This window comes from Panthera tigris, chromosome B1 (genome assembly GCF_018350195.1).
Source record: "Panthera tigris isolate Pti1 chromosome B1, P.tigris_Pti1_mat1.1, whole genome shotgun sequence".
NCBI lineage: Eukaryota > Metazoa > Chordata > Mammalia > Carnivora > Felidae > Panthera > Panthera tigris.
In genome coordinates, this window is record NC_056663.1 from 69,223,231 (window position 1) to 69,355,262 (window position 132,032).

Sequence of the window (132,032 nt, forward strand, 5' to 3'; positions counted from 1 at the left end):
CCATTATAAGAGAAATAATGTCAGGGAAGCCCTAAAGCCATTTCTTTCCATTAGATATTTTTTGTTTGCTCTTGTCCTCCCAGGCATCATTTTGGCCATAAGTAATGGTTACTAGTGACATAGTTAGCATTTTCTATTTCCAGGAAACAGTGTTAACCCAAGGTAATTTACCTTGAAGAAAGGTTTATTTTTTATTGTACTGTGATTCATAATAGGCATTGAACACATATTTGCTGAATGAATGAATGAACGAATGATCAATCAGTCCATCAATGAAATAATAAATTAGAGAGCATTATACCAGAGGGGAAAATTTCAAGATGTGGTTAAGAAAATTGAAGGTCAAACTACAGCCTGGGAAATTTTTTTTGCAAAACATATATTTGAAAAAGGATTTATATTCAGAATATATAAACAGCTTTTACAACTCAGTAATAATAAGCCCCCAAACCCAATTTAAAAAATGGCTAAGAGATTTGAACAGATACTTTATCAAAGAAGATAAACAAATGGCAAATAATCACATGAAAAGATGTTCAATATCATTAGCCATGCAAATTTAAACCACACTGAGATAATTCCACACATTCACTAAAATGGTAAAATTTAAAAAGCCTGGCAATTCTAAAAATTTTAGCAAGTATGTGAAGAAATTTACTCCTATACATAGGAATTCAAAACAGTACAGCCATTTTGCATTACATTTTGGCAGTTCCTTATAAAGGTAAGATACATTTACCATATGACCCAAAAAGCTCACTCTTTGATGTTTACTTAAACATGAAAATATTTGTCTTTGCAAACATTTATATGCAAATGTTCATAGCAACTTTATTCATAATATTCATTATAATAGCTCCAAGTTGGAAACTTTCCAAATGTCTATTTGCTGGTGACTGAATAAACAAATGTGTTAAATTCCTATAATGGAATACTACTCGGCTATAAAAAGGAACCAACTATTGATACATTTAACAACTTGCACAAATCTCAAAGATATTATGCTAAGTGAAAAGGTCAGACACAGAAGACTATATACTCTGTGATTTTGTTGATATTATTTTGGGAAAGGCACCACTGTAGTGATAGAAAGCAGACCAGTAGTTACTGGGTTTAGGGTAGTGGAAGGGAATTGAGTATAACGGGGCTCAAGAGAATTCTTTGTGGTGAATAAAATTCATGGTATGTTCACTTACCACTGCAAAACAGACATTAAAAAGGAATAGAGGGTAAGATAAGAAAGTGTGCTTCTTTAGAAGGTCTTAATTTGTGTAGCAGATAATATTAAAAGGTAAATAATAATAAACTTTATATAAAAATTTTAATTCTCTGGTCTTAAGAATTTTGTCACAATTAATAATTTTGTTAAACAACTGCTTTCACGGCTTACTGTCCAACTGTTCATCATAGATATGAACTTTTGCATAGTGTAAAGAAATAAGAGGATTTAGGTTCTTTGCACTTCAGTTTTGTGATGATCAAATAATCACTTAATTATTTCAAAGAGAAAACACTTATTTTTTTCCTATGAATTAAGAATTTAGGAGTATACTCTCCCACAATTCCCTTTAATTTTAAAATATTTTTGAGTACAGTTTATGTCATTTGTGGGTCCTAAATTTATACAGTATAAGGAGTTTTAATTTAATGATATATATTTTCAAAAGGAATGCATTCAAATATATATTCAATAATCAGAGTGGAATTAAGATTTTCCCTCTCCATAAATTTAATTTTAGTTTTATTTAATTTATTCTGACTGACTTCTGGTTTCTCACAAAGGAGATGCATTAAAAAAAAATTTATCCCTTCCATCTTGAGCGTATGGTTTTCATACTCGAAAGCAAAAATTTACTGTACAATAATATAGTAAAGAAAGGATATGAAAGGTGGGGGAAGCTTTGTTAGGCATAAGCATTTGCATTGATAACTATACTATACCAGATATGTTAGTTTGCCTAGTAAACGTACACTTAAACTTTTCCATCTAAATAATCATATTATTCTTAATTATTAAATGTAGAAGTGTATTCCTAATCAAAGTAAATGTCCATAAAATTTTAAAAAATCGTTGAAGGATACCATAATAGAAGAAAGCACACCAATCACAAGTGTATGGGTGGATAAATTTTCAGAAATAAAATGTGCTTGTAACCAGCACTAAGATCAAGAAATATTACACTTACTGGTACCCAGAAACTCCCTCCTCCAAAGCCCTCCAGTCACTACACACCTCCAGAGGGAAATTATGTTTCTAACTTCTTGCAGCATAGATTAGTTTTCCTGATTTTGAACTTTACATGAATGGAATATACACTCTTTCTTCTAATATGTCTTCTTTCACTCAATATTGTATTTTTAAGATTCATTTTTTGTGTTCAGCTGTAGTTTTCTCCTTCTCATTGTGTTTGTATTCCACTACGGAAAAATGGCACAACTTATTTGTTCATTATGCTATTGATGGTCATTTGAGTAGTTTTTAGTCTCATTGTAATTATGGATAGCTCTATGAAGAATATTCTTATCCATGTCTTTTGGTGAATAGGCGCATGAAGTTTTGTTGGGTATGTGTAGAATTGCTAGATCATAAGGTAGGCATACATTCGGTTTTAGTAAATACTGCCAAAGAGTTCTCAAAGTGATTTATATTACTACCAGCAGTGTATAGAAATTCTGGTTGCTCCATAGCCTTACTAATACTTGGTTATTTTCTGCCTCCAAAAGTTTAGACATTCCAGGAGAAGGGCTTTATGGAATTGTGGTTATAATGTGTAATTTCCTATGTTTAATGAAGTTGAGTACATGTTTATATGCTAACTGATCATTTGGATATCCTTATTCAGGAGATATATGTTCAAATTTTTTGTTCGTTTTATTTTGGGGTTTGTTTCCTAATCTCCCTTTTCTAAATTGATTTTAGGAGTTCTGAATATGAGACATTTGTTGTATACAGGTACTACAAATATCCTACTTTCTATAAGATTTTATGTATCAAAGAATTTTCAGAAAACTTTCTCATGTATTAGAGATGAGATTAGAGATGTATATAGAGATTATTAGAATACCACAAGTTAAACAGCTCATTACTTAGTTTATAGTTTAGCTCTGATATTGCAATACAAAAGCAGCTGAAAACAATATGTAAACAAATGAGTATAGCCAGAGTTGGCCTAGAGCTGGCCAGACTTAGCCAACAGGCCAAGGCAAGATAAGACAAAAAGAGGAGTAAGAGGGTAGATATAATCTCAAGTATTTTAGTATTACGTTAACTGTAAATGGAATAAATGTTCTAATTAAAATTCTTTATTCTAGGGAAAACACACTAGAAGTAAGATTGTCAGGTTGTATAAAAATGAAACTAACAAGAATTACCAGGAAACGTAAAAGCAAAAGGATAAAAAAGGATAAAAAGTCATTCTGTGCAAATACTGACAAAGAGAAGGCTTGCAGGACTATACTAGTAACAGACAAAGTAGACTTTGTAGCAAAAATTATTACTAAAAATAATAACACTCCTAATTTTGTATAAATAGTCTCCAAACATGGAAAACAAACTGACAGAATAAAAAAAGTAGACAAAACCAGGGTCATAGAAGAGTTAAAATAACTGTATCAGTAACTCATACAATAAACAGAATAACCAGTAGATAACAAAATTTAGAACATGATTAATTTTACTATGTGTGTGTGTATGTGTGCATGCGTGATCTAACATACTGCTAGATCATAGCACTTAACATCTATATTATACATATTCTATTCAAGTTCACATGGAACACTTACTAAAATTATATACCCATATTTGGACTGTAGAGGAAGTCACAACTTTTCCAAGTATGTTCTTTGATCATAGTAGAGTTAGGTTACAAATGAATAACACAAATACAGTGAGGAAATCCCTAAATGATTAGAAAATGAGCAATGTATTTCTTTCTTTTTTCTTAGAAACTTCTTTTTCCCCATGACCCTTATTTCCATTTTCTGTTTAAGAATTTGTGAAAGATAGAAATACCGTATGATCCAATAATTCCACTACTAGTTATTTACAAAAATGAAAACATTAATTCAAAAATATATATGCATGCATATTTATTGCAACATTATTTACAATAGCCAAGATATGGAAGCAATCTAAGTGTTCATCAATAGACAAATGAATAAGGAACATGTGGTATATACACACAATGGAATATTATGCAGCATAAAAAGGATGAAATCTTGCTATTTTCAACAACATGAAGGACCTAGAAGGTATCGTGCTAAGTGAAGTAAGTCAGACTGAGAAAGGCAAATACTATAGGATTTCACTCATATATGGACTCTAAAAAAACAAGACAAACGAATAAACAAACAAAAAGCAGAATCAGAGGAAAAACATAGATTCTAGAGGGAAGAGAGGATGAGGAGATGGACAAAATGGGTGAGAGGAGCAGGAAATGCAGGCTTCCAGTTATGGATGAATAAATCCTGGGGATAAAAGGTCCAGTGTAAGAGATCTAGTCAATGATATTGTAATAGTATTGTATGGTGACAGATGGTACTCCACTTGTGGTGAGCATAGCATAATGTATAGACTTGATGAGTCACTATGTTGTACACCTGAAACTAATGTAACATATCAACTATACTTCAATATAAAAAAAAAGACAAAAAAAAAAGAATTTGTAAAAGAACAGCTCAAGACCACTCAGTGGTTGTTCCTACCCATCAGCCTCAGACCAGTCTTCAGTGGCAGGCTGAGTGTTCAGTCTTTACTAGGGAACTGCTGAATAGGCACACCAGACATCTGCAGACATTTAGACTAGGCTGCACCTTTGGGTTGTATAGCAGTAAATTTGGGAGCTGGAGCAGTCTGTTCATCCCAAAGTTCTTCCATGGTCACGGGCTTTCCAGCAGCAGCCTGCTGGAAAAAGCAGCAATGCATTTCTAAATTACCTGTGTGTCAAAGGTGAAATCACAATAAAAATTTAAAAAAATATTTAAAAAATAAGAGATAATAAAAATATGACATCAAAATATAGGATTCAGCTGATGCAGTGCTAAGAGGGAAATTTATTGTCTTAAGTGTATATATTAGCAGAAAAGAAAGTCTGAAATTTTATTATATAGGCATCCATATAAATTAGATTAAAACAAGCAAATTTAAGTCAATATAGAAGAAAGGAAATATATTACAAAAAAATAGAGATTAATGAAATTGAAAACAAATGCCAGAGAAAATCAATACTACTAATATTGATAAATATCTATTTAACAATACTGATCAAGAAAAAAAAAACTAAGGGAGATAAAAATCGTCAATATCAAGATCCCTGAGACATTAAAAAATTATATCGTGTACAACTGTATGCCAATAAATTTTAAAATTTACGTGAAATATATAAACTGAAACAGGAGAAAATAAGAAACCTGAATAGTCTATTTTCTGTTAAAGAAATTTAAACTGTAATGAAACAGGAACAACAAAAGCCTCTCTACAAAGAAAATTGCATGCCCAGAAGGACTCACTAAAAAAATATACCAAGCATTGAGGTAAGACTCATTAATATCTTAAACAAAATCTTTCCTAGAATAGGGAAACAAAGAAAACATCTAACTCCTTTTACAAGGCCAGCGTTAACTCTGATACCAAACCCTGTCCAGGGCATTTCAAAAAAGAAAACTTCAAGTCCACTTTGTCACATATGCATAGATGCAGAAATCTTCAAGGAAATAACCCAACACATTTAGAGTTATTTTGGGAAGGAGTGCAGTGTTGCTTTAACATATAGAAAATAATTCATCACATTGTTAGCAAAAAGAGGAAAAAATACAGTAATTTTGATAGATGCAGAAAAACCGTTGGACAAAATCCAATACCTATTTTTGACTTAAAAATAAATCCCTTGGGAAATTAGGGAAAAATTAAGGGAATGATAAACACAAAGTTTAGGATAGTGACTAGAGTTGATCTGGACAGGAGGTGGGGAAAGAGAATGAGGGGAAATACATGAGTACAGACAAATATTTTATTTCTTGGTTGGGTGATGGCTTCACAGTGTTTATTATATTATTGTTTTATAACGTGTATACTTTATACATATATCCTCTTTCTGTATACCAAGTCTGCATACCAAACCACAAAGTTTTTTATTACAAATGATAGTAAGTCGGGGAAAAAAGACTTGCTGTGGTGAGGATTCCCTTACTGTGGAGTGCAGAGGCCCCTACTTTCCCTGGATACTCAGATGCTATGTCTTATTTTACTTAATAGATGAGAGTCATCTAAAATGCTTCAAACTTACCAGTGGCTGCTTCTGACTTTTGCAGGTAATACAAAGGCACGTCCCAAAAGAAAAACTTTCAAGACTTGGTTGAGCCCTTGGCAGACTTATCATCAGATTACCTCATAGACTACTGGCCACCCTACGGATGGACTTCTTTTGGGTAAGACATCCAGTGAGCTATGCTTCGGTCACATGCAATGAGCTGAAGTCTGTGGATGTGGCAGGCATTCTGTGGCTTCTCTAAAAGAGAGAACACAATCGGCTAACAGCTTGTTTGGTCCATCCAGAACTTGGAATGAGCTCATCTAACAAATATTAAGGCACAAAGTTCTAAACAGAGTGCCCTTTTCACCAGAGGGCAATTTGAAACTCAAAATGATGTTTCTTGAATTTTAGAGCTTCCACTTACTTTCAAAACATTTCTTGTAAATATAAAAGTTTTCTGGCCTTAAAATTTTATAGTATTCTGAAAGCTAGGGTTCGCTGATGCAATCTTTGTGTTTTTCCTCAGACTGTTCTGGATAGTTTAATTCACAGCTGCAACTGGTACCTTGCCTTAGTCAAGATTCTAAAACGTTGTGTTTAGGATAAAATTGCTCAGATGTGACTAAATACCCTTGAGTCTAAACAGTCATTTATTTAAAATTTAAAAGAATTTACTTTTTTTGTAGAAAAAGCAATTTAGGAGATTGATTTGGCATTGCTTTTGCTTAGCAAATTATCTATTGTGCTCTGATTTTGCAAGGGCGGGAGAAAAACCTTCAAAACGGATAAAGGAAGAAAAGATTATTTTTATTATATTTTAATTTTCTTCTTTATTATATGTTCTACATATTCTAGGGTTTGCAGGTTAGTAAAAGCATTGTAGCTATTCAAAGAAAAAGCAGGTGGCTCAAATAAATCACTTGTTTCTGAGAGTCTATATGTTCCATTATTACAGTGTGCCTAAGAATAAATAAAAAGTCACACAATGGTTAAAAATGTCCTGGATAGAATTGAAAGTTCGGGAATTTAAAATATCAAGCTTCAGGGCACCTGGGTGGCTCAATCAGTTAGGCATCCGACTTCGGCTCAGGTCATGATCCCACAATCCGTGAGTTCAAGCCACGCATCAAGCTCTGTGCTGACAGCTCAGAGCCTGGAGCCTGCTTCGAATTCTGTGTCTCCCTCTTTCTCTGTCCTTCCCTGCTCACACTGTTTCTCAAAAAAGGAATAGATGTCAATAAATAAATAAATAAATAAATAAATAAATAAATAAAATATCAAGCTTCTAGTTCACTGGTGATTAGAATAAGTTTATACTTACCACTTGGCAAAATATTTAATCTCAACTGGCTTTACCCAATGATATTACACAATATTGCAGATGACTTGAAATCTGTAGTACAGATCACTGCTGAAAGTTGTAATTGTTTGAAAACTTTATTGATGATGTGACTTTTGGCTTTTACCTGTAAAAGAGTTACAGTCTCCCTTAGAAGAAACACATGGTTTATAAATGTAATGCTAAACCATGACCAGCGATGCAAACAGTTAAACTTTTCACCTCGGGCATGTAGTATAGCTTCGGTTTAGAATAAAGCAAATTATTGGCCGTGTAATACAAACTCTGAAGTGTGAAACATGACTCGGGATGGGGGTAATAGAACCATGGATCTTAACAAGGGTCTCCTCAAGGATGCTTTAGGCTATTCTGTAGTGTTTGTAAGGGAAAAGAGGAAACTGACTTCTGTACGTAACCGTACTGTGTTCAGGACCAAGGCAGGGTTATGGCCTCAAGATACATTAGGACAGAATAAAAACAATTGGCATCAAAGCCTCATCTGCCACTCTGTCTTGATCCTGTGAAATTTTTGTGTGAAAGTTCAGGTCTTTTGAGTTCTTTTTTGGTCTCAATTTGTGACTTTGTGAAATTAGCCAGGGCATAAAGATCTTTGACTTTTAGACTGGATCAGCATTGACAGTAACACCTGCTTCATTAAAATTTGTACAAATTTAGGTGACAAGATTGGCCTGAGTTTTTGTCTCAACTGCTAAGGAGATCTGTTAGTGACATTATGACCAGTCCAGCTACATTTATCTATATTGCCCTTTATGACCACAAACAGAAGTCAGGTTCATCCCAGGGATCCCTGTGTATCTCCCAGCAATGAAGCCTGGCGATAAGCCTGAGATGTTGCTATGTATTGTGCAATCTGAACACACACGCATGTGAATGGACTCATACTTACTAGAACCAGACTGAAGCAATGTGCCAGGAATTATTTACCAGGTTTTAAAAATCCCAATAAAGCACAGTAAATAATAGATCAAAGGCATTCAAAAATCTGGTAGCTGTTGATAAATTGGACCAAGTTGCTTAGGGACTTCTTAGCTAAAATGTTTATGTATTACAAAAAAGGTTATTTAGTGATGTCCTCATCAAGGTATAAGGAAAATGACAAAAGCTGCAAAAATTAATAAAGTCACCTTGAATGAAATCTCTGGCAGAGCAAACCCATTCATCTCTAATGAGGTATGATGGAATAGCAGATTAATAGCAGATAATCCTGGGGGTCTATTTAATAGTAAGAAAAAAAAAGCAGTAAGAATTGTCTTCTGTTAGCTTACATTTAAATGGAATTATAATGAAAGACCCAATGAGGAAGTTGAGCCTGTGCTTCCTTTTAGAACTTATCCAACAACACCATGAAAAGCCATCTTCCTGTTTGTAGGATGATGCTATTTGATAAGTACAAAAGGGCAAGAACAAACTTGACTTTCTCACCATTCATATTCCCACCCTTGTCAGTTCCCCTGTTGCTTTTGAATGCGAGAAAGCTGGTGTCCTTTGAGAGCAGGGAACAAGACAAAAGCTAACTGGCTCCTGTGGGTTCTAATTCATGAAATAAACTCCAAATGATACCCCAAATAAGTGAATGCTGCCTTGGTAAAGCAAGGTTGAATTTCTATTGAATTGCTTCCCTAGGCAGTTCAGTGGAGTGGAGCAAAGTAGTATGAACATGTTCTATGTGAGTATTTGGTAATTATAAGGAGTGAAGGAGAACAAATCTAATATGTGCTGAGAACCTTGGCACTTTTTTTCTCCATCCTATGATGTAGCTAATAATACTCTCATTTTTATTAATGTGGAAATTAAAACATAGAGAGTCAAAGTCATTTGCCAAAGGTTATCTTGTGACCAATGACAAAGCTGCGATTTGACCTTGCATCTGTCTGTCTCCAAATATTTACATTATTCTAGACTAAGACCACCCACTAGAATCTCCTTTGGAGATTAAAAAAAATTACACATCTATATCCTTTATGGGTTTGAAAAGAGAGGGAGGAAACAATTGATAAAATTTAAATGTGGACTATGGATTAGATAACAGTGATCTATCAATATTAAATTTTCTAATTTTGGTAATTGTACTGTGGCTGTATAAAATAATGCCCTTGGTTTTAGGAAATACACACTTATATATATGCCTCTCTAGATAGATAGATAGATAGATAGATAGATAGATAGATAGATAGATATTCTATACCTATATCTATGTGGAGATACATGAATAAATCAATAGGTAGAGATAATGATAAAGCAAATGGTGCAAAATATAAACAATTGGTGGTTATGGGTGGGAAACACTGTATTTTGCAAAAATACAATAGTACCTTTTATCCCATAGTTCTTTCACTAATATGAATGGTTTCTTTTCCCCCTTTGAATTTGGGTGGGCATGTTTGTAGAAGAAGTGATGCGAGTGGTACCTGGGTGACTCAGCTGGTTGGGCATCCGACTTGGGCTCAGGTCATGATCTCACAGTTCATGGGTTTGAGCCCTGCATCGCACTCTGCACTGACAGCTCAGAGCCTGGAGCCTGCTTCACATTCTGTGGCTCCCTCTCTCTCTGTCCCTCCTCCGCTCATGATCTGTGTCTCTTTTTCTCAGAAATAAACATATATAAAAAAATGAAGTGATGCTATATGACTTTCCAGGCTAGATAATAAAAGGCAATATCGCTGCTGCCTGCTTCTCTTGCACGCCCACTCCTGGAATCCAGCTGCCATGCTCAGGAGAAGCTCATGCAGCCCAGATGGAAGCCTATGTGGAGAGGCCCACCTGGAAAGGAACTGAGTCTAGATCATATTCAAGAGATGTTTCAAATTTTGAAATTTATATGGCTTCGTGCCAATATCCAAGTGGTTGGACTTCTTGAGTATACCACGATTGTCCTAAACAAGTCATAAGGAGAAGCAAAGTTTGTATCATTTTGCATCAACACAGGACTTTCACACAGTGACTGAGATAGAGAAATGAAGTCCTTTGCCCAAGAAACATGTCAAGACCTCAGACAAGCAGACTGAAGCAGGCATCTAGGGTTGACCTGGAACTAGAGGAAAAACCTGAAGCAGGTGTAGGAGCCCTTTCATATTGACCAGGAAAACACATGAGAGTTGGGCCAGGTGGCCATGGCCTTAGTGGGTATGTTCACGCCAAGCACTATGCATTTCACACTCCACTCATCAGTAGAGAATGGGATCTTAATATACTGTCAGATTTGTTTATCTTTGGTGTAGGGGCCTCTACTATTTCGTCTCTTTATGAATGGCATCGACCCAGTACTTCAAGCCAAAATTGGAGAGAAAAACCTAGATTTCTCTTCTATCCTTAACTTCTAGATCAAATTTCCAAGTCGTTTGGTCTCACCTCAAAACACTTATTGTTTACCTCTGCTAATCTTCATTCCCACCCCCTGATGCTCTAGTTCAGGCCCTCATGGTCTATCACAAGTACTGCAGTAGTTCCTAATTGGTCTCCTGACCGCAAGTATTGATACCTTCTAATTCACCCATCTCTCTTTCCTGCCTGTGACATGTGATACATATAAACCATTACATATTACTCTTGGTCAAAGCTTTTTACTGTTTTCCATCATGTGCAGATTCAATTTCAAGTCTTTTTTAGGAATAATGGTGCCCTTCCCAATGTGGCTCTTGCCTACCTTTCTAATTTCATCTCTCACCACTCTTTCTTTTGAATGTAATGCTTTATGCCTACAAACCTACCTATATTCCTGCATATACTATGCTCTCTCATACTCTTGTGCCCTTGGGCAAACTCTTCTCTGCCAAGAATATCCCTTCTGTATTTGCATCCTGCTTATCTGGCAATTTCTTACTAATGGTTCAAGTCTCAATCCAAATGCCATCTTCTGGGTGCAGTTATTAGCATTATCTCCATTATAGCAATGATCAAATTCAGTCAACATCCAACACACATTTATTGAGCAGATACTGAATGCCTGTCCATTTTTAGCCATTGGGGATAGAGAATGAAATAAAAATATAAAAAGTTTCTGCCCTTGAGGAAATAGGTTATATGACAATGATTAATTTATACTCTGTCTCCTCACTAGTTAATATACAACTTTAGAGCAGGCATTCATTTTAATTATCCATGTATCTTCTGCACCAAGCATAGCATCTGCCCCATAGCAGGAGTTGAAAACCATTTTATGATTATTTAATGAATAACCTCATACTAGTTTCCAAAAGACAAGTTGAATTCAAGAAGAAAAGTAGTAGATGTCAGAGGACAGACTCCTTTTCAAAGTCCTTGTTTCAAATCTTCCTTTTAATATGAAAGGAATGAAATAGTCTAGTGATCTTGTGACCCAAATCTATCTCTATATGATGTTTTATTCTTTCTTTCTTTGCATCTATATTGCTTTATCTCCTTTCCTGAGCAGCCCAGGTATCATGCTGTTGCTATTTCTAGGAAGAGTAAATTCTTTATTTTTAAAAGTTTATTTATTTTGAGGGAGAGAGAGAGAGAGAAAACGTGACTGGGGGAGGGGCAGAGAAAGAGGGAGAGAGAGAATCCCAAGCAGGCTCCATGCTGTCAGTGCAGAGCCGGAATCAGGGCTCAGTCTCACAAACCATGAGATCATGACCTGAGCCGAAACCTAGAGTCCAATGCTCAACTGACTGAGCCACCCAGGCACCCTTAGGAAGGGTAACTCCTAAGCAGAGACGATACCAGGAAAGTCATGAAGGAACGAAGATTCTGTCTCCCCTCTCCTCAAACTTTCCTTTATCACAGGCAGATGCCCCTTTAGGGACTCAGTATACCCACTTCCTCCGTAGCTAAACTTCTTTTCAGGGAAGGCTCTGATGTTGTGATATCAGGTAATTATTTACCATTCAGGGAGACTATGTGAATATAGGAAAGTATATCACCTCTTCCACTGAATTTTTCTTGATTCTAGTGGATAAATAGGAAGTTGTGATTCTAAGAGAGTTTCAAATAATAAGATATGTTTTGATGATAAGAATTGTCCCTGTCCCCCTGAAGCCACAAAAGATAAATTATTATGTACATATTCTTATGACCTTCCTGTTACTTGTTTTTGGGTGGTCACCCTTGGCAAATTCAAAAAGAGCTGGTGGTACTTATAGAGTAAGGGAGTGAAAAAGCACACCATCCCAACCCTGAAACACACACACACACACACACACACACACACACACACACACACACGTAAATTGTAGGTCTGGCTGGAGTCAGCAGGTAGACCCTGGAGGAGGGAGGCCGGGCAGTGGCCCTGGAAATGGTTATGATAATGCTCTCTTTCTAGGGAGGCATACACAGGTTTGATTCATTGGAACAATTTTTAAATATCTTTAGAGCAGAAAGATTCTCTCCTTGAATAGAACTACTGTGGGTTTATTGTCTCAGTTTTAGTCTGTAATGGTTCTATCCAGGGCAGAATTACTTGAAAGAAACGGCCGTAAAAACCTTTTAGTTCTTCCCTTTGCTAATGCAGTTTGAGACCGTTCAATCCATCAAACTGCAGCTTACAACAGAAACCATTACAGAACTCCTACTATATAAAACAATAGCTATTGAAATTTGACATATGGAGCTCCTGATGCTGTTTTCTTTCTGTATTGAGAATATTTTTTATTCTTTGGGAGCTCTATGCTTTATTAGAAACAAGTACACTGATTTCAAATATTAAAAAACATATTTGGCTCAGTGGATACAATCATGCTGAGAAAAGTTGGGATAATGCCTGGAACTGATTCACCTGGTGCAACAATCTTATAGTTACTACATGGAGAGGATTATCTCAGTAGTCTATAACTTAAAACGCATTGTAATAAATATTTAAAAAATTTTTTGATGTTTATTTATATTTTGAGGGGGGGGGAGGGGCAGAGAGATGGAGACAAAATCAGAAGCAGGTTCCAGGCTCTAAACTGTCAGCAGAGAGCCCGATGCAGGGCTTGAACTCATGAGCCGTGAGATGATGACCTGAGCCGAAGTTGGACACTTAACTGACTGAGCCACCCAGGCGCCCCTGTAATAAACATTTAATATTCAGTAATTCATTCAACCAGCATATATTGTCTGTTAGCATCTACATATTCAATGGTAAACACAGTAATGTCTTCCCTCCCCTCAGAGTTTGCAAAGAGAAGGCAGAATAAAACAAGAAAAAGATGACAAACACAAACAGATAAACACAAGTTGTAATAATTGCTAGGAAGTAGACATAAGCCAAAAGATTACAGTTGATTCTAATTTATATTGGAGTCATAAAAATACAATCAAAATATTTTACTTAAAATCCCCAAACGACTTCCTGTCACATTTAAAATCAAGTTCAAGGGGCTGACTGACACATGTAAGGCCCTGCATGGTTTTGTTGTAGCCCGCCTACCTAATTTCCATTTGTAACCACCTTCTCCCTTGTTCACATAATTTACTCACATTGGTCTTCTTTCTATTGCTCGCTATTCTGAGCTTGATTCTGCTTCAGGGCCTATGCTCCTGTGCTTCTCTTTCCTTGGAATTCTTTCCCTTGGATTTTCTCATGGCTGGCCTTTTCCTGATAGGCTTTAGCACAATAGCACCTCTTCAGAAAGTCTTTCCCTGATTATCCAATTCAGATAGCCCCTTACTTCCACCTACCTTTCACCATCACATTAGCTTAGACTATTGATCTTAAAGTTATTTGACATTCTTCTGTGTGTGTATGTGTGTGTGTGTGTTCATTTGTTTACTTGTATATTTTTCTGTCTCACTGGATGGTAAGCTTGGTGAGAGCAGTGAGACCAGTAAGACCACAACACTAATCCCAGAACTTAGAATTTGGCAGGTGGAAGTTTTTATTACTCTATCTAAAACCACCTCTGAGTCATCCATGTTAAATGAAGCCAAATCCAGTCCAGTGTTTTCTAGATGTTTGCTGTCCAGCTTAAATCAATAATAAGATAGGAGATTCAGCATCTCATTGGTATCTATTTAGAAAATCTTGGCCAATCACATACACACATTTCAAGGAGGTGAAATTTATTATAGAGTCACAGGACAGTTAAATCCACTTGCGAGTAAAAAATCTCCAAAACAATCAGCAGATTTATAGCTTGGTTGAGACATATTTTCAAATTGCATTTTTCAAAGAGTACATATATTCACTCTAAAATACCTGCAAATGGCCCACTTTCAAGTTCTAGTGTGTTTTACCCAGAAGAAAGAAAGCAGTTACTTCAAAGTTCAATCTTAAGATACAGAAAAATATTTTATAGAAAGAAACTGTGGGAGAAGCCAAGATGGCAGAACAGCATGGAAGTTTTTTTGTGTCTCACGTCCATGAAATATAGCCAGATCAACAGTAAACCATCCTGCAGACCTAGAAAACTGATTTGAGGATTAACAAAACAATCTGCACAACCTGAACTACAGAACTCACTGGTACATGATGTGAAGAGGTGAACTGGGGGAGAGAGAGGCTGAGGAAGGCAGGGAGCTGTTTTTTATGTGGAGAGAGGACAGAAATGGGGGGGGCGAATATGGGAAAAGCACCCTCCCCCCCAAAAGCAGCTGGAGAGGAAGTGGAAAAGTGGAAATAGCCACAGGGACTGAACTAAAAAGGTAGAAAGGAGAAAGGAGAGAGTTTAAATTCCATTGAGACTCTATAAACAGGGGGAGCACAGAGTCTGAAACTCCACAGCTCGATACCTGCTGGTGCTCTGGTGAGAAGGTTGAATCCTCAGGAGCAGAGTGAAGTCCGGAGGTCTTTGGGCCACATGGGGAGAGTCAGTTCCCCTGCTGGGAGGACACCTGGTAGAGTCTGTAGGACTCCCCCACAGGCAAAGGCCCCAGTGGACCTAGGAGAACAACCACATTCGCTGTTGCTGGAACAAGGTCATTGGGGATGAAGCCTGGTGCCAGATGTGTATTGTGATTTTCCATAATCCCTGAAATGGTGCTGCTACACGATTGCGTGTATTTTTTCTGGGGCGGGCTGGCACCCAGCTGCAGTCTCTGGGCATCAGCAGCAGCACTGTCCCGTGAACGTTCCTGGGTGCAGCCAGCACCTGGCAATTGGTCGGTGACTCTCCTCCTGCAGAGGGGCAGAATGGGTGAAAGCCACAGTCCCTCAAGAGTAAGGGGTTGGGAAAAACAGCCCTGAGATAAAACTCAGGAAGGAGGTGCTGCCTGGGGCTTGGTCACAGACAGTGTAAAAGCAGGGAGTGGACAGAAGCTGAAGACAAAGGACAGGTGCAAGGTTGCTGATCAGGGAGAACCGAGTTCCAATACTAGAGACTGGGTAGCTGGGTGACTGCCATTTTCACCCCTCCCACACATGCGCATAATACACCTACAAGCGTCACAGAAATCCTCCCCAGTAAGCTAAGCAGCGCCATCTAGTGGAAAATGGAGCCATTACACTAAGCCCCGCCCAACTGGGCCAACCTCTCTCTGTAGGAACACAAATCTCACCGCCTGCTTAGTTTATGGATGATAAAGCACTTCATAGTTTGACTTCTAGGGAAAGCAATGTCAATTGTATTTCAGTCTGTTCACTGGTACATCTATGCAATTTTATTTTTTTTTCTCTTTTTTGTTTCTTTTCTTTTTCTTGAATACAGAAAGAGAACAATTTATTTTTATTTTCAATTTTTATTAAAAATATTTTTCTTTAGGGGCGCCTGGGTGGCTCAGTCGGTTACGCAGCCGACTTCAGCTCAGGTCATGATCTTGCGGTCCGTGGGTTTGAGCCCCGCGTCGGGCTCTGTGCTGACAGCTCAGAGCCTGGAGCCTGTTTCAGATTCTGTGTCTCCCTCTCTCTGACCCTCCCCTGTTCATGCTCTGTCTCTCCCTGTCTCAAAAATAAATAAAACGTTAAAAAAAAATTAAAAATGGAAACTTGTTTCTTAAAAAAATTTTTTTCTTTAAAATATTTTACTACATTTTTTACTTTTGTATAATTTTTTCAAATTCTATTTTTATTCCATCATTTCATTTTATTATTTTTCAGTGTATTCATTTTTTTCAAATTTTCAAATGATTTTCTTTTTTCTTTCTTACCCCTTTTTCCTCTAATCTATCAAACCCCTTTCAACACCCAGACCAAAACACACCTAGGATCTAGCATCATTTATTTGATTTGTGTGTGTGTGTGTGTGTTGTTTTTAAGTTGTTAATTTTAATTTTTTTAATTTTAATTTTTTTAATTTTAATTTTTTTAATTTTAATTTTTTTAATTTTATTTTTTTACTTCATTAATTCCTTTTTTCCCTTTAAAATGATGAAACGAAGGAATTCACCCCAAAAGAAAGAGCACGAAGAAACGACAGCCAGGGACTTAACCAACACAGATACAAGCAAGATGTCTGAACCAGAATTTAGAATCATGGTAATAAGAATACTAGCTGGAGTTGAAAATAGATTAGAATCCCTTTCTGTGTATAAAAGAAGTAAAAGCTAGTCACGATGAAAAAAGTGCTATAACTGAGCTGCAATGTCAAATGGATGCCACGGCAGCAAAGATGGATGAGGCAGAGCAGAGAATCAACAAGATAGAGGACAAACTTATGGAGACTAATAAGGCAGAAAACAAGAGGCAGACTAAGGCAAAAGAGCATGATTTAAGAATTAGAGAATTCAGTGACTCATTAAAAACGAACAATATCAGATTCATAGGGGTCCCAGAAGAGGAAGAGAGAGAAAAAGGGGTAAAAGGGTAATGTGAGCAAATCATAGCAGAAAACTTTCCTAACCTGGGGTAAGACATAACATCAAAATCCAGGAAGCACAGAGGACTCCCTTTAGATTCAACAAAAACAGATCATCAACAAGTCAAATTCACAAAATATTCAGGCAAGGAGAGAATCATGAAAGCCACAAGGGGAAAAAAGTCCTTAACCTACAAGGGAAGACAGATCAGGTTTACAACAGACCTATCCACAGAAACTTGGCAGGCCAGAAAGGAGAGGCAGGATATATTCAATGTGCTGAATCAGAAAAAATATGCAGCCAAGAATTCTTTATCCAGCAAGGCTGTCATTCAAAATAGAAGGGGAGATAAAAAGTTTCCGAGACAAACAAAAATTAAAGGAGTTTGTGACCACTAAACCAGCCCTGCAAGAAATTTTAAGGGGGGGCTCTCTGAAAGAAGAAAAGATGAAAATAAATAAATAAAGACCCAAGCAACAACGACTAGGAAGGACCAGAGAATACCACCAGAAACTCCAACTCTACGAGCAACATAATGACTATAAATTCCAAAAAATTCCATTAGAGTACTCACTCTAAACGACAATGGACTAAATGCTCCAATCAAAAGACATAGGTTAACATAATGGATAAGAAAACAAGATCCATCTATGCTGTTTACAAGACACCCACTTTAGACCTAAAGACATCTTTAGATTGAAAATAAGAGGATGGAGAGCCATCTATCATGCTAATGGTCAACAAAAGAAAACCAGAGTAGCCATACTTATATCAGACAATATAGACTTTAAAATAAAGACTAACAAGAGATGAAGAAGTGCATTATATCATAATTAAGGGGTCTATCCACCAAGAAGACCTAACAATTATAAACATTTATGATCCAAATGTGTAAGCACCCAAATACATAAATCAATTAATCACAAAAATAAAGAAACTCATTGATAATAATACCATAATAGTAAGGGACTTCAACACGTCACTCACAGCAATGGGCAGATCATGTAATCATAAAATCAACAAGGAAACAATGGCTTTGAATGACACACTGGATCAGATGGACTTAACAGATATATTCAGAACATTTTATCCTAAAGCAGCGGAATGTACATTCTTCTCCAGTGCATATGGAATGTTCTCCAGAATAGACCACATACTGGAACACAAATCAGTCCTCAAGAAGTACAAAAAGGTTGATATCATACCATGCATATTTTCAGACCACAATGCTATGAAACTCAAATCAACCACAAGAAAAAGTTTGGAAAGGTAACAAACACTTGGAGACTAAAGAGCATCCTACTAAAGAATGAATGGGCTAACCAAGAAGTTAAGAGGAAATTAAAAAGTACATGGAAGCCAATGAAAATGAGGACACCACAGCCCAAAACCTCTGGGATACAGTAAAGGCGGTCATAACAGGAAAGTATATAGCAATCCAGGTCTTCCTAAAGAAGGAACAAATGTCTCAGATACACGACATAACCTTACACCTTAAAGCTCTGGAAAAAGAACAGTCATAAAACCCCAAACCAGCAGAAGACAGGAAATAATAAAGATTAGAGCAGAAATTAATGCTATCAAAACCAAAAAAAAAAAAAAAAAAAACAAAACAGTAGAACAGATCAATGAAACCAGAAGCTGGTTCTTTGAAAGAATTAACAAAATTGATAACCCACTAGCCAGTGATCAAGAAGAAAAAGGAAAGGACCCAAATAAATAAAATGAAGAATGAAAGAGGAGAGATTACAATCAACACAGCAGAAATAAAAACAATAATAAGAGAGTATTATGAGCAATTATACGGCAATAAAATGGGCAATCTGGAAGAAATGGACAAATTCCTAGAAACATATACACTACCAAAACTGAAACAGGAAGAAATAGAAAATTTGAACAGACCCATAACCAGTAAGGAAATTGAATTAGTAATCAAAAATCTGCCAAAAAACCAGAGTCCAGCGCCAGATGGCTTTCCAGGGAATTCTACCAAACATTTAAGGAAGAGTTAACACCTATTCTCTTGAAGCTGTTCCAAAAAATAGAAACAGAAGGAAAACTTCCAAACTCTTTCTATGAAGCCAGCATTACCTTGATTCCAAAACCAAACAAAGACCCCACTAAAAAGGAGAACTATAGACTAATTTCCCTGATAAACATGGATGCAAAAATCCTCAAAAAGATATTAGCCAGCCAGATAGAACAATACATTAAAAAAATTATTCACCACGACCAGGTGGGATTTATACCTGGGATGCAGGGCTGGTTCAATATCTGCAAAACAATCAATGTGATTCATCACATCAGTAAAAGAAAGGACAAGAACCATAAGATCCTCTCGATAGATGCAGAGAAAGCGTTTGACAAAATATGGCAACCTTTCTTGATAAAAAGCCTCAGGAAAGTAGGGATAGAAGGATCATACCTCGAGATCATAAAAGCCATATGTGAAAGACCCAACACTAATATCATCCTCAATGGGGAAAAACTGAGAGCTTTCCCCCTAAGGTCAGGAACAACACAGGGATGCCCACTCTCACCACTGTTATTTAATATAGTATTGGAAGTCTTAGCCTCTGCAATCAGACAACACAAAGAAATAAAAGGCATCCAAATTGGCCAGGAGGAGGTCAAACTTTCACTCTTCGCAGATGACATGATACTCTATATGGAAAACCCAAAAGATTCCACCAAAAATCTGCTAGAACTGATTCATGGATTCAACAAAGTCGCAGGATATATAAAGTCAAGGTACAGAAATTGGTTGCATTCCTATACACCAACAATGAAGCAACAGAAAGAGAAATCAAAGAATCGATCCCATTTACAGTTGCACAAAAAACCATAAAATACCTAGGAATAAATCTAACCAAAGAGGTGAAAAATCTATACACTGAAAACTATAGAACGCTTATGAAAGAAATTGAAGAAGACACAAAAAAATGGAAAAAGATTCCATGCTCCTGGATAGGAAGAACAAATATTGTTAAAACGTCAATACTACCCAAAGCAATCTACATATTCAATGCAATCCCTATCAAAGTAAACCAGCATTCTTCACAGAGCTAGAACAAACAATCCTACAATTTGTATGGAACCAGCAAAGACCCCGAATAGCCAAAGCAATCTTAAAAAAGAAAACCAAAGCAGGAGGCATCACAATCCCGGACTTCAAGCTATACTACAAAGCTGTAATCATCTGGACAGTATGGTACTGGCACAAAAACAGACACTCAGATCAATGGAACAGAATAGAGAACCCCAGAAATGGACCCACAAACATATGGCCAACTAATCTTTGACAAAGCAGGAAAGAATATCCAATGGAATAAAGACAGTCTCTTCAGCATGTGATGCTGGGAAAACTGGACGGCGACATGCAGAAGAATGAACCTGGGCCACTTTCTTACACCACACACAAAAATAAACTCAAAATGGATGAAAGACCTCAATGTAAGACAGGAAGCCACCAAAATCCTCGAGGAGAAAGCAGGCAACAACTTCTTTGACCTTGGCTGCAGCAATTCTTTATTCAACACGTCTCTGGAGGCAAGGGAAACAAAAGCAAAAATGAACTATTGGGGCCTCATCAGAATAAAAGCTTCTATACAGCAAAAGAAACAATCAACAAAACTAAAAGGCAATCGTTGGAATGGGAGAAGATATTTGCAACTGACATAACAGATAGTGTTAGTATCCAAAATCTATAAAGAACTTCTCAAACTCAACACCCAAAAACCAAATAATCCAGTGAAGAAATGGGCATAAGACATGAATAGACACTTCTCCAAAGAAGACATCTAGATGACCAACTGACACATGAAAAATGCTCAACATCACTCATCATCAGGGAAATACAAATCAAAACCACACTGAGATACCAACTCACACCTGTCAGAATGGCTAACGTTAATGACTCAGGCATCAACAGATGTTGGTGAGGATGCAGAGAAAGAGTATCTCTTTTGCATTGTTGGTGGGAATGCAAACTGGTGCAGCCACTCTGGAAAACAGTATGGAGGTTCCTCAAAAAATTGAAAAAGAACTAGCCTGTGACCCAGCAATTTCACTATGAGGTATTCATCCAAGGGACACAAGGTATGCTTTTCGAAGGGACACATGCACCCCCATGTTTATAGCAGCACTATCAACAATAGCCAAAGTATGGAAAGAGCCCAAATGTCCATTGCCATTCACAACTATGTGGGTATTATATGACAAATATCATATGACTTCACTCATATGAAGACTTTAATATACAAAACAGATGAACAGAAGGGAAGGGAAGCAAAAAATAATATAAAAACAGCAAGTGGGACAAAACATAAAAGACTCTTAGATACAGAGACAAATGGAGGATTACTGGAGGGGTTGTGGGAGGGGGAATGGGTTAAATGGGTAAGGGGCATTAAGGAATCTACCCGTGAAATCATTGTTGCACTATATGCTAACTAACCTGAATGTAAATTAAAAAAATAAAAAATAAAATTAATAGTGAAATTAAAAAAAATAAAACAGTTTTTAAAAATCAAAATAATATATTATGGCATGGTAGAAAAATCTATAAATTCACATTTACTATTCATAAATAAAATTTTCTTGGAACACAGCCATGCTTATTCATTTACCTGTTGTGTATAGCTACTTTCGTACTACAACAGCAAAATTGATTAGTTGTGATTCAAGTTTTCCAGTCAAAAAGCTTTTAATTTTTATGTAATCAAATTTATCAATAATTTTATAATTTTGAGTCATGGTGAAAAAGGTTTTTCTCTGGTAAGAAAGGAATTTAACCCCTGGAAGCGGGGGGGCGGCAAACTGTGGTGTTCCACTCTCAATCAGGACAATTTCATCTGAAAGAACTCCTTAATTCTTTATGTAATGGCTGATATTGACAACAACAATAACAACAACAGCGACAACAAATGTTTTATTTTAACTGCAAAGGCATTTGTGTTAATGGTGGCTTCCTTAATTTAGTATTATATAAAGGTAGCTAAACTATACTTGCTAACATTTTTCTGGAATGTCAGCGCATCTGTAGTGAATCTATAATTGATTGAAGTCAAAACAAAGAAACTGATTTAAAAAACTGTTTAAAGTTTGAGTACAGCTGACACACAATATTACATTAGTTTTCAGGTGTACAAACATAGTGATTCAACTTCTCCATATGTTATACCTTGCTCACCACAAGTGTACCTACCGTCTATCACCATACAACACTATTACAATACCATTAGCTAAATTCCCTGTGCTGTGTTTTTTATTTCCATGACTTATTCATTCCATAACTGGAAGTCTATATCTCACTCTCCCCTACACCCCTTTTGCCCATCCCCCTATGCCCTTCCCCTCTGGCAACCATCAGTTTGTTCTCTGTATTTATAGGTCTGATTCTGCTCTTTGTTTGCTTGAAGAAAGTAATTTTGGAAGCATAATCTCCAGTTTCCTTGTGTACCCTTACTGTTTTATTTGATCCTAGCATTTTTAGAAGACCAAAGGAGAGCTAGTGAGTTACCTTCTACCAAGAATGAAAACAACAGCATTAAAACCAAATCAGAATAGAAAATGAAGGAGAAAAAAATACTTTAGAATTCAAAGGGTTTTTTTTTTTGGTTTTTTTTTTTTTTTTTTTTTTGCTGTACACATAGATGATTAGCTGGTAGAAGGGACTCTTGGGTCCATGGGAATCTTAACTTATTGACTCTTCCCTCTTAAAAAAATTTTTTTTTACATTTATTTATTTTTGAGAAACAAGTGAGACAAAGCGTGAGTGGGGGAGGGGCAGAGAGAGAAGGAGACACAGAATTTGAAGCAGGCTCCAGGCTCTGAGCAAGCGGTCAGCACAGAGCCTGATGCGGGGCTCAAACCCACAAGCTGTGAGATCATGACCTGAGTCAAAGTCTGATGCTCAACCAACTGAGCCACCCAGGCACCCCTGACTCTTCCGTCTTTTTAAAGGGGAAACAATAATGCCCACTTGATGTCATGTGGCGGGAGAGCTCCCATTGATCCTTCTCGTTAGTTTTGGATACCACAGAGAAGTCTATGCTCAGCAGATATGGCTGTATGTCTCAGCTTCAGATAACTTTTAAGTTGTCCACTGCCAGAGGAGCATCTCAATGCAGTTGTATGAGGCAAGCCAGCGGCCCCTGCAGTTAGCACCCTGAGTCATTATGCACTATGGGTGCCTGCTTTGTCCTGATCAGCTGTCATTCTGGGGCAGGATTGACCAGGTTCTGTGAAGATGAAGCAGCTTTATGGTGTCTTTTGTCTTGACTGGTGACGGCGGAAGAGGCACAAGTGAAATGATGAAGTGTGACAGGGTGCCGAAAGGATTCTTCCTGTGAGAAATATATTTTCAATTTATTAGAAAATTCCAGCAACTTATTAACTTTTTGTTTATCAAAGACCTTGGTTATATAATAAAAAGAAATTAGTTTCTTTACCGTAAGATAGTATATAACATCTGCATTTAAACTGCAAGTGTGTTTGGCATAAACAGACTTTTTATTTCTACCCCTCAAATAAGATTTCAAATAAGATTTTACCAGTAACAGCTGAGGGTGTGGTAAGGGAAAATAAGCTAATAAGGTATCCTTTTATTTCCCCAGGTACTATCCATCTCCTACCTACAAATCAACAAATTATTATCAACTAAAGAATGTTATTGCTTGCTAGTTAAATAAGTTAGCATATTGCTTGTTAATTCTGCTTCACCAAGTTGCCAGAGGGATGCCAACGCTGCCCTTTTATTTTCTTCCTAGGTATTGGGAGATAAACAAGTCATTGGCAGGATAATTTAGATTGCTATGACATCCTAAGCAGTTATGGGAAATTCTTCTCAAGTTTCGATATATAAAAATTACAAATAAAATATAAAAACAGCAAAAACTAAAAACCCTTAAATATATGCTTGAGCTCCAAAGAAAGGGAACTTCTCAGGTAAATGAATGAAGAGGGAATTGAAACTCAGGTCGGTGGGTTAGCTGTCACATGAGGGCCTGACAAAGGAATCGGGACTAGAAGTGGGATCTGTGGAGCTGAACTCCCCGCTTGACTCAGGCAAGAGAAAAAAATGCACACAAAGTTGGTCCTAAACATACATGTAAGACCCACAGGGTTCAAAATTCAAAATTGCCTAGTAGGATTCTTCCATAACCCAGGGAACATTGGCTAATAAATTTCTCCTCCCATCTAGCTAAAAATGATAAGCAACGAGCAGAAATAAATGTCATGAAGAGTCAGAGAAGGCAGTAAATGGGAGAGTTTGCTTGCACAAATACTGTAGACATAAAATATCTGAGAGACCGTAGGGGCAATAGGTGGGCAATATATAAAATAGGTATCTTTGGAAACAGGCCAGAAAAGAATATTGAGGAATAGTAAAATTTACAGAAACTGAGGTTTGAAATGTACAGCTAACTAAGTGAACAGTGCAATCATTGAATGGAAATAGTTAATGGAAAGACTGATTAAAAAATGGAGAAAAATTAAGCATAGAGAGATAAAGAGATGAAAAAATGTGAAAGCGATGCTAAGATCTGTAGAGGATAAAATAAAAAGATCCATCAATGTTAGCTGATAAAATTCCAGGAAAAAAAAAAAAAAGAATAAGAGAACAGGGCAGAAGGTGGTATTAAAAGAGATAATGGCTCAGAGTTTCTTAGAATTGAAGACAGTTCTCAGGTTGAAGAAGTACACCAAGATCCAACAGGAAAGGGAAAAATAAATTACACTCAGAAAAACCACAGCAAACTGCAGAATATCAAGAAAAGAAAAACTTCGTTTATCAGGGAGAAAAGCCAGCCAACTTATAAAGGAACAATGATTAAATTGGCAACTGATTTCTCAGCAGCTGCAATTAGAGCTACAAAACAGTGAAATGATAGTTTGTGTTCTGACGTAAAATCATTGTCAACCTAGACTTTATACAGCGAAACGATGACCTGAGAGTAAAGGCAAAATTAAGATATTTTAAGCCATGTAAAGAGGGAGAAGACATGTTTCCCAGGGACAGGCGCCAGCCTGTTGTTGGTACTGAAGCTCTTCTTTAAAAGTTTATTTATGTTGAGATTGATGCTGAGTCATAAGTATGGATGGTTATGGATTTGGTGGGCTGGTGGGCTAACCACCCATTACTCTCCCCTTTTAAGGTGTCTTCCAAGATGAGGAGGCTAAAGTGGCATTCTTTTTTTTTTTAATTTATTTTTTTTATTTTTTAATATATGAAACTTACTGTCAAATTGGTTTCCATACAACACCCAGTGCTCATCCCAAAAGGTGCCCTCCTCAATACCCATCACCCACCCTGCCCTCCCTCCCACCCCCCATCAACCCTCAGTTTGTTCTCAGTTTTTAACAGTCTCTTATGCTTTGGCTCTCTCCCACTCTAACCTCTTTTTTTTTTTTTTTTTCCTTCCCCTCCCCCATGGGTTTCTGTTACGTTTCTCAGGATCCACATAAGAGTGAAACCATATGGTATCTGTCTTTCTCTGTATGGCTTATTTCACTTAGCATCACACTCTCCAGTTCCATCCACGTTGCTACAAAAGGCCATATTTCATTTTTTCTCATTGCCACGTAGTATTCCATTGTGTATATAAACCACAATTTCTTTATCCATCCATCAGTGGATGGACATTTAGGCTCTTTCCATAATTTGGCTATTGTTGAGAGTGCTGCTATAAACATTGGGGTACAGGTGCCCCTATGCATCAGTACTCCTGTATCCCTTGGGTCAATTCCTAGCAGTGCTATTGCTGGGTCATAGGGTAGGTCTATTTTTAATTTTCTGAGGAACCTCCACACTGCTTTCCAGAGCGGCTGCACCAATTTGCATTCCCACCAACAGTGCAAGAGGGTTCCTGTTTCTCCACATCCTCTCCAGCATCTATAGTCTCCTGATTTCTTCATTTTGGCCACTCTGACTGGCGTGAGGTGATATCTGAGTGTGGTTTTGATTTGTATTTCCCTGATAAGGAGCGACGTTGAACATCTTTTCATGTGCCTGTTGGCCATCCGGATGTCTTCTTTAGAGAAGTGTCTATTCATGTTTTCTGCCCATTTCTTCACTGGGTTATTTGTTTTTTGGGTGTGGAGTTTGATGAGCTCTTTATAGATTTTGGATACTAGCCCTTTGTCCGATATGTCATTTGCAAATATCTTTTCCCATTCCGTTGGTTGCCTTTTAGTTTTGTTGGTTGTTTCCTTTGCTGTGCAGAAGCTTTTTATCTTCATAAGGTCCCAGTAATTCACTTTTGCTTTTAATTCCCTTGCCTTTGGGGATGTGCCGAGTAAGAGATTGCTACGGCTGAGGTCAGAGAGGTCTTTTCCTGCTTTCTCCTCTAAGGTTTTGATGGTTTCCTGTCTCACATTCAGGTCCTTTATCCATTTTGAGTTTATTTTTGTGAATGGTGTGAGAAAGTGGTCTAGTTTCAACCTTCTGCATGTTGCTGTCCAGTTCTCCCAGCACCATTTGTTAAAGAGACTGTCTTTTTTCCATTGGATGTTCTTTCCTGCTTTGTCAAAGATGAGTTGGCCATACGTTTGTGGGTCTAGTTCTGGGGTTTCTATTCTATTCCATTGGTCTATGTGTCTGTTTTTATGCCAATACCATGCTGTCTTGATGATGACAGCTTTGTAGTAGAGGCTAAAGTCTGGGATTGTGATGCCTCCTGCTTTGGTCTTCTTCTTCAAAATTACTTTGGCTATTCGGGGCCTTTTGTGGTTCCATATGAATTTTAGGATTGCTTGTTCTAGTTTCGAGAAGAATGCTGGTGCAATTTTAAAGTGGCATTCTTATACATAATTCTCTATGTTCCCCAGGCTCCTTGCAATTAGATTCCAGTAGTGATTTATGCTGAGTCCAGTGTACTTACACGGGATTTGCATTTGCTCTTGGTGCTGCTTCTGTTGGCAAGCAGAGTCTTGACACTTTCATCCCTGTGCCAGCAGAGGCCCCAGGGACCACAAGGTACCTTTCTGTCCACAGAGAGGAAGTGTGGAGAAGATCCGTTTCTTTTGGATGTCGTTGGAGAAGTTTGGCCAGGATCTTGAGACCTATAGGGATTTTGTGATTTGCAGGGATTTTTGTGTTTGTAGTGGCTGCTTATGTGTAGTCTTTTCCTCACTGAAGTGAAAGACTGTGGTTGGGAAAGGACAGTTCTGAATGAAGCGATTGTGTGTGGAAGAGGTAGCAAGTCTTAGTAACCCCATTCTGAAGTGTGGCCATGGTGTATGCTGTGCCTTGCACCGTGTCCTCTTTACTCACTAACACACCCATGCCCTGGAAGCTGTGAGTGTTGGCTACTAGCACTCATAGCTGTCCTTCTCTAAAGAAATGCCCGAGATGATGGTATCCAGATTACCTGAAAATTTATGCATCATCCTCCAGGGGAAGTCCTCAGCCAATCCCTGAATGGCAACAGGGTACAAAAGGCCAGTCTTCTTATTGCAGGGGTGACCAGCTCTATGGTGATTTGTGCTCTGGAGCTTTCCCATGAGTTCAGGCTAAAATGAGCCTCCCCCTGAAGCTACATTTTCTCTTAGCTTTCCCACCCTGCCCTAGCCTACCTTTTGTCCTCTTCTGAGAATTCACTCAGTAAATCTTGAACAAGAATCCTTATTAGGGTCTGCTTCTAGGGAAACACATCTAAAGCAGTTGGTGCTAGGTGTGGGCCTTCGAAACAGACCTTGAGGATAGGATTTGCTTAGTCTCAAATGGGATGCAAAAAGGATCTTGTTATTGGTGGTGAGTGGAATGCTGATAGCTTCTAGAATGCAGAGACTTTCCCCTGTGGTGAATTGGGATCAGATACAGAGGAAAGAGGGTACACTAGGTAGTGTAATTTCTTGAGCATTTGAAAGGGTTGGGGGGATTAGATACTGTAAGGACTGTGGAATTGGAGGTCTGCTGCTAACTGCAAATCATTTATTGCCAGGAAGAAATGGGAGGTTTAGATATGTTAATTAATAACTTCAAGTTCAGTGTGATGCTCAAAGAACCTTTTTTTTGACAATATTTCAAGAGACTTTCATCTTCTGCAACCAGAGGGCCACATAAACCATGATTTGGACATAGGACTGAATTGTCCAGCTGGAGAAGACTTTAGAGGGGGGTGAATTTTCAGCTCAGGTAAGTCTCCTATGTCAACAAGTCAGGGCTGTGCTATGGGAGCCGTGGGACCCCAGGAGTTGAGATGGGTATACCTGTACTTGAGAACTTTGAATCCATAGGTTCCCTTGAGCCCTTTGCAGGAGTGGCCCATTTCCTCATATGTGAAGATAAAGATCGCAAACACAGAGCTTGCTCTGAGCATTGGCCCTTATTTCTGGTCCTGACCTCCAAAACCACTAGAGTCAAATCCCAGCATAGCTTGGAGAGAGAAGTGTTGGGCCTGCCTGAGAGGCAAAGAATATGGACCACATGAACTGCAGAACTTGTTTAGCTTGTATTGGCAGGAACCAGGAGAATATGAAGCATGTCTTGGAGACCCCTGATAGACAAGCAAGAGTTTGTCAATATGGGGCATTCTTCTCTGGCACAGGTTTCAACCTTGACATGAGCAGTTATAATACCTTCTAGATTGGCACCAGAAGCCTGGAAAGCTATGACCTGCGCTAAAAGAAGCAAAAGGGCAGAGCTGCTGTGGCAGACTGGGAGTGGTGGTGGTGGACAGGTTCAGAGAATTAGGAATGCTAATATTTATCCTCAGGAAGACCTGGAGAATACTGTGCTCACTAAGTTAATAGGAAGTTCCCTGATGAAGGGGACACCAGCTTCACTGGGATCAGTGGTGCTTGTTTTCTCCAGGTTAGTGCTTATGGTAGTAGCGTTATAGACTAGGCTTCTTAGTTTCAATGGGAATAGTAGAATCTCAGAATAGCTGAGGTAAGGCATAGCATTAAATCATCAGACATGACACGGAGCACCTGAAATATATTTGGTCATTGCCTTGGTAACTACTAAGTACAGTATAAAAACGGAAAATCACAAGTCAGACTTTCCTATCAATTAAGATACAAAAGTTTAAACATATTAGTGAAGTGAATCTAGCAATGTATGAGACATTGGTATGTGTCTATATAAATATATATTTATACTTAGAACCAAATTAAGTTTATCTCCCAAATAAAAGGTTAGTTTAACATTAGGAAATGAAATTACCACACTAAAAGAATAAAGGAGTAAGAGCACATTATTGTTTTTGCTAAAGAAAAAAGAATTGGTAAAATACAAAAACTATTCATGATTAAAAAGCAAACAGAAAACCTCAAACAAATTATGTATAAAGTAACATTCCTTTATCTGATCAGGGTAGTTGCAAAAAAGAAAAATAATGGTGACATACAGAAATCATTCCTTTCAGTAGAAGGAACAAGACAACATGTACCTACCATCAGCACTTCATTCAGCATTGCATTGGAATTCCTACTGGATAAAATAAATAAAAAAGAATAATAACAAAAATAAGGACTGGAAAGAAAGAATGCAAATTGCCATTATTTACTTATGATATGACTGTGTAGTTAGAAAATCAGAAGAATTTATAGCTATATTTTAGAATGAATAAGAGAGTTAATAAATTTTCCTGGGTGTGAAATAAATGTACTAAGAGCGATTGCATTTCTGTATAGCAGCAACACACAGGTGATAAGATAAAAGGTTTGGCTCCACAGTAGGAAGAAAGTGCAGGTAATCACAGAGAGGTCTGAAAACTCTGCATACGGTCCTCAGGGGCCTTTCTCAGTGTAATCCATTTCATCTTCACATTATGGGTCACCAAAGTACATATGGGTCCCCTTAGTTCTTGGGGAGTCCAGGAATAAGATTACAGAGACATCTGTACATAGCCCTGGGCACAGCTAAAGCTGGCTAAAGCCAGGCTGTGTAATTGGTTAAACCAGGGGCAAACCGTCTCTATATAGCCTTTAACAAATGAGGAAAGTTCGTACCTCCAGGAGAGTTTCAGATCATTGGGATAGATGGAATACATCTCACCATCATAAAGGCAATATACAAAAGACCTGCAGCTAATATCATCTTCAATGGGAAAAAACTCAGAGCTTGTCCTCAATGGTCAGGAACAAGATGACTCTCACCATTACTATTTAACATAGTAGTCCTAGTCTCAGCAATCAGACAACAAAAAGAAATAAAAGGCCCCCAAGTCAGAAAGGAAGAAGTAAAACTTTCGCTATTTGCAAATGACTTGATACTCTATGTAGATTTTAACCAGCACAATGTAAATCACCAGCTAGAAAACCTGGTCATGTTTGGGCCAAAAGTCAAGCCAGACTTCCACGTTGCCCCAGGCCAGCTGCAAGATAAACCTATTGTTATACAAGTATATAAAAATATCTGAATCAAAAGTCTTATACAGTATTAATCTTTGCTAATTCTGTGTATTAGGTAGATGAATATGCATTACAATATTCTCCAACCTTGTCTGTAGTTTTTAAACTTTTCAAAGTAAAGAAGTGATTGGCAGCAGTTAATTGTGGTTGCTATTTTTGCGTGTTGAGGTTTATCTTTTTTATACAAATGTTTGTCTATTTTATATTTATAAAATGTGATTACTATAAATAAATTATAAACTTGGTCATTTTTTGACCTTTTAATTATAGGCCAAGTACAATTAAGTTGATAGCTTCCTCAAAGATTCCCCAGCTTGTATTTATTCCTCTTAATGCATCTATTTTTCAATATATAATATCTTAGCAGGGGTCAGAGTTACTGCCAAGATATTTGTTATAATCTAGACTGGCCAGTTACCTGAAAAGGTAAAAATATCTTGATAAGGCTGTTGAGATTGGCAATAGTTTCTTTTTCCAGGAATATTTAAACTTCTTTCAAATAAATTAAAATTTTTCTCAAAAGTTACTGTATTTTCATCATTTTAAGAAATTACAATGATAATTGCTATTGTTTATTCTCATTCATTGCTTTATAAAAATGTAACTGAATAGTCTTTGGCTTAGATATTTGACTTTGTATCTCAAGAGAAATAAATTACGTAATTCTTAACAAAATTTTACAGATGGTCTCAAACTTAAGACATCACCTCAGTTTAGCCAAATCTATATTTTCAAATATACTGAATGTCCTGTTTTTTAAAACTATCAATGAAGTGTCTTTGGAAAGAAAATTTTCCCTAAAGTTTCAAATAAATCCTTTTCAAGGCATCTTTCTAGTGGTCCCTAAGGAAATTACCTTTCATAATACTAGATTAGGAGAATTCTGTTAGTGGAACAATTCAAAGAGAACTTGTATCTTTCCTCAGGAAATTAGAGTTATATTTGGGGCACTTGCTGCAGTAATGTACTACTATTATTTTTTTAAGGTAATGAAAAGAATAAGTGAAGCAAAGTGATCTGACCTGGTCCACTGGGAGGCAGCGAGACACTGCCTGGGCTCACAGTACCACTTAGCCCCTGGGACACACTGTTGCTTGTCTCCCAAGTACAGGGTGGGGATGTTGTATCCCATAACCAGCGACACAGTGCCTTTTACGGGGTGAGTAATCGACACTTGTGCTTTCCATTTAATACAAAGAAATGTTCAGGAGTGACATTGATCTCCAGGTCAATGTAGCTGACCATTTATGTCTGGGACTTCATTTCATTTTATGCCAAGAATCCAGTAACATTGTGAAAATAAAGTATTGTTTGCAATGTCTGGTTTGATTTGTGTATTTTAATCAGTTTTTAAAGCCATTGCCTTTTCTCTGTGTGGACAAGGTTTCAGAGTTTGCCATGCACGAAGTTTCCTCTAAAAGCTGAACATAATTTTAGACTTTAATAATTTCAACATATGGAAATAAATTATGTATCTTTAATACATTTGTGAAACCTAACTAAATTCACATCTACATTGGTACAGTGTTTTGACATCTTTCTCCTTCTTGATTGAATCAGAACTATTTATTATTAAGCCTAAAAAACCTGGGAGACTGGAAGTAGTGAGTATGTGCAATGGCTCCATAGGTCCTGATTATAACGTGTTTATTACCTAATAATTACCTTAAAATACAATAATGTGGAAATCTGAGTATGTGATAGAATATGAGGAACTTCACCAAAATGTTTACATTTACTATTACTACTTCACATTAAGTGCTGCTCTGAAAGTCAGCAAGAGCCCTCCTTCTCTGAAAACCATACCACCACCACCACTGCCAAAGTGACAGAAAGCAAACCATTTACCCTTGCTCCTCTCACTGTACCAGAGGAAACTGGAAGCATGATATACTGTAAACTACCTTTCTAATGTTTTTGCTCCCTGAAAATTATCAGGATGGTTTTTGTAAGTTGTGTTCCAGAAATTTTGGGAATCTGTGAGACAAGAACTGACTTCCTTGTTTGAAAAAAAAAAACCACACAAACAAAAACTAAAACAAGAACATTCTTTTCTGAAAGGATTATTTCATGCAGAATCTTCAACATATAGTATATTTCTTTAAATCCGACTCTAGATTGAAAACAAAACTCATATACTCCCCTTTTTGAAAAGGCCACAAACACCATTCCAGAAGGAAGACCTTAAAATGTTTCTACTTTATGAAACTTAGGACGCTTGAACTTTTTAAATTAAAATGTTTAATTTCCATGATATCTATCAAAGCTACAAAAAGTAGAAACTTAGAGTAGCTGCAATACATTCACTCCACTGGTTTTACCATGAAAACTAAAAACCAACTTGGCCTTCATTTACCAAACCATTTCTATTTATCATAGGATTATTCCACTTAAGAATTTACTATTAAATATAAAAGCAATCGATACAGCGCAAACATATCTATTGATTCACACACACCCACCCCCCGTCCCCCACCACACATACATTTCTTTAGAGGTGGAGATAAAAGGCCACACCATACCTCAACTACTTGGTCAGTGGCTGCAGGTGTCCAGCATACAAATGTTTTCTTCCTCAGCAGCGAAGTATGCTATCACCATGGTGGATCTGGAAGGGGGCTGAGAAACTGTAGGCAGAAGTGTATCAGTGTCTAATCCCACAGTTCCAGCCCTCAGCACAGAGGAGTGGAGGGATGTGCTGTGCCTCTTTATTGGGATAAAATACCTTATGCAAATTTTATAGATTTGCAAACTAGGCAAAGCTAATGAGTTGAAGCTAATGAGATGCCCAGGCCAATATGTCCCTGGAAACTGCAGTGTTTTTGTAAAGACTGTACCCTCTTGTTATCTTAAGAAAATTTGGACACTGTTCCCAGGTAGTTTTAACTATCAGGTTCAATAACAGTTTTGTGCATACTGGTCTTCCGTTAGGGAATTTGGCTCAAACTCCAGCTCCGCCATTAACAGTTCATTACGAGTTAGATACCAAATTTCTCTGAACCTCTGTTTCCTATCTGCAAAATGAGGGGTTTAGAGTAGACTAGATGCTTTCTAAAGCTGCTTCTGGCTCTATTTCACATTTTCTCACTGCATATCAGCAGCCCACCGTGATCCATGATTCTGCCTGAACCACACTGAACACATATCATCTTCCTTCCTACTTTACTCTTTCCTCCCCATGAACTCCATGGTCCCAAACTTTACTTGTTTTCCTTGATGCCTCTTTTCCTTCTCTATCTCATTCACTCTTTTTTCTTTTCTAACCCTTCAGATTTTGGCATTTTTCTACAATTCATGCTCTTATCCTTCTTTCTTACTCTATAGCTACTCTCCCTGTGTGGTCTCATAGACATTAGGTGATCACAAGCTATGTGCTGTGGACGCTTCTGATTTTGGAGTCTTTACCTAACTGCTTACTGTGCATTTTCTTACTTCATGTCAGCTTAGATCAACATGTCCAAAACAAATTCAATGTCACCCTCGTTCACCTAAGTCATTCCTGTATTGAGTTTTGATTCTTCCCTTTCCTTCACCATTTCCAACGAATCAGTTAACTCTTGAGCATTTCACTTTCTCACTGCCCTCCTGCAGGATCTCTCAAGTGAAGAGACACCACACCCACCTTCCCCTCTCCTTGTCTAGGGTCTTGCTCTCCCAGGCCATTCTTCTGGCCAGCTCTCTCTTGGGTTTGAAAGCCTTCATTGACTTTTCATGAGCTGTAGTGTGGTACCCGGTTTGTGGCCTCAGGAATATTTTGAAATTTTGGTTAATGTTTGCAAATCTATACTGGCAGCAGTCTTTGATTATAGGCCAAACAAATCATATTTCATAACGTATACATGGCAATTTTTCAAAAGCATATAGGTATAGGCTATGATTACTAATATAAATAATAAATTCCTAAATTTTAATGAATTTGTAACTTACTGATACTGTGTATTTTTTTTATTTTTTTTAATGTTTATTTATTTTTGAGACAGAGAGAGACAGAGCATGAACAGGGGAGGGGCAGAGAGAGAGGGAGACACAGAATCTGAAACAGGCTCCAGGCTCCGAGCTGTCAGCACAGAGCCTGACGCGGGGCTCGAACTCACGGACCGTGAGATCATGACCTGAGCCGAAGTCGGCCGCTTAACCGACTGAGCCACCCAGGCGCCCCAATACTGTGTATTTTTAAATGTATGTGAATAATAAAAGTGAAGTGATGATCATGTGGAAGCCCTAAATTCATCCATGTGAAAAAGGGGCACAGACATTTGAAAAGGTTGGTAACCTTTGACTAAGAGCCAAGCTTCTCAAAAGTGACTCACAGCAACATGACCAGACCTCTATGGCTCTTAGCTGCCTCTCCTGCTCATTTTATAACTACCTACCTAGTATTTTATAATCCAGGCACATTTAACTCTTCGTGGTCCCCATTACACAACATGCTATTTTTCTTTTATGTGCCTTTGCCGCTATAAACCTTTACTGCTGACTTTTCACTGGTAAATCCTATTTTTTCTTGAAGACCCAAATAGAAGTTTACTTTATCCAGGAAGTTTTCCTTTCTTCTACGAGCCTTCTTACTCCCAGTTCTATATGCATATCTCTGTCTTTATACCCATCAAGTTGTATTGTACTTAAATATTTAAGCATTTATTTCCCCCACTGGACCGTAGTTCCTTCACATCTCTACCTTTTCAGGTTCTACTTGGTATGCCCAGGTCTCTTGCACTTTATGTGCCATCAATAAGCATTCAGTGCCGAGCCCTTTTAGACTTTGTTGACACATTATTACTTGTCTCCAAATACCATGATGTTTACAGGGCTATTGAAAAAATGATTTTAGAGAGAAATCCCTTATTACAAACTGCTTTAAGCCAATTTGGCCATTCAAAATTATGACAATATTTTGGTAGATATCAGTAACCTCCAGAAATCAATGGTCACTGAGGCTTACAGCTGTTGCTTACAGGTGAGGTTAACCCCTGTTGTCTCAACCAAATTCTGTCACATGTATAAATATTTATTAACAAAGAGGTATTTATTAACAAAAAGGCAAAGAGTCTGCAAGCTTGAAGTTCCAGCTTGCGGTCATTCTAGGCATTCTGTCAAGCACCATGAATAAAAGGTTCATAAGGCAGTTGCAACAATATGCCAGAAGCTTCATTGAGCTAAACTTCAAGTCATATCAAGTGACAAGATCTTTCAGAAAAGTGTATACAAAAGACTCAGAAAAGTCCTTAGGCCTAGGGAATGACTCTTGAAGATATTGGCTGTTAGCCTTGTTAAATACTTTGCTTCTTTCTCAAGAGTTGAGGTACTGGTATATTATTTCTAGTTGACTTACATCTTGAACACCACTTATTTCACCAATGGGGGGAAAAGTCCTATATTTCTTTTGTTAAATAATAAATCCTTCAGTATTGGAGAAAATGAGAGCTGAAACACTTGAAGTATCTATCTCTGCAGTGTGGGCTTCTGATTACAGTTTTTCAAATGCTAACAAACTACCCTGAGTCAAAATTAAAACATACATGAGGCACCTGGGTGGCTCAGTTGTTAGGCATCTGACTTCTCCTCTGGTCATGATCTCATGGTTTGTGAGTTTGAGCCCTGCGTCGGGGTCTGTGCTGACAATGCAGAGCCTGCTTGGGATTCTCTCTTCTCTCTCTCTCTGCCCCTCTCCCACTAGTGCACACACACACTCTCTCCCAAAATGAATAAATAAGCTTAAAAATAAATTAAAACATACTTGCTCACATATTTATATCACACTGTCTATGCGTAGATATTTTTAAAGTTTCACCCAATAAAAACCCTTCCAATAGATTATGAGTGGCAACTACCAAAATCAGAAGTCATTTTACCTTCTAGTAAGCAAGGTAGAAAGTAATTTAATGAAACACTATCCTTGTAGTTAATGTTATTTTAATACAGAGTAGAAGTGCATGTGTTGGTTTGGTTTATAAAATAGACTGAAATGTCATTTTTAAAAATTTTGATGTCAACAGTTATTTTTAATGCCAGACATAATTTCCAGGTTCATAATAAAATTCACTTTGTATTATAACAATGAAAACCAGAGTTCAATCTTTGTGATCTCAAGATTGTGTCTGATGACTCTGAACCTACGTTCAATAGTTGGTCTTATGAAATAAACTGACAACAGGTAGATTAACAGGAGAAAATGTATAGAAATATATTAATTCTTAATATTACATGCTTGGGATATCAAAGGAAAACAAAAGTGAATTAGCAAAAATCAGTGAGATTTCGGAGCTTACCTATATCTTAATGGTGATGGGGGAGGGGAGATTGTAGACCACTGAGGGAGAGTAAATGAATTTTAGGAAAGATGTAGGGCCCTTCATGGAATAGATGTATGAAATATGATCAGCTCAGTTTATTTTTTTATTAAGCTTTTTATTTTAATTCCAGTATAGTTAACATACAGTGTTATAGTAGTTTCAGGTGTACGCTATAGTGATTCAATAATTTTATACATTACTCAGTGCTCGTCATGATAAATGATAAATGTACTCCTCATCCCCTTCACCTATTTCACCCTTTCCCCCATCCACCTCCCCTCTGATAGCCACTAGTTTGTTCTCTATAGCTAAGAGTGTGTTGGTGAAATTCCCAGGGAGGGGTTTATGACAATGGAATTCCTAGGGAGGGTCTGTCTTTAGGCAGTTAGAAGGAGTTCAGAGAAATCTCTCTGCACTCTCTGGGGTGCAGAGAAATTGAGCCTTCAGCTCAAAGTAATCAATATATCAAAGTGGCATATTTTGGGCTGGCATGTCCTGAACATCTTCACATGCTGTGGATATACATGAAAAAAAAAAGTCTATCAATAAATGGTATGTTTTTTCAGGAGGGATTTAGATACAGTATAGTCCAGTTTCCTCACATTGTAGATAAAGTGAAGGGGCAGCTTTGTTATGCAACTCAACAACTCTTAATTTCTTTTTGGTAAAGTGTTAAGTAACCCCTAACTTCAAAATCAAGGTGTTACTGCCTTCTCTGAAACCTGTTGATTTATGGTGTAACATTTCATCATGTAAGTTAACATTTTCTTCTCTATCATTGTTCTTCTCTGTTCGCTTCTCTTTTAATCAATTTCAATGACATTAGTTAATCTCAATGGCATTCTTACTAATTTTGCTTGTCAATAATTTCAGTTTTTTTCTGCATTTTGGAATTTTGCTTTATTCTATTATTCTTTATTATAATTTTTTATGCTACTTCAATCTTTTAAACTTTATGGAACTTAAGAAGCATTGTGGGGAGGAGAGTTTAAGCTTCACTTTCTTGCTTTCTTGATTGGTTGCAAATAAAACAATGTATAGGTTAATTAACAAGTTTTAATTAGAGTAATTGCAATTCAACACATAAAATCTCTGAAGACAATGTGCCCACCTTTAAAAAAACTAAACTGATACCAACACCATTCTTCACAGAACTAGAACAATAATCCTAAAATTTGTATGGAACCACAAAAGACCCTGAATAGCCCAAACAAACTTGAAAAAGAAAAACAAAGCTGGAGGTATTACAATCCCAGATTTCAAGTTATACTAAAAGGTGTAGTAGTCAAAACAATATGGTACTAGCACAAGAATATAGAGAACAATAGAACAGGATATGCAGTGGGGAAAAGACATTCTCTTCAACATATGGCGTTGGGAAAACTGGACAGCTAAATGCAAAAGAGTGAAACTGGACCACTTTCTTACACCACACACAAACATAAACTGAAAATGGATTAAGGACCTAAATGTGAGACATGAAACCGTAGAAATTCTAGAAGAGAGCAGACACAGTTATTTCTCTGACATCAGCTGTGGCAACATTTTTCTAGATATATCTACTGAGGTAAGAAAAATAAAAGCAAAAATAAACTGCTGGGACTACATCAAAATAAAAATCTTCTGCACAGCAAACAGTCAACCAAAGTAAAAAACAACCTACTGAGTGGGAAAAGATATTTGCATATGACATATCTGATAGAGGGTTATGATCCAAAATCTATAAAGAACTTATCAAACTCAATACCCAAAAAACAAATAATCCAGTTAATAAATGGATAGACGACATGGGTACACATTTTTCCAAAGAAGACATACAGATGGATGGCAGATACATTAAAAGATGCTCAACATCATTCATCATCAAGGAAATGTAAATCAAAGCCACAATGAGATATCACTCACATCTGTCAGAATGGCGAAAGTAAAAAAGAACAAGTGTTGGTGAGGATGTGGAGATAAAGGAACCCTGGTGCACTATTGTGGGAATGCAAACTGGTGCAGCCACTCTGGAAAGCAGTATGGGGGTTCCTCAAAAGATAAAAATGGAACTATCCTATAATCCAGTAATTGCTCTACTGGGTAAACCCAAAGAGTACAAAAAGACTAATTCGAAAGGATATATGCACCCATATGTTTATAGCAGCATTATTATAATAGCCAAATTATGGAAGCAGCTCAAGTGTCTGTTAATAGATGAATGGATAAAGGAGATGTGGGATTTATATATATCCATATATATATGGATAGTCTATTAGTCTATATATCCATATATATATGGATAGTCTATTAGTCTATATATATATATTCAATATATATATATATTCAAAACCAATAGACTATATATATAATGGAATATTGCTATGCCATAAAAACGATATCTTGCCATTTGCAACAACATGGATGCAGAGAGTATAATGCTGAATGAAATAAGTAAGTCAGAAAAACAAATACCAAGTGATTTCACTCATATGTGGAATTTAAGAAACAAAGCAAAGGAACAAAGGGGAAAAAAGAAAGAAATCAAAAAACACACTCTTAGCTATAGAGAACAAACTAGTGGCTATCAGAGGGGAGGTGGATGGGGGAAAGGGTGAAATAGGTGAAGGGGATGAGGAGTACATTTATCATTTATCATGACGAGCACTGAGTAATGTATAAAATTATTGAATCACTATAGTGTACACCTGAAACTACTATAACACCATATGTTAACTATACTGGAATTAAAATAAAAAGCTTAATAAAAGAAAAAACTGAGCTGAACAGAACATTCTGGTAGCTGTCAACTACTGTTTTTGAAAATCTGATGGAAACTAAAATAAATCACATATGTTTTCTTCTTTCAAATACCTCTTTTAATCTCAGTAACTCAGATCATACTGAATAAATCAAAATTGATGGAAATAAAACAATTGGTGAAAATGTTTAAAATGAAAATGTAGCAGTTATACATACCATTATTGACAAAACATTTTAAAATGTCAAGCTGTTACTGAAGCAATGCAAAGGATTTTTCATAAATTTGATCTTAGAATAATGAAAAGGAATGACATACATTATTCTCATATCCAAACCTTCAGCAGGATTTTAAAGGAAATTTTTTTGGCATTAAAGTTTAACATGTAGACTTCCTTTTAGCCTTATTTATATTCATTATGAATATAATGGTGCACAACTAATTATCTATAATGTATTCCATTTTTTGGGAAGTGCTCCTACACTGTGGACTGATAGCTCTGAAGCCCGTCTAAATGTTGACTTACAACTTGCTTTTTTTCAAAGTACTGAGAACAATTTTTTACAGCTATCAGACGTCATTCTACATAATGATGTCTTTTCCAACATTCCGCAACCATTAGAGCTACTTCTGTGAACAGTTTAGTATTTATCATCAGAGATGTTTTGCAAAAACTAACTTACTTGGGTTGGTTATAAGCATACAAAGTTAAAAGGAAAATAATCTTTCACACCATATTAAAAGAATCATATGTTTTGCTGCCATGAGCACTACATATCATAATGAATTATAGATTAGTAGGCCATATCTCCTGAAAAATACAGAGAAGTACAGGAACATATTCTACAAGGAGTATTGGGTAATAGCCTCATCAATGTCTAAGTCACCCCTAATGAGAACTATATTAATTTTTTCAGGCCAGTGCAGTGGTCTGATTCAGGATTCAACAATTGGTGGCTCTGAACTTCAGAGGAAAGATGTTCTCTATTATCAACCGTCAAGACTCAGAGAAAGAGAGAAAAAAAGATGACACACGGGGCTATAATCATGAAGTATGTGGTGGAGGTAAGAAAAAAAAGAGTATAGAACCTAGAGGAGGTGGTTAGAGTGTTCCTGAAATTGCCTAAGTTGCTACAGAGTGCGCAAAAGGTATTGACTTCTTGTCTGTAAATTAATTTGTACTTTTCTTATTTGCAAAGATTAACATGTTTTCCTATGTGTTCAATAGTGTCTTAGAGTATGTTTGCCAAAGGTAAAAATACAAATGCTAAAAAAATCTTCATTTACACTTTTAAGTGTTTATTTTATTATGATTATTATTTTGAAAGACAGAACATGAGTAGGGGAGGGGCAGAGAGAGTGGGGGTACAGAGGATCTGAAGCAGTGAGCTGGATGTAGAAGGGGGGGTAGGACTCAAACTCGATTGCTCAAACGACTGAGCCACCCAGGCGCTCCTCTTTTACACTTTCCAAAAATCAACAAAAGTTTATTAAATATCTGTTATATTCTGGTGATTAAAAAAAAAAAAAACATAAGAAAGATGGCCCCTATCCTGAAAGGCTTCCAAATGTCTAGAAGGCTATCACCTTTGCATGTAACTAGTCTGTACTGTGAGGTAAGTATTAGATTAGTGGATGAATCAAATATTACTGAGACAGCAATGAATTCCTCTGTAGTGTCTGGGGAAAGTTTTCTTCAGGAAAAATATTTCCACTTGAAATTATCCTTGAAGACTGAATTGAGTTATGCTAAATTCAAATCATTTAAAAATTTAATTCAGGGCACCTGAGTGGCTCAGTTGGATGAGCGTCTCACTTTGGCTCAGGTCGTGATCTCGTGGTTTATGAGTTCAAGCCCCATATCAGGTTCTCTGCTGTCAGTGTGGGGCCCACTTTAGATCCTTTAGCCCCTTTCTCTTCCCCTCCCCCACTTATAATCTTTCTCTCAAAAATAAATAAATATGTTAAAAAATTTAATTCAATTATACATTGGGGAAAAAAAAATATAGCCCTATCATAAATGGAAAACCACATCACCTGTTATAAGTAGTAAGTAACAGTAAAAATAAACATAATGAAACAAAAGCAACTTAAGCATATTTTATATTTAAATAAAATAGACTATAAGTAATGCTAAATCTAATCAATTCATAAAATACATATTAGAATTAAAATGGACTTATTTAAACTGTCGCTAATAAGATGATATTCAGGTTAATGTTTCTTTTTCAAAAAATTTTTTTCAATGTTTATTTTTTGAGAGAGTGTGTGCATTTTTTGAGAGAGAGACAGAGACAGAGACAGAGAATGAGTGCAGGAGGGGCAGAGAGAAAGGGAGGCAGAACCTGAAGCAGGGTCCAGGCTCTGAGCTGTCAGCACAGAGCCTGATGTGGGGCTGGAACTCATGAACTGTGAGATCATGAGCTGAGCTGAAGTTAGCTGCTTAACCTACTGAGCCACCCAGGTGCCTGGGTACTGTTTTCTATATCATATACTACCTTTGAATAGTCATGGCAAGTTCAGTTACCGAAAATTGCACATGTTCACATAGCATGAATAAGGATATATTACCATTTTATACATTTATGTCTAGGTCTATATTATCTGGCTGTCTCTTCAACTGGATTAACATGATATGCTTTTAATTTCTATATTTATCTATATGGTGCATTTCTGGATCAAGCTAGATTATTATCACTTAGAACAGTAACTACCCACTTCCCTTTGCATCAGTTCTTTCCCTTTCTGTAGCAACACGAGGAGGACCTCATGAACAGACCTGTGTGTGCAAAGAGGTGTTTGTTATTACAGGAAGGGAACCTCAAATTAGGAATCTAGAAGTTTACATATGAGAAGTACAGCCTCTGGAGAGACCAAAAGAAGCCCAATTTCTCTAATGTAAAACAAATTCTATTTGGAAAGAAAAAGAAAGGAGTTTGGGTTCGTGCCCAAAGAAATCTAAATAAATGTCTCCAGAGGGGAGATAAGCATTTCAGAGTTTACACTCCAGGGTTTTAGATTTATAAATAACCAAATGAAAATTTGACCTCTTTTTATTTTTCCAGAGAATCGTGAAATGTTAAATGAGGTGTTTAGAAATTACCCTTGCTTACAAGCAGCCTCAAAGGTGTTGCACTCATAGGGAGAGCGATGTCTAGTCATGCTTCGTAATGAGTATCTCTAGTGACTGCATGAGGAAGGACTTCATACTTCTGTAGGTGGGAGATAGTTTCCTCTCTGCTGATTCCCATTTGTTTGGGTCCACAAAGTCACCTATTTTGTCACTCATCACTAGTGTTGTTGATTCAAACCGTGCAGATTTGGACAGAATTCATCTGTCCTCTGCACCCTGGCCTGATGTCGTCTGGCAACTGCCTGAGCCATTTGCACCTTAAGTATTTGCAGGGGAGGCTGAAGCCCTACTCAGTCGTGAGTTCTCCCAGCTACTCTTAAAGGTCTTGCTTCTTTTTTTGAGGCTTATTCCTCTGTGGATAAGTCAGGTGTCCTCTGTTCAAGGAGTTTCTTACCTCTATACCAGCCATTGGATTTCTACCTAGTTAATTAATACATCACAGGCTAAAAAAAAGAAAACGTGCTCACTTAGAAGACTGAAAAAGTTGAAAGGCATGGTTTGTGTGTAGGAGCAGGTGGCCAAGGTGGTAGAGAAGCTGTACAAGTGGGTGGAAATTGTGATGGAGACCATTATTAGTCACCATGAGGGAGAATGTTTCCAGAGGAAAATAGTAAGTATTTTTCACCTGTGACTTTGAAAGTTTAAAAATGCCTTTCTCTTTGTGCCTCATCTTTTTCATGCTCCGTTTTCCGTTTCTCTTTTTAATATAAGTGATGAAGGAGAAGAAACAAACTATTAAACAAATGCTATAAGTATGGGTGCTCTTGATTTCTTTCCTGCTTTTCCTCTAAAACAAAACTCCTTTGAAAATACTCTTCTCCACATTCCTAATCCTATCATCAGTGAAACTACAGGTATCCCTGCTTTAAAAAAAAAAAATTAAATCCAACTTAGTTAACATATAGTGCAGTATTGGTTTCAGTGCTAGAATTTAGTGATTCATCACTTACATACAACAGCCAGTGCCCATCCCAACAAGTGCCCTTCTTAATGCCATCACCCATTTAGTCCGGCCCCCCACCCAACACTCCTCCAGCAACCCTCAGTTTGTTCTCTCTACTTTAGAGTCTCTTATGGTTTGTCTTCCTCCCTGTTTTTACATTATTTTTGCTTCCCTTCCCCCATGTCCGTTTGTTTTGTTTCTTAAATTCCACATATGAGTGAAATCATATTTGTCTTTCTCTGCCTGACTCATTTCACTTAGCATAATACATTCTAGTTCCATCCACATTGTTACAAATGACAAGATTTCATTATTTTCTGAAAGTAGTATTCCACTGTATATATATACCACGTCTTCTTTATCCATTTGTCAATGGATAGACATTTGGGCTCTTTCCATAATTTGACTATTGTTGATAGCGCTGCTATAAACATTGGGGTGCATGTGCTTCTTGGAATCAGCATTTTTGTCTCCTTGGGTAAAAACCTAATAGTGCATTTGCTGGATCGTAGGGTAGCTCTATTTTTAATTTTTTGAGGAACCTCCATAATGTTTTCCAGAGTGGCTGCACCAGTTTATTCCTGCCCATTTGGAATGTCATGTTTCACCACTTCCTTTTTACAAAGGGCTTATATTACTAACCTGCTTTTGCTAACTAAAAGAAATCTGAAGAGGATTTTCACTTATACAGAGGAATGACAAAAAGGGAAAATTAAGTTCAGCAAGCTGTATAGAGGCAGCACACACTTGGGGCAGCAAGAACAGCCCCACCAAGCTCCTTCCTCGGGATCTACACTCAGCATCTCAGCATCAAGCCACCAGAGCTTTGAAATGTGTCTGCGGGCATCTGTGCTGTGTCTCAATTTTATTTTGTGTATTTTTTGGCAAGACGTGTCCTAAGGTATCAGAAAAGCCAAAGAAAGTTTATTTTTTGGGTCTAAGAATGCTCAAAAAATTTTCATACACATTAATGGTAATTTCTTCTTCACCTTATGCATTTTGGTTTATGGAAGTTTGCATAGGAACATTCTACATTCAAATAGTAGGAGAGACCTGCATTTTACTATGCTTGCAGCCCTGAGGAGGTTTGTCTGATAGGTTGACTGAGTAGCAGCTGTGAAGCACTTCAGGTAGTTTTGGTTTTAACTAACAGCATTCAAGAGAATATAATGAGATGATAGACAAATAAGATTGCAGACAAAATCTGACTTTATTTCTTGGACATAGAGTGTGGTTATAAATGAAGATAAGCACATGAGGAGGAAAAAAAAAAACCCTAGCACTTATCAAATACTTACTAGATACCAGGTAATATGATGTAGATATTTGAGTCAATGCTTAACCCTGAACTAAGGAATGTACAAAAAAACTATGAAGGGAGAGAAATACGACTGCCTTTTGAGGACTTATCTACAAAATCAGAAAAATTATCCTAAAAGGAAAGAAGAATTCTAGGCCCAGAAGATTCAATTATAAAATAACTGAAGGTTAATATCCCTTTCTTCATTTACTGTGCCAATCAAAAGGGAAGCTGATTATTAATGGACACTTAGAGAAAAAACAAAAAATGGAGGCAAATACTGAGATTTCCCAGCTATGTATGAATCAGGAGACCTCCACACTGGAATATTATGACATGGCAAATATAGCTGTCGAGGAGGAAAGACTTTTCCTAGACCCTCTTAGGTTCTGCGTCTGAGCCTGATAATTAAACTGACAAAAGATAGATTAGTAGGAGAAAAGCATACACATTTTATTTGATATCAATATTTGTACACGTACACAGAGCTTTCACATGTAAGAAACGAAGACTCAACAAAATGGATGGGCCTGAGAGCTTACATACCATTTTAACAAAGAACAATAGCTTTTGGAGATGCTACAGGTAAAAGGTATGTGTGCTAGGGCGGTAAACTGTAGGAAAGTGACTGGCAAATATAAGAGGGAAACTAATGGAAGGTAAGGGTTATTTTGGAGGTTTGTTCACGCTGATGTTGTTCATCTTGGTGTCAGCTCTCCATCTCCAGTGATAAAAACTGATAAGAATATTCTCTTCTGGGAAAGGGAATATTTCTCACAGGAAATTTATGCCCCACTTTTAGGTAGAAAGGGGAGATTGGAGACCCTTTTTGCATCTGCTTTTCTTCAATTGCCTTAGGCTCAAAATAATCAATTTACCAAAGTGCCATTTTGCGGGGGAGGTATGTTTGATCCCTTTTGTGGACATATGGTGGGGAAAGATAAACTGGTTATATATATGCCCAAATTGAATAACCCACTTTCCTCATTCTGATTCCCCATTCTGCAAGAACATTTCTATTCAGCTGGCTTTCCATGTAGCTCACTTCTAGGGACAGGATGCCACAGGGAGGTACACAGGGCAGAGAGCTCTCATTAAAAATAGAGTACTAACGTACAACAATGTATACTTGTCTCTTCTGTCTTTTGATAGGTTAACAGAATTGCTGAGGCCAGTCTCTCTAGGGTCCCTATGACTTTGAGTTTTTGTACTTTCAGGACTGAAATCCAGAATCTAACTGTTGTAGAATCACCGAGACCAATGTCATTTCTGGACACCTACAAAGTGGGGATGCCAGTGAGCATTGATTGGGTGATGATCTCTTTCTTTTATTTCATTCATTCTTTGAACTTCTATAGGGATTATTTTCTCCATTTTACAAATGAAGAAGAAACTGAATCTTAAAAGGTTTAATATGCCAAAATTTACCCAGAAGACAGGGGGCAGTGTTGGAGTTTAACCTAGGTCTACAACGTGTTAGAGCCTACTCTTACCGGTCACTACATTTACACCTTTCCAGAAACAGTACTGAGGTATCTAGAAACAATAAGCAGCTAAAAGTCACTATAAATTATTAGTCTATATTCAACTTTGTCATACATTATTGTTGACCTTTGATCTCATATAAGGAAGGCTTGGTTGCTATATACTATAAAAATAAACAAATAGAAGTGAATGTCCATCTGAGAAAATAGAATACGTAAATATCCTAAACAACGTACACATAAGTGCATGATTTCACGTCTTAATCCCGTTTCACTTATGCAGCAGAGATACTCTTAGAATAACTATTAATTTGATGACTACTTACATTTATATTTTCTAAGATAATGATGTCAGTGAAGCCTCTCTCTTAAGTATACTTGATTAGAGCAATGAGAACCATAATAACAAGCTCTTAATCTTACAGCATGGTAGTTTACATAATAATGCTTTCATTTGCATTATTTCCCTTTTCTCCAAATAACCATGGGCTAGGCAGGGCTGATACTTAAAATTTTTATTTTGTATTATGAAAACTGAGTTTTATGTTGTCAGAAATGTTTCTCAGACCATCTAAAAAGTCCTGGATGTGGAATCTGGCACAAGGCAATCAGTAAAAAATTGTTGTGAGTTCTGACAGGTACACTATCTTTCTTCTATTGTGACTTTGACGTGCATCTGACGTTACCGCATCATCCTAGCTGTTTATGCTTTTTGCTTTGTCCCTTGCAGCCTACTAAACCAATTTGGGATTTGGACTTTTTCCAAATTCATCTTTGTTCTAGTGACTGCTGATACCACCTTGTCTTCCAGGCTTAAGTGTTCATTTCACTACCTCTTTGTGTGACAAATGTCTGGAACTTTGCTGTTCCCACTTCTGTGCTCTTCAGCAGTCTGACAAGTAGAGTGTTTTCATAACAGATAAAGAAACCAGGGCTTGGAGCAGTTAGCTGAATTATCTAGAACCTCCCTACTGGTAGATAGCAGGATTGGGATTTTAACATCTGTCTCTCTGATGTCAAGCTGTATGTTCTTCCTGTTAGTTATTAATTCTAGTGCAAATTCTAACATAAAATTCCAAAACAAAGTTCTGTTTCCAGAGTTCAAGCACAACCTCCCCTGTAACTTGTCCACGTCTTAGAGAACCGTGGAGTTTAGCAAATCTTCAGAGCAATGTTCTAAATCTGGTCTGAAGATCATTTGCATTCTCATTAGCTGTCCCTCATCAACTAGTCATTCCATCAACTAGAAGCTGGGGCATCATCACAGCATGGGCTATTTTCAAGTTCTGCCTGGTACAGTTGTTTGCACAGGCGTATGGCATGGGCACTCCTGCCACTGAAGGAATATCTGATCACAGTGAAACAAGCTGCTTGCAAATCAGTGATATTAATTTCCTCTGACACTATAATTTTTTCTTCTTTTTGCAAATCTTTAAAATTTTTAAAACGTTGGTAGTACCACTTTTGGAATTATGTATTAAAGAAAAGTAGACATCTCTTCAAATAATTGCTCCACTCAAAGAAGTGTGGTCTCCATTTGAAAACGTTGATTCCCTTTGTGGTTGGCTTCATGTTGAGCCAATTTAAGGTAGATTAATTTTGTGCTTTGGAAAGCTGCAGATAAAGAGTCAGTTGATACATTATTCTAATCACTAAACACACATTTCACATGAGAAAGGACATAACCTTAATAAAACAATTCCCTGAGAGCAAAGCTTTTAAATGATTAACAAATACAACTTTCATAAATCATGCAGAGCAAAATTCCTGAGCAGGACAAATAATACAAAACACTGCTTCTACTTGGCTCACCTAGTCGCAGCAAAACAAGGCCATTTTTTGCCCAAGCTGTGAAGTCTTTTAGATTTGTCTCCTGTGAAGACAAATACTTTAGGAAATGATTTGACAGCCAGTTTGGTTCACATATGGGCTTACTGCCTTTCTTGTAGTGAGTTTTTTCATCCCCAAACATTTCTTGCTTTTAGTCAGGGATTTGATCGTAAGCGTGTTAACTCTAAGTTGTGAAATAAAAGGTTTACCCCTCATTAGAGGCATTTCAGGCAATAGCATACTTGATTTCATTAAGTACAATACATACTATGTACCCCTGGTGATTCTCTACCAACAGACAATATAAGACAGTGGACGGATTAAAAGCATAGATTCTTGAGTCAGACTAGCTGAGCTTGAACTCTGGCTCTGGCACTTAATTAGCTCTATGTTTCTAGAGCTTGTGCTTCAGTTTGTGCTTCAGTTCTTTAGTCTGTAACATGGAGAAAGATTGATAGTAGCTATATTATAGACTTAGTGTGAGGATTACGTATTAAGATGTGAAAGACTGGTCCAAGGCAAGCACCATAAGATGACTACGCTAGGGTAAAAAGGTCATTTTATTTGAAAAACCCAGGGAAATGCATGAGTATGTAACTATATATACTGAGCTTACCTCATACTGTGCAGTTTGCCCCTCGATCTTGTTTTTTCCCCTCTTCCTTTTGGACTTAGTAGGCTAAGTATGAAGCCGAGGCTGACCCATTCCCTGAGATGGGTAAATAATTTAGGACTGTGATGTCAAATATGACATCATTAGCCACACGAGGCTATTAAAATTAAAATTATATTAATCGAAATATACCAAAATTAACAAATTCAGTTCCTTAGTCATGCTAACCACATTTTAAGGGCTTAATAGTCATGTGTGGCTAGTGGCTGCCATGCTGGATAGGGCAGATACGGAACATTTCCAATTACAAAAAGTTCTGTCGGATAGTGCTGACAGAATGTTTGATTGTGTGTTATCTTTCTTGTTCCATTCTAACATAAAGCTAAAATAAATAGCTTCTTACTTACAAATGAGATGTATTCCGTAAGCTAATTTGCAAGTTGGTTGGAACTTTGAATACAACTCCCTATGGACCAATTACATTAAGATTATGGCAAAAGAAGGCATCTGAAGAGAAAACGGCTAACAAATATAAGAAAATGTTCAAGCTTATTAGGAAAGGAAATTGCAACAATGAGTTTAGTTTTGATTATACGACTGGAAAGATTAAAATAGTGGTCAGGTAAAATGCTGGTAAGTGTGTAGTGAGGCAAATGCTTGTGGATATGTTCTGGTAAAACTTATCTTTAAAATAATTTAGCAATACATATTAAAAGTCTTAGAATTGTTTATGAAATTTTTCCCTGTACTTCATCTTCTAAGACTTTAACATAAGAAAATAGAGATGCTTACAAGACTCAGTACAAAGGTGCTCATAACAGCATTAATTATAGTAATAATTGAGAACAACCAATCGGGAGAGGGTTAGGTCAGTTATGGCTTTCACATATTAGAATGTTGTATATTAATCAAAATGTTTTTATAGCTTATTTTACAATGTAGGGAATGCTCATGTATAAATAAATGAGAAAATGATATTTAATACTGCATAATATGATCAAATAACTAAAATATCCTTGGGAAGCACTGAAACATAATTAAAATATCAACAGTGATGACCCAAGTTTTATGGGACGGTGTGTGATTTCTTCTTTATATTCTATATTTTCAAGTTGTCTACAGGGTGCATGTATTTCTTCTTTCAGAAAAAAATACAAGAGTATATCAAAACTATTTAGTGTAGATTATTGATAGTGAGTCTAATAGCGCGATAAACACAACTAATCAGGGCACCTGGGTGGCTCAGTCGGTTGAGCGACTGACTTCGGCTCAGGTCATGATCTCATGGTTTGTGAATTCGAGCCCTGCGTTGGGCTCTGTGCTGACCGCTCAGAGCCTGGAGCTTGCTTCTGATTCTGTGTCTCCCTCTCTCTCTGCCCCTCCCCCACTCATGCTCTGTCTCTCTCTGTCTCAGAAATAAATAAACATTTAAAAAAATTTAAACACAACTAACCACACAAAAACAGTCAATAACTACTAGACACATCATCTGTACTATGTCCTGTGTGAGGTGCTTAGGTTAAAACATAGAGCCAAACAATGAATAAAATTAATGAAGCATGAATAATGAATCTGATTAGGGTTTTCACATGAGATACAGACATATCCTACTAGGTTACGCTGTGGAAACAAATTCACCCCAAATCACAGCTACTTACAACGAAGATTTATCTCTGTTCATGTTAAATAACCCTTTTAGGGTGGCTGTAGCTGTGACCCATGTCCTCTTTATTTGAGGGCCAATGCTTAAGAAGCAGCCCCTGCTTGGAACATTACTGATCTTCTTGGCCTAGGGAAAAAAAGAGAAGGTGGATGCACTAAGGGCTCTTAAAACTTCTTTTATGAAAGAGCTTCACTCCATTTACATTTCTCACCTTTCTCTCTGCCATGAGAACAGAATGTTCCAGAAAGAAGCTGCTCCTTCAGCCTTGATTCTGGAACGAGGAGGATGTAGAACACCAGACCTCAAAGCAAGACAGGGACCCTGTTGAGTAAGCCACTGTGATGTGTTGGATTAGTGGATGCTGTAACATCTGAAATCGTTATGACAATCCCAAGATGTCCTGTCTGGGCCAGAGGTACTGCCATGGTAAGAGCTGAGCTATAGTGGGTACATGCTATTTTTGCTTGATGTGCCCCTTCCCTCCTTTGTGATGGATGTGATCTTTCTTTCTCTTCATTCATTTTCTATTGGGGTGCCACTTGCAAATTCCTCCCTCCTCACGTGGGAGTCTACAGTCCACACATTCATGGTAGTCCATTACCCCAGGTTAGTGATTGCTCCAAGGGTTAGCATGTGGCTGAAGTTCTCTTCTAGCTGACGTAGAAGGTGCTTTTCTAAAGAGATGTTGGAGCGAAAACAGTAGGTGGCTAGAGCTGCTTGTGAAGTCTCACTACCATGTGGAGATAGCCTATATGAGAATAAGGAGAGTCAAAGCAAGCAAAGATATGTAGGGCTGAGAGCCAATCATGGAAAACTTAGGGGAACAGAGGTAGAAAGGAACGAGATGGCAGAAGGGAGAGAGACAGAGCACCCACCAATTCTAAATTGAGTCATGCCCGAATACCATTACACTTATTCACTTCCTATTTACATAAATGAATAATTTTCTATTTATCTCATGCTGGTTTGTGTTGGGTTTTTGTCCCTTGAAATGAAAAGAGACTTAACTAATACTTGAGCTGTGCTTAGGTGAAGCCATGCAGAAATTATCCCGTTGCTTCTACTAAAATCCTTTATTAGAAAGACTGAGAAATGGAGTGAAGGCAGCCACAGGGAAAGCTGGTAATGCCTGTGTGTGGGCCTCTTCTTTGCTACAGAAGAGCAAGGAAAAGTTAGAGGTGTCATCTTTATTTTGTCTGATATAGACTCTTAATCCAGACAAACAGGCTGCTAAACAAAGTTGGAAGAACAGAGATCAATAAACAGATGAAGACTTATGAACTAAATGCTTTCTCTTTGAGCCATGTCCATCTGTTGCTGGAAGCATCTTCTTCCTCTGAAGAGGAAACAACAGAAATTGCAAGGAGATAACCCACTGGCACAGGAACACAGCAGGCTTAAAAAATTCTCAAAGTGATTGCTGGAATTAAAGCTATAATTTACTAGCTCCAGCCCCTCCTGCACAATATTCTTGAGCAAATTGCATAACCAAATATAACAGCTTCATTAAAAAAACATGATATTCAAAAAGGCCTAACACATGACCTTTCTTTAGATATAACAAAACAGCAGAAAAGAAGTGTGGGAAGTAAATGACAAATGAAAAATTCACATAAGTAAAATGATTTCTTCAGTATGCAAGAGAACGGGACAATTCTTGGTTTCTAAACATCATTTCCCCGTAAAAGGAACTAATTTCTTTGAAGGAAGTATTGCTAATGGTCTGCATAGGAGAAGGTACAATGTGACTTAATGCACCAGAAAGCAAAAAAGTGCACAAAGACTGATGAAGGAGGCACTGAGGGGTCCTTCCCACTGGCCAACTTTGAGGAATTGAAGTTTTAAAAACAATGGTGTTTACAATAGATATTGATATATTGAACATAAACAACAATTTTCCAAGTCCATAGGAAAGGAAAGAAAGGAGGGAACAGTGAAAGTTTATTTTCACAGAAGAATACCAGATAAAAAATACACAATTAATGACAGAATTACAAAATCACTTTTTTGCAATCACTGATATAATTTATTCAGGCAGAGATCATCACTGGGTTCTATAGCCAATGGATGAACAGGATATCAACAAACTCTCAAAGTATTTTTTAATAATGTATGAACATGATAGGAGACATCTTAACCAAATTATCAAACTTAGCATCTCTCTGGATATGATACAATGTGATGTTAACAACATTACCTATTGTATTCTGATGAAAATATCTAAACGGAAGCTATTCACAAGTAAGTAATCAGAAAAATCAAAATTACAGACTAATTTATAAGACAACAGGCCTGGATTCTTTAATTAAAAAGTCAATGTCATTAACGATAAAAACAGGTAGGACAGGGGACAGGTATAAACAAAAAGACAATAAAGAAACTTGATAACCAAATTCAATGTGTAAGTCTTGAATGGATGTGAATCAAAAAAGTGGTAAGAAAATATAGAGGGACATTATTTTGACAACTGGGACAATTTAAATACAGACTAAATGTCAGATAGCTATTGTTGTACAACAAATCCAAATTCAGTGGCTTAAAAAATAATTTATTGTTTCTCAGGGTTCTGTGGGTTGGGAGGTTCTTCCATTGATATTGTTAGCACTTACTCATGCAGCTAGAGGGAATGACTCGATGGCTGGAATCCTCTCTTCTTAGGCTCTTCATTTTCAAGGGGGCTGGTACCAGCAGCCCTCCTGGAGGATGGCCCCAATAGGCATGTGCTCATCCAGTCTCTGCTTGCGGCAGATTCCTTTGTTGATGTCTCAGAGGTACATAGTGGTCTTTAGTGTAACAGTCAACTACAGATATCATATTAGATAATAGTTTTAGATCAATGTTAAATTTTGTGGCTGTGTTAATAATATTGTGATCATAAAGCACAGTATTCTAGTCTTAAGCAATAAGAGCTGAAGTCGTTAATAATGTGACAGGATTTGTTTCAAGATTGGTGGAATTTATCTTCAGAAACTCTAGGGCGGGAGGGCAGGAGAGAGAGACAGAAAGAGAGACAATGAGAGAGAGTGAAAGAGTGAGTGAGAGCAAGTAAAGGGAGCAAAATGTTAACAATCATTAGAGTTAGGTGGGGGTGTAACAGGGGTTTCTATTACTATTCTTTCAAATTTTCAAACCTGGGTTTGTTGCACAAATTTTCAATATGTTTGAAACTTTGCAAAATAAGATTTGGTGGAATTCAAAAGATCCCTGGCAAGCTTGTGAAAAGCATCCCTTTTCCATGTCTCAGGTCCTGGATTCAGGAGGCCTGGGATCTGCCTGTGTGACAAGAATCAAGGTGACTCTATTAGTCTGTGGTTCATACTTGTAGAAACACTACACCATGCTATAAAAGCAAAGAGGGGCCCATACACTTTATGAAGAGAAGGTCAGAAAATACAAATTATATGGAAAAAGATAGAAAAAGAGAAGTTATAAAAAATGAAAAGGTAACAAAATAAGATGGAAGAATTGAAACCAAACATAGTGTTTATAGGGATAACTATAAATAGAATAAACTCATTGGTTAGATGAAAGGCCTCACACTGGATCACAAACAAAAAGTCAGCTATATGCTGCTCACCAGCAGTCACCTAAAGATAAGTCAAAAATGCATTCAAAAGACGGAACTTTATAAAGACAAATTTTACCTTTTGCAAAGAAGATCTAACGAATTCATTCTTCTGAACTAAATAGTATAACATCACAGAATTCAAGAAGCAAACCTACAAGAAAAGGAAATGAATAGAAAAAACAATCTTTTCAGGAAACATTAACTCACAGATTAAATTTTAAAAATAAATACTTGGTTTAAAGGATGTGAAAAAGGTAATAAAGTTGATTTAATTTGTACATGCAGCATTTAAACACCTGAGAATGGTCATGACATCTTATTTTCAAGCTTCCATCATGCAGTTATAGAAATTGATCCTATCTTAGTGAATAAAAACTAATTCAATAAGGGGTGGCTGGGTGGCTCAGTTAAGCATCTGACTCATGGTTTCAGATTAGGTCATGATCTCACGGTTTCTGGGTTCAAGCCCCATGTCAGGCTCTGTGCTGACAGTGCAGAGCCTGCATGGGATTCTCTCTCTCCCTCTCTCTCTGTGCCTCCCCTGCCTACTCTCTATCCCTCTTGCTCTTTCTCTCTCAAAATAAATAAATAAAAACATTGGAAAAACCTAATTCGATAAAATTTCGTAAGTAGAAAGAATATAGATTACATTAATTTTATGAAAAATAAAAATTATAGAAATTAAAATTTAAAACTTTAACCATCTGGAAATTTTAAAGTGCCATCTCAGTTATTCTTGTGTAAAATGGAATATTGAAACTGGTGGTGCAGAATATATCTAGAAAATGAAAATAAAAACTCTAGATATCGAAATTTAGGTGGCTTGTCTAAAACTGTATTCATAGAAAAATTAATAGATGTTAAGAATTTTTACTTACTAAAAGAGAATAAAATATTAAATTAAACACTTAACTCAGATTTAAAATAAGGAGGATTAAAATTATTAAAACAGAAATAAAAGTTAGATAAATAGTAGAACTGATAAATAAAACCAAGAACTGTTTTTTCCCCCAAGAACTGGTATTTAAAACCGGTGACAATCAGATATAAAATGATACAGTAGCACAACTAAAATACTAAAATATTTGAAAGATGTTAATTGTCCCTGAATTAATTTACAAACTTATATGCTATCCAATCAAAATATCAACAAATGTATTGTCGCTGTTGTGTTTGTTTGTTTGCCTGGAACATGATAGACTTATTCTAAGGTTATCTTTATATATATGTATACACATATATGTATGTATACACATATATACATATATGTATGTATACACATATATACATATATGTATGTATACACATATATACATATATGTATGTATACACATATATACATATATGTATGTATACACATATATACATATATGTATGTATACACATATATACATATATGTATGTATACACATATATACATATGTGTATACATATATGTATATATATACATATATGTATATACATATGTGTATACATATACATATATGTGTGTATGTATATATATATATATATACATACACACATATATATATGTATATATATATATATAAAGAATAACTAGAAATAACACAAAAGGGACAAAGAATAAGAGTGAATATGCCGAACAATTTTAAGATGTATTATTAAGACATAGAAAGTATAACTCTTTGGTCCTAGCACAAAAAAATGACTTCTTGTTCCAGAGATTTACTCAAGTACCTATAGGAATTTGACATACATTAAAAACATTTCAGAACATTGAAGGAAAGCAGAATTATTCAACAAATGGGATTGAAATAACCCATGAGGTTTTTGGAAAAACACTATAGGTAAATCTTTACCCCTTGCTCTATAATTAGCTCCATATGAATTAACATTTTAAATATAAAACATGAAAATAAAAGTGTTAGGAAAAAATCATAGAGATTTAAAAGAATTATTTTGATGGTGTGACCAAAATATATCATTAAAAGGGAACACTCGATACATTTTATCTCATAAGACTTAAATGTATGGGTGGTAATCATCAAAAAAAACAAAATAAAAAATAAACTAAGAAAAGTATTTACCAAAAAATACACTGCAGGCAAAGGGATTAAATCCCTTAATACACAAAAGGATCCTACAAATTTTAATTTTAGGCCCCCAAACTCCCTAGAAAAAATTGTCAAGAGATATAAACAAGAAGAAAGGTCACAAAAAGGCAATACAAAGAGCTGGTATATGTAGGAAGAGTTGATTAATTCTGCTCACAAACTAATGCACACTTAGACACACTTGGATGTTTGGATGCCATTTTAATCTAATCACACTGGGAAATAATTAAGAAAGTGATAAAAATCATTTGGGCAGTGTGTAAAGAATCTGTTAGCAGGGTTAAAATATAGTTACAACTTTTGCTGAGCATTATGGGAATATCTATCAAGATTTAAAATAAGATAGATATCTTATGATACAATAATTCTAGTAGGAATAAACATACACAAAAAAGCACAAAATATATATGTATAAACATTAATAGCAGCATTTAATTAAATTTCTTAGTAACAAATATAAGAGATGATGTCTAAGACCGTGTGTGTGTGTGTGTGTATGAAAGATAAAAATTGAGAGATAGGGAGAGAATGAGAGAATCAATCAGGTGCAATTTAATTTTCAGTTTTATACTTTTGTTTTTAAATTTTTTTAAAAGAAACTTGTTTTATTGGTAAGCTAATTTAAACTACATCTTTGTCCATTTCAGTGAGAATGTACATGGGCATCATAATGTTAAAAAAACAACAAATTCTCGTTCTATAAAGAGTTTTATTTTTTAATTAATTATTTTTGTTTCTAAAGTTTATTCTGAGACAGAGAGAGAGAAGGGGGGAGAGAGAGATTGAGAGAGAGAGAGAGAGAGAGAGAGAATCCCAAGTAGGCTCCCTGCTGCCAGTGCAGAGTACGACATTGGGCTCAAACCCATTAATGGTGAGGTCATGACCTGAGCTGAAATCAAGAGTTGGACGCACAACCAACTGAGCCACCCAGGCACCCCTAAAGAATTTTCTTTTAGTGTAGTTTAAACTTCAACCAATATGAATAACAATTTATGTTGATGAGTTTCTCGCTTTCCCTTCTTTTCTCTCTCTTTTTCTCTTTCACACACACACACACACACACACACACAACTAAACTTCATAGGAATGGGGCCATTTTGGCCCTTTGGATTTCTGAGAGACTTTTCTGAAAAGTTTGCCTGAATGAATAGTAGGTCAAACAGCTGGGGCTGCAGAACCCAGTAAAACCACACAAAAGCTGAGGGAAATTATGTTTTCTTCCTTTGATTTATGATCTTGAAACATCTTTTCAGGAGGAGAAATCAATCCCACAAAGCACTGAAGTTAAGAAATAATTAGGCATTTTGAATTTTTCAACAGCCACAGAAGAGATCCACATTTACATAAAATAGTGTAGCATGTAGAGAGAGCCTGGTTTCTGCAGAAAATCCCTCCTATATGGAAGTGTTCAATTCCATATTGCCTTCCAATTGCTCCTGCACCTCCCAAATAAAATGCACAAAAATCTATTGGAATATATTGTGAGATTTAGATTTTCATATATTTTCTTACCACTTATTGAAGAATATGTCACATTCCCATATTAAAGTTGATGGTTTTATTACCAAGACAATACATATATGTGATTTTGAATTTCAGACCTGAGGTCCTCAATAAAAAGCATCACAATTAAGATGATGCAAGTGAAGAGACAGGATTCTAAATGACTTTGTTGTGTAAATGAAGAGAAATGAAGAAGGTTCTGGAAAATATCTCGGCTTATGATCTGAGTATTTTAGACATGTCCAACTTTCCTATCTCCATGGAATTTGCTTCTTGGTAATTTTCCACTAAGAATTTCAGTGCTGAAACAAACAGGATCATTTGGTACCCCACTTTACATCAGACGTTTTCCTTAGTAAAACATCATTCTGAACCCAGGAAATAGGAACTGAGGACACACATTTCTTTAGCCAGTCCACCCAGTGATGGTAAGAACCCATAAGAATCCATATCCAGAATCTATCCAATTACAGCAAATGATTACTTAATAGCCTATTGGGAAAACATTTCCGCCTCTGGGTTGCAAAAAGGTCTTCAAAAATAGCAGGGCAGATAGTCCCAGGTCTCTGTGACCTAAAATGTCTAATGAAGCTGAAGAATTATTAGAGCATCTTAGAGAAAACTGAAGCCATTCAGCCTAATGATTTAGTAATGATGTCTCTGTCATCTGGTCAGAGAATAATGTGGCTTCTAGCTTAGTATTTATTCAGCCACATTTACCAGTGCCAGTAGCACTGGCTTTGAGAAATTTTCTATGCCCTGGATATTCTCAGGCAACACACTCTTCTGGTTAAATAACTCTAGAAATGGATTTATTTTGTGATGTGTTCCACTTCTAGGAAATTAAATGATGAAGTCTAACTAATAAAGTCAAATGTAATAAAGAACCAAGACTGAAAAGCAGACATCACGCTGAAAATTCGACTTGTGTGTATGAGGTATAAGAAAAGTTTTTTCTTACTTCAAATTTAAAAAATCCATATATGGCAAAGTACAATCATTTCAGAGGAGAGATGCAGGGAAGGGGGAGAAAGAAAGGAAGCCCAAACTTAAAAAAAAAAAATCTACATTTTTTTAAAACATAAAGACTATCACAATTAAACCTGCACTGGCCTCTGGTGGTCAAAATGGAAAATGTATTTGTACAGATGGATTACATGAATGACTGTTTAATATACATTAATAACTAAAGGTGAGACAACCAGACATTTCACTTTGAGTAAATACTTCATTTTAACCAACTCACTTGGCTACAACATTTCTCCTAATTATTAAAATTGAATGATTCCTCTTAGGAGAGGTTTCAGTTCTAAAGTTTTCGACTTTAATGCAGGTACTATAAGCAGTAAGTTGATTGGCTGACACCACTCATAAACTTGGGATATAAGTATTCACATGTGTTACAATTTATGTATAGGAAAGAACATTTTCCTGGATTTCTTAGGCTACTTCATTTTAGGAAAGTAGCCTATGAATTATTTAATGCCTTATTTTATCATGCACACTAAAAGAACACTATTAGGAACATAGAAACATACATGATTGTCAAAGAATATAAGGATATAGAATCTTATCCCAGCAACTAAACTTAATGCTTTTTTAGTGGTTACTGTATGTAATATTAGAGACATCTTAGAGTACTGATCCTTAAGCAAAACAAAACAAAACAAAACAAAACAAAACAAAACAAAAGATGTATAATTCATTACAGCTCTAAGAAATATAAGGTTTTTAATTCCAAGCTTACTTAGAATATTAATTTTTCTATTTCAAGAAAATTAAAGCCTGCATTTTCCTGGCTGTTTACTTTAACATCTTCTTGGATAATTTCATGTGGAAGCCAACAGATTTTTTTACTAATATGTTCCTTGAGCTTAAAAAAACCCACCAAAATGTATAAATCATTTTATCTGGCTCCTCTTCTTATTTTAATAGCAAGGCATGTTTTTTACAAAGGAAGATATGACAGAAACTGTGTTTTACTTTTGTTCTTTCCAATAATTAGAACATTTAAAATGATTTCCTGTTAAACTTTGTAAATTGTATCTACTGTATTAATTGGATATGAGCTATTATTAAAAGACAGCAGCAACACAGTGAAATTATAAATGGTCTTGAATTTTAACATCTTAAATTTTCTCAAATGAACTTCTCTCAATATAAAACCTAAATATGTGATAGAAGATAATTTTAGCACCAAACAAGGCCTTTGGGATTTAGCTTATTTCAATTCATTCAATAAACATTCATTGTGCACCTATTTTATAAAAATATTGTGTCGGCTACTTAAATCAGTGAAGGAAAACTACAAAGATAAAAATGTATCTTGAGATTAAGATGCTTGTAGTTTTTTAAGTTTATTTATTTATTTTTGGGAGGGAGAGAGAGAGAGAGAGCGAGCCAGCGGGGTAGGGCAGAGAGAGAGGGAGAGGGAGAGAATCCACTGCTCTTAGCGTGGAGCCCTACATGGGGCTCATTCTCACAAACTGTGAGATCATGACCTGACCTGAAAGCAAGAGACGGACACTTACCAACTGAGCCACCCAGACACCCCTGATGCTTATAGCTTTGAGGAAAGACAAGAGGGTTTAAAGAAAGTGAGATTGTGAAGTGAAATGTGAAGACATGCATTGTATCAAAGAAATGACACATAGCACACTTAAGCTGAAATAAAGGCTCCTTTGAGGAGAGGGGCAGATGATAAACTAGAAAGAGGAGCATTATTTACAATTTTTAGAGAGCTAGAGACAGCAGCATTTAAAAAAATATATGGAATGGGACACCTGGGTGGCTCAGTTGGTTAAGCGTCTGACTTCAGCTCAGATCATGATCTCCCAGTTCATGGGTTTGAGCCTGGTTGTTGGGCTCTGTGCTGACAGCTCAGAGCCCGGAGCCTGCTTTGGATTCTGTGTCTCCTTATCTCTCTCTCTGCCCCTCCTCTCTACTTGTGCTGTCTCTCTCTTTCTCTCTTAAACATAAATAATAAAAAAAATTTAAAAAATATGGAATACATTTAAACCAGAAGAAAAAATTAACAATTTAATAGTGATATGGGTGATAGAAGCAAGGCTTTAAAACTTGATTTGTGTGATGGCAGGTCAAATGTACAACTTTGTAAAAATTTATCAGCATGTGCATTTATTGCATATAAATTGTGCCTCAAAAAAGTAAGGGTCGTATTCAATTAAATGTTTTCTATTAGTTGGGCTCTTATTATTGTCTCTTCAACTCCTCTTATCCATGTTCTATCAACTTGCAAATTTCATAAATTGCTTCAAATAAGTGTAATCCTCAAAGTTCCCTCAAAACTTCTCTGTCTTACTAAATCATAGTCTTAACATGTTTTCCCCTCAAAATTTATGGAAGTTTATCACATAATAAAACATTTTATGTATTTTTAAAATTTATCATGAATGAATTGACCACCAACCTCATAATGCTGTGCCCAGTCAAGTAAATGACAACTTACTTTACTTCTTCTATTAAAAGAATTCTTTTTGTGTTTATTCATTTTTGAGAGAGAGAGAGAGAAAGGGAGATGGAGAGAGAGAGAGAATGACAGAGTGTGAGTGGGGAAGGGGCAGAGGGAGAGAGAGGGAGACATAGAATCTGAAGCAGGCTCCAGGCTCTGAGCTGTCAGCACAGAGCCTGATGTAGGACTTGAACCCATGAACCGTGAGATCAGGACCTGAGCCAAAGTCAGATACTCAACCAACTGAGTCACCCAATGACCCCTACTGCTTTGATTTTTAAGAGGTATATGTTGGGTTTCAATTTAGAGATACATTATATATGTGGAAAGAATACATTGAGTTTCCTTCCTCAGAGTGTATATAATGATTTATTTATTTATTTATTTATGGGAGAGTACAAATGGGGAAGGGCAGAGAGAAGGGGACAGAGGATCTGAAGTGGGCTCTGCACTGAGAGGCTGACAGCAGCAGCTTGATGTGGAGCTTGAACTCACAACCCCGAGATCATGACCTGACCCAAAGTCCATTGCTCAACTGACTGAGCCACCCAGATGCCCCATGCATAACGTTTTTAAGAGTTGGAACCATATTTTTATTAGGCTCCTTATCGCTACACTGCCCCCGACCCATGCTTTTACTTAGTTTGACTAGAGCTTACTTTGATTTCAATAGAAGTGAGTGAAATTCTAATGTCAGACTAGGTACGACCCAGAGGAAAACTTCCTAAGAATTGCATGTTCTTTTGTGTGTCTATAATAAACAAGGTTTTACTATAGTCTCAGACACATTCTAAAACAATTTCCACAAATAATACCAAGGAGTGTATTTAAGGGTTTAAACTCAAATTCTTTTTATGGTTGAAGAGCTAATTACCACAAAATGGCCTACCATACATGTGATGGTTGATTTTATGTGTCACTTGAATGGGTCACAAGGTGTCCTGATATTTGGTTAAACATTATTCCTGGTGCGTGTATGTGAGTGTTTTAGGAAGAGATTAACAATTGAATTGGTAGACTGAGTCCAACAGATTGCCATCTGCAATGTCAGAGGCCTCATCCAATTCATTAAAGGCTGAGTAAGAGGGGATTCACTCACAGTCAGCCTGACCGTTTTTGAGCTGAAATGTGGGTTTTCTCCTACCTTTGGGGGACCTGGACTCAGAGCAGAACTTAGAGCATTGGTTCTCCTGGTTCTCAGGCCTTCAAACTCAGACAGGAATTTAGGAATTTACACCATCAAGCTCTCCTTCTCAGGTTTGTGACTCGGATTACAACTATATCATGAGCTCTCCCAGGGCTGCAGACTGCCAACTGCAGATCTCAAGACTTCTCAACCTCCATAATGATGTGAGCCAATTACTTATAATAATTTTCTTCATATATATATATATATATATATATATATACGTTCATATATATATACACATATATGTATACATATGGTTCATATACATACATATATATATAGGTTCATATATATGTAGGTTCATATATGTATAGGTTCCTATACATATATGTGTGTGTATATATGTATATATATGTATATATGTATGCATATGTATATATGTATATATGTATACATATGTATATATGTATATGTATATATGTATACACATATATACGTATACACATATATATATTATATATATATTATATATATTATATATATATATAATATATATATATATAAAGCTTCAGTGTAAACAAGTGATAAGTAAGTCACAGCACACATATTGAAATTCTCTGTTCAATTTTATTTTTCACTTTCCTCAGGATGCTTAAAAGATAGGAGTTTAACTGTCGTCCAGAGAGTTTGTCTTCAACAGGAGAAAAGTGAGATGACTTCCACATAAGGAGCCCAGTAGCTAAAAAAACAATTGAGTTAACTCTGATATCCTTGGTGTGCTAGAAGAATCTTACTGTAAATATCAAGAAAGTTAATAAAAAATCCTACTCTTTTTCTTATCTAATTCCTGTCACAGCTTTTTCTACACAGAGATGTGTGCCTAAAAGGCTTTATACAACATTCCAGGTCATATGATTTATTTCTTTCTTAAAAATAAAAAAAAAAACCAAATGAATATTACTTGACATATTCTACTTCATGGAGGAAGAGAGTATGCCCCATCCTGTACTATCTAAAGATGAAATGCTCAACTTTTTGAGGTAAAAAAAGCCACTTTTTGAGATCTTCACAACATGTAATTGTTCTACTTATTCTATGTTTGCTTTGTAACTCAGCCAATATCTTTATCTGAGCAGTAGTACTGCTAGGACTAAAGGTTTTGGGTTGCATTTGTGCATCTTATTTTGTGCAATGTCTTGTACGCTCATTGGATTAGTTTCCTATGGATGGGACAACAAATTACCACAAACTTGGTAGCTTAAAACAACAGAAATTTATTCTCTCACTGTTATAGTGGCTAAAAAGTCTGGCAAGAGGGTCTGAGGGAGAACTCCTTTCTATGCCTGTCTCCCAGCTTCTAGTGGCTTCCTGAAATCCTTGGCATTCCTTGGCTTGTAGTTCCATCACTCCAATCTCTGCCTTCATCTTCATGTGGCCCTCTTCTCTGTGTCTCTGTGACAAATATCTCTTTCCTTTCTCTTATAAGGATACTGGTCATTGGATTTAGAGTCCATCCAAGATGATACAGAGATCCTTAATTTAATTATATCTGTAAAGACCCTATTTCCAAATAAGGTCATATTCACAGGTACTGGAAATTAGGACTTAGACATATTTCTTGAGGAACTATATTCACGCAAGGATAATGTTTAATTATTCTTTGGTGTTGCTGTTCATGAAAATGTGACAAAAGAGAAATTGAAATTAAAATGTAACAAAATGTTAATCAGAGGATTTATGCTTCTTGCAAAGATGGAGTAATAAGAACCAGGCGAATCCTTCTACATTAAAGAAACTGCAAAATGGGTAAAATATATGAAACACTGGACCATAGGCAGGACAGGACTATGATCCCTGTTAGAAGGAGAAACAAGTTGAGCCCTATTATTTTTCACTTTTACTGCCTAGGTAGAGTTTATAGGCTGCAGTGCAGTAAGGGAAACACAAATAGAGCCCAGAAGCCTTCCTGAGTTGAGTATATAGTAATAAGAATTTGGGAAGATCAAGGCAGGTAGAATGTATGTATATATAGCTGGAGATTTAGAAAAAGAGGGAGGGGATGGAGAATCAAAGCAAGTTAAAAACTTATAAGAAATAGAATAAATAATAGAGAAGAACACAAATCAATGAAATAGGAAAGAAAAACATAATAGAGAAAACTCAACTAAATCTAGAGCTAATTTGTTGAACAGATTAATAAAACATGAACTTTTAGCTAGAATGTTCATAAATAGAAAAGAAGAAAAAAATTACCAATATTAGGAATGAGAAAGGGACATCACTACAGATCCTACAGATAGGAAAAGGAGAATAAAGAAATATTACAGCGGCACCTGGGTGGCTCAGTCAGGTAAGCATCCAACTCTTGATTTCACCTCAGGTCATGATCTCGTGGTTTGTGAGATTGAACCCTACATGGGGCTCTGTGCTGACAGTGTGGAGGCTGCTTGGGATTCTTTCTATACCACTCTCTCTGCTCCTCCCCTCCTCATGCTCTCTCTCTCTCTCTCTCAAAATAAGTAAACATTAAAAAATATTATAAACAATATTGTGCCAATAACGTCTCCATGTTCACGAAATGAGTAAATTCCTTGGAAGACATAAATTAAGAAAATTCACTCAAGAAGAAATAGATGACCTGAATCACCCTATATGTGTTAAAGAAAGCAAGGCCTAGATAGCTTTACTTTTGAATTCTACCAAACATTTAAGGAAGAATAGTGTCAATTCTTAGTAAATGTTTTAAAGCTACTACCCTGATATTACAGACCAATATCCCTCATGAACACAAAGATAAATCCAGCAATATATAGAAAGGCTAATAAACAGATCATGACCTAGTAGTGTCTATCACAGGAATGCAAAATTAGTTTAATATTTGAAAATCAATCAGTGTAATTCACCATATTAACAGAACAAAAACAAAAAGCATGATCATCTCAAAAGATGCAATTTTTCCCCCCACAAAATATAGCATCATTTCTTGATAAAAAACTCTCAAGAAATTTCAAACAGAAGGTAATTTCCACAACCTGATAAACAGCATCTGGGAAAAAACATACAGCTTATATTATATTTAATGGTGAAAGATTGAATGCTTTTCCCCTAAGATTGGGAGTGAGATCAGGGTGTCCCATTTTACCACTTCTTTTCAAAATACGGCAGAGGTCATAGCCAGGCCCACAAAACAATGAAAAGAGATGAATGGCACCTGGATTGAAAAATAAGAAGCAAAACTCTTTATTTGCTGACATCCTGACTGTCCACATAGCAAATCCTAAGAAATCCATTAGAAACCTATTAGAGCTAAGAGCTGAGTTCAGCAAAGATGCAAGATACAATCTGTGCTCTTTATTTTTTTTATTTTTTTTTAAATTTAATGTTTTTATTTATTTTTGAGAGAGCGATAGACAGAGTACGAGCAGGGGTGGGACAGGGAGAGGGAGACACAGAATCTGAAGCAGCCTCCAGGCTTTGAGCTGTCAGCACAGAGCCAGATGTGAGGCTTGAACTTGTGAACAGCAAGATCATGACCTGAGCCAGGGCGGATGCTTAACTGACTGAGCCACCCAGGTGCCCCTAATCTGTGCTCTTTTAAAAAAATATCAAAATAAAAAAGCTTTCTTATAATTCTCTTGGTTTCACTATGAGCAATTAATTTGGTTAAGGGCTCATTTTAAGGATTATTTTTCACGATCGGTTCCCCTTACTGTATTCCCTCAAAGTACCCCCAAATTTTCCTTCACAGCCCTCAAAGATTTTTACCTGATTTCTTAGGATTTTCTGATTAAGTTCCATGGCTGCTTTATTGATGTGTTTCAATGCCTAGCCTGTGTCTCAGCTGCAAGGAAACCACTCACTAAATATTTAAGGTATGATTCAGTAAATTTACTAAGAATGTGTTTTAGAAGAATCATTGGCTAATAAATTTTGGACTGTGAATTAAAGATATTCTTCAGGGTACAATGCAAAAAAGTTATTTTTTTTCTTGTGTGCCATGCATTGTGCTAAGTCCTTGAGGTATAAAGATAAAACAACTGCTCTCAAGGAGTTCACAGTAATTTTAACCATCACATGCATATAAAGCCAATATAATTCTCAAATATTTTTGGAGGAAAGGGAGACAATATAGTCTTCTCTGTTGGAAAGAATTACTTGAGTAGAGTTTTATAAATCAAAACCTTATGGTGTGTATGAAAGATTTATAGACTTTTATTAATGTGAGGTATAAATGAATTAGAAACAGTGCTTATAAGACCCTGTTGGTAAGAGAAAAAATATAGTCAGTGTCTTAGAAGGTTCTTCAGAAGATCATATGAATGCTTTAAGTTAGGCTCTAGTTTACAGCCTACTGTTTCTATCCTAGAAACTATTCTCATCCACCTCTCCTCTTCATTTCAGTGATTTATTTCATTAGGTCTTGTTGGAAATTCTCCATTTTGAAATTGGGATTTTTGAGTGTGTGTGTTTGTTTTCATGGGATTTTGTCAACATGAATTATGTTAGAGATTTTGTTACTGGAGAAAGATATTATTAACCTGCAGAATCTGAGTGAAAATAGACTAGGCCACCAACCTCAGAGATAATTTATGTGGAAGGTAAGTGGTTTGACCCAAAAAAGAAAAATAATATAATGCTCATTTATTATTGCCATTGTTTTTTTTTTTTGCCAAATAATTCCATTTAAACAGATTGGTTTTATGCATTTTATTTTTTTCTCCTAAAAGTCTGCACAAAATTAAATGGATACTTATCTTTAAATTTTCTCTCTCTTTTTAGGAAGGAAAGACAGAATTTTGTTTTACCTTTTAATAACCTAGTTCTTTGAAATCTTTTAAAGAGTAAAGTATAAGTCACAAATTCAAAAATTTTGGAGCACAAGTATGATAAGAATCACCAGGAGTATTTGTAAAAATGCAAATTCACACTTTCCAGCCCTGGAGATTATAATCCATTTACTAGTTGTAGGAAATCCAAGATACGCTTTTTTTCAACATGTAGAAAAGGTAGGTGATCTAGTTTAAGCAGCTTAATATTTTACATCCCCTCAAAAATAAACATTATACACTGAAGATGGATTCAAAGAGTAATTGAGAATTTTTCTTAACTATACTATTAATTTAAAACTGAATTTCTGGAACAAGACACATCACATACTTAAATATAACAATTCCAAATGTTAATCATTTTTGTTTTAGTTGTTATTTTGAATACACATGTATGCTTTTTTCCACTAGGGAAAATAATTGAGAATGAATTATAATTGTTTTAGATCATAAAAGTAGATTAAAAATGGCTGTAAGATAAAAGGAATCAGACACAAAAGTGTACATACTATATAATCCCATTTATATGAAATTTTAGAACAGGTAAAAGTAATTCAGAATGACAGAAAATAAATTGGTAGCTGGGGTATGGGGATTAACTACAAAGGGGCATAAGGGAACTTTATGGGTTGCTGGCAATGCTCTATATCTAGGTTGTAGTGGTGATTACATGAGTGTATATATTTGCTCATAACACTTCCACTTAAGCATTTTATTGGATGCAAACTATACCTCGTTAAAGTTGATTAAAATAGGCTATATTTGTGAGGTTATTTTTTTTAATGAGGGTAAATTTCTGAAGCAAGTGTTTTAGGTAGCTCACATAATCTCCAGCAGGACCATAAAACTGACCTTGGAGGCTACATAATCAGGAATGTCACATCCTACTGCAAGGAATTCTGGAAAAGTGAGTTTCTGGATTCGACCTTTAGAAGGTGGGATTTTTAAGTTGGGTAATTTTCCAACTTTGTCTTGATCCCTGTCTTCTTTATTTGTGTGCATGTGTGTGTGCATGCTTTCTTTGAAATTTAAAAATATTAAAAAAAATAAAGAGGAACATAACATTCATCCATATTCTCTTTATCTAGACTTAATTACTTTAACATTTAGACACATGCTCTGAGCTCTTTTGCTGTTGATTCTTTAACACATATTAAAGAACCAATGTATGAATTCATTGCCATAAAAATTAGAGAATTACAGATAATGCTCAAGCTGACATTAACCCCAGAGTTGCCATTTTGATCTCATTTACCCTCACTAGAAGCAAACATTATTGAGTTTTGTGTATTTTTTCTGACTTTTTGCATATATAGGCATGCATAGAAAAATATATATATTACTTTGATTTTTGAAAATGTACCTAAATGGTATCATGCTGTGCACATGGTTCTAGAACTTGCCTTTTTAACTCAATGTGTTTTTCAGTTCTACCAATATCGATACATATAGGTTTAGCGGTTAGCAACTCTAAGTGCAAATAAATGAGCACAACAGGAACAAATGTAGATTTGGTAGCTCAGGATAAATACTGTACTATTAACTCCATAAAACTCATTAGGAATTTTTAGGAATTAGGAGTTTTTATTCTGCTAAGAAAAAATTTTAATAATCTGGATGCCAGCCTCACTGGTCTCCTACTTCCCTACTTCAGGTGGTACCTTCTCTCTACACAGAGACAGCCAAGCAATAAAGAGTTAAAACACAACAATCTGACCATACTAGATAAGAAAAAATAAAGCTGCAAAACTTGGAGAGAGACATTAACTTCCTAAGTTGAGCAAAGAAAGTGTAGAATTGGCAATTGCCTGTTTATTTATTATTATTTTTAATGGTTATATATTTATTATTTAATGTTTATTATTATTTTCATTCTTTATTTATTATTTAATGTTTATTATTTATTTATTTTAATGTTTGTTTTATTATTTTTAAATGTTTATTAAGTAATTTAATGTTTATTTATTTTTAAATGTTTATTTATTATTTTGGGTGCAAGCATAGGAGGGGCAGAGAAAAAGGGACAGAGAGAATCCCAAGCAGACTCTACACTCAGCACGGAGCCCCACAGCAGGGGCTGATCTCACCACCATGAGATCATAATCTGAGCCTAAATCAAGAGTTGAATGCTTAACGAACTGAGCCACCCAGGTTCCCCAGTAGTTGCCTATTTAGACTAACCTGTATACAATGAGTTTTTGTATGGTAATTATTTTGAAAAGCTTATTTTTCCCCACACTACTCTAACACTAAAGGCATTGTATGGTAGCAGAAACTATATAGTGGTAATAAGATTAAAACATTTTTTTTCTTCTGCAATTGTTTAATTTCACATTTAAAACTTTGCATATAAATTGGCAATCTCAGCTAAAGAATAATTATGTTAATTTATATTTAAAGTTATCAACATAATTAATGGTATTTCAGGTTAAAGTTAAAATGAGTTTTGGTAAGGTGTGACAATTAAATAATTCAATAATGAAATCGAGACTCCAGTATCATTTTTAAAAGTGCACTCATAAAAAGGAATAAGTAGTTGTTTGGATGGGCTGGCGGTGAGGGCAATAGCTCTTACAAAATATTCTCCAATCTACAGACACATTTGCTTTCTCAAACAGCACATAATAATAATAACTAAGAATTATATAACGTTTGCCAAGTGCCAGACACTCATGAACACATGGTACAGATTTTAATTAACTTGAACCTTGCAATAATCATCATTATCACTATTTTCCATTTTACAGATGAGGAATCTGATATAGGAAGCTCAGGAACTTGTTCAAAGTCATACAATTAAGATGAAGAACAAGTGAGATTTAAACCCATTTGGGTTAGCTCTAGAGTGCATACACTTAAGTAGAATGCTATTCTGTCTCTTCTGAATACACACACACACACACACACACACACACACACATATGTATAAATAACATGTCCATTATTTTCTTTAACCTAATGGAAACCACCAGTTAAAACAGGAAGAAAGTCTCCAGTTTAAAGAGAATTTTACAGAAGTCTATTTCAGAAAAAAATAATAAATTATACATACAAAGAAGATTTTGGTCCCTCTAAATTCTCATTCTGATAAGCTAGACCCTCACTACAGCAACTCTAGAATTCCCCCTACATACATACATATGTGTGTGCATTTATGTATGTGCACTAGTATTTGTTTGTATATGTATTATACATATAATCCCAACGGTGGGAAATTTTTCTTCTCTGAAGAGGATTTTATCTGGAGATAATCAAGAGCATTTTGAGCTAAGACCAGTGGGTGATGTAGAGTTGGGCAATATTAATTTGAAGTAAAAATAAGGTTGGGCTAAAAATAATGAAATGGCCTTTTTAACATTCAGTGACCAACCGTGACATTTACCTTTCTAGCAAAGGATCTAAATATCTTTGGAATTCCATTATAAGGTGGGTCTTCTATTTCTCTCCCCAACATTTTTCTTCCTCTCTTCATTAATGAGGGTAACATGTTGGAAACTTGGACATATACAAAATTCTTTGTGTATATGAACTCCATACTGTTTTGTAGCTTATGCAACAAGCATAAGTTGCCTTGCCCATTGAGTCCATATTGTGGTAAAAGGAGCACTCAGCTGTAGTGCTGTGAGAATGCAGACATTGTAGTCACCCAGGAAAGTCTTCCCTTCATAAATAGTTCATTAGCAGATTTTTTCATTTTTACACTTGACTGAAACTTAGTTTTCTTTATTTTCACATTTGTGGGGAAAAAAATCATTTACCCAGTCCAAGACAAGTGGAGATCCATTTGCTGTATGAAAATGAACTCTGTCCTTGGCATATTTGTGGAGTCCCGTAGTGGTGTTCTCTTACCCACTGCTGCCATCTGCTGGTCTTATGACTGTTAGATTTTAGAGTAAGCCGTGCATAATGCTCCAGTCAAGATGATGCAAAATGCAAATATCATCAATAGGTAGTTTTGTAGACCCTGAATAATAAAAAAAATGTAACTGTAATTAAGAAAATTTGAATCAAACATGCAGAAAGCACAAACTCTTAAGATTGCTAGGGACCTTGCTAACTCTCTGCTCCAGCCACCTGCATGCTTTTTGCTATTCCTCCAAGCAATCATTCAGATTCTCTTGAAAACCCACAAGAGCCTTGCTAATTCACCCACTCAGTAAATACATGTGGACATCCACTTTGCATCAACATGTGCCGGAGTTAAAATGGTGAGCAAAATGTGCCCTTATGCAGATAATTATATAATATGGCAGGCAGAAGTTAATCACAGAAAAGAATGTTACAAAGTGAGAGGAATGTTAATAAGTAAACAAGCATGATTGTTTCTGAGGTGTGTTACAAAGGAATCTCAATGAGGCTGGTTTGGATGGTGGAGAATTAAGCTTCTAACTGTAAGTATCAATTAATTGGGCAGGGAAACAGGTAGGGACTCCAGGTAGAAGGAATTTTATGTGCAAAGCTCTGTTGTATGAGAAAGTATGATACTTGCCAGGGAAAGAAAGTCAGTGTGACCCATGCAATGAGTTAAGTGGATAAAAACCAGGTTGGAGGGCTATGGCCCAAACATACATGGGGCTCATAGGTCATGTACAGTTTGAGGTTTTATTTTTCCAAGTAATGGGAAGGCAAAGACATAGGCAGCTGGACATGGTGAAAAGATGGGATTCACATTTTATAAAGCCCACACTTATTTGTGGATGGTGAACAGATTGCAGGGGTCCAGAATGGATGCAAGGAGATCATTAAGGAGGCAACTAAAGTCTGCTTGGGGACAGATGACGAGGTACAGATGGAGAGATAGAGCTCGATCTGAAGGATGAGAAAGAAACAGAGAGACTAAGTTTGCCTTGCCCAGCTATGGGTAGGTCCACTGATCTTAAAGATGGGGAACACTGAGAACCACTTCCCAATGTGGCCAGTCCATCTCTGATTAACAAATATCTTTCTGTGTTAAGTAGAAATATTTTATTTACCATAAGTTCTATCTATCTCCAGGGTTACAGATAGATCGATTCTAATCTCTCTCCCACAAGATAAGCCCTGAAACATTAAAAAATAACTGTCTTATATTCCTGAAGCAATTTTTTTTCCCGATCAGTATTTTAGCTCCTTTGACCATTTTTCATATGAAATAGTTTCAAGCTCCCAGGCTATTCCCATCTGAATACTGGCCAGGCTGTCTATATCCCACATTAAATATAAACCCTGGTGCTCTAAGGTAAGGTTTGAACATCATGAAGTAAAACAGGACCAGCACCTCCCTAACTTTAGATTTTCTGTCTATGTTTAGACTTTATGTCTAAAAGTGCACTGAGATCTCCTGACAGTCAAATAATATAATATCATTATTAGCTCTTATTAGGATTAATGCCAATTAATACATAGCCAAAATTCCAAAAAGCGTATAGTCTCTTTCTTCAACCTAATAAAGAATTGGGAGAGAATGGATTAATTGACCTGTATTTGATGATGAGAGAAGTCTTTGTAAGTTGAGTTGGGGACAGCTGAATTTTCTGATTCACTGTGAGTAGGAATATTACCCAAAGTCCCTCTAATACAAGTTCCACAAATGAAAACAGCACCACAAAGCCTTGCTGAGTACAGAGGAGCTTATTAACACACACACACACACACACACACACACACACACACACACACACACACACTCCTGCTAAGACTTTAAGGTTCCCTGATATCTTGTCAGTGTTGAAGACTGCAACCTTTACCTAGATACCTGTACTGGTGGAGAGCAAGCACTCAATACCTATTTGTTCAAAGAATGAATACACTCAGGTGATTTCCAAATGTCATTTGTGAATTAAACGGTTGATACAATTACTTAAGTAAGAAAAAACAACATACGGGGCCCTCACTTATTACCATTTTATAACCTGATTATGGGACTAAGCTCTCTGATTATTTGCTAAGCTCTCTCCTTTATTGTCTATGTAGACAGAAGAATAATGTTCTCAGAGAGTAAAATATTTTTCCCTTTAAGGTGAAGAATCTGTTCAAACTTCCCAGTCTCCTAGAGAAAAAGACCAATTATATTTGGGCAACAGCAATTGTTTCCCTTCATCAAAGGTGAATATTAGCACTTAAAAGATCATGCTAACATTCTCCCCAAAGCAAAAAGTTTTTAACTTGGATTTCTGAAGCAGTTACTAAGGTCACAAATCATCTCATCCTTTATCTGAGATTAGCTACTGACCTATAAATTGTTGTAGCGATAATCTCCTGTATTTCTGTAGACATTGTGGCTAATGTGTGTTTCTAAAAATAATAATTTATATCTAGCTTAAAATAGCTAAATATAAAATTCAAACAAATTTCAAACAAAACAAACTTCCCAAAGAGGAACAGATAGCAGATATAAAAGAACACTGGAAGTGGAAAATATCCAACTGGTGCCCTATGGCATTAAGATTAAATGAAATCATTAAACCCTTTAGCACAAAAAGTACTTGGATCTCAGATTAAGTTCTTACTCCTGCAGGTTGTAGACTTTCCAATATGTGTCTTTGAGTACTGCTTCAAGACATAATTGGTAGGGCCTAAAAGTCATAGAGATACATGTGTTGCTTTTGTTTTCCTCTAGGGTTTTATCTTGTTTCTAAGAAGAATAATGTTTAAAAATTCTGATAGGATTTTGGTGTCAGTGTTCAGTTGACAGCTCTTTCTTAAACTCGGTGGCATGTAAAGTATTTAAAACTTGCCTTTAAGCCACCCATTAAGAGGCAGTTAGGCACATGCATTGAATGATAAGCCTCACTGGATACTTCTTAAATTTTGTTTGTAGACAGATTTGTAAGTTCTTCTGCTTTTTTTTTTTTTTTTAATTCCCAGAAGGTCAATAAAAGTCACTCTCTGCTTTCATCTTGGCCCTCTCTCTCTCTCTTTTTTAAAAAAAAATTTTTTTTTAACGTTTATTTATTTTTGAGACAGAGAGAGACAGAGCATGAACAGGGGAGGGGCAGAGAGAGAGGGAGACACAGAATCAGAAGCAGGCTCCAGGCTCTGAGCCATCAGCCCAGAGCCCGACGCGGGGCTGGAACTCACGGACTGCGAGATCATGACCTGAGCTGAAGTCGGACGCTTAACCGACTGAGCCACCCAGGCGCCCCTGCCCTCTCTCTCTTTATTTTTACATACATACTTGGCCAAACTCACTCTCAAAATTCCAGAGACAATTGCGTTGGAATTTTGTAGAAATCACACTGAATGTGAATTGGAAATAACTGTCTACTGACAGCAGTGAGCTGCTCCCTCAGGAATACGGTGAGCTTCCCCATTTGTTCTGATATTATGTTTTGTAGGAAGTTTTTGTGGGAAATTGAGTGGTTTTATAAATCTAGCATGTTTCTTGCTGATTATTTTCTTATCTTTTAATAATTTCTATAGCTTTCAATAATATTCATTTTCCACTTTTTAATCAGTTATTGGTATTAGAAAGCTATTGATTTTATATTTATCCTATATTTCAACACGTTACCAAATAATCTTATTGGATCTCAAGATTTTCAGCTGACTGTCTTGAATTTTTAACGAAGATAATGTTACATGCAAATGACAATTTTCTCATTTTCTTTCCTACATCTATGTTGGCTCTTTCTTAATTTTATTTTATCACACTGGCTAGGATCTCCAGAAAATATTGAATAACAACAATAATGGAGAAATCTTTTGACTTCCAATTTAAAGAGAAGACCTTTTGTTTTCAGCTTTATTGAGGTGTAATTGAGAGAGAACTTTTGTTTCACCTTAGCTATTTGTTTGCTATTGTTTTTTGACAGACAGCTTTCTCCTATTTGAACATTTTGAAGAGTTTTTTTTCTTAATTAAAAACTGATTTTTAATTCTAGCACATGCCTTTTGAAAAAATATTATCACATAGCTTTTGTCTGTTTATCTAACATTATATTACAGTGATTAATTTGCACATTATAAACTATCCTTGCACTCCACAGTTAAGCCCTACTTGGCCATGGCTTTTCATTAAAAATTTGGTCTGAGCTGTCGTTTTAAAGGTGTCCATAAGCAACAAAAAAAGCTTTCTTTGAATGTCTTTTAGTTCTTTTTAGAGGACTAAGGAATTAACAGTAGGCTCAATGGTTAGGGTTTCTCTCTCCCAAGAGGTTCTTGTAACTAGAAAAGAAGATTTTTGATTCAGTTACATTATTACTGCAGTAGTAACTAAGGTAATTTTCAAATCCTTTATTTTAAATTTATTTTTGGTTTGTGCTTCTTTTTAACTATAACTGCAAATAAACTATGCTCACTTGTGATTTTCTAAGGCTTCAGTATGTTATACTAGATAATAAACACCCAATTTTTAAATAGAAATCATGGGGCACCTGGGTGGCTCAGTCGGTTGAGTGTCCGACTTTGGCTCAGGTCATGACCTCATAATTCGTGAGTTTGAGCCCCGCTTCTGGCTCTGTGCTGACAGCTCAGAGCCTGGAGTCTGTCTTCAGATTCTGTGTCTCCCTCTCTCTGCCCCTTCCCCGCTCATGCTCTGTCTCTCTCTATCTCTCAAAAATGAATAAAAATGTTAAAAAAAATTAAAAAAAATTAAAAATAAATAAATAGAAATCATTACCCTGATTGGGGCAGAGGAAATACTTGCAAAGAGATTACGACATGTTTTGGACATAGAACTACTTTTTGTGGAAAGCAACCCTAACTAAAATAAATGAGAAATGTGTATGAAAGTAATTTATGGCTCTATAAATGTTTTAAGTTGTCTTATGCATAAAAAAAAAAAGATATTGGTGCATATATTCCAAACAAATTTATTATTTTTTAAATTTGAGAATCTTGTACTGTCAAATTATGGTTTTCTAAATCAAAACATTTCATTTAAAATACAGGAAATGATATTTTATATCTAATATTGAATAATCAATCATTTTAAGGATCATCCAGGTATATGGGTCGCCTTTTGGTTCCCAGATATTAGTAACATCAGATTGTCTTAGAACCAGAAATTATTTGTTATAGCTGCAGATTAAGATAGAAAATATTACATCTCTGATGCCTTGACAGAGTGTCTCTAATTTGTATAAATATTTTTTAGTAAAAGCTATTACAAAAATACTATTCACATATGTTCCTCAAATTAAGGTAAATGGGAAAAATTCTGAAAACAATTAAAAAGTATTTTTTTAAGATTTTATTTTTAAGCAATCTCTACACCCAACATGGGGCTTGAACTCATGAGTACAAAATCAAGAGTCACATGCTCCACTGACTAAGTCAACCAGGTGCTCCTACAACAAGTTTTAATGAAAACAACAACAACAACGACACACACACACACACACACACACACACACACCCTAGAAGTATTTAATAAATGCAATTTTAAATCGCCATCATTTACACTTGAAAGAGAAGTGGTAATAGTCCCTTGCTACCCCACCATTTTCTTATAAAGTTGCTGGTTTGCTATGGAGCCTTTGAGAGACATGAGAACCAACAGAAAAATCTATTCCCAAGGTCCATTTGCCTCAGGGATATTTTAATCTTAGAATAAAAAAAATCTTTCATCTGTTTATCTGCCAGATTTTACATTAAGTAAAATTTCCTTCTCATCATATTTTATTGGTTATTTAACCAAAATCTCTTAAAGGAAAATAAAGTCAACTAAAGCATTTTTGGACTGGGGGCTGGGGTGGAAAGAAATATGTTTCATAATAATTATCACAGCTTTAGTATTTTCTTTCCTTGTTAGGGATGATAACATTTTGAACATCTTCACTTGTTAAATCCTTTCATGTGTTTTCTGCCCTGGGCTTAGGAGTCACATACAGTTTTCAGAAAAATAACAGAAACATAGTATTAAACATAGTATTAAATACCTTTCTTACCTGGACCTACCTCTGTTTTCTAAATCTGCCCTTTTCTTGTACATACCTGTATTTCCTTAAACTTGAAGACACCCCACATTGCAGCTATAAATCCTGGACCCTTAAATAAAAAGAAAAGTTCTAATTAGATTAGTTATTTTTCTGTGACGTGTACTCTACATACAGTAAATTGGAGAGATGACCTTATGCTTTGAGTAACTTTTTGCCATGAAAACAATACAACAATATTGTCAGCTTAAACTATTCATAATCTCAGCTCTAATTCAACATTAACCAAGGTAGCATTAGGTAAAAAGTAAAGATTTTTTTGTTTCTTTATGATTTTCATATTTATTGTATTCATGATGCTGTAATATTTTGTGCCATGTAATACTTTTCTTTAATGTTATCTACTTATAATATTTTAATAAACAAATAGTTTATGTTTTTCTAACGAACTTAGGACAATAGAAATAGGATTAATAGAAGTAAGTGTAGAAACCACTGATAACTTTTTTGGGAATGAGGCAATCTCATAATTGAAGAAACTGTAGTATGTTCTCTGAGACCCAGCCAATAATGTACTTTAAAACATTTTTGTGGCGCCTGGGTGGCTCAGTCGGTTGAGCATCCGACTTCAGCTCAGGTCATGGTGTCACGGTTCGTGAGTTCAAGCCCTGCATTGGGCTCTGTGCTGACAGCTCAGAGCCTGGAGCCTGCTTCCGATTCTGTGTCTCCCTTTCTCTCTGTTCCTCTCCACCCCACGCTCTCTTTCTCTCAAAAATAAATAAACGTTAAAAATATTTAAAAAAAAATTCTTAAACTGATACTATTGCACGGTGATGAACTATGTCTAACGTTAAATCCCAACGAATGCTAATGACAGTATTATGGAAAGATACAAAAGCCATGTAAAGATAAATAAGCAATAGGTTTATTCAGACAGGAATAAAATAATATAGGAAAAGGAAATGAGAAGAAGGTAGGAAGGATGATACTGCAGTTTGAAACTTTTAGCTATTAAAGTTTATTAACTTTTTATAGCTGAGAAGGAAAAAAAAATGGAATTTGGTCTTAGTGGAGAAGGTGTATTGTATCAGCATTTTTAGGATTCCTTTTCAAGCTCTGCACAAACTCTGGAAGAGTTTCACATAAACAATTCCAACATGTTTTTCCCCTTCCACTACTCCAACCATCTACACGGCTGGGTCAGCAAAGTTGGACTCTACTCCCGGTATGTAAGCGAGGCAATAAAAATACATTACTCTGTTTATCAGCATCTGGAAGTTTCAACATCAAAAGAGCCAGAGAACTAGGTCAAAGGAACTGTCTTTTATCAGTGACGTAAGGTCCTAAGCCTCAAAATCCAAATCAAACAAGAAGCATCTGCGTCCTTCAGGCAATTCCACACTGACTTGGGACAGGATAAGAGGAAACAATAGAATGGGGGATATAATATTAATGTTATCATGCCAATCACTCAAGAATTTTATCCTCTCTAATCTGAAAATTTATATCCATTCAGAGAACATAATAGAAGGCAATGCCAAAAGGTATCATTGCCCTTTGAGGCTTTTTGGGTGATGATTTCCTAAATATTAGTTTAGACGTGGTCTAAGGGTTATTGTAGGGAGTGATGTGGTTATAGGAATGGTGCTTTGCTAAACATAATGCAAACACAGTTCAAAGTGTGGACATCCTCTTTGATTCAGGCAGAGGAGAGCCAGGTAGGAAGGAGTTTTGGATAAGAAATATAGCTGATTTTTTGGCAATTGGGATTGCATATTTTCCTTCCATAAAATGAATATAAATTGCACATTTGTAAATCAGCCTTTGAAAATGAGGTGAGCTTGAGCTATCTTCAGAAGCCGAGCTTCTGAATAAACTGATTCAGCTTTTAGATTTATCAGAGAAAACTTAGAGCAGAGGGAACAAGCTTGCTCCTGCTACATGGGTTTTTTTTCTTCTGTTTTCTTCCCTCCCACCTCCCTCTCTCTTTTCCTTCCTCCCTCCCTCCTTTCCTCCTTTCCTCCCTCCCTCCCTTCCTCCCTCCCTTCCTCCTTCCCCCCTTCCTTCCTTCCCTCTTTCCTTTTTAATTATCATTTGCTAATAAATAATATAGATGCTGCTTTTAAGAAACTCACAATCTAGTTACCAGTGAGTACATAACAGTGGAAATATATGTACCTGGGAAGAACAGTGCTCCCGGAATTTAAAAAAAAAAAAGTGCTCTTTTGATAAAATAAAATTGATCATATTTATTATTGTTGAAGCTGGGTAATGGGTATGTTTGAAATTTTCCACTAAAAAAAGTTAACGTTAAAAAAATCTAGTTCTCCCAAGAAATGAAATAAAGAAAAATATGAGATCCTTGAGGAAAAGACTGAATCTTGTCTGCATGTGGAAAAGGTTGTTTTTGACTAGAATAATGAAAGTGAAACCAAACAAGAACCTAGTAGTAATGTTGCTCAATTCCCTCAACTCCCAGGAACACCTGTTTTCCCCAGGTAACAAACCCCAGGCACCAGAGGAAGCTCCACCTGGTGGGTGAGAAGACTTTGCTTATATCACGGTGATTCGAGAACAGTCCTTCAGACAGGCAAGTCTCCAAAAGCCACAGTGATTACTCCCACCGACCATCTGCCCATACCTCACCTACCTCAGCAATTTATTTCCACTGAATTAGGCTTTAATGTTTTGTCCTAAGTCTTTACCATAATTTAATACAAGAAAGAGTGATAGAAAAACCAAATCTCTGTCTACTGTAAATTTGTTTGAGGAATATTATTTATTGTTACTCAGTGTCCTCTGTAAAAGGCCCCATGTGATACATTCTATTAAGAATTTAGTGCCAGAAAATAAATGGTCTCTTCTGAGGAAATAATATGTTAAAAAGAATTAGCTACCCCATTAGCTCCCTTTCGTAAGCACAGCGCAAAACTTGATGTTTAATCATATAACTCATCCAGAGACAGTAGTTTGCTTTAGCACTTCCTGAAAGCCTTCTTTAAAAAGTACCAGATGAAGTTCCACATGAGGAGTCTGAAGTACTTTCTGTCTCACAAGGTTTTCATGAGCTTCAAGTGCCAGAATATACACAAGAGCATTTTTAATTTATAAACTGTCATCTAGAGATAAATATTGTTATAAACAGCAAATTACAATGTATCCAAAATAACATTAGGTAAAATGACCAGACAAAAACTGCAAGGATATCAACGATTAATAAACCTGCTAAAATGAGGTTAGCAATGTTCCCTTAGTGGTCAAGGACATGAGACCAGAGGCTGCTGGTGAATCCACATGAAACTATTATACACATCGTACTCTTAAAAAAATCAAACTCCATGACAGTCCTCAGTGATTCACTAGGGTTGCTTCAGAAAAATCAGATTTACCTTTAAAAAACAAAACTGGGGAAAGACGAGTTAGCTACTTACAGCAGTGATTATTGGAAAACTGACCACAGCACTGAGAGAGTGGTTAGCTATGAACCAACAGCAGGTAGCTATTGCCCAAAGAGCTCCTGACAGGAAACCTGAAACACACACAAACAGTGCACACTTACAAGCCACGTTCCTCTCCTGAAAAATCCATGCTCTAGATACAGCAGGAATATTAAGTTGCTCATATCAACGCATTCCCATTGACATTGTCGGCCAACATGGATTTTTGAGCTGTGTTTTATGATAATTTTGGAAACCAAGTCATTTTTTTTTTTTTTGCTTTTGATGGCTGTGGGTATAATTATAAATTTTTTCACTTTCTTGACATTAAATAAAATACCTAATGTTGTGGTTGAGGTAAAGATTGGGTAGTGGAGAAGGACCAAGGGACGATACTGGATCTGAGCATGCTCTGTGAACACCATTTATGCTAAACTATAAACATAAAGATGCTTAGAGCTAAGGGGGAAAAAAAAAGCCTCCTAGAATTTGAAAGAAAATACCAGATATAAATTTCAGGATAGTTTAGCTAAGTGTTCAGTACATATCTTATCATTTTTTATAATGGTATAGCAGCACACATTGACTTTACTGAATCAGGTATTCAAAATGAATCTCTGACATATGTTTTATTTTGTTCTTAAAAAAATTTTGCTTGTGGACTTATGTCCCAAATTGCATTATGGCAAACTCTAAAATAAGTGAGAAAGTGTATGTATTTTTTACCAACAATGCCAAATGGATTAAGCCCAAAGCATGCTATTCAACATATGCTTTTTTCAAACTCTAAAACGGCTTCTTCTTATTTTTCAGAGAAAATGTTTGTTGACCTAAGTGACTACAAATTTCTATTTGTTGACACTTTAAAAAAATAGTCATAGGACTCTGCCTTTTAATAAACATCCTGAGGTAATGAAGAAGAAATAATAAAGTCTGATGGTCAATTTACAAGATATTCTGGTGTAGGAAACCAGTGGATCTTAGATTCACTGCTCAAGTTTCAGGTTCTGTGATGACTAGTATTTCATATCCAGTTTCATGGCTTTTAAATCCTTCATATTTAGTTGTGAGTTGGGTCAAAGCGATTAGGGAATGAACATATACACAGACACACACACACAGGATGGCTTGGTTTCCAGACGACAGTTAATCAAACTAAGTGAGTGTACTCTCACAGAGTAAGATTTTTTTATAGTAAATATTCTTACCTGGCAAGACTGCTTCAGGATATAGCTTAGGGTTATTTTTCATGGCTATACAGTAGGCGAAAAAGTAGACTGTACTTGTAAGAAAGATGCCACTGAAGTGTGCAAAAACATAGTCTAAATCTGAAAATACATATTATAAAACTCTCAAATGTGTCATTCATTTCAAATATATTTAAGGTTCTAATAATAAAACAAATCCACCAAAATTAACCTTAAAAGTAAACAGTCATTAATTATATTTTATTATCCTAGTTTTCTACATGCTGTTTATATGGAATTAAATTAACATATTTAAAACTTAGAAATATAAAGTGGTAAATTAGTTATTATAATCAAGTCTAAAAGACTTTTTTATGATTATCTTGGAAAGATAAATAAGAAACTATAAACATTATGTGAATAAGATCTTCTTTTTAAGAATTGTATTCAGACTGGGGTGCCTAGGTGGCTCAGTCTGTTAAGCATCTGACTCTTGATTTTGGCTCCCATCATGACCTCATGGTACATGAGACTGAGCCCTGCGTTGGGCTCTGTGTTGAGAGTGCAGAGCCTGCTTGGGATTCTCTCTCTCCCTGTCTCTCTGCCCCTCCCCTGCTCACACACATGCTCTCTTTCTGTCTCTTTAAAAATAAATAAACATTAAAAAAAGAATAGTATTCAGACTTAATTTTATCAATGGCTATAGCAAATCTCCAGGTAGACTGTATTTGGGGGGTGTGTGTGAAAAAATTATGGGAGTGCTAATTTTATATGGTGACCAATTTGGAGACCAGCATCTCTGTTGCAGATGACGTTATATGGAAGGATATTCAGGAAGTTATCCCAAAGAGAGTTTTATTCAATTATCTATTATAAATCTCATTACATTATGGTGGCCCAATATCTGAGAAACTGCAGTTCCACTGATTGTTTGATTAGGTTGTACTCTAGTCATACAGACGGGTGTACTATAACTTATCGGCTGGGAAGGCCACATTGGATGTTCCTCTCAACTAAAATTTTGACAAAGATGAGTGGCCATGTTTAAGGAGAAAAGCTTGAGCATCAAAGAGTTTGTCTATTCTTCTAAAATCTTAGACCCTACTTCTGGATCAACACATCTATGGACCACCACAAGAGGCAACATAACACAGTTTTTAAAAGCACAGACCACCTGGGTGGGATCTTCAATCCACTACTTGCTAACTTTGAGACTCAGACAAATTACCTAATCTCTTTCTTAGTTTTCTTAACTGTAAAACAAGGATAATAATGGCATCTAACCAAAAGGTTGCTATGAGGGTCAACTGAGTTATTATTGTAATGTGCTTGGAACAGTGTCTAGCACAGTTCATGTACTACTTACGTGTTTGTTAAATAAATGAAATAAAAAATTATACCTCCATAGGATTATTTTTGAATAAATTGGAATAAGGTGTATTCCTACCAGACTACATTAAAATTGTCATAGGATAGAGCCCTAAGAATTGATTGTACTTTTACATAAAGAGATTGTTGAGTACATTGTTTATTATGTCCCAGGACCAAGAACAACTGTACTCCTGGGTAATTAGTTCTTTTTATCTTGCATTCACTGATTTGTGGGACTGATCTGATTTCCCTTGTGTCTATAAGAAACCTTAGAGCAAAATTTATGGTTCATTTCTAGCCAGTGTACAGATGTGTCACAGAGTTTAGACTCATTCCTGGTTCCATTTTATTTTTTCACTCTTTTTTCTCCTCTTTTAATTTATCCTATGTTACTCTATTTTTATTGTTTTTTTTCCTTTACAAATGAAAAGAATAAAAACACCAAAAGTATTGTATAAAGTCTTATAAAAAAGACAGAAGTTAGTAAAAGATTTGAGTGGTGTTCATGGGGCTGAATATAAAAAGGAAGGAAGAAACAACGGTCTTCCTTCTTCACTCTATCCATTCAATTAACGTTGTTCAAATACCAGCTTTTTTTTTTATCAGTCTTTCCCTCATGACTTTTGCCCTTCAAATTTTCCCTTATCTGAACATAGATCACATTCATTTTCAGTACCATCTAATTTAGAACTTGATTACCCACAATCTCATTCTTTTATAATTTCATTGATGGAAACTATGCTGTAACATAATGATAGGACTGCTGCAGTAGACACCCTTTTATCTCCTGATGAGTCTGTACAAGGCTATTTCACATAGTGTTAAGTTTATACCAGAGAGACTAATTCTATCACTAGAAACTGAGATAACTTGGGAGCCTATGTTGGGCTTTTCAATGCACTACTTTATGCTTTAAAAACAATATCCTCTAACGAGGCTATACTTTGACCTTTAGTTCATTTTAAAGTGATATGTACCGCACTTCAGTTTTTTTTTTTTTTTAAGAGAAGAGTACATATTTTCCCAGAGATTAACTAACTGGAAAATAATCTCTAAATCTTACTATAAAGCCAGGAACCATGTGTTAACATCCAAGTAGCTGATATAAATCCTGACTAAAGTTGATTATATTTATATTTGATGATCATGTGAAAATACGCAAACAGTCCTTTATTACTTTTAATCTTTAGTGACCATTTACAATGAAAAATATCAAATCTATGTGCCAGGATTTACTACGTAATCACATTCTTTTTATATTCTTAAGTAGAAAAACAGGTGTGGAGTTTATTTATAAAGTAAAATAATGTTTTACTCTTACCATACTGGCTTGCCCCTGTGTATATGCTATCATTTCTTTTGCTGTGGTCCTTTATATAAATGATTGGCACAAACGTAGACCCGTAGAGTATTCCAGATATCACTGCAAGACTGCAGCCCCTTAAAAAACAAATACATCACTGCTAATCTTGACCCACAGCAGTATTTCTGACAAACACACAAATGGAATCATAACGAAAGCATGCTTCAGAGTATAAATCACAAGCAGTTAAGCAGAAATCACTCATCTATCTCAAGCTCCATGACTGTCAAAAGTCAAAGAAATACCCTGCAGGGTCAGAGCAGCATCAGGGCACAGACTGAAGCTTTGGTCCCCCACTGTTTAATAGTGGATGTACACAATTTACAGAAGTTATAATGGAATAGCATTGTAAATTGTCATTACATAGATAGGACGATTGCCTTCATAATAAACTTGGCTCTCTAAATATGAACGATTTGTGAACTGATGCTATGCCCTCTGCTTCTTTTTTAACCAATAACACCCAGCACAGGGCTAGGATAGACAAAATACTAAATGCATGCTTGTTCAAAACAATGATGGAAATCCACAGACTTGCCTATGTCAACTATGCCTTAGTCAACTACGGCATGGTCAAGAAATGCTGATTTAATAACATAATTTGGATATTTGCAGTAAAACATTACTTTTTGTAAAAAGAGAATATTTCATCTTAGCACGGGGTTCATGTTGACTCCTCAGACTTGGGCCTTATTCACATGAAGCAAGTATTCCCAATAATCTTAAGGAGAGATGATTAATATTTTGGAACAATCCCTTTAAGTTAATACAAAGGATAATGGCATGAAACAGGAAAGTTTTAGGCAAAAAAAACAAAACAAAACAAAAAAAACCCAAAACCAAACAAACAACAAAGCCAAACAAACAAAAACCAAACCCATTTCTTTCCAAGCTTAAAAACATATTCTTAAAGTTTATTTTAATAGGAGCTCACAGGGCCCATCAGCTCTATCCACACTGGAAATCCCTGTGTCCTGGTGAAGCCTGGAGCACATAGTCCTGAAAGGGGTATCTCAGGCACAGACTGGACTAATAGATCAGGTCTAGCCAATCATGAGACAATCAAAAATGGTCAGAGAAAGACAGGTATCACATGATTTCACTCATATGTAGAATTTGGGAAACTTAGCAGATGATCATAGGGGAAGGGAAGGAAAAACAGAGAGAGAGGCAAACCATGAGAGACTCTTAAATATAGAGAACAAACTGAGGGTTGATGGGGGTGGGGGCTAAATGGTGACGGACATTAAGGAGGGCACTTATTGGAAGGAGCACTGGGTGTCATATGTATGTGATGAATCACTGGATTCAACTCCTTAAGCCAAGACTACACTGTATGTTAACTAACTTGAGAATTAAAAAATAAATATACATTAAAAATGGTTTTCTTAACAATCCCTTAAGAAGGGAGAAACTTTGCGAAAAAATGTGGTTTTTTTGAGAGACCGGTTTTACTTCGAAGCAAAAACAGCAACATGTTCATCTTCCAAAGCGTATTTGTGAGCTCATTCTTTCATTCACTCAACTGATTTAAACATTCATCGAGCATTTGTTATGCACCAGGCACTGCCTCTTTCCCACTGTGAGAATAGTGTACATACTAACAGAGGAAATGCTTTATATTCTTAAAGCGCTTATGTGTGTCACCACAGAAGGTCCAAAACAGTCATTGACTAAATCGCAAGCTATATGCTTACACATTTTCACATTGCTCTGTGAATCCAAAAACGTCCCACAAGAAACTCTAAAACACAGGGGCTGATGGTAAGCCAAACTCTCTCAGTCTTTATGATTATGGGGGGTAGAACTACATGGACCCAGAGTATACTACTATATTTGAAAATGAATATCGTGAGATTATAAAATCGTCTAACACATGAGTGTAGGGACTTCCAGCGGACGGCAGGCCTCCTGGGCAGTGCAGTATTAGAGAAGTGTATTGCCTAATTCGACTGTGATTGCTGAGAGCGTATCGGTCACTCTGTGCTGTGGCCTATATTACCTCTTTTACTTTAGGCACAAAATTGTTGCAAAATGAGATTGCTTTAGTCAGCTTCTTATTGGCCAGAGATACTGCAGTAGCTTAAGAATTCCATGAAACACTGAGATCAAGGACCTCTGTACCTAAAAACTCAGCAGAGGACAAGAAGGTCTCTCCACCATCAAACTACAGGAGTCAGAGCTTATGTTACCATTTTCTTCTTGAACTCAGATGAGTATCACTTCACTCCAGTAATCCTTGCTTTACCCAAATATGAAAGAGAATAACGGAACCTCTTCTTACACTATGCGCTGTTGCAGTGTGGAGAGTTTATCCACCCAGGAATAGTCACGACAGGGATCTTGAATTTTGTTGATCACCTATTGAAAATATTGGCATGAACCAAAACAAAAACAGCATTCCTTGATAATCACATTGGTGACAAAAAGATTTTCAGTGTTTTTCTCTTCTTTCCCAAACATACTTTAAAATATGAACAATTGACATTATGCATTCTGATTCTGTGGATATCTCCAGACTCAAATGTTTCTGATTCTGTTCCTCTTTCATTCAGAATGGTTTGGCAGTTGGCAACTTCTCTGTTTAAATTTTTTCAGTTTAATACATGGCTACTTTGATACACCTATCAAAAGTGACAGAAGTTAACAATGCTTGTGTTTCTTTTGCATATTTTAGTAATCTGTTAAAAAAATTAGAACCAAGGAAAACTCAGACTCTTCTACGGAATACCTAAGATTGATAGGCAGTTTTCTTAGTTTTTGTTTTTGTTTTTGTTTTAACTGAATTAATAAAACATGTCCAGCCATGTTTCATGATTAGGTTAATATTCTGAGTCAATAAAAATTATAGGCAAATTTATAATATTTATAATATTGAATAGGATCATCTTTGCCTTTTGGCTAAAGTTTACTTGATGTAATACTCTTACTGCTCTTGTAAGAGATAAGAAGTAAGATTTGAATTCTTTATCATGTGTTAAGTCAAGTTTTCCTTTGGCAATACTGCTTTCTTTTGTTTTTTTTTTTTTTTTATTTTTTTTTTTTTTATTTTTTTTATTTTTGGGACAGAGAGAGACAGAGCATGAACGGGGGAGGGGCAGAGAGAGAGGGAGACACAGAATCGGAAACAGGCTCCAGGCTCCGAGCCATCAGCCCAGAGCCTGACGCGGGGCTCGAACTCACGGACCGCGAGATCGTGACCTGGCTGAAGTCGGACGCTTAACCGACTGCGCCACCCAGGCGCCCCAATACTGCTTTCTTTTGTGATGAGGAGTTCATAATGTATGGTTGTGTAATACCCAATCATGCTGCTTATGTATCTTTACACTTGGTTTGCTCATATCCCTCCATCTTGCTTAGGAAAATCTAAGGCAGTTAGCCTACAATTTATCTTGTACCAGGTGGCATTTCTTTTCTCGTTCTCTCCCTTGGCTTGAAGAGTGGTTTGAAGATTCAGGAGGTATCCGAATCCATAGGGTAGGTAAGGAACATGGGAATGCTCCTTAACTCAGTCTCAATTTGTCCCTTCTCTCTGTGACATTTTCCAGAATAGAGATGTCTATGGGTTAGCAAATCTCTTTCCCTTATACTTCAGCTAATTATTAGTTAACTTTTTCAACCTAACTAAGGGTTCAGTCACCTTATTTGATGAGGGTTTTGATAGGGGAAGAGGGAAGAGAGAAGAAAATGTTAATTTTGAAGTAAGGAGTACAGGGAGCACCCTCAGGGAGGCAGTACGTCAGTGGGGGTGTGGGATTCCAGTTTCAGAGGGCATCTGGATAGCAATGGAGCCATGGCAGCTAGGAGAGCTACTTGAAATAGAAAGGACTAGAGTCTGGGCTCATGGCAATGGGGGTTCGCCCTGAAGTCATTTCTGTGTATGTGGTCACTGGAACCTGTCTTCTGTCAGATCTCTTATAAATGTTGTCCCTATTTAATCTAGATTTGCTACTCCAGACTCATTTAGGTTCTTCAAACTCAACCAGTGATTTGTTACATCTTTCTTGTCTTTATCTTTGAGTGGAAAAGGATGTGGCAAAAAGAGAAAAAGGAAGAAAATCAAGTCCTACTCCAACTTCCCTATGACTTGATTTATCCTTTCACTGGCTGCCTTTGATCTATTTCCCACTACTCTCTCAGGGCCTTACTTTCAGACCTCCTTCCTCTCTCTTACTAAAGTAACTTTCACATTCTTCTTCAGCCTTTAGGGTCTTCTTATTACAGAAATCCTTAAGCCATTCCAAAATATGGGCTTGTTTATACATCTCCCAGTTGGGATCTACCAATAATAGATAGAAGTAGGTCTCTGTGATTGGTGAAAAGCTTTCCTATGGCAATCTTGATGGATCACTACCTAGACCTAACTATAATAAATATGTAATATGAAAACATATTTTAGACAGCCCGGATGAAGGAAAAAAAGAACTACTTTCCCATCTGTGTTTCAAATCTATGCACTTCCCTTTTACCTTAATTTTATGTTTCAAATCATATGGTTTTTCATATTCTACTCACATGCTCTGTCATTAACGGTGTGGTGTCCACAGAACTCGCGCTACTTGGTATTTCACTTTTGATGAACAAAAATATGAAAGCACTGTAACAAAAGTAAATTTTAGTGATGGTTATCATAAGCCTGGTTCATATCAAACTGCCTGCATTTTATGAGAAAACAGCTTAAATCTAGTCCTGATGATATGATTACTTCCAAACTGCCTCTTCAGTGGCCCTGCCATTTCTCTAGAACCGCCATTCTGTTTGACATCTCTCATTGTCCTTAATTGCAACAAGTTAGAGGCTTAACTTATAAGATTTCCCCTCAAATCAGATTTTTCTCTTGATTTTATTGTTTCAGCCAATAGCTGCATCTTTCTTTTAATTCTTACTTAACTCTGGAATCACATGGTAAAAAATTACCTTGAATGAAAACCACCTTGAATGACTATTTTGCACCTATGATGCCAACAAAACCCTAAAAGTTTAAGAGCATCCTCAGGTGGACAAACAATAGAAGACAGATAACCACTGATGTGAGTGCAGAACTATACAATCCCCACTGAGGAGACTCTGGGGCCCTAGAACACGGTACACCCACACTCAGGTGAGGCCACATGGTTACACAATGGGATGCTACATGGCTACAAAAAAAGAAATGAGGCTGACCTCTGTGCTCTGATATGGAAAGATCTCCAGAGTATATTTTAACAAATAAAACACACACACATAAGCCTGATGATTTTTTCCCGTTTAGCATTCTCTCATAATGCATTGTCTATTCGCGTCCAGTATCTTTGCAACAAATGTTTCACTTAACACTGACTTTTGAACCATGCAAATACGTTAAAATGTGTTAAAATACTGAATGAACTTCAGAAAATTGACACCTTTGGTATACTTTTGGCATTCCTTTAAAAAATTTTTTTATGTTTTTATTTATTTATTTATTTATTTATTTATTTACTTTTGAGTGAGAGACAGAGTGCAAGTAGGGGAGGGGCAGACAGAGAGGGAGACACAGAATTCGAAGCAGGCTCCAGGCTCTGAGCTGTCAGCACAGTGCCTGATGTGGGGCTTGAACTCATGGACCATGAGATAATGACTTGAGCTGAAGTCCGACGTTTAACCGACTGAGCCACCCAGATGCCCCTTGGCATTCCTTTTAAAAACATGCTTGCATTGTTCAAAAGTTAAGACAAGATAAGCTTTCAAAGTACATATGATGCTGAAATAGTGTAGGTAGCTAAGTGCACAATAGTGCATATAATGTGTTATTTTTTAAATACAAATTAACATTTCTTAGTTTCCTTAGTTCAGTCTCTCACATGCTTTAAAATCTTGAATGGTTCCATATTCTTTTCGATTGCAAATTTAACTTTCCTTTTTGAATTTTATTACTCTCTGCATTATGTTCCTAACAACCTACTTGACATAGTTCTCCACATGGACTTTCATCCCTGACCGGTCCCTGTTTCAGCTTCTCTTTCACCCTCTCCAACCACCTGCTCCTGCTTGTGTTTCTTCCTTAGCTAGACACACCACCAACTCCCCTTTTATTATCCAAACTAAAGAATTGAAGTGCTGAACTTGAGAAGAACCCTCCTCCCTCCCAGCTCAGTCCTCACAGAATCTTCCTCTTCTCTGAATCCCCACAACACTAAGGATAGTCATCACGTAATCCAGACCATTTACCACAAGTCCTCGTAGACTTTTTTCTCTACAGGTTTTCTAATTCAATGGAAGATGTGATATCCTTCAAAGTTCTCAAAGTACTTAACACTCCGTAAAAACGAATGCATAAAAACCTAATTAAATGTGTATTTCTTAGTTAAACATGTGCTTACATACATGTTAATTTGCAAAGCTATCATTAGACATTTCAACTGCATTTTCCTCACAAAGTTACAGTAAAAACCCTCTACTTTGTATCGACCAGTGTGTCTTCGTAATAACAGTACAGTATGGTAGAAATACTTGAAGGGTACCAATGAAAGTCTTTGAGTGTTTCTTCAAACAACTGTACGACTCGGCAACAATTCCGTTAGCCTCTCTGACCCTCAGCTTTTTTTATCTAAGGAAATGGGGATGTACCCACTTTTTCATCTAAGGAAATGGGGGTGTACCCACTTAATTCTTTATAGAAAAGAATTCATAAAATTTTCAGTGTACTTTTTGGAACATGATAAAATCTCAAAACAGGTTAGTAAATAAAGAGTCTATTGGACGGAAGAGGGAGTTTTGAGCATGAGGAAAAAAAAAATCAAGACTAAGCAATCAGTGTTCTTAGCTTGTGTGAGTAGTGTTTGTCATAAAATAGGTAAGTCATCTCGATTAGATCAAGAGGGGGTACAGGGCACTAAATTAAGACAAGGTAATGACATTTAATTTATGTATGTGGACATAAAACCAAATAGATCACAAGGTCTTTTGGGCTACAGACTTACAGAACTTGGTACAGTGTGCCAGACACAAAGTTTCACAATAAAGTCTATGAATATTGTCAAAAGCATGGAAAAAAAATCAATATGTTTCACCTAGGGGTGCTTCTCTAAATTTTCAACCTTTCCAGTTCCCCTAGATTTGTGACCCTATACATCTTACTATTAGTAAAACTGGTGTATTTGTTTTTACACTCACAACTGAATTCAACAAACCTTTATTGAGCAGCTATTAAGTGTCAAGCACTGTGGCAAAGTCTAATGGTGATGGTGGGAGAGATGGTATAACAGAAAATAACAGACTTTGCCCTTCAGGATCTCGAAGTTCAAGGATAAAGGAACTGTGTGAATAATACAGAACAGACCCTGAGAATTTCCGTAATAGAAGAAATACAAAATGCAGTGGAAGTTCAGGAATGACTCATTTGCATTAGGAAGAAATCAAGAAAACAACACATAAGGTGGAAAATCTCCATTGATGTGTAAGGGTGGCCACAGAGGCTGAGGAAAGGGTCTTAGGGCTGAGGGAAATGTCTGCAGCATGTTGTGCTAAATAATCGTGACTCAATGACTTGACAATACAGGGACAAGGCTGATCTAAGAAGAAGGGTTGAATCTGTAACTGTGGAGGACATGCCAGATTAAGGAGACAGATTTATTCTGAATCCAATGGGGAGTCTTCCAAGGTTCTTAACCAGAAGAATGATGACTGATTTGATAGCAGATACGAGCAAGTTAATCCGGCAATAGGAAAAACTGGAATTAGGGAAAGTAGATGTGAGAGATTTTTATAATCATATATAGGTGGATATATCATAGGGAATTGGTGGAAAGGAGAGGAAGAGCCTGTGAAACATTAAGAAAAAATTTTGCAGCAGGATTAGATACAGGATGGGGTATGAAAGGAAAAAAAACTCAAGATGACTAAGGTTTTGAATTTGAATAACTGTGGCTAATACATTCTACAAGAGGGGAAACACAGGAAGAGGAAAGAGTCTGCAGGGAAGGGTAGAAAAAGAAAAGCAATTCGGACTGCGAAATACTGAAGGCAGAGAGAAAAGAACTAAAAGTCTAGTGTTTGTGGAATGCTGACCATGTGCCTGACCCACCAGGGTCCTCTTCCGTGCCTTATCTCACTTCAGATTGGGTGTGAGGGGTGCCTGAGGGGCATCTATGTAGAGATAGAAATGTATAGCTTGGTCCGTAGTTAGATATAAGGACTGTGGCTCTGAAGAAAAGTAATGGCCAGAAACAAAAATTGGATTTCCTCACAACACGACTCTCCAGGATAAGCAAGTTAAGTGAGAAAAAAACGGGGAACAGACTCAAGGATAATCCAAAGCATTTTTTAATTGGAAAGGAAATCTGCTTTTTTATGAACTCTGACTTCTGGATCTTCATTAAAGTTTAAGAGAACATTGTTTCTTAGTTTCAGCTCTACTCCCATCACCCACCCTTGTATATTCTCTCCCGAACCATGGATACTAGAAGGCTGAAAACTGTATCTTCCCAAACTGTATTAGCAGTTAGGTTTGCCAAGGGGAGGCATACAGATAGGCTTAAAGGTTGGGGGAAGCCATTTTGTTTTGATGGTGGCTCTGGTGGTTTCAGGAGCAGTGGTAACTCAGGGCAGAGGTAACCGTATTGATTGGAGAGTGAGCCCCAGGGCTTTGGGAAGAGCCCCTTCTCCTTCTGCTTCACTGGGCCTTATCACAATTTTGTAAAAAAATTCGCTATGTGAAATCCTCTGCTGTTTAAAATACACAGAGTGGTTTTGGTTGTAGAACCTGACTGATACTTACCTTACATATAGGAAAAATGTAAGGTTAGAAATAATCTAACCAATCCTTTAAAAACTGGACTGTATAGACAATAGGAGCAATGGCTTCAGTTTTAAAAAGAAAAGCAATATCCCAAACAAATGTGACTGCATTCCAAATTTCCTTATACTGGCCATGAAACTCCAAGATTTTTCAGTGGATGCCCTTTGAGATTTAACTGAGTTAAAATGATGAAATGAAAGTTTCCAGAAGGGCTGCTTGGTAAAGAAACATAGAAGGGAGCTGGAATGCACTGCAGGAAGAGAGCATTACATTTCTGTACCACAGACCAAGCTTCAAACCAAGCCGCGTGATCCCCCAGGTGCACTGACTAGTTTACCACAGAGTTGAACAACACATGCCCACGGGGAAAACAGTGATTGAACATGAACTAGTTATTAATAAAAGTATGATTATTATAATAAAAATTACCCAATTTATAGAGGATTAGCCATGTGTCTAGCAATATACAAAGCACGTAACATATTTCTATTCATTTCCTCTTCAAAATATCTGACAAAGCTGGCACAATTATTATCCCCACTTTAACCCCAGATGAAGAAACCAAGGCTTGGAGAAATTAAGAGATTCGCCCAAGGTCATACGTGTAGAGGTGGTAGAACATGAATAATTTGCAATTTTAGAGAATGTGCACTTTCTAAAGAAAGAAGAAACATGGAGAGAAACAATGCCTGATGGACTGAGTAAATTGGCCTGAAATTACCATTAAGTCAAACCTAAGGCCTGCTGCATTACAATTTGGGGGTGTAAAGAAATTGTTTTTGAGAGAGATGTTCAAAGCTAGTATGCTGTATGAATTGTACAAAATACATAAAATCACCTCTAGCCAAAAATGTCAGGAATCTGCTATTTTAGAATAATCTATGTTATTTCTTCTCCAATTGGCCTGGAACCACTCTCTTAGGCAACATTTCAATGACAAAGAGATTGTTCCTGAATGTGGCTGGGGAAAAGCCATCATTGCAGGAGGAAGAGAAATATAGTGTTCTGTCCCTGAAGAATAAAAAAGTACTAAAATCTTTCCAGGCAGTGCCATCCATTATGTGAAGCACTGACAGGGTATATAAATGGAGTTGAGAAAGGAAAGGGGACTGAATTTAAGGTGACCTAATTCCTGTTGGAGTTTTATTGATTGACCACTGCCATATAGAGATTTAAAGTCATTTTCATCCTCATTCATATAGTGCATACCACTAGATACAGATACATCCAAAAATACATATTTATATGAGTATGTGTTTTCATACATGAGACAGTAGTTATCTAACTGGGGTAAGAAGAGGAGATTAGGTGGCAGGAATGTGGAAACTCGGTGGCAAAGAATAAGCAAGTAATGCTAAGAGGAGAGAATCAATGGCTATTCCAGGGGCATCATAACATTTATTAATATAGTATTTAAAAAAATTCTAATGTTTATTTATTTTTGAGAGAGAGAGAGCAACCGAGTGTGAGTGGGGGAGGGGCAGAGAGAGAGGGAGACACAGAATTTGAAGGAGGCTCCAGGCTCTGAGCTGTCAGCACAGAGCCTGACGCGGGGCTCGAACTCACGAACTGTGAGATCATGACCTGAGTTGAAGTCGGACACTTAACTGACTGAGCCACCCAGGCACACCTATATAGTATTTTTTAGTTTGCAAAATAATGTGCTATTTGATTCTAATTCATGAGCTATGTACTGTGATTTTTCTAAAAAGTCACAGATAATGAAAATGAGCTTCAAAGCAGCTGATTTTCCTGAAGTCTCAGAGCTTTTGAGAACTAAAACAGGGCCTGTGACCCCAGACCTGACCCTTTTTGTCCTCAAAATCTGTGAATATAGATAAAGAATCTGAGGACAAATCATGTCACTTTTATGAAATGCAGTCTTAAAAAAATGTAAACACACTGAGATCTCTGAAAGATATTCTAGATGTCTGGAAGAACGGTTAAATTAGAAATGACTGTGTACCTTACTACCGATAATCCAGCTCCAATGTAATTTAGCACTGGTTTTGACACTTCTTCTGCATCCATTCCAAACCAGCCAAACCTAGAATTGAGAAAGTTACATCACATTTTTTTGAAAATGTGTTCACCATAGTGTTTAAGAGCATGGACTCAGGGTCAGATTCCTGGATTCAAATCCTAAATCCCTCTCTTACTAACTGTGACTTGAATAAGTTAACTATGTTTACTGTGCTCAATTCCCCATGTTTAAAATGGGGTACCCATATGGTCGGTATAATTATTATACATATACCTTCCTTCATATGAAGATTCAATGAGTTAGTATATGTAAAATTGGATGTTCTTTTCTTACTAAGACTAAGAAAGAAGGAAGACAAAATAAATGATTGAGTAATTGAATGCCGATTCATTGGCTGCAATTTTGTATAGGGTTTATTGAAACAGACTTTTTTTTTTCAATATATGAAATTTATTGTCAGATTGTTTTCCATACAACACCCAGTGCTCATCCCAAAAGGTGCCCTCCTCAATACCCATCACCCACCCTCCCCTCCCTCCTACCCCCCATCAACCCTCAATTTGTTCTCAGTTTTTATGAAACAGACTTTTAAATAACTGCTTGGTTAAGGATCACTCCTTTTTGGCATCACCTTAATTTTTTTTTTTTTTTCATGGCTTGACTTTATAGCGATGATTACCAACAATCACTGTGAACCATTCAGGGCAAGAGTGAAAGAGGCAATAACAAAAAGCAAAAGAAAATAGCACTTGTAAGGTTGGAGGTCAGTTTGTTTTGTTATTACTGAGGTTGTTATAATGCTTTGAGAGGGAAGAGGAGAACAAAAAGTAAGGTAAGGGTGACATCCTCCCTGCTTCTTCTTCTTTTTTTTTAAGTTTATTTATTTATTTTTGGAGAGAGAGAGAGAGAGAGAGAGAGAGAGAGAGAATTCCAAGCAGGCTCTGCACTGTCAGCACATAGCCCGATGTGGGGCTCGAACTCACAAACCGTGAGATTATAACCTGAGCTGAAACCAAGAGTCGGATGCTTAACCGACTGAGTCACCCAGGCACCCTGACATCTTCCCTTCTACTTGTCTTCCCAAACTCCACTTAAGTGTTCATTTTAATGCTTAACAAGGGCAACACAAATAGAACTTTCTATGATGATGGGTCACTTCTACTGGTGCACTGTATACCAGGGTAATTTCTAGCCACATATGGCTATTGAGCTCTTGGTATATGGGTAGTGTGGCTGTGAAACTGAATGTTTAATTTTATCAAATTTTAATTAATTTAACTTTGAATATAAATGGACACATATGGCTTCTGGTGACCCTGTTGGACCCCTCTGGAGCTGAGGTTGGCATACTTTTTGCTAAAGGGCCAGAGAGTAAACACTTTAGGCTTTGGGAGCCAGATTGTCTCTTGGGAGCCAGACCGTCTACTCAACTCTACCACTATGGTGTAAAAGCAGTCATAGACAAAACGTAAATGGATGGGTTTGTTTGTGTTACAAGAAAACTTTATTTATAAAAATGGCTGGTTTGGTGACCCTGACCCAGGCTCTAGAAAGAAGATGTGCTTTAAGACTAGAAGGTCTGGATTTGAAGCATATCTTATTCATTCTGTGATATTCAGCAGGTTATTCAACCTCTTTGGTAGCTCTCTAATAAGGTAGTGCTTACCTCATCTTTGTAAAAATGAGAGGAGAATGATGCATATAACGTGTCCAGCAAATTGTCACACAACAAAAAGGGAAAATAAACACCAGTTCCCTTCCTCTCTCCCTTTTTCTGTTCTAAGGAGATAATTCTTTACTATATCTTAACCAATATCTAGACCAGATATTAGAACTTAGAGCAAAGAATAATTATAAGTAGCATATTTTATGTGTATGGCTTACCAGCTATAATCTCTGTGAGGTTAAGAACCATTATTCCTCTCAGCTAGCCCAATCCCTACGACTTGTCTTACATGAGTGTAGAGAATCTTACAGAAATTGTTTTCTGTTACCTTGAGCTTGCCCAGCCAGTTAAGGCATTAAAAGATCCCCAGATTAATATTCCAAGGCCTAAACCAATGGTTTTGATAATTGGGACAACAGCAATATTCCCTGTAGATGTAACATACAGAAAAAAATATGTTATTTCTAATAGAAAAAAATACATTTACAAATTGAATTAGTTTTTAACTTCAACTGAAGCTTATGAGATTTTGACAAATTTAGTAAAGTACAATTCCTTACTTTTTAAATAAAATAACTACATTTTTGGCATTGAACTCATGGTTATGATTGCTAAAAGAAATAAACATAAGACAAAATCTTACAAAGAAAAATATCAAATTAGCTCTTTGCCTAGTAGCATCAATGCTTTTTATCCTTAACATAGGTCTCTATTCTGTAACTTTTTGCAGAAGCTGTCAATGATAACATTAGTGTCAACAGTAACATTAGTCTTAGACTTGAACCAGGGCCACCACTGGTAGAAGTTTCTGGCCCAATATGGCCCCAGACTTTGCTCTTCCATGCTCACTGACTTGTCTTTTGGAATCCTGCATTCATTGCTTTGTGCTCTGGAAGGTCACTCAAGGCCAAATGCATAATTGTTTTTTTTGTTTTTTTGTTTTTTTGTTTTTTGTGTTTTTTTTTTTACAATTCTTAACCTTTCAGCAGTCTGGCTTCAGTCCTGCAATCGCCTTTTAAAAGGTTTCCTCTCGTAGCTTCCAAGATGCCTTCATTTCCTGATTCCCTCCTCTCTCTCTTTAGCTCTTTCACTGTTTGCTCTCTCTCGGCATATTTTCTGGATTTAGATGCCCCTTAAGTATTTTCCCCTGAACACACTCTTCTTCTTGCTATATTCTTCTTTGGGTACTTGACCTAATTTCAGGATTTCAGCTGTCAGTTAGAGACACATAGTCCCAGTGGTATTGTTCTAGCCTGGACTTTCTCCAGAGTTTTAGTGCTATGCTCCCACCACTATGAGAGGCCTCCAACCAGAAGTCCTCCACTGTGGGAATGTCAGGAACGTCAGACTCAAAAGGTCCTAAGCTGAACTGTCCTTTTTCTTTTTGGACACATACCTCTCTGTATTTTCAGCACTCATGTCAATGGTACCACCACCCTCCTCATCACCTATAATAAAATCCCTACATCATCACTCGTTGCTCCCTTTCCTCAACTCCCCATATCCATTCAGTTACTATGACCTATTTCATCCACATCTGCAACATTTCTCAAATTATAGTCCTTTCCACTGAATCCCAAAGGAAACTGCTGGGTGATTATAAATACTATAGTTGTGATAAAGATCTGGAGGATAGATGGATGCTTTCTCTCTTGCCCTTTCCCTATTAAACATAATAAACATGATCATGTGAATGGAAATTTAAAAGTGAACTCTTTTGTCCTCCAACTCATGAACTTCACTAAATCATTAATTCTGCAGAGACTCAAAATAAGTGGGTACCCAATACATTGTTAACATTTTAGAATTTATTTGCTTTTAAGCAAATTAACCCCTGAAGAGCCTTGATACTTTGAATTCGTTTTGCCAGATGGAATAGAAATCTCCTGGGATGTATTTATATTAATGGAAGAAAACCATCCTGACTGTCCAAGCAAAGGTACACATTCTTATATAGTTTCAGGAATTGATAAAGCAACAGAAGGAATATTTTTGCTTTTATTTTTTTGCCAGTACTTTTGAAATGATAATGTGTGCCTGTTTGCCTACATTTAAGGACAAATCTTAAAAATATATATTAGTAGAGGCTACTATTAAAAAAATATTTTCTGATAAACATAGAGAAAAAAAGGCTGGAGCACTTAAACTAATATATGAGTTATGCTTGAATAGATAGGGAACAACTGAAATATGTTTGCTATAATTGTCTACCAAGAACTAAGAAAGAAATCACTAAGAGGAAAAAAGAAATGCACCCAAAATATTTATGCAGCATCTGAATGAAAGAAACAAAATTAATTTCTAGTATCTATGACTAAGGATTGTTCAGAATTGCTGTTGATGCTATTTTCTTTTAGTATGAATCAGAGTCATTTTGATCGGTATTAAATGATTAAAGAATAAATTATATCATACATTACCTGTTGCCCAAATGCAGCCCCCAACCATTGCAAAAGGCCAAAATTTAGGGCAATGTAGTATCAGATTGACCGCCAGGGCAATCATCCATATGGCAGCACAAAGTACCCACTGGAGAAACATTCCTGGAAATAAGAGAAATTGGTTTCTGTTGTTCAAACTGATTCGAATAAATTTAATGGTTGGAAATATCAAAGAGATATTATTATAGGAATAGTTGCAACTTATCGAATGCCTGTACATGGGTACTTTGCACATTGAACTTTTACAACTGCTAAGCATCATAATTAACCCTAGTTTGAAGATGGAGAAGATGAATGTGAGATGAAGCAACTTGGCTAAACAGCTAATGGTTTGTAGACCTTGAACTTAAACCTAGGCTGTTGACTCCGAAGCTTACCAAATACAGTGCATTCCTGCCTAAGATTCTTTTGTTTGTTTGTTTGTTTGATCTGTTAGATACATCAAGAATTTTCTACCAAAGAGTATTGGCAAGACCAAGTCTATGTACGTTTATTCAGATGCTGCACTTATTGCCACCTCTCACCAAAACACAGCATTAAGAATTACAGAATAGCATAACAGTAATTTAAACCTTCAGGGATCATTTGTGCCACCCTTGGGATAAAAATAAAGCCATGTATGGCCACACATAGACCTCCTACAGTTAGCGTTGAATGCCTGTGATAAGCCAGACATTACAAACCTGAGAATGAGCGTTCTGGGTCAGGGAATTCTCTTTCTGGGCTCTGGGTTGCCATTTGCTGCCAGTTATCTGAAGATGACATGGAGATATGAGGCATATCTCTACCTGATGCCTCTGTACCATCAAGCGTTTAGGGATTAAAAGGTTAAAGAAAAAGTCTACACTGGAAGAAAGACTAGGGCAGTTATAACTCAGTGTAGCTCCTCTGACTCTAACTGGGGAAGATTTTTGCCTATTTCCATTCAATTTCATGTTGGGGGAAAGAAAAAAAAATGGCTGTTAACCTCTAAGACAAAAACGGAAGATCGCAGAGATGAGAGGGAACTTCATTTGACAAGTTCTTCATTTCACAAATGAGAAATTGAGAACAAAAGAACTGATGAGACTTGCCCAGGATCACACAGTTGTTGAGAGACACCTAAAAGCCAGTTCCTCTACCCCTTCAAATATATTTTGTTCTTCTTTTAGTAGTTTCCATTTCCATCCTAACTCCAAAGAAAAAGAGAAGAAAGGCTCTGGAAGAAAAAAGATTTGTAATTCTATTGTTTAATTAAGTAACAAGGTCTAAGGAACTGAGGGGATAACACAACTGCTTCCCACCAGGCGTTCAGTGTAACATCTCCAGTTCTTTCTCCTGGCTACAATACGGGGCATCTGGCAAATATGGGGCGTCTGGGTGGCTCTGTCAGTTAAGCCACCTACTTTGGCTCAGGTCATGACCTCATGGTTCGGTTGGTAGGTTTGAGCCCCACGGAGGGCTCTGTGCTGACAGCTTGGAGCCTAGAGCCTGCTTCGGATTCTGTCTCCCTCTCGCTCTCTGCCCCTCCCCCACTTGTGCTCTCTCATTCTCAAAAATAAGTAACCAAATATTAAACAAATAATAAAGGCAAGTAGATTTTTAAAAAAGGAAAAAAAAACCCTCTTGCTTCTCCTTCCCTGAAGTTCACATTACTGTCAAGTCAACTGTAGTGTGCCATGTCTAGAAACACTGAACTATGCAAGGTCATATAATAAACACTACAGAGTTTTTATGGGGAAAAGGGTACAAAACTCAAAAGTTTCATCAACACATATGAAAAGCAAAGACAAGAACCTAATAAAAATGGTAGTACAGTTTTACACTGGCTAAGTGGTGAAGAAATTCACAAGTATTACAATAAACGTGGCACTTTAACTTGAAAAAGACTTGAGGTTTGCTTATAGAAGTGGGCATTGCAAGTGTGGCAGCTTGTGAGCTTTTGTGAAGTTGGTGGATGGGGGGGTCCTAACACCAGACGTGAATGGGTGTAGTGCCGATGGAGCTGAGAGATGTTGAGGGGTGCGTGGGCAAGTGCGTCTTGCGCCTTACCGTGCATCTTTATTCCTCTGGGTGCAGTTTTCTGTGTTCACCTAGTGTTGTAGCAGAGTCGAAATCATACCTAAGCACAAAATTCATTTCGTGCTCAAACTGTTCTCTATCATACGAAGCTTGTTTGAAATTCGTGTTTTCGAAACAAGTGTATGTTAGTAGCACTAACTTCCTTTTTTTGTAAACATAAGAGATACGGCTAAAAAGCCTTCCTGATGGTCTCTCTCCTAGCTTTACCGTGACACACAATCTTAAGATTATCCTATACTGACTAAATCTCAGATCAACTGGCATGAGCATTATCAAATGATGTATCTTAAGCTCTATTCATTTGGCACCAGGTACAAGAAAATTGGTAGCCATCATTAAAACAAAAGACTGAAAAAGGGAACTTCACGTTTGAAAAGAATATAAAGTTAGCGTATTAAGGAAAAATAATTACCATCACCAGTATCATATTTTTTAAGTGGTACAAAGTTTGAGCCAAACAAAAGGACAGCCACAGAAGAGGAGATGAAACCAGTGGTTAAGTCTGTTCCATTATTGCTCATGGTTTCAGTACTACCCAAGAGTGAGCCGGTTCACTTTAGACTTGATGCACTTTTCAAGAGCTTCTGAAATAAAATAAAAATAAGACAACTAAGAAGTTGTGAATCTGTGAGCAAATTGTGACTTATATGTGATATTTATTGAGCTTTTCCAAAGCATGCTAAGATTCCTTCCTCCAAATAAAAAGTTAGGACGTTATGAAATTATGTATTCTGTTTATACTCCATGTTCATTCATCTGTTGTTTTGTTTATTTTACCAACAGATACTTTTTGATCACTAATCTACAATAAAAAAAAAAACTTTAGGGGTGCCTGAGCGGCTCTCAGTAGGTTAAGCGTCTGAATCCTGATTTCAGATCAGTCATGATCTCACGGTTGCGAGATCGAGCCCTAAGTCAGCCTCTGAGATGGGCATGGAGCCTGCTTAAGATTCTCTCTCTCTCCCTCTGCCCCTTCCCTGTTCACGTTCTCTCTCTCTCTTTCTCTCAAAAACAAAACCCAGGGGCGCCTGGGTGCCTCAGCTGGTTGAGCCGCCGACTTCGGCTCAGGTCATGATTTCGCGGTCCGCGAATTCGAGCCCCGCGTCGGGCTCTGTGCTAATAGCTCAGAGCCTGGAGCCTGTTTCCGATTCTGTGTCTCCCTCTCTCTGACCCTCCCCCGTTCATGCTCTGTCTCTCTCTCTGTCTCAAAAATAAATAAACGTTAAAAAGAAAATAAAAAAAAAAAAACCCCAAAAGAAAAACTTTGTTTTCAGAGCTCGAAAACCTTATTTCTTCCAAAATCTGGAGACTACTCTTATTATATTATAAAAAAATTTCTCTTGTGTAGGCTGACTAGTAAAATGAAAAGATTTGTGGGCCAGGGCTCAGTTTACTTCAGTTAGTTGTGTGACAATCAAATGAAAGAGCACATGTGAAGACTTTCAGAACTCTCAGTGCCTCAAAAGCAAATCGGAGCCTGAGGACACATTTAGGTTCTATTGCTGCTACACACTCAGGATCACCTAGAGGCAAAGACACTTATCAGTAGTGCCCTCATTGTCTGTATTTGTTTAAGCGATTCATGAAACTTTGTATCTTTCTGACTTAAAAAAAAATGAACAGATAGAAGAATCCTTGAAAGATCTCTTCAAGAATTTCTTAAGTCTCTTCAAGATTTCCATCCTTGAAGAATCCCTTCAGGAATCTCCTACAGTATAAGATCAACAGTGGTATGATGCAAAATAGCTTCACCTGGTCAGCAGAACTATGTGAGACAGCTATTCGGCTACCTGTGAAAACTGGTGGCCACTAGCCACATATAGATAGCTAAATTTTCATTAAAAGGAAGCATAGAACATTCAGTTCCTTAGCCAAGCTAACTAAATATCAAGTGCTTGATAGCCACAGATAGCCAGTAGTTACCATTCTGGGCAAGGCAGATTATAGAACATTTCCACCATTGCAGAAAGTTCTATTGGACTGCACTGCTAAGCTTATTAAAAAGTTCTGGTTCCCTTGGGGCGCCTGGGTGGCTCAGTCGGTTAAGCGTCTGACTTCGGCTCAGGTCATGATCTCATGGTCTGTGAGTTCGAGCCCCGCGTCGGGCTCTGGGCTGATGGCTCAGAGCCTGGAGCCTGCTTCCGATTCTGTGTCTCCCTCTCTCTCTGCCCCTCCCCCGTTCATGCTCTGTCTCTCTCTGTCTCAAAAATAAATAAACGTTAAAAAAAAAAAAAAAGTTCTGGTTCCCTATGATGAAAAGGACCAAAGCCACAAATACCCAAGAATCAGATATTTTTCATAACATTTGGAAAAGGCTATTGAACGTAATTCACCCTTTTAGTTGTCGAGGTTATGTGAGAAAAAAATAACACAAAAAAGTCATTTTATCACAGGAGGTAATCAGTCTTTCCACAATACCATTTTGAAATCACATTTTGCACCTTGACGTTTTGGTTCACCTCACCTCTTTAAGCCCTTTGGAATAGAATTTAAGATAATCCAGCCTTTCTTTTCCTCCAAACTTAATGCTGTGATGACTTCTTGTGGATATGTATGGAATAAAGTATATCTGAAATCGACCTTCCTTGATATTTTATTTTATAGTGATAATATTTACTTTAAAGGTGTTTCATTTTTCCATCTATTGTTCCTTATGTGTTCTTGCAGAGAATATTAAAAAAAAAAACCTACCAACAATATATATATATTCTTTGGCATCGTTACGGATAATTTCACTGAAAACAGGGATAGCTTCAAAACTGCTCAATGAATCTTAGCAAGAAAAACATCTATTTGAAATTGTATGTGCTTTCTTAAAACAAACCCAAACAAATGCTGGTAAGACAATCTCTCCCATGGGGATGTAGTTGAGGAAGAGATGTTGAGACATACAGAAACACGGACATAGTAACACTACTTCAATAAAAATAATAGTCTTACTGTGAAGCGCAAAGAAAGTTTTGGGCCTGCAATGGCTTACACGGGCTATTGTTCAAGAGTCAAGCAGGTGGATTGCTGCTAAGATGTCAGCACAGTAATAGGTCAGAGGAACAGGATATCAGGGGGCTGAGGAGACACATGGTTTGGTGTTATCTAAGAAATTAGTTTTTTTCCCCCCATTTAAATTGAAACAAAAACAAAACAAAACCTTTACAAGCACACTGATAAGAAAATGCCTAACTTTCAAAAGTGGAAAATTATTTCAGTGAAAAGATGCCTTTATGAAAGCCTATAGACAGCCCTAAACCTCTTAGGTTTCACTCCAGTTGAAATAATTTGAGGAGCTAATCAGAGTGCATGAACTGCATTTTGAGTGCTGAACGAACATTATCAATGTTAATTTACTTAAAGTTATTACCTGCTGATAAATGAAATTTATTGCATACAGCTCTGTCTGGTATGTTTCAGAAAGCAAGTGATCTAATTTCAAAGAGGATTGGCAATATGCACTATCTTTATCTAAATCAATGAAATTTATGTGAAAAGGTAAAGCCACATCACGTTTAGCACATTATTCCCAATTCTTTTTAATGCGGACATGTTGAGTTAACAAGTCTCAAACCACTTTTAAACAAAAGTAGTTTTTAAATGTTTATTTTTCAGGTGTCCTCTGATATTTTATTAAACTACATTCATTCATTTGTATTTTTAGTACCTTTGTTTCATTTATTAGTGAATACTTTTTTTCTGTTCATTTTGCTTGTCAATTTAAACTTCTATTGTTAGTATTTGGCACGTTCTGATCAATAATTCTTCAACCAAGAGTTCAGTTTTAGTTTCATGTTAATTTCCTCAACTCCCCTGGCAAGCTCTGCCGGCATCGTGGCTAACATTCGCAGCGCCGGAAAGGACATATTCAGAGATCTGATCTTTTCTTTTGAATCATCAGCGCATTCTGAAAAACCACGAGACACTCCACTGCAAAGCTTCTGGGTTTCCTTTGATTGCGTGTACTCACTGCGCTCAGGGCTGGCGCTGAAACTCCCTCCAGCACAGCCCCCGCTGAAGCCTCCACCGCGCGGCTGCGCCCGCCTGCTCTCTCTGCTGCCAGCGCGGCCAGCCTTTACTTCCTGCTGGGACAGTTACCTGTGGCTGGGCGGGAGAAGGGAGGGTTCTAGCACCTATGACTCAGAAGTCTGTTGCCTCGGCTCGACCTGACTGCCCGGCCAGCCACTACTTCCTGTGGGGACAATTACAGACAGACCGACGAGTGGAGGAGGAAGCGCTCTAATAAAAGAGACCCGGAGGCAGCCGAGGGCAGCAGGTTAGGAAACACCTTCCTCCAGCACCGGAGTGCAAGGTCTTGTGACTCACGTGGCTGCGAGAAGGCGTCCTCAGACCATCTGTCAATCAACCAGCAAACTAGAAAGACTTTTGTGTATTTTAGGAGGTGATTGCTCAGGGAGCTCTTTGTGTGTCACCCTTTAAATGTCACGGGGCTTGGTAGTATCTTGTACTGTTCATGGATGAAACAAAAGGCCAAGGAATTTCACACAATCGTAAAAGGCTATGTGAAAACTGAATTTGCTTTCACTATCAAGAAATTCATCTCAACCACTAAGGTCACTAACATCTCGTGACATCACAAGATATCACTTGTAATCAGTATAATCAGTAATCCTTTGTAAATGCACCTAGACCATTTATCTGTATATTTCTCTAATAGGTACTGAGTACCTTGTGAGAATGTATGTTCTGTATCTCTTAAACTTGATTGTGTGTTACAATCACTGAGGGGGTTTTCTGTTTTATTTAGTTTTTAAAATACTAATAATACCTGGACCCCATGGCCGACCAGCTGAAATAGAATCTCTGGGGATGTGGATTGAGGATCATTTTCTCCTCCAGGTGATCCTGTTGTGAAGCCAGCCTCGAGAATCATATTCTAGATCAATAGTTGTCAAATTTTTATTGCTGGTAACAATTACCTGGAGAATGAGTTAAAATACAGATTCCTGACATCTCGATTTAGATTTTGAGAAAGACTTCTCTAGTCCTCCACCATCTGATATGTAGCCATTAATTGCATGTGGCTATTCTAACTTAAATTAAAAATTCAGTAGTTCACTTGGACACTTCTTAAGTGTTCGGTAGCCACAGGTGCAGATTATAGAACATTTCTATCATTGCAGAAAGTTCTGTCGGACAGCACTGTTCTAGACTCAAGAGCCCTGGGAGTGCAGCAGTGGCCTAGGGAGACTCTTTCCTTCATGTAGATTCCAGAATAGCAAGTGACACAGATATGAACAAATAAGTTCAGAAAAGGGAAAGGGGAAGTGCTGGGTTCTGTCCCAGTCGAAGAGATCAAGGAAGTCCTCTCTGAGGAAGTGACATTTAACTGAGACAATTCAGTGGTTGGTAATGATTGCAGAGTTACAAGTGGGAGAAAGCATAAGGCCTGCCCAAGGAGGCCTTATCCTGGAAGGAAATTCTGCTTTAACATTATTCACTTTTATAAGTGATAGTGTAAGAAGCACATGGGAAGGAAAAGCATCATGTCACTGAAAGAATTAAGAAAGCTAAGGCTTCTTACCTAAGGGAAAGGATTAATTTAGCGGTTCAGAAAATTTTTGAGGAAATGAGTTCCCCTTTCCTCACAAACGCTCTCCCCCACAAAATATAGGGCCGAAAGCCAACCTAGAATTGTTTCACTTCATGATTGCAAGAGACCTCAATGATCATGTGCTTTATCCTTGTTTCGGATTTGCATTGAGAAACTGAGACTCACATTGTTGTGAATTCCCTAAAATCTTTTTAAAAATTTTTTTCATTGTTTATTATTTTTGAGAGAGACAGAGAGCAAGCAGGGACGGGGCAGAGAGAGAGAGAGAGACAGAATCAGAAGCAGGCTCCAGGCTCTGAGCTCTCAGGACAGAGCCTGATGCGGGGCTTGAACTCACAGACCCCGAGATCATGACCTGAGCTGTAGTCAGCTGCCCAACCAACTGAGCCACCCAGGCACCCCCGAATTCCCTAAAATCTTAAAGTGAGTTGGGGGCTGAGTCAGGCCTGAGGACATTTGTTAGAGGATGTTCCCAGGGCCAATGCTTTTCACAACATGCCACAGATCCAACCCAAACATGGATGATCCTCTAAACTCAAATTTTCCTTTGAGGTTGTTTCCTATGCACTAATGTCTAAACATAAAGGTCTGTGTTGAGGAGCACTAGGAAGTTCAGGTTAGCTTCATCTACTAGCCATTTACCTCTGGAAAAGTCACTTACTCTCTCTAAACCTGTTTCTTTTTATATATTATTACTGACACAACGAGATCTGTGTACCTCATCCTTTTATGTGGTCAAAGATAAAATGCATAAAAAATACTATTAGGACTTCTGGTTTCTGCCATGGCATTTAAAGATCTTGGGCGTTATCACTTCTGTCATCAGGACAAGAAGAAGGCTAAGCACACTGAAAATCAAGAACTCTTCTTAGATCTACCAGATCATTGAGATCACAAGGTAAATCACCTCCCTGAAAAAACGGTAGAGGTAGGTGAATGCAGAGAATTGCACCTTATGAGCCACTAGAGCCAGTAATGGGTAAGGGCTCTTCAACAGGAGTGGTGAGGACCCAGGGTCAGGGGAGCACGCACACTGTAATGAGTTTACCTTCAGGAGTCCTGCCAGGTTCTCTCCATGAGGATCAGAGAAAAATTCCCTCTTGATTCTGGCAAGGGATCAAGAAGGCAAGGGCGTTATGAAACACGCCCAGAGCCTTCTGCTCTCTGAAATAAAAACTAGCCTTCTAGGTAAGCTTCTTTGTCAGAACTTTACCTGGCTTGGAAGAAGAGCAATTGGGTGATTTAAGCCCTTTTTAGTCTTCCTGTGTCTCATTGGGGGAGAAAGAAAAAAGGGTCCAGGGATTCCGGCTCACTAAAATTAAGCAGTACATAAGATTAGAGTGCTTCCACTCCCCAATATCTTATCACCATGTTAAAATTGTTCCGGTTCAGTAACAGTGGATTACAAGTGAGAGAGCTGGAAGACACAGACACTGTTTAAGAAGGAGTTTCTGGGGCGCCTGGGTGGCTCGGTTAAGCATTGGACTTCTGCTCAGGTCATGATCTCGTGGTTCCTGAGTTCGAGCCCTGCGTTGGGCTCTGCACTGACAGCTCAGAGCCTGGAGCCTGCTTTGGATTCTGTGTCTCCCTCTCTTTCTGCCCCTCCCCCACTCACACTCTGTCTGTCTCTCTCTCTCTTAAAAATAATAAACATTAAAAAAAAAGAAAAAAAAAACGGGAGTTTCTAAGAAAACACGAAGGCAAAAGAAGAGACAGAGGAAGGACATTAGGGGAAATTGAAACCCGTGACAACTACAGCTGTAGCAAATATTAAACACAGCCTAACACCTGGTTATGTAAAAAGAAAACCTCACACTAAAGGCTTGTTTACAACAGTGTCTATTATTTGATACATCATATCTAGCTTATAAAAAATTGCAAGAAACAGTAAAAGGCAAGAAAAAAACACAGACTAAAGAGATAAATCAAACCTGAGAACGAGACTCAGATATGGTAGACATTTTGGAATTTTCAGACTTCAGATTTAAAATACCTATTATTGTATACCAAGAGCTCTACTGGAAAAAGTTAACATACAAGAAAAGATGTGTAATATGAGAGATGAAAACTTTACGAATCAAAAGAAAATGCTAGAAAACAGACACACTGCAACTGAACCAAAGAATGCTTTTTTACAGCTGAGAACGTCAGTGAGCTTAAAGATATATCAGCAGAAAGTTTGTAAACTTAAATGTAAAGAGAACATAGCATTAAAATAAAACACAACAGAATATCCAAAAACTACGGGAAAATTACAAAAATGTGTCAAATATGGGTAATGAGAGTACCCATAGTAAAAAGAGAAAGGAACAGAAGTATTTGAAGTAATATTGGCTGAGAATTTTCCAAAATTAATGATATATGATACCAAGTCACAGATCCAAGAAACTCAAACACCAACTAGGATAAAAGCAGAAAATATCTGCATGTAGGCATGTCACATTCAAATTGCAAAAAAGAAAAAAAAAAAAATCAGGCAAAGAAAAAAGAGAAGGAAAAGAATATAGTTCAGAAACTTGGATTCAGATAAAGAAAGGAAGGACATTAGGAAAGAAATTAAGACAAAATAAGACCTTTTATTTTTCATTCTTAATTGATCTAATAGATAACTACAAAACAATAAGAGCAACAGTGTATTAGGTGGTTACAGATTATGGTTATAGCTTATATGGTCATATAGATTATAGCACAAGTGAAACGAATGACAGCGATTTCAGAAGTGACAGGAGGGAAGAATTAGGAATAGTCTATCTCATAAAGTACTTACACTATCTGTGAAGAGGTAAGGTGTTATTTGAAAGTGAATTTAGATAGGTAGTAAATGTATACTGCAAGATCTAAGGCAATTCCTAAAAAACTTGTAAAAAGAAGTATAGTTGATATGCCAAGAGAGAAGAAAAAGTGGAATCATATAAAATGCTTAAATGAAACCAGAGAAAGTAGAAAAAAAAGGGGGGAGGGGGAGAAGACAAAGGAAACAAAGAACAGGTCAACAAATAGAAAATAGTGTAGGGTAGGTATTATTCCACCTTAAATGTGAATAGTCTGAATACAACAATTAAAAGATAGAGCAAATAAAAACAGAACCCAACTACATGATGTTTACCGGAAACCCATTTTAATTATAAAGACACAGATTATATGGGGTGGAGAAAGCTATACCATGCTAACACTAATCAAAATGAAGCTGGAATAGGTATTTTAATTTCAGATAAAGAAGACTTCAGAACAAGGACATTATCAGGGACAAAAAGAGGCATGACATAATGATAAAGGGGTTAACTCTCCAGGAAGACATGACATTCTTATGTGTGCACATCACAGCAGAGTATTAGAATATATGAGGCAAAAACAGTTAAAATTGCAAGAAGAAACTGACACAAATTCACTGCTCTAGTTGGAGTCTTCAACACCCCTCCATAGTAATTGACAGACCAAGCAGGCAAAAAAAAAAAAAAAAAAAAAAAAATCAGTAAAGATATAGTTGAACTGAATAGCAGTATCATCTTCTGTATCTAATTGACAGTTATATAATATTTCATCCAACCACAATAGACTACACATTCTCCTGAAGCTCACATAGAGCACGGACTAAGAGAGACTACATGACTACATTCTGGACTATTTAATATATCTTAACGAATTTAAAAGAATAAATATCACAGAAAGTATGCTCTCAGACCACACTGAAGTTATACTAGGAATAAATAATGGAAAGAGAGCTGGAAAATCCCAAAATATTGGAATATAAAAACCACATATAAGTAAGTCATGAATCAAAGAAGAGCTCTCAAAATAAAATATACTTCAAACTAAATGAAAGTGAAAATATTATGTATGAAATGTATGACATGCAGTGAAATCAGTGCTTAGAGGGATAGAATTCATATATTAAAGAAGAAAGCTTTGAAATTAATAATCTAAGTGTATACAGTAGGAAACCAGAAACAGAAAAACAAATCCAAAGTAAGGAAAAGAAAAAAAAAAAAGGCTAGAGTATAAATCAATAAAATTGAAAAACAGAAATCAATAAAGAGAATCTATGAGACAAAAAGCTGGTTATGTGAAAAGAGAAATAAAATTAAGAAATCTCTAGCCAGGCTAATTAAAAAAAAGGAAAAAGAAGACACAAATAACTATTAATAGAAATGAAAAAGATGCCATCACTACTGATATTCTGGATGCTAAAAGATAAGGAATATTAAGAACAACTTTATACCCACATATTTGATAACCTAGATGAAACAGACCAATTGCTTGAAAGACACGATCTGCCAAAACTCACTCAAAGAGAAATAGATAATCTGAATAAGCCTGTATCTATTAAAGAAATTGTATCAATAATTAGTAGCTTTATAAACAGAAAGCATCAGTCCTAGAAAAGTGCACCAGTGAATCAAACATTTAAAGAAGAACTTATACCAATTATCTACAATGTCTTCCAGAAAACAGCAACAGAAACACCTCCTAACTTATTCTGAGACCATCATTATCTTAATACTAAAACCAGATAAGGAAGTTACAAGAAAAGAAAATAACCGACCAATATCTCTCATGAACATGGATGCAAAAATCTTCAACAAAATATTAGCAAATATAAGCCAACAACGTATAAAAAAGTATTGTATGCCATGATCAAATGGGATTTATCCCAGCTATGTAAAACTGATTGAACAATCAAAAATCAGTTTCTGTAATTTATCATATCAATAGCTTAACAAGAAAAGTCACATGATCCTATCAATAGGTACAGCAAAAACATTTGACAAAATCTAATACCCATTCATAATAAAAAAATACTCAGCAAACTAGGAATAGAGAGGGAACTTCCTCAACTTGATAAAGAATATCTACAAGAAAACTACAGCAAACATATTTAATGGCAAGAAACTAGAACTTTCCCACTAAAGTCAGGAGCAAGAGACGGGTGACCCTTCTCACCACTGCTTTTTAACATTATACTGAAAGTCCTAACTAATATAATAAGACAAGAAAAAGAGATAAAAGGCAACAGATTGGGAAGGAGAAATAAAACTGTCTTTGTTCAGAAATGATATGTTTGTACATATAGAAAATTCCTAACAATCGCCAAAAAGAACTGAAACGAATAAGCAATTATAGAAATGATGCATGATACAAGATTAATATAGAAAAGTCAATTGTTTTCCTGTATAGCAACAATGAACAATAAAATTTATAATTTAAAACAATTCCATTTACATTAGCATTCACCAAAATAATTTGGTATAAATCTAACAAAATATGTACAAGATCTATATGGGGAAAACTACAAAATTCTGGTGAATGAAATCACAGAAAGTCTAAATAAATGGAGAGATATCATTTTCACGAATAGAAGACTTAGTAATGTTAAGATGTCACTTCTTCCCAAGTTGGGCTTGATTCAATGCAATCCCAATCAAAATCCTAGCAAGTTATTTTGTGAATGTTGACAGACTGATTCTAAAGTTTATATGGAAAGTCAAAACACCCAGACTCACCAACACAATACTGAAGAAGAACCAAGTTGGAGAAATGACACTACCCAACTTCAAGGCTTATTATCCAGTACTGCAATGAAGACCATGTGGTATTGGTGAAAAAATAGACACATAGATCAGTGGAATAGAAGAGATAGCCCAGAAACAGATTCAAACATATATAATCATCTGTTCTTTGGCAAAGAAGCAAAGGCAACTCAGTGGAGAAAGTATCGGTTTTTCAACAAATGGTGCTGAAAGAATTGGACATCCATGTGCAAAACAATGCTAGAGGCAGACCTTACACTTCTCACAACCGAATATGTACCATACACCGAAATGTAAAGCACAAAACTTAAAATCTTGGAGAAGATGACATAGTACAAAATCTAGGTGAACTCTGGTTTGGTGATGAGCTTTCATAAACAACCCTAAAAGCACAATCAGTGAAATACACAATTGATGAATTGGACTTATTAAAATGGAAAAAAAATGTATGCTCTCCAAGACAGTATTAAAAAATGAAAAGACAACCCTCATACAGGAGAACATACTTGCAAAACACATATCTGATAATAACTTCTATCTAAAAATATTTAAAACTCTTAAAAGTCAACAACGAAGCTGAAAAGTGGACTAACGGTCTGAACAGATCTCACGAAAGAAGATATAAAAATGGCAAATAATCGTACGAAAAGATGCTCAAAGTAATATATCATTAGTCAATTGAAAATTGAAACCGCAATTGCGAATTAAATTGCAGTTTGAAACCATGTACATCTACTAAAATAGCTAAAATCCAAAAATCTGACAATATAAACAGACAGTAAGGCTGTGGAGCAATCAGAACCCTCATTCTTTGTTGGTTAGAAATGGAAATGGTATATAGTTCCTTTCGAAGACAGTTTAGCAGTTTCTTATAAAACTAAACATAGCCTTACCATATTATCTAGCTATCATGCTTCTAGGTATTTATCCAAATGAATTAAAACTTAGGTCTACACAAATGTTTATGGCAGCTTTATTCATAATTGCTGAACACTAGAAGTGCCCACGATGTCTCTTAATAGGTGAATGGATAGACAGACCATAGTACATCGTACAGTGGAATATTATTTAGAAATAAAGAGAAATGAACTATTAAATTACAAAAAGACATGGATGAATTTTAAATGTGTACTGCTAAGTGAAAAAAGCTAATGGGAAAAAGCTGCATACTGTATGATTCCAACTCCATGACATTCTGGGAAAAGCAAGACCAGGGAGATAGTAAAAAGGCCTGTGTTTTAGAGTTCAAGGAGAGGAGGGGATGGATGAATATGTGAAGCACAGGGATTGTAAGGACAACAAAACTATTCTTTATGACACTCTCGTGGTGGGTATATGACATTCGACATTTGTCAGAATCCACAGAACTATGCAACCTAAAGAGTAAACCCTAATATAAGCTCTGGGCTTTAGTTCATAGTAATGTATCAATATTGGCTCATCAATTGTAATGAGGCAACGCATCATTAATATGCAAAGATGCACACTAATGAACCCGTTCATAATAGGGGAAATGTGAGAGGGGAGAGATGGGCCGTATTTGGATACTCTGTCCTATCTGCTCATTTTTTCTGTAATCTGAAACTGTTCCAAAAAATAAAATCTACAAAAATATTATTATTTTGAGTTTGTGATTATTTTATAGCAGCCACACTCTTTTCCTCAGTCAGGTGAAGCATACCAACTACATTAAATTTAAAAGACAGTGATATATATGTGTATACACACACACGTGCGCGCTATTTATCTTTTACAACCATTCACTAAATATGAGAAATACTTCTAAAGTGAGACTTCTGTCAAGTACTATTTTATTCTTCCCTAAAGAATCAAAACCACTGTTTCCCGTGTGTAATCTCAGAACTCACGTTTATCATTTTACGACCCTTTGGGGTATGTATGGATGTAAGAGCTTTAAAAAATCTGTTATTTTCTCTGCTTCCCCTAGTTGCTAAGTGATCCTAGAGGCTCCTATAAGGTACATTTTGAGGATCTCTATAATGAGAAATTACAAATGGTGTGAAGGCAGAAAAAAACCTGCTGATTCATCAGATAATGTAATAATGTACTTTAAAAATATTTTTAATGTTTATTTATTTTTGAGAGAGAGAGAGACAGAGAGTGAGCAGGGGAGGGGCAGAGAGAGAGGGAGACACAGAATCCAAAGCAGGCTCCAGGCTCTGAGCTGTCAGCACGGAGCCTGACGTGGGACTTGAAACCATGATCTGCAAGGTGGTGACCCGAGCTGAAGTCGGATGCTTAACTGAGTCACCCAGGCGCCCCTGTAATCATATGCTTTAGTGTTTAAAAGAGCTCTTCCTGGTTCTTTGGAAAAGATGGAATCAATTTAACACGAATAATTTTCAAGAAGAGTTTTACTACAGAATGAAACAAAAGTTTCTAAGAATAATTTGAAATTATTAGGTAATATTAGGTAAAATACACTATGGTACTGAGTGTTGTTGACTTATACTGAGATAGATATTCCTATCTTGATCCAGAGCATATTTTTCATGTTAAATATTTTATAATAAAGTTTATCGTGTTGAATAATAAAACTATTACCTTATGTTGACTTTTTAGAAAGGTTCACAAAAATTAAAGCTTTGTTCCTTAAAAAGTTCACAATTCTGTAAGTATGCTAAACCAGTGATAGTTTTAATCTCCTGAGTTTAAGAAAACACAAACACTATTTGCTTGTTTGTTTTTTATTTATATTAATTTTATAATGTCTTTAAAGCAGTGTCGAATGAGAACATAAAATGAAATAGTTAAGAATAAAGGATAAAAAACAGGGAACTTGTGGCTTGCCTGGGTGGGTCAGTGGGTTAAGCCTCTGACTCTTGGTTTTGGCTCAGGTCATGGTCTTATGGTTGGGTTCATGGGATCCAGCCCCCATCAGGCTCAGTGCTGACAGTGCAAAGCCTGCTCGGGATCCTCTCTCTCCTTCTCTCTCTGCCTCTCCTCCACTTGTATGTGTGCACTCTCTCTCTCTCTCTCAAAACAAATAAATAAACTTGAAAAAAAGAACAGGGAACTTAGGAAAAAATCAAGATAAAACAAAATAAAAGGTACAGATCTTAAGGACTCATATAACTACTATAATTTAATTTCAATTTTGGTCTGAGTTTCACAAAGAAAAAGGCAAACAATTGGTTAGGATAGTTTGCCATTTAACTGCTATTTTTGAATTTTTTTTTTAACGTTTATTTATTTTTGAGACAGAGAGAGACAGAGCATGAACGGGGGAGGGTCAGAGAGAGAGAGGGAGACACAGAATCCGAAACAGGCTCCAGGCTCTGAGCTGTCAGCACAGAGCTCGTCACGGGGCTCGAACTCATGGACCTCGAGATCACGACCTGAGCCGAAGTCCGACGCTTAACTGACTGAGCCACCCAGGCGCCCCTTAACTGCTATTTTTGTAAAACAATCATTCAGGAAAGAAAGGTACTAACAGCACATTTTAGAAGCAGCTTTATAAACTTGGAGTGGGTCACAAAAGGTCTGTGTTTGAAGCATTTTTAATGTTACTATTAATTGAATTTTCTTATATCTTTACCATTCATATGCTCATTGGATAAATCTTTATGAAGTATGTATTATAATAAATCAGGCACTGCTCTAGAGATTGGAAGTAGACAAAAATCTCTGCATCAAGTAAGCTTTCACCTTAGGAGAGCCAGATAATAAGTGATATATATAGTATATTAAATAGTAATATATGGAAGGGGAAAAAAGAAAAACAAAGGGGGAAGGAAATGCAGAATGTAGTTGGGTGTGGGTGTGCGTAGGGAAGCTGCATTTTTAGAAGGGTAGTCAGGAAAGGCCTCACTCAGAGAGAGACATTTGAGTAAAGGCATGAATGAGGTGGGGGAAGGGTGAGGGACTGGTGAGCACAGGCCCCGAGGCATATTTGAGGAATGGCAAAGAGGTCACTATGGCTGGGACTAAGGTGGAGAGAAGGGAGAGTGGTAGGAGATGATGTTAGAGAGGTAATAGTGGTGAACAGGATGGAAGTCATCGAGAGGACTGGCTTTCTTTGGGGAAAATTGGGAACCGCTGAAGTATTTTGATCACAGTGGATGTATTAGTTATCCATTGTTGCATAACAGATTATCCCAAATGTAGTAGCTTACATAACACTTATCTCTCACAGCTTCTGTGAGTCACGAATTCAGGAGTATCTTCGGGTAGACTCTCACTGAATGTCTCATAAAGTTGCTGTCAGATGTTGGATGAGGTTTCAGTCATCTGATGATGTAGTTGGGCCTAGAAGGTCTACATTCAAGTTGCTTTACTCACATGCCTGTCAAGTTGGGTCCAGCTAATGGTTGAAGACCTCAGTTCCTTTATACATGGGCTTCACCGTGGGACTGCTTGAATGTTCTCGTGACATGGTGCATTTTTCCCTAGTGTGAGAAATTAGAAAAGGTGGAAGTGTCATTGTCCTTTATGACCTAGCTTCTGAGATCACACACCATTGCTTCTGCAGTATTCTATGGGTCACGCAGTTCGTCCCTGATCCAGTGAGAGAGGAGACTACGTAAATGGCATATGGATACCAGGAGCTGAGGATCACTGGGGGCTGACTTAGATGCTGATTGCCAGGGAAAACGGGAAGAGAATTACTGAAATAATGCCCTTGCATGGGAACAAGCACATGGGATCTGGCACAGAAGCAGAGGGAATAGCCCTTGTTAGGTGCAGAGAAGTCATTGATAGGAACAGTGTATCGGTGCAATTGCAAAAGGGTGAGAAGTGGGAATTTGACCACACTCTTTTCTGGCTTTTTGTTTTTTTCTGCTTCTCAATGAGATAGAAAACAAGGTCATAGGCCAAGAATGAGGACTGGGAAGAGGTTTTTGAGGTTCATATTTCAAAGTTTTCAGTATCACTCAAGTGATACGGTGGTCATTGTCATATTACTTGTTTCATTATATTAGTAAGAAGAAAAACCCCTCTTTTTGACCATTGTTGTACTCTAAGAGGCACAGACCACATTTTAGTAAAGTGAAAGGAAACCAACTCTTTTTTTTTGTTTTTCATTTTAAAGTCTGATTTTTTCCTCTTTGGTCTCAAGACCTTTCTATGTTTATAATATGGAAACTTTTATCTATAAACATACTTTGTTTTGCAATTAGGTTATTTTCTTTACTTCTGCTTACGGAATAGGATAAAATACAGACAGATCAATGTGCTTAAAGGAGACTCTAAAATGTGGGACATGTTCTTTTCCTAGCCCAATCAGCCTGAGACCATGTGGGACAAACCTTACACTAAATAAGCCAGATGTACAGACTCATTGAGATGTGGGAGACAGCACAACAAAGGAATTGTGGGATGTTTCAGCAAAGGAAGGAAAAGAGTTAAGGATTTTACCAAAGATTGGAGTTTGGGTGCAGTGTAAATGCAACAGTGTTTTGATGGGCAGTATGTAAAGGGACCAATATCAGTTCTGGACTGTGAAATGTACCTTTTTTTTTTTCTTTTCCTTTTTAAGTAGGCTTCATGCCCAGTGAGGAGCCCAAGTTGGGGCTTGAACTCACAACCCTGAGATCAAGACCTGAGCTGAGATCAAGAGTTGGACACTTAACCAACTGAGCCATCCAGGTGCCTCTAAAGTGGACGTTTCTTGGAAAGAAAGTTAAAATAGATGTCAAGTGTTATTTGCAGAGACCTGCTATCTGAAGCTCTGCACGTGGCCTGTAAATCAAGGCTGCTTCGCTGTGTCACAGCTGAACTCTTCCAGACAAGAGTGGGATGTTTTATTACTACTGAATCATTTCAAACAAAAGTGTTTCTGATAGTCTATGATTTTAGAGAAAAAGATTTCTCAGTAAGAAATCAGTAGATGCTCCAATATTTGCGCTCTTATGACACTTTATGGTTGCAGCATATATTTGGGAGAAATGTTGTTTTCTGATAAATTTTCACTTGGCTTTATCTACAGTTCTGATTCTGGACTGATGAATGGTAGAGAAGATTTTTGCTTTGTTTTGCATTCTTCGTTGCTATTATTACAACTTCCTATAGTTTAAAATATTGGGGCCTAAGTCGCTGTCTCTTCCCGGGTAATCTTGTTCAAGACACTTGAAGAGATTGTATCTAATAAAAAAAATGTAGTGTAAGGATGTTGGGAGAAATCCTCATCAGTCTTTGTATGTAAGATTAAGCCTCGTTTATTTTTAATGACCAAATTACAATGCCTCCCACAGTATGTTGACAAGACCTCAGCATCCAAGAGTCTTGCAATTATGTCTGGCAATCTCCAAAGGGAGCCTCCCAAGTGCTCACACTCCCAGTGTGACATCTTCATATTCTTCCTTTCTTGTGTTAGCTTCCCCAGGCTAACAATCACTACCATCCAAGTCGTCTGAGAAAGACCTCCTCTTGCTGTGACTGATGAGTACGTGGCACCCTAGCCATGTTCTCATAGCTGTTGCTCACCAAGGGAGCAGAGCATTGAATGGTTCTATATGGACCTCAGGGGATGCCTCTTCTCACTATGATATCTTCTGGGTCTTAGAGCATTCTGTTCATGCTAAGTCTTTCAGGAAAGCTGCTTCTCTCTTCTGTGCCTCATCTCTTGCAAATAATCCTCAAAAACATAACAAGCAAAAAGAAAACAAAAAAACAGAGAAATAAGTCAACCAGTAATAATAATAATAATAATAATAATAATAATAATAGAAATGAAGTCCATATTCTTACAGATCTAAATCTGATCCTACCTTGCATGATGGATCAAACTACAACACTTGACTTCAGCTACAGAGTGCCACAATTTTGTCAAGAACAAAGAACTTGCCTTACATTTATATAGCTAAAGGGATCACCTGTTGATTTTCTAAAAACAAAGGAATGGTTTTTCTAGGTAATTTGAAGGCTACATCTTTAGAAGACCAAAACTTATTATAGTGCTACATTCAAAGTTTTTGCTTAATTTTACTCTTCAGAAATTTAAAATCTCTTGACTCAAATCTTAGCTAAAAGGAAATCCTTTTGCATAAATAATCTTTAACATGCCCTCCAATGAACATATATGGCCTCTCATACCTTGCTGGTTGGTCTGACCATGTGATATTTCTTTAACAGTGTTCCACAAGGTGAAAGTCAGCATAATACTTATGGTGGAATGACAAAGGAGAAAGATCATGGGGGGTGCTGATGAGCATATCATTGATGAAATCTAGCAAGAGCTCTAAGTAAGGTAGAGAACTAAGTCAGGAAAGAAAGGTGCTGATGGGGCTCTAAAAGAAAGCCTTCCGGATGGAGTATAAAAACAACACAAATAATAATTATTGAACATTTACTTTGGGCAGGCACGGCACATAAGACCCTTGTCTTCATTATCTTGTTCCAGACTTAGAACACCTTGAGGAGGCACATGCTAGTCTTATCTCCATTTTATGGATGAGGACACCCAAGTTCAAAGAGTAACTTGCTCAGAATCACTTAGCTGTAGTAAGTGACAGTGGCAGTTGTAAGCCAAAATGTCTGTGATTTCAGTACTTGGAGTTATTAGTTCTCAATATAATTTTCAAAATATCATGAGATTTGTGCCTTTTTCTGACTAAATAGACCTGAAATGCACATGCAAGTCAGTATCTGACACAGGTAAAGAACTAATACATCTATGTGTCTTGACACGCATACTCAAAAATTCTCTAAGCTTGCTTCCTTCACTGATATAATCAGCTACATCTTGACTTTTTTGGTTTCTGACTTATGAGTCCTCCTATTTTTACTATGTTACCACTATCCTTGTATTTTTCGGGTAGATGTCTCATTTTCAAGCTTATCATATTGATTTCTCCCTTTAGGATGAAAATTGGATGTAATTCAATTTCATGGACCAGAACCACTAGTAAGAGATAGCTTTACGGTTGCTAAATAATCACAAGGAAAATATTAGATATATTTGAAAAAAATTGTAAACCATTAGCTATGCATCTGATGTGCAAAGTGTATTAATGAAAATTTATAATGGATCCAGCAACCCCATTTCTGGGTATATATCCAAATTAAATTAAATCAGTATCTTAAAGAGATATGCATTCCTATGTTCACTGCAGCATAGCCAACATAGGGAAACAACAAAACAACCTAAGTGTCTGTCAACAGATGAATGGATAAAGAAATGTGATATATAATGGAATATTGTGTGTGTGTGTGTGTGTGTGTGTGTGTGTGTATATATATATATATATATATATATATATAGTGATGGAAGAGAATTCAACCGTAAAAAAAGAAGGAAATCCTGCCATTTGAGACAACATGGATAAGTCTAGAGGATGTTATGCTAAGTGAAATAAACCAGTGACAGAAAGGGAAAAAAAAACCCTGCATGATCTCACTTGTATGTGGAATCTAAAAAACTCAAACTCAGAGAAGCACAGTATAGAATGACGGTTGTCAGGGCCAGGGTGAGAGGGTGGCAAGGAAAATGGGGAAATGTTGGTCAAAGGGTACAAACTTTCAGTTATAAGATGAATAACTTCTGGAAATGTCATATATAGTTGGTGACTAGTTAAAATATTGTTTTATATATTCCAAATTTGCTGAGAGAGACCTTAAGCCTTTTCACCACACACACTCACAGAAAGGTAACTTCTTTCTGTAAGTGTGATGGATATGCTAATTAGCTTGATTGTGGTAATCATTTCACAATGTATATGTACGTCAAATCATCACATTGTACACCTTAAATACACACCATTTTTATTTGTTAATTATACTTCAATAAAACTGGAAAAACCATACTAAAAAGGACCCATGAAGGTGAAACACTTAGCACAGGCAAAAAATCCAATATGAATATAAATGTAGTTCCTTTAGTTTTATCTTTAGTAGGTTTGATTTTTCTCTCCACTGCTCATGAGAAGGAATAAAAAATTAATTAAAAGCCGAGTCCAATCTATTCATTTAAGCAGAAGCTTTATCTAATACTTGGTCCCTCTTAGCAAAATAAAAGCCACACATATAGTGCTCAGTTTATCAAATAGCCTCTCAGTTCCCCGATTTCTCTCTCTCATGGTGTCACTGGCTATAGGGGAAGGGTGTGGCTTATGGATCATCATGAACATGAAGTGTCAAGAGTCCTGAGATGTCTTATGCATCTTCTGGTTTCCAGAACCACATCCAATTTAATTTTGGTATTTTCTGCTGGCATTCATGGTCAAAGTGTAACTTTAGTTTCCAGAACTACATCCAATTTAATTTTGGTATTTTCTGCTGGCATTCATGGTCAAAGTGTAACTTTAGTTTCCAGAACTACATCCAATTTAATTTTGGTATTTTCTGCTGGCATTCATGGTCAAAGTGTAACTTTTGTCTTTTGCTTCTATCACTTAATGGAGACTGTCAGCATCATTGGTGGCAGCCACAATGCTAAATCCAACAATTATGTCTCTGTCATTATTTACGTGACCCTTCAGCAGGATCTGTCATGGTTGATTTTTCCTTTCTTTTTGCTATTTTTCATTGATATGGCTTCCAGAACACCACATTCTCTGGGTTTGTCTCCTATCTTCCAAAGGCTCCTTCATCAGTCTGCTTGGGTGGTTTCTCATTTCATCCCTGACCTCTTAATGTTGGAGGGCCCAGATTGCTCTTCTGAAATCCAGTCCCATATTTTGAATAGCTTACCTGACAACTCCACTTAAAGGCCTGAGAGAAAACTCAAACTTACCCCCACTCTGCCCTTCTTGTAATCTTCCCTTTCTTAGCCAGTGGCAACCTTATTCCAGTTGTTCAGACCAAAAATCTTGGAGTCCTGAGATTCTGCCAGTCCATGACCTTGTCTCGTGCCCAATACGAGGGAGACAGAAATTAGGATATTTTGTTCCTAAGGTCCTGCCTTTGTGATTCCCAACACTTTCTCTTCTCTTACCTCACAATGTCACTCTACTATAGCACATAACCACATGATTGTTTTGAAAACTGGAGTTTTGAGTCATCTTGGGGTAAAATTATATATAGTTTACAGTTAACATTTGCAGTTTATAGTCTGAGGTGATCTGTTTCATCAGAATCAATTATATCCATCAATTGTCCTCTGTAGACTTGACTGATAATTTTAACTGGCCGCATTTCCTTGGCTTTCTTTTGGCCCTGCATTGGGCCTCAAATTCAACAATGTCTAAAACATCATCTTTCCAGGAAGGGACACTGACAGCTATGTTTCTGCTTCTTCTAGAACTAGTACTGCAATTCTTTTCAGAATTACTCCTCTGTCTCCTCCCTGAGCTTCCTTGAGCGTTGCTATTTTCTTACGTGAGTCTGCCCCGCTGGCCTCATTTGGTTGGTTTAGGGATGTCAACCTGGCCTAAACTAAGCCAATCATAGTCTTTAAAAACCCTAGTTACAATGAACTGATCTATTATTATATGACACTAGGTGGGTCAATTAGAATCCTTTCTTAGAATTTTTGAACTTGGACGCACAGAGAGTAAAAGGCAGAGAGTAAAACTGCCATTTACTCTCTGTGCATCCAAGTTCAAAAATAGAGATAAAAAACTAGTTTAAAAATAGAGATAGAACCAAGTTCAAAAATAGGGATGGAACCTATGAAAAGTGAAACTAGGGAGCTGTTGTGGCCACATTTCCAACTCTGTAAAAGAAAGTAGTCTGTAGTGGCAGAGAATGAAACCAATATCCAGAGAGAGGCACTGATGAAAGGGGGGAGGACTAGTGATATTTCAGTCCCTGGATCTAGTTTCCCTGAGGCCCAGTTGTATCTCTGGCCTTTCGGAGGTATTAACGGAGAATAGTATACTTTGTATTACAGAGTCCCATTGCTAACTAGCTTAGGGGAGAAAAAAGGAATTTATTTTCTTATATGGTTGGGAAGGAGCTTACAGTAGCTAATATGATCAGTGAAATAACTGCATTAACCAGGCCTCTATTTATTTCTGGAACTGACACTTCAGAACTGCCAGATCTCTTTTTATCCATCTTGCATCTCTGCTTGCCTCAGCTTTTGACTTGGTCTCAGTTGAACCCCCGCAATTAGGCTTTTTCTAGGCTGCTGAGGAAGACAGTTGTAAGCTGCTCCAGTCTTTCATCTATCCTAAAGACAAAAGTTCTAGGGAGAAAATCTCTGTTAGTTTTAATGAAAAGTCTCCTGAGGTCCCCTGATTGATTGGCTTAGCTCAGGTCTTAGGACTACCTCTGAGCTAATCACTCTGGCCAAAAGCATGGGTGCTATGATTGGCCAGACCCAGTTCCTATGCTATTTCTATGTGCGTGGGTAGGTCAGACATAGCTGTAATCAAAACATAAAAGTCTTATTAGAATGGATATCAAAATATATTCTAGGAAGACAGCACCATAGCTCTCACAGTTCACTACCCTATTGTTGGTTTAATCCTTGGATTCCATGCAGCGAGAAAAGTCATTTTTTTCCCTAAGCCAAATGAGTTATTTTCTTTCATTTGCAATCAAGAGTCTTGATGCATATACACTTTTTCATCTCTCTTTTCCTTAGGTGCTTGTCTTCCAGAATGGAAGTGTTTGCTGAATCACCCTTTTGGATATGTGGGAATCCTCTTCCGTTTCTGCCTATTCCTCATTCTCCATACCCAAATATCCTATGTGAGTTCTCACTAAAATATTTCTACAACCAACCTCACTGTTCCATCCGTATCGTCACCACTGTTCTTCATGCCTTTATCATCATATGCTTGATTTGCTGCCTCATTAGTCTTCTTACTTTCAGTCTTGTTTTTTGCATTCCTTCCTCCACTCTATTGTGCAGGTAAAATGGTAGTGTCGTTTCTCTGAATAAAATTTTCTCTTGGCACTCACTGCTAAGAAGCTAAAAACTTCTTGATGATGTGTACAGGAGCTTTTGTGTACTTCAGCTAAGGATGCCTCATGTGTCCCTCGGTGTTCAGGTCTTCGCATCCGTTCTTACTTGTGTGTCCCATTAATTGGCTTTGTATTATCTTTGTCCTATTCCTTGCAAGCATTGCTGCAAAGCTTGTCCTAAACGCCAATATCAAATCAGATGTCTTTTATTTGCTCTTGGGATGCCTTGATAACCTGACTCTTTCTGCCTTTATTATTTACCAGGTTCTCAAACGTACTGTTACACATAAATCACTTATGGAGCTTGGTCCTTACCCAACCCAGACACATTGCATCAGAAATATTTTTTTATTTATTTAAAAAAATTAATGTTTATTTTTCAGAGAGAGAGAGAGAGAGAGAGAGAGAGAGAACAAGCAGGGTTGGGGCAGAGAGAGAAGGACACACAGAATCTGAAGCAGGCTCCAGGCTGCATCAGAAATATTTTTTTAAATGCCTTTCACAGATTCAGAAACAGATGGTTTGTAGAGCATTCATTTGGCTGACACTGTGTTTGAGTATCTCTTGCTACTGCCTGCTTTTGAAGTTCTGATTCCTCTACCTATTCCTGAGACTTCTGATTGGCTGAACTGTCTTTGAAGTCTCTTTAGGTTTACATCCTAGTCATCCCTGCTCTAGACCTTTGTGCCATCAATTGGGAATCAGCTATTTCAACCATTGACCTCTCCTATAGTTATATAGCCCCTTCATTATTCCCCATTCTTGGATTTATTCTATTCTTGCTTTATCATCTCAACTTCAACTCCTAGTTCAAGTACAAATCATTTTTCTCAACTAGTTTGGCTATATCTCCAATCACAAATGCTCCCTCTCATTTGAGAGCCCCGAATTATGATTGCTAGATAGTTACTAGTGCTTTAAAATTACTGTCAAGACTCCAATTAGTGGTATGTTATAGCTGAGGGCAAATTGTGTGCATCTCTTCCAAATTCCACATTCAATAAAATCGGCTATGTTTGAAATTGGCTATGGTGAGAATATTTACATCACAGAAATCAGCAAATACTCAGAAAATGTTACTTACCCCCTCCCCCTGAAGGACTGGTAAATGTTACCAGCCAACCCTATTTCCAGTAGAAGACCCAGATGTGGGAATCCTGGTGCCAACCTAGAGTACCTGGTATAATCCTCGTAGGTGAAAAACAGATACCATGGATTAATAGCAGCTGAAAGCAAAGGTGGACTGAGCCTGGACAGTTAATGGTCTCTAGGCCTTAAAAAGTAGAAAAGTAGGGTTCTAAACCTGTTCCACTCCTACATTGATCCATCTCAGTTAATGGCAACAACAGTCACAAGGACTTTACACAAGTCATTTAAGCAACCTGTGTATCAAGTTCCTCATCTATAAAATGGGAATACTAATAACATCTGTCTCATAGGGTTATGAGGATTAAATGAGTTATGATTGGCAAAAGGCATAGGATAATGCCTGGCACAATCATGATTTCCTGACGTAGTATATAGACGTTTAAATAATTTCGGATAGAAACCCATAGAATTAACCTTGCTTTTATCCTTTTTTTCATACCCTATGTCCACTCTGTCAAGAAATCCTTTTACCTTGAATATATACGTATATATCTGGATCTGACTTCATCTTATCACCTCTACTGTGGCCATCTTGGGTCAAGCCTCCATCATCTCAATCTAAATTGTTTTGATGATGGTCAGCAGATAGTTTTTCTGGCTTTCACTCTTTTGGCCCCTCCTACCCACCCCCCAACTCCCTGTTATTTTAGTCTGTTCCTAAAATAACAACCAGAGTGATCCTTTTCCATCATTTTTACACGATGTTAACTCCTTAGCTGAAAAACCTTCCAATGGCTCCCCATTTCCTTAGGGGTAAAAGACAAAGTCTTCACAATGGCCTACAAGGTCTTGGCCCCACTCTAAGCTGTCCTCTGACTCTTTTTCTATGACATTCCCTCACTCAATTCTCGCTCAATGGCCCGTCTAGCCATTCTATAATGGACTAAGAGAGGAAAATATAGTAGGATTGTGAAAATAAGAATGGGTATGACAGTAAGAACGGACATAGTGAATGAAGTGGGGGCAGGTGTGGAGGGTTGGGTTTAAGTAGGTACAGGGCAGCCAAGAAAGAGTCAGAATAGGAGAAGGTCAGAAATTTTTCCAAAGCAAATCAAGTAAGAACAAGATCTATACCCAGCCACTTGGAAATGGGCCTAGTATGAAGGAGCCAAAAAAGCAGCCCCAACTAATACCTTGCAGAGAACCTGGCAAGCTTGAATGCTCCTGAGTCCTGGGTAGAACTGGGCCAAGTGTGGGCTGGCTTTGTTGTGGAGGTAGGTATTCAGCGTGAGAAAGCCTATGCATGTCTTGACAAAAAATATTTCCAAACCTGGTGGTATGCAGAATACACTCCACTAATAATATTGACCTCCTTCTCTCCTAGAAAAATGATGAGAACTGAATGTTCCTTGGGAGCAGCTGGGATGAGACTAGGATGAGGGCAAGGGTTAACACAGCAAAGAGCAAAACTGGAAAACAGGGAACTTGGAGAATTAGGCTTGATCTAGCTCATGGATAAACTTCCTTTTTTTCAGAGAAGAGAAGGCATAGCACAAAAGTAGATTATACTGAGTTTCATCTTTAAAATGTCATCTTGATAGGGCCAGGGTTGTAAACCAAACAAGCAGATAGTCAAAAACAAAGCAAATCCAAAAAACAAGTCTTTTGCTTCTCCAACTGAAAAATATTGCACTAAGAAAAAGATCCTGTAACAGAATCTTTTGGAATCCTACAACAAAATCAGGGTGGGATCCTGACTATTGTCTTATAGCCTAGCCTCATCCCCTGGCTCCTCTCTTTTTCTGGTGCTGATTTCAGTCTTTAATGCTGTTGCAGTCTGCACATGTACCTTTTTTGCTGTGTTTCTCATCCATGTGCTCACTGTTATCTCTTTGTTGCTAAGATTCAATATCCCTTACGATTAAATGGCTGTACCTTGTGTACTCACTACTCACTTTGCTTAGGTCTCTATGCTTTAGGTTCCTGTTGATACAGTTGAACCTAATATTTTAATGTGTCTCTTGCTTGCCTTGTTCTCACCTGCATCTACCTCATCCTGGTTTCTTCTATTCCATGTCCTTGGGATGATAACTCAGATTACCCTCAGATATATACCTACAGAGATAGACTATGTAAATATCTCACTGCAGGATAGAAAATTCCATCATAACATATCCAGCCACAAAATAAAAGATTATGGAGTGCCAACAAAGTCAAAGCTTGGTTTTACGCTACAAAAATTTGTTTTATCTGAGAGTTTAGGACCTGGTGATGAACCATTTCTACTCACATGCAGTCAAGTTGTTGGTTCCCTATGTAGTCTGCCACTCAGCTAATGTATCCTTCCCTCAGCTGCTGAGAGCACTGAAGCTAAGGCGTAGATCTACAACTTTTTGAGAGATTGCCCTTGGCTGATGGGAGCTGGCTCAGCTGAGATACTTGGGAAATTACTCCTCTCTTCTCCTACCAGTCAACCTGGATTCGATTTCAAACCTCACTTTTTGTGTAGGATCAGGTTGAAGCGGGGGGTTGGGGGAGAGCCCATGTAATCACTATACATGGCTCTTTGAGAAAGGTTATGTGTCTGTGACTTTGTGCTGAATGAGTGGTGCCAATTAAAATGATCCTTCCTCCCGTCTTTAAATAAAATTTACCTGGAGACTTAGAATTTTAAGGTGATTCAAGCATGAAAACCTTTCTCCAACTCTGATTAGGGTATTATTTCCAGATGAGGGCTCTGATACATCTTTTGGACAAGCTGTCAAACCCATACTTCATTGAGTATGCCTTAACCCAGTAATGACTTGTGTCTTTTGAGGTAATATATCTTCAGACTTATAAAATACAGGTAGGAGGTAGTATGTTAGTCCCCCACATCAAATTGCATTGATGTGAGGCTCTAGAGAGAGATATTCGATTCTGTTTCCATGGCAACTGCTTCACTGCTCAAGGGGAAAACAGGACAGCAATTGAAGTCTGTGTTAATAGCAGCTCTAAAAATAATCAGTAATGTGTTGAAACAAAGTGAAACACCCAGGAAGCAATAGGTAAAAATTATAACCACGAAGGGTGGGATTGAACAATAAGGTGTTGTGCAAATATTATTACAAATACAATATGCTTTGAGAATTACAGGATGGCTGATGACAAATAGATTTCTGAGGAGAATCAGTTATTTTATTTGTTCATTCAGGTGACTATTGAATACTGATTCTATGGCAGCTATGAGGTAGGGCCTGAAGACACAGAGATGTCTCTATCTTCCAGGTTGCCATGGCTTTATAGAGACGATAGAATAAAAGTCCACCATAGGTATAATGGATGTTTCATTTGTCTATCTAACACCATTCTGTTTCCCACTGTGTTGCAGCCAGGAGATTAAGGATTTGTGTTGGATGGATATCACATCCAGCTCCAGGGGCAATTCAAAATCATTTACAGCAGCTATTGTTTTAGCAATAAGCATGTAACCAGGGTATAAACCTCTATGACACTCTTATCTATAGTGATTGTCTTTTGGACAAAGCTCAGAAATCTTGTTTGATGGTTGTGAGATGCTTCTAATCTTTTTTACCTAGATGCGAAAGAGGGATCATGCAGTCTGCTGTTTCTTCAAGAAGCCACCTTGTGATCAGGAGGAAAGTCAGCCAAGGATACAGCCAAAAAGACCACAAAGAAACTTAGCCAGACATGGCTGAACTGAGCTAAAGCCTACCCTACCTCTGGATATTTGAGGGAAACTAGCCAATAAAATTCTTTTTTGTGGAAGCTTGACTAGGGTCTCTGGGTTTTCTGTTGCCTGAAACCGAAAAGAGTATCCACTAATGTCAAATGACAATACCAGGGGATGGGTGAAATAATGGAAATAAGCAGAGGGAATTATTGGATGTACAGAGAAAGAATAAATAAAGGGAGAAAGAGTAGGTAAAAACTAACTTAATCTTGGAGAAAGGAGTGCAGCAAAATCCTATTTCCTGTATTGTGAGGTACAGAACCCAACTTTTCTGTCAGCATAGTGCCTGATTGTCTAACTCTCCAGGATTTCTGGCTACTGGCAAAATGGGTCTCTCTTAACCCAAGCTTCATGACATAGATGTAGCATGAACCTAAAGAGGCTTCAGCTCTAGTGCACTTCACTTACACTGCCCCTTTGGGTCTGGGGTCAAAGTAGCAGGCCCAGCTACACATTGGCAGATTGTCCTAACTTAAAGGTCACTCTCTAAAATCTGGTAGTGTTTCTGGGCTGTGGGCAGGGTGGAGGTGGGCTGATGGCACCATTGAACTATTTCTATATTTTTCCGGCTTCTATTAAGCCCTGGTAAGCCCCATCAAGTACCTGGACCTTATATTTGACCCCAATGAACTACTCCCTGCTCTCATCTCTTCCTTGAACACTAAGAACTAGGCTTCCTGGCTGTTTAGCACGGCACATCCCCAGACTGGAAGAGTGCAGAAAAAAAGGTGAAATCCGGCTGAGTTAGACCAGCTCCTATGGACAGAAGCTGTGTGTGTGTGTGTGTGTGTGTGTGTATGTGTGTGTGTGTGCATGTGCACACATGTGCAAGTGCCTGCATGTGTAAATTATTTCACAATGTGTACATATATCTAATGATCACATTGTACACTTTAAGCACATACAATTTTATTTGTCAATTATACCCCAATATATCTGGGAAAAAAAGCACTAAAGAAACAGAAATTGATTGAGTCACAAGATAATAATTGCTAAGGTGAAGGTAAAAGAACAGGAGTTTCATGGTCTTACATGCAGTGTGTAAGTGCTATTAAAAAACACCACCACTGCGGCGCCTGGGTGGCTCAGTCGGTTGGGCAGCCGACTTCGGCTCAGGTCACGATCTCGCAGTCCGTGGGTTCGAGCCCCGCATCGGGCTCTGTGCTGACAGCTCGGAGCCTGGAGCCTGTTTCGGATTCCGTGTCTCCCTCTCTCTTTGCCCCTCCCCTGTCCATGCTCTGTCTCTGTCTCAAAAATAAATAAAACGTTAAAAAAATTAAAACAAACAAACAAACAAACAAAAAAACACCACCACTTGGGGCGCCTGGGTGGCTCCTTCGGTGAAGCATCTGACTTCAGCTCAGATCATGATCTCTTAGTTTGTGAGTTTGAGCCCCGTGTTGGGCTCTGGGCTGACAGCTCAGAGCCTGGAGCCTGCTTCGGATTCTGTGTCTCCCCCTCTCTCTGCCCTGTCCCTGCTCATGCTCGGTGTCTTTCTGTCTCTCAATTGTAAATAAATGTTAAAAAAAAAGAAAACAAAACAAAAAACAAAAAACCAAACACCACCACCACCAAGCTGGAGATGAAAAGTACTCTGCAATAGAAAGTTCAATAATCTGAATTTCTGTTCTGCTCTACTTCTAACATTAAGCAACCTGAGTAAGTGATTGACCTAGAATTACTTTTTTACACTATCAATCTGTTTGGTAATATGGAAGTCAGCAAGAAAGATTTAAAAAGAGTTTAATTAAGAAAACATAATTTAAAAATGATAGAATGATCTATATCTTTGGATAGTGCTGCTGAACATATAAAGTTAAATGAGAGAGAAGGTCTTATATAGTGAAAATATTGTCTAATTTGAATTCAAGAATTCTGATTCTGGCTGTGCCTTATCTGTGCCTTTCCTTAGGTCATTTGCTTGTGCAGGTCTCGATCTGCTTCCTCTCTAAGATCAGTGTGTCATAGCAGCTTATCTCTCAGGCCTCCTCTGGTTCTAAGATTCCACTGTAGAATACAAGTATGTTTCAGTTATCCAAACTTGGTTTTGTTTCCTTTATATAAAAATGTTTGTTTGAAACAATCCTTGCTGGAGTTTGTAGCATTTCTTGAATCTGAACTCTCATGGCCATTTTTTTTTCTTCAAATACTGCTTTTGTCAGATTCTCTCCTTTCTTTCTATACCTCAAATTATTCTTGTCTTAAATCTTTCTCATAACCATGTCTAAGAAGTCTCTTATACTCCTTTATGTATTTTCTAACCTAGTAACTGTCTGTGTTTCAGTTTATATATAGTTTTCTGACCCACCTTTCAGTTTACAAATTCTCAACTCTATTTTGTTTTTAAAATTTTTTTAATGTTTATTTATTTTTGACAGAGAGAGAGAGAGAGAGAGAGAGAGAGAGACAGAGCAGAGAGAGAGGGAGACACAGAATCCGAAGCAGGCTCCAGGCTCTGAGCTGTCAGCACAAAGCCCGATGCGGGGCTCGAACTCACAGCCTGCGACATCATGACCTGAGCCGAAGTTAGACGCTCAAATGACTGAGCCACCCAGGCACCCCTCTATTTTGTTTTTTATTAAGCTGACCAAGAGGTGGTTATTGGTTTTCTTTGACATATCTTTCCTTGAGTTCAGTGAGTTTTTTGGAACTTTGAACTGATGTCTTTTGCCAGTTTGAAAATTCTCTGTCATTATCTCTTTCAATATTGTTTCTGCCACATTGTCTTTCTCTTTTCTTCTGGGCATCCAGTTATGTATTAGATCTTTTAATTGTGTCCAATGTATCTCTTAAACACTCAGTTCTTATTTTTTTCCAACTTCTTCTCTGACAGTTTTTATATTTCTTAGGCACCTGTTTCTGATTTTACAAACCTTGCATTTTTACCTTGTCCAATCTGCCTTTTAAACCCAAATAAATACTTTTCATTGTAGATATTTTTTTTTCAGATTAAGAATGTTCATTTG

At 36.9% G+C, this 132,032-nt stretch overlaps 1 protein-coding gene across 12 annotated transcripts; it reads right to left on the bottom strand.

Annotated features, from left to right (window-relative positions):
• Positions 1-53,173: 53,173 nt before the first annotated feature.
• Positions 53,174-116,855, bottom strand: TMEM144 (transmembrane protein 144). Of its 12 annotated transcripts, XR_006216711.1 has the most exons (15): positions 116,733-116,855; positions 101,752-101,923; positions 99,258-99,380; positions 97,166-97,265; positions 95,154-95,234; positions 88,945-89,026; positions 86,714-86,790; positions 84,388-84,506; positions 81,717-81,836; positions 80,503-80,600; positions 77,130-77,183; positions 70,973-71,178; positions 54,286-54,360; positions 53,773-53,914; positions 53,174-53,442 (listed from the first exon to the last, which is right to left on the bottom strand). XR_006216711.1 is itself a non-coding variant. In XM_042983699.1 (14 exons), exons 4-14 carry the CDS (start codon positions 101,858-101,860, stop codon positions 71,095-71,097), a joined length of 1,047 nt encoding a protein of 348 aa, XP_042839633.1. In that variant the 5' UTR covers positions 101,861-101,923; positions 105,298-105,431; positions 106,117-106,267; positions 116,733-116,855; the 3' UTR covers positions 70,917-71,094. The 12 variants fall into 12 exon arrangements, 10 of the variants coding, with proteins under 10 accessions (XP_042839633.1, XP_042839629.1, XP_042839632.1 ...); XM_042983699.1 differs by lacking the exons at positions 53,174-53,442; positions 53,773-53,914; positions 54,286-54,360 and adding exons at positions 105,298-105,431; positions 106,117-106,267 and having other exon boundaries at positions 70,917-71,178; XM_042983695.1 differs by lacking the exons at positions 53,174-53,442; positions 53,773-53,914; positions 54,286-54,360 and adding exons at positions 105,298-105,431; positions 106,117-106,267 and having other exon boundaries at positions 70,917-71,178; positions 116,567-116,855.
• Positions 116,856-132,032: the final 15,177 nt, after the last annotated feature.

Coding starts and splice junctions, on each gene's coding strand:
- TMEM144 (XM_042983701.1), bottom strand. CDS start 101,860: ATGAGCAATAATGGAACAGACTTAACCACTGGTTTCATCTCCTCTTCT. Junction 99,381..101,751: donor AAAATATGATACTGGTGATG/GTAATTATTTTT, acceptor TCTTATTTCCAG/GAATGTTTCTCCAGTGGGTA. Junction 86,791..88,944: donor CACCGTTAATGACAGAGCAT/GTGAGTAGAATA, acceptor TATTTTCAATAG/GTGATCAACAAAATTCAAGA.